Source organism: Meles meles, chromosome 8 (genome assembly GCF_922984935.1).
Source record: "Meles meles chromosome 8, mMelMel3.1 paternal haplotype, whole genome shotgun sequence".
Classification (NCBI taxonomy): domain Eukaryota; kingdom Metazoa; phylum Chordata; class Mammalia; order Carnivora; family Mustelidae; genus Meles; species Meles meles.
In genome coordinates, this window is record NC_060073.1 from 118,930,618 (window position 1) to 119,042,484 (window position 111,867).

General features: G+C 51.5%; 4 protein-coding genes and 1 pseudogene across 5 annotated transcripts; all 5 read left to right on the plus strand.

Annotated features, from left to right (window-relative positions):
* The first annotated feature begins 2,621 nt into the window (after positions 1 to 2,621).
* Positions 2,622 to 9,799, plus strand: MMP1 (matrix metallopeptidase 1). Its single transcript, XM_046017795.1, has 10 exons — positions 2,622 to 2,791; positions 3,232 to 3,476; positions 3,567 to 3,715; positions 3,954 to 4,079; positions 4,788 to 4,943; positions 5,057 to 5,174; positions 6,826 to 6,959; positions 8,364 to 8,526; positions 8,999 to 9,102; positions 9,284 to 9,799. The coding sequence occupies exons 1-10, from the start codon at positions 2,675 to 2,677 to the stop codon at positions 9,382 to 9,384; spliced, it is 1,413 nt and encodes a 470-aa protein (XP_045873751.1). The 5' UTR covers positions 2,622 to 2,674; the 3' UTR covers positions 9,385 to 9,799.
* Positions 9,800 to 17,094: 7,295 nt separating this feature from the next.
* On the plus strand, positions 17,095 to 26,818 carry MMP10 (matrix metallopeptidase 10). Of its 2 annotated transcripts, none has more exons than XM_046017793.1 (10): positions 17,095 to 17,250; positions 17,833 to 18,074; positions 18,219 to 18,367; positions 18,501 to 18,626; positions 20,022 to 20,186; positions 20,367 to 20,511; positions 21,892 to 22,025; positions 24,462 to 24,621; positions 25,283 to 25,383; positions 26,453 to 26,818. In XM_046017793.1, the coding sequence occupies exons 1-10, from the start codon at positions 17,146 to 17,148 to the stop codon at positions 26,551 to 26,553; spliced, it is 1,428 nt and encodes a 475-aa protein (XP_045873749.1). In that variant the 5' UTR covers positions 17,095 to 17,145; the 3' UTR covers positions 26,554 to 26,818. The 2 variants fall into 2 exon arrangements, with proteins under 2 accessions (XP_045873749.1, XP_045873750.1); XM_046017794.1 differs by having other exon boundaries at positions 17,099 to 17,250; positions 17,886 to 18,074.
* A 10,254-nt stretch (positions 26,819 to 37,072) lies between these two features.
* Positions 37,073 to 43,664, plus strand: LOC123948859 (annotated as a pseudogene).
* A 10,239-nt stretch (positions 43,665 to 53,903) lies between these two features.
* On the plus strand, positions 53,904 to 63,963 carry MMP8 (matrix metallopeptidase 8). The gene is made up of 10 exons (XM_046017796.1): positions 53,904 to 54,059; positions 55,834 to 56,078; positions 56,696 to 56,844; positions 56,923 to 57,048; positions 59,528 to 59,689; positions 60,034 to 60,151; positions 60,854 to 60,987; positions 61,507 to 61,660; positions 62,333 to 62,436; positions 62,603 to 63,963. The coding sequence occupies exons 1-10, from the start codon at positions 53,949 to 53,951 to the stop codon at positions 62,701 to 62,703; spliced, it is 1,404 nt and encodes a 467-aa protein (XP_045873752.1). The 5' UTR covers positions 53,904 to 53,948; the 3' UTR covers positions 62,704 to 63,963.
* A 3,092-nt stretch (positions 63,964 to 67,055) lies between these two features.
* MMP27 (matrix metallopeptidase 27) lies at positions 67,056 to 77,302 on the plus strand. Its single transcript, XM_046017797.1, has 10 exons — positions 67,056 to 67,157; positions 67,945 to 68,183; positions 69,256 to 69,404; positions 69,499 to 69,627; positions 72,063 to 72,224; positions 72,404 to 72,524; positions 73,760 to 73,890; positions 74,692 to 74,851; positions 75,628 to 75,731; positions 77,058 to 77,302. Exons 1-10 carry the CDS (start codon positions 67,056 to 67,058, stop codon positions 77,300 to 77,302), a joined length of 1,542 nt encoding a protein of 513 aa, XP_045873753.1.
* The last annotated feature ends 34,565 nt before the right edge of the window (positions 77,303 to 111,867 follow it).

Here is a 111,867-nt window from a genome sequence, read left to right on the forward strand (position 1 = left end):
TCTGAGCTCTCTTGAGTCCACCGTCCTCCCGGGGAACACGGGACCGAGGAGTGATTTCCGCCAAAATGCAGGCAAACGGGGCCAGAGGGACAGATGGAGCCCCGGGGAAGAAGCTTCCGAAGGTGATGAGCGGGGCGACGCCATTCTAACTGCCTTGAGCTTCTCGGGAGCCAGGGGACGCTCAGGCAGGGCCAGGACCCTGGCGGGACTTGACCCCCAGCTTTTGGTCGAGACAGTTCTGTCTTCCTTCTGCTCCGGCCGCAGCACATGCCCGTGGTAATCGCGGAGTCATGTGAGCGCCTCCCTGGGAAGTTCCAGACTCAGAACCCCGCAAGTCTTTGAGGCCGGCTGCCTACAGACACCTTAATTTAAGAAACCCTTTGTCCTTTGGGGAGGAGGCCGCACGAACAGCGGTTTGGGTGACCCGTCTGCACCGCGGCCGCAGTCCTGAAGCTGCGCGAAAGTGCGTGCGGCTCTCGGGCCAGAGCTGTGCCCAGACCCGGACAGAAGGCGAGAGCCCAGCTCCTTGCGCTCTCCCCGCGCCGCGACACCCCGGCCCTGCAGAGCTGTGACCCCTGGCCCGCGGGCGACCTCTCTCTGTTCGCATCTCTTCACCTGGGAAGTCGGGCCGCTGAGCCGGACGCCGGGTTCCCGAGTTTCACTGCGCGGACGTCGGGAGCCTCGCTGGAGGCCAGGGGACAGGGGACCCCGTGGGCGGGAAGGAGGCAGGGCGCTCAGGCCCCATCTCCCGCTTTCCAGAAGGCACTTCTGCTCTCATCGGCTTACGGGTTGGCTTTCCAAAGGGGGTTTTGTTTAAAGGACACAGGAGTCCGCAAACATTGGAGAACGCGCCGACCTCAGTCTGTGCAGAGCCCGACCCCGCGGGACACTGGGAGAGACTCTCCCCGGGTTCCCTTGTGATTCCGGGCCCAGCCCCAGATGCTCACGTGCCCTCGAGCTGCCGCGGGCACCTGGCTTCCCACCGCCCCCTGCAGCAGGGTGCAGCCTCCTCGCCCCGGCCAGATCCCCAAGAGTCAGGGCGTGTCTGCTACCCCCTGACTTTAACACGAGCTCTAGCTTGGAGGGGCTCAGGCAGGATTTCCGCAGCCTGTGCTTAGTCAGTTCAGTCGCCGGTGCCCTGAGGTCCCGCCCCACCGTGCCACTTGCTCCCGCAGATGCTGGGGCGAGGAGAGGACACCAGCCTCCTGAGAATTTCTTCCAATTCCTCTTACTGCCTCGAACTCATGAGTTGCTCTGCTTCGATGAGGAAGTTGCGGTCAGATAATTAGGGAGGAAATGAGCCCTTCCACACCAACCCAAAATACACTGAAGCAATATTTATGGACAAGATGTTGTGCTTTGTGTGGCAAGGAGAACGGATGTCGGAAGCTGGCGAGGTGAGAAAGCCAGCTTGACAGGTGGAGAGGCAGGGGGCCCGTCAGCCGCTGGCGGGGGAGGCGAGTGGTACGGACTTTACATCTCATTCAACACTTTCCAGGCAGGAGGGTGGGGCGTGAGGAGAGGAAGCCACAGATTTCAATCGTCTTTTCTCACAACCAGTAGAAAGGTCACCCCCCAACAACACTCTAATATGACACAGGGATACATAAAGGCACAGTTTTCATTTCATAGCCATGGATTTATTTTAACATGCATAAAAAATAATAAGCCATTAAACCCTGATTTTACAGATAGGAGAGGCTCTAACGAGGCAAAACGTGGGGCACCCAGGTGGCTCCGTCATTAAGCATCTGCCTTCGGCTCCAGTCATGATCCTGGGGTCCTGGGATCGAGCCCCGACTAGAGCTCCCTGCTCAGTGGGGAGTCTGCTTCTCCCTCTCCCTCTGTTGCTCTCCCTGCTTCTGCTCTCTCTCTGTCAGATAAAGAAATAAAATCTTTAAAAGTAAGACAGTGGACCCCCCATAAGACAATAAGACTTGGTGTGCCCCCAGCCCCAGCCTCCCCTGGTACGTTCTGACGGGTTTCAGAGAAGGATCCTGTGTGTCCCCTGATGCCAGTGTGCAGAGTCTGCACAGGTGTGAATTACCACATGCCCCACGTATGGACAGGGCTTTCTCAGCCAAGGTTCTCACCCCCGGGCCTGAATAAAGGTAGAGAGCAACTGCGGGGCCCTGGAGAAGGTGTTCCAGGAGACTTAGCAGAGGAGGCCGGGATCACTGCCCCGTGGCAAGCACCTGCAGGGCTGCAGACTTGGGCAGTGCGGGCCCTGAACAACCACACGGCACAGCCACGGGTCAGCCCCTCTGCCCTCTGCCTGGGGATCAGGAGCTGGGTGCCACCCGGTGCACCTCACGGCCAGCAGGATCAAGGAGCAAAGCTTCCATTTCCAAGTGCTCATGGAGCCCTCCACATGCAGCTCAAACAGGGTAGAAAGGGACTGGGGAAAACAACTGTCTTGTGCCTCCTTCCCACACGTCCTGTTTGGTATTAATCATAAGATTGCAACACCAAGAGAATCTAAATAATCTGCAGGCGTCACTGTTTCTGATAATCGCGGGAGCTATTCATCGCTAATCAAAGAGGATATTATGGAGCGTGAGTCAGCCAGCCTCCGGCTTTCTGGAAGCACCGAGCCTTATATAAAGAGGGAACTTCCTCGCCGAGGCGCTGGAACGGCAGGTGGGGAGCCTCAGTCCTTCAGCGGGGCAGGAGCATGAAGACCAGCATGGCCGGCCTCCCTCTGCTGCTGCTGCTGCTCTGGGGCGTGGTGTCCCACGGCTTCCCCGCCGCGACCTCGAGAGCACAAGAGCAGGACATGGAGTTGGTCCAGGTAAAAGCAGAATTTCACATGCCACAAAGGCAGGAGCATTTATTTGCATTTTTCTCAGTGGTACTGAGTAGCAGTCGTAGTGTAAAGGACTTTACGGAAGGGTGGATTTCTTCCAAAGAGAAATTTTTGGTAGAAAGGGCTCTTTCCCCAAAACTCTGTCCAGCCATGCACAGGGTCTCCTCTTCCCTTTCCAGCTGGAGGTGAGTGGGAGTGAAGGGACGATACGCAGGTGTCCCCATGAATTGTCATTCGGACCGCGTGCTCGCTAGTGCCGGGGACACTTCTACAGGGACCCTCTCCACCCGCCATGATCTCCACCGTGAAATCCAAACACCGCCCTTAGAAGTAGTTCTCCGCGGTAGCTAGAGCTTCTCACTGCCAATCTAGAAAAACGAGAAAGAGTTCCCATCCAGCATTTCAATAATTTTATCTTTCATCAGAAATACCTGGAAAACTACTACAACCTGAAGAGTGACGGGAAGCAGATCCTGAGGCAGAGAAACAGCAGTCTGGTGGTTGAGAAGCTGAAGCAGATGCAAGCGTTCTTTGGGCTGAAGGTGACGGGGAAGGTGGATGCCGACACCCTGACTCTGATGAAGCAGCCCCGATGTGGGGTGCCCGACGTGGCTCTGTACGCCGTCGGTGAGAGGACCCTCCGATGGGAGCACACCCACCTGACCTACAGGTAACCAGGCCGGGCACCAGAGCGAGGGCGCGTCTCCCAGCAGAGCCGTGAGCCATGAGTTCTTACGTCTCTGTTTTATTCCATTTTAAGGATTGAAAATTACACACCAGATTTGCCGAGAGCCGACGTGGACAGCGCCATCGAGAAAGCCTTTCAGCTCTGGAGTAACGTCTCGCCCCTGACCTTCACCAGGATCTTTGAGGGCCAAGCGGACATAATGATATCCTTTGTCCGGGGAGGTGAGCTCTTCTGGTCGCACAGCAGCACGCGCACCCTAAGTCCCACTGCCCCAAACCCCTTCACCTTTGCAGCTGCAGGAGCTGGTTAAAAAGCGGTGTTGACTTCGTAGGCTTAAGGAGCGAACCTAGATCCCACCTGATGGAAGTCTGTTGGCCTCTCAGCAAGCCAATGCTTTCTCTCCTGGGTTAGCCTAAATGGGAACCAAGAGGGACACTTCTCGAATTCTGTTTCTGGCAGATCACTATGACAATTCTCCCTTTGACGGACCCGACGGGAACCTCGCTCACGCTTTTCCACCAGGCCCGAGTCTTGGAGGAGACGCTCACTTTGATGAAGATGAAAGATGGACCAACGATTACAGAAGTGAGTCAATGCATCGGGCCTCTCCCGACCTCCCCATCCCTTCTCGCTCCCCTGGAATCCTGTTTGGCTTCATGGAAAGAACGCATTTGTAGAAGGAGGCATTTTCTACTGCCGCTTACGAAACGAATGATACATTTAGACAACTGAAAGAGAAGGCTATTTCTGTTAGTAATAACATCTTGTTGGCTCCAAACAGCCCACTCCAAAATTTCTGTTAAGACAGTGTTGAAAATCTTAATGTTTTTCTTTTGGGCATGTACATAGAATTATTTTTTTATTAGAAGGATGCACCAAAATTTAACAATGTTAGTAAGAGTATGTGAAAATTAAGGGAGGAGAGAATGTATTTTCTGAAATTTCCAGCATAGACATGTATGAGTTTGTAGATAGAAAAAATCATTACCAGAACTCCACTGGGTCTCCGTGAACTAGTACTCAGGAACTCATACAAGACGGGTCTGCAGGCGACACAGAATGGGCCGAGCTTACTTTCTCACTGTATCAGTGCAAACACAGAGCTTGGGTTTTAGCCTGTGTCTTCCCTGTTAATAACAGCCACCTTTGGGAAAAGGCTTTCTAGCTCTTTCAAAGAGCTACCAACAGAGGATGAGCACTGGCCCTCGGAGAGTTCTGGACTGCTCTTTCATGCCAGGTCTCTCCACGGAGAACGCTGCAAACATTCATTAATGGCTTTATTGGACCTTTTAGATTACAACCTCTATCGCGTGGCTGCTCATGAGTTGGGTCATTCCCTTGGACTTTCTCATTCTACTGATATCGGGGCTCTGATGTACCCCAACTACATGTACGACGGTCATGTCCAGCTGTCTCAGGATGACATCAACGCCATCCAGGCCCTATATGGTGAGTGGGCAGAAAACTAGGGACGAGGGGCCGTGAGAAGAGCCGTTAGCTGCCTCCTTTAAGAAGCTGTGCAAGCCCGGGCAGAACTAACCCCAGATCTCTTGTTCTCTTAGGACCTTCTCCCAATCCCATCCAGCCAACGGGCCCCCAGACACCACAGGTGTGCGACAGCAACCTGGTCTTCGATGCCGTCTCTACCGTCCGGGGAGAGCTGATGTTCTTCAAGGACAGGTAGGACCTCAGTCCCTCTCTGTGCCCCGTGCTTGTGAGAACACGGCTCTCACGGCCGTGGGCGCGCACACCGTGTACCCTGCACTTGCTTGCACGCACAGTTAGAATTACAGGGCACCGCAAGCAGCGACACACACCGGCACGCTGCGAGACGCTTGTAGCGGCCCTTCCCCGCACGTACGCTCTTGTTCGGTTCTCAGACCAGATACCACTGAAGTAGAAGACGCAGTGATAGAATCCCATTGTACAGATCAGTGAGGTGAAGCTGGGAGAAGGAAAGAGCCTTTCAGGGCACAGAGTTCTCTGGTGACAGAGCAGTAGCCATTCGGACTCCCAGTCCCGAGCTCTCCTCGTCAGTGCTGCGCTTCATGATGAGCCGTGAACGGAGGGTCCTTCTCAGGACAAACAGCCCTTGATGCTGTGCAGCCGCTCTGTCCCAGTGAAGACGCCCCCAGCCCCAGCCCGTGACCTGCAGAGACCTCGAGAAGGGGTGGAGCCACCGTGGGGAACACCTCCAGGAGTTCAAGAGGACCCCCTGTGAGCAGATACAGGTGGTCCCCACAGGAGGGTTCTGGCGCCCCCTCCGCAGCGTGTGGGCTCAGCGATGCCAGGGTCCCCTTTCATGCAGGGCCCAGTCCTGCTGTCTGTACCATCCTGATTCCAAAAGGACCGTGCACAAAAATAGCAGGTCCTTTTCTGGAAGATGCTGTCCCTGGGATGGGGACTGAGGCTGGGCTGGGGCGTCAGCACAGAGAAAGGAGGGGTTCGGATGGGCTCACGACTTAGCTGCCATTCCCAGAGTCTGGTCCACATGGCTTTGTCACTCCGTCTGTGGTCAGATCCACGCGAGAATAGAAGACATTGGTTCCAGATGCTTTCTGTCCTCTCCCCTACTACGGATAAGGCGGGGTGCAAACCCCAACAGGTGTGGCTCAGACTGGGCAGGTGCTAGGGAAACCTGGGTTTGAAAGGAAAGCTCTTGGTAGGGCAGGACATGTCTCTCAAAGCAAGGATTCGAGGGATTCCTCCAAGGAACAGACACGGGTCTAGGATTCACTGAGCTCACTTATGTGTGACCGAGTCCTGAAGCCGTGGGAGGCTAGAGACAGGAACAGCCTTGCCCAGGGTCTCCCAGCAGCCGAGGTGGGATCGAAGCTGCCCAGCAGGTTCCAACAGCGGGGGCCTTAGTGTCCCCTGTGGACTGTAGATCCAGCCTGAGGAGGGGGAACAGAGCGGCTGCCAACTCTGGGTCTAAAGTTAACCCTTGCCGCTCTCTTATCACACACGTGGCCGTAAACAGCTCCTTCCCCTCGCTGCCAGCGATCTCTCATCCGTCAGGGAGAGTGCCAGGCTCTTGGGGGGGAGGGGGGTTGTAAGGCGCAGGGGAGAGGCCTGCCGCCCCATCTGCACATGGAGTTGGCAGCCAGCAGTGGGCTCCGGCGTGGGTGTCCGTCCGGCTGCTGGTTCCAGATGGCCCCGCCAGAGGCAGCGGTTCGATTGTGGACGCGTGCACAGCCGGTCCCTTCGCACCAGTTTTGCTACATGTGACTGTTGATGTGCTCGAGGTGGGCTGGGCTGATGTGCTCGCCGAGGCCAGCCCACCCTTGCATCCAGGAAATCAAAACCTTTGCCATTTTTTTTTCTACGTCAGGTTCTACATGCGCCAAAATCCCTTCTACCCAGAAGTTGAGCTCAATTTCATTTCTACTTTCTGGCCAGAGCTGCCAAGTGGGCTTCAGGCTGCTTATGAATTCTCTGAGAGAGATGAAATCCGGTTTTTCAAAGGTAACGCTTCCCCCTGGGGTCCCGTTTCTGTGGATTCTCCTGCTTTGGGGCTGAGATATGAGTGAGCTCCGGCCGCTTTCCCTTGGCGACCTTCGGAAAATCTGACGATCTCACTTACCACACTGATGGGAGTCCATCCCCTACCTAAGCATTGCCTCGTGCATTTCTGAGTCATTTTAGAGAGAAGGTGTATCTGTGGGGACTCTGCGGGGCCACGGACCTGGCTTGGGAAAGCGTTTCCTCTGCAAACTACTTACAAACCCACTCTGGGGCCCACAGATAGGGCAGATGACACAGAAGCATTGGAGTGTCCAGATTTCCTGGGGTCTATTTTAATACCAATGGGTCTCCTGAGGGAGGGAGAGGCCGCCCTGGGAGCCAGCTGTCAAAGTAGGGTCCTCAGACCAGCAGCGTCGACCCCCCGGGGGGTCTGTTAGAGACCCAGACTCTCACTTAGTACAATGTGCTCAAGGGCCATCCACGAGATCGGCTCCCACTCCAGACCTTCTGGAATTCTAACAAGATTACCAGATAACAAGAGAATTTGTAGTTAAAATACGACAAGCCCGACCAGGAATCAAGTGGGACAGACTTTTTATTCCATCAGAATGAAACATAATCCACTGATGCGCTCTTGGCTTGGAAGGCGCTGTGCCAAACGCCGGGACTTCTGCGCACAGATGTCTGGCCTCGCACACACGAGCATTCAAGTGCTTGACCCCACTGAGGACTGAATGCGGTTTGGATGGGCAGAAAACGTTGACACAGGCTTTCTGGCCCTTCTATCGCAAAGTTAAACAGGATTTTAGATGCACAAAATTTCAAGCTGCTTTCTCATAAGGGGCAAATGAGTGTCTCTGTGCCGTGAGAATCATCCTGGCTTCAAGATCTAAGACCTGTTTTATGTGATGTGGGTTACTGAGTGTAAACACGCAGATCTGGAGCCAGCGTCCACTGTCTATTTGGCACTGTATTCTAGCGAGACGCGATGGTTCTTATTTACAGAGGTTGCAAGTCATTACAGCCTGAGTCATTACGACCCCCTGGTCTTTGGGAAACCACTGGTGTGACCGAGCCCAGCCCCAGGCGGCTAGAGCAGGGAGCCCTGTATCGCCGCCGTACGCAGCACGGGCAAGTCTTCAGTCGTGGCCGCACCTGGCTTTGGGAAAACATCGTCAGCCCCACCAGCCAGTCGCCCTCCAAGCTCACTCAGATTCAAATGATGTAGGAAACGTTAAAGCGTATATAAATTTAAGTGATCTGGGATATGACGCTGGCGTCCGTACCTTTAAGAATCTCCCTGGACGGTTCTCATGTGGGGCCAGGACGCTGGAGTCGGCTCGCTGTCTCCTGGTGTCCAGGACAAGTGTTTCCAGCCTTTTTTTTTTTTTTTTTGATTGGCAGGTGATAAGTACTGGGCCGCTCAGGGACAGGAAATGCTGTACGGATACCCCAAGGACATCTACCAATCCTTCGGCTTCCCCCAAACCGTGAAGAACATCGATGCTGCTGTTTCTGATGAAGAAACTGGGAAAACCTACTTCTTTGTTGCTAACAAATACTGGAGGTAAAGACCGAGCACAGAACATGTTCGCACAGCACCTCCTTCTAGCTAGAGAGAACCTTCTCGATCGAACCATGGCCAGATGAGTCTCCGATGGCCTTGGCCGGCTGCCGTCTCTGTGAATGGCTGCCAGCAGTCTAGCCCCAAGTCTGTGGCTGGCGACCATCACGCAGCCCCCGCAGTGGGGATGCAGTGAACACGTGGGGCTGATCTGGAAAAGGACGGCTGAGGAGGGGGGCGTCTACCTTCACGGAAGTGGGCGGCGCCTCCTCAAGAATTAGAATTAGTTGTTGGCATTGACACGGACCTTAAAAATCTCCTCTTCACCCAGCGTTCTACCTCCCCCTCCCCCATACCAGACAAGATCCATGGGGTTGAAAGTTCCTATAAGAGTCCTGCTACCAAAGTCCCCGTAATGCCTTTGAGAGTCTACACATTTAGCACGTCTGACACTTTCGATCACTGTTTTGACCAGGTATGATGAGTATAAGCGTTCCATGGACGCAGGTTACCCCAGAACAATAGCCACTGACTTCCCTGGCATTGGCCATAAAGTTGATGCTGCTTTCCAGAAATATGGTAAGTGAATATTTATATTTATTTCCTCCATCTCGCGGTCACGGAATAGTGTCAATGCTGTTATTTGGAACAGCGAATGCCCAAAATATTTGTTCTCACAAATGGCAGGATTTTTCCAGAATTCAGGTTAAACCCAGAAATCATGTGTGCAGAGTAGCGAGTCTCATCTGCTTGTTCCTAGGGTTCCTCTACATCGTGCACGGGACGACGCAGTACCAGTTCGATCTTCGGACTCAGAGAATTCTGAGTATCGACCGAGTTAATAGTTGGTTCAACTGCTAACGGAGACAACCGACTGTCGCCCCAGAGAAATGCACGTCAAGAGCCCAAGGAGGCGTCTTCCTGAAGAGCCATTTGCTTACATAAAATCAGAGCTATTGTTTCTGTCCTGATACCTCCTTCTGCACTTACTCTTTAGGCCTGGGAGTGCAACGTGACACGCACTCCTGTAATTCAGCCCCACAGCTGAGCTAAGAAAGGTCGGGCTTACTGGCTTGTGGATTCAAATGGGCCAGTTTTGCAAAGAAAAAAAAAGCTTTCCAAAGTATAGGATCCTGACATTGACCCTAGAGTGCAGGTCTTCAAGACAGCTGACCAGAGCAGAAAGAGTTAAACATAGAAGCAGCCACTGGACCGTCCTCATATGCAAGGAGCAACTGTGATTACAGAAAATAAAGCGCTGTGTGTTTCAAATAAAGCCTTCTGTGTCGTTACTGTTTAATATACTTTCTAGTACATTTTTTTTAATATTTTATTTATTTATTTGACAGAGAGAGAGGTCACAAGTAGGCAGAGAGAGAGGGAGAAACAGGCTCCCCACCGAGCAGAGAGCCCGATGCGGGGCTCAATCCCAGGACCCTGAGATCATGACCTGAGCCGAAGGCAGAGGCTTAAACCACTGAGCCACCCAGGCGCCCCTCTAGTACATTTATTACATGATTATTTCCTGATGATAAAGTCATACTTCCAGAGATTAGCTTTCAAATTTGAAGTGGGAATAGACAAATACGTAAAATACTCACACAGGAAGCTAGGATATGCAAAAAGTTGGACTATTCCCCCATTTCCATGGAATTTACATCTGTAGAAGAGGTTAAAACCTACTTCCTGGGTCCCGTGTAAAGATTCCAAAATTGGCTGTTGGTAGAGACTTCTCCCTCTGAGCACGTCGGGGGCTCTGCTGTCCCGAGGTCCTACTCCCGGCCATTGTGGAAGAGAGGGGGCTGGGCATGGTGAGGGACCTGTATCGCCCCAGATGGAAACACGCAACCACTGGTGCGAACTTCTCTGGCGGCTGCGCCTCGCCACAGGGATCGTGGAAGCCCAGCGGGAGCTTCCACGAGATGGAAAGAACCGGAATTCTCGGGCCACCACTCCAGACAATCACTCCAAACCTCAGTAGAGTTTGCTTGAGAAGTAAACTGGTGGTTTAGACCACGAAGAATCTGGATTTAGTTAAGGCCACACACGCTAGTTTTTCTTTATGGAGGTTTCATGCCTTGTTGGGGGATGTTAACGTCAGCGGGGTCCCCAGCTGGCAGCTCAGCCCGCGGGGTGGGGGGGTGTTCATGGTGTGGGCGGAATTGCCTAGTATGAGTATTTTAAGGTACTCACGGTTCCAGGGAAGCAGCTCTTTTTTTTTTTTTTTAAATAGTATTTTATTTTTTTATTTTTTATTTTTTTATTTATTTGACAGAGAGAGATCACAAGTAGGCAGAGAGGCAGGCAGAGAGAGGAGGAAGCAGGCTCCCTGCGGAGCAGAGAGCCTGATGCGGGGCTCGATCCCAGGACCCTGAGATCATGACCTGAGCCGAAGGCAGCGGCTTAATCCACTGAGCCACCCAGGCGCCCCCCAGGGAAGCAGCTCTTGACGCAGAGTTTGGAAAGAAGTGTCCTCTCCTTTGGCCAAGTCTCCCCTCTTCTGATGAATATTGTGATATTGAAATGTACGTCACATAAATACAGAGAACTGTGCAGACATCAATCACTGAGTTATGACAACGTGAACGACCCACGTAACTCTCACCCAGGATGAAGAAATGGAGCGTCACCAGGGACACAGCTGGCCCCTCGAGACCCCGACCACCGCTCAACACTGTGTCAGCTTAGCCCACGAGTCTCAGAGCCTAAATCAGGAGAACATTGGTGGGGCCACTGGAGGCAGGGGATTCTCAGGAGAAGATGGGCTAAACATTCTAGAGCATTCCGCAGCTACGGAGTGTGGTCTCAGATGGCTCTGATCTCATGAGCAAGGGCTCTGTGGCGAAGCCTGCGTCATGGCCAGTCCCACCATGAGGCATGGGGCCGGGTGTCTGTACCCCAGGGTCGATCGGTCCTCAGCTGAGGCCCGGTCTGGGAAAGGGGCAGAGCTCCCAGGCAATATGGCTCCCACTGGACAAAGAAACGGGACAATTGGGAGCAGCAAGCCGCCGCCACGGCCCCCCAGAATAGGCGGGGGAGTGTGCGTGCTGGCGCTGACGGGGGCTGGAGACACAACCAACCAGCGAGCACGCTCGCCACCCGTGCTCTGTTCCCCAGAGGCATCCAGCTCGCTGACTTTGAAGCTCTGAGACGAAACCTGCCTATTTTGGCACGAGATCAAGTTTATATCCTCCTGCGTCCGGCACCACGCATCTGCGCTCCGCTCACGGGCAATGCACTTTGACTTCTTACAGTTGGGGTTTTTCTAAGTAATGCTGCACCGTCGCAGGTGCGTCTGCTGGTTTTGTACCTCAGAGTGCCCTTGCCGAGCCGTCGACGTCCGTGACCGTGGCTTCGGCAGACCTGCCCCCGGCCTCCCGTCCTCCCAGCCGCGGCGGCGGGACCGGCTCTCTCCAGGTCTGACGCCGGCTTCTCGCCTTCCGTCTGCGCGCCCCGGGCCCAGGCTTCCCACTCCAGGGTTCCTGGGCCTCCTCTGCTGCCGTCGAGGGAGGAGACCGGCCGCGGGTGGAGCCGACGTCTCACCACCGTGAGAGACCCAGAGGAACACACGCGCCACCCTCTCTTGCCCCAGAGCGATGCTCCTAGGACGCAGCTCAGGTGGTTCCTCAGCTGGTCCCACCCAAGGCAAGACGCGTCTGGTCTCCGCTGGCAGCCAATCCAGCTTCGCGCCGTCTCCCCTGCTGTCCCTGTCTTGCTGTCCCCAACCCTCCGTCCAGGCCTGTTGCTGACTCTCGCGCCTCAGGCTCCGCTTTCTAAAAACGCCGGGTCAGGCCTGCTCTGCTGGGCGTGGGGTAGAGCGGCCCCCGGGTGTCACTGTGGCGTCACGGTTACCAAGACTCTCCGCTGCAGTTGATCACGAAGAGTAGAGACGGCAAGGGGCCCCCAGCCGGCCGTGACCCGCAGATGGCATGAGGGGGCAGGGCTGTGGGAAGTGGGGACTGTGCTTGTCAGCCGCACTGGGACTTCGGTGGGAAGAAAGTCCTTCGCTCAAGGCAGCCGAGCATCGCCCGGAGACACACTGTGGAAGTCAAAAGACAAGAGGGACATTAAGGAGCTCCTCGCCTGAAACTCCTTTCACCCTGTGTGTTAACTAACTAGGATTTAAATAAGACCTTTTAGTCAAAATTTTTTAAAAAAAGAAAGAAGTCGTATGAAAGTTAGAGATAAGTGAGGCTCTGACTGCAGCTCACGCCGGGCCCGTGGGCCGTGCTGCGGCCATTTCTCCGGTCAGACTCTCCCCCGGGCTGGCTGATGCTGGAGTTGGAGGCTTACAGCAGGAAGGATCAACTGGAAGCTTCTGGAAAAGCTCCTCTCTACATTCTCTGTCAAGACAGTAAATTAGAAGCAACAAAACTGCACCACATCTGAAGGGCTACAAAGAGCCGTCAGACCCTCGAAGACTGAAAAGCCACAGGGATGGGCGGGGATCCCTTTCAGACCCTTCTGCAGACCCTTCAGCTCAGCGCCCGCCAGTGTGGAAACCAGGTGAGCCGCGGCCGGTGATGGCCGACTTGTCACCTCACCAAGCGTAGCACGCATCCCAGCGACGGGGTCCGACACGGTTGCTCCCCTGCAGCGAAACAACCCGCCCAGAATCTCGGCGTGCGGCGACGCGGGAGGAACGGTTGAGGATGTCGCTAACTTTCTACGGCCCAGACTCTCTGAAAAGTAGAGCGTTCGCTTGCTTGTACTTTGTTCTGGTTTTAAGCAAAGACGTAGCTTTTCTAGTCGGAGGCTTTGGGAAGAATTTAGCCTCCAACGCTACAACAAACGGAAATAGACCGTTTTTCCTAGACCCAGTCCTTGTCTTGAAGGGGCACCGTGCAGGCCAGCAAACTCATGAGAGCGTGAGATCCGCTCCGCCGCTCAGGTCCCCGAGGTCTCAAGCAAACGACCCGGGCTTTTCCGAACCCTCATTTCCTGTCTGTGAAAGAGGAAAACTAATGGAACCTCCTAGGGTCTTCCTGAAGATGGACAAGCTACATCACCCGGCACAGAACCTGTCCCATGGAAAATACTGAGGAAATGACTGCTGCCTTTTCTTTTTCATCTTTGTTACTCTCCTTTCTCACAGGCTTATTTCTACAAAAAAAAAAAAAAAAAGCCCACCATACTGGTGAACCCACTCAACAAATGAACCCGAATCCAAACTGAAAATACAGGAATGTTATTCTGTGTATCCAATTATCATTAATGATAACGGCTATTATAGGTCACCGTAGATTATCACACTTTCCAATATTTACGGGAAGCCCCGAAGCCACGATCCTGAGACAGCTCTAACCTCTCCTTCGACACTTTGTCTCCTTAGTGGACAGTCGTTTTCATGGCAAAAACTTGTGACCGAAAATCTTCCCCTAAGTTACCAGGAGGGAAGTAAAATGGGTAAAAATTCAGCAGTTGGCCATCTTCCTTCCAGAAGCAGTCGAAGTGGCAATGAAAGCGTGGGAAAGGAGTCTGAGACTTTGTGCAAGAACCCGACCACGAACCACATCGGGATTTCCAGTGAAAGGAGAAGTCGCGCATTAACCATCAGGGTGTCATGACCCGGCTGGTCCAGGATCTCGGCTACAATCTGAGAGTCAAGGTCACTGGATGCTGAAAAGCGATAGGTAACCAGTTTTCCCGGAATTGGGCCGTCTCTAGGCGGAGAGCCCCGTGTGTTTCTCAGGCCTGGGTCCAGGACGCCCTGAACCAGAGACTGTGTGGCACCTGAAGGCCACCTGTGAGGGCAGGTGCAGCACGGCGGGCAACAGGACTCCGTCGTGGGCCTCCGGCCTGTTCTCCCTGCGCTGCCTTCAGACAACGAACAAAGAGCCCCGGGGCTCACGGGTGCCCCCACCTTCGATAACTACCGGTGTCCTCACCTACCTGGTGACCTACTCCCCTACCTGGCGAGGTCAGCGCACCCCTTGATCCATAAAAGCTGTGGAAGCGGGGGCAGAGACAAGGCTGGGGAGAGTAGCAGACCACCCCCGGGGGGTCCAGCTCGCTGCCCCAACCTTAAGTTTCCCCGAATCCAGCTGTATAACTAAACGCCGGGCGGGGGGGGTGGCTCGTTTTGTTTGGGGCGTTACGGGGCCTTCCCGTCTGGGGGCTGCGTTCGCGGGCCCGGCTCCGCCGCTGACAACAAGCCAGAAGCTGCAGGGACGCGGCAGGGAGACACGGGCCAGACGAGGAGCCTGGGTCAGCGGGACGATGAGAGGAGAGCAGGAGCTGGAGGCTGAGCTGGAGGCAGTTTCAGGTGTCCGTCTCCAGAACGAGGGGAAACACACAAAAAGTGTCAAAAAACGTGAGAGAAAAGCCACAGGAGAGAGCCAAGGTTCACCAGCCAAGAGGCTTTTGGTCAAAATGTAAGTGGTAATGGTTAGGATTCTTTTTATTTCCTTTTAAGATTTTATTTGTTCCTTTGAGAGGGAGAGTCAGGCACAAGCAGGGGGAACGGCCGGCAAAGGGAGAAGCAGGCTCCCCGCTGGGCAGGGAGCCAGACACAGGCTCCATCCCACGACCCTGAGACCATGACCTGAGCCGCAGGCAGACGCTTCACGGGAGGAGGCCCCAGGTGCGTGGGACGGTGAGTGCCCTGGGTCATCCTTTCCCACTTGGCGGCCGGCCGGCCCTGCATCAGTATCAATTTTTGGCTCCGAGTCTACCCCGTTGGGTTGTTCTAAGCGTTCGAGGGCCTGGCGTCCAGGGTTTGTACCGAGAAACATTTCGGCTTTTCTTAAGGACCAACTGTATACTTGCCGACCACGTGCACACTTGAACGAGCTCCGCATGAGGAATATACCCCCCAGGACAACCCCACGGCCGCCCCGTCCTGAACTGCGCGCAGGTGCGCCGGGTCGGTGTGGGTCAGCCCTGCTGGCTGCGCCCCCTTGAGAGCCGCTCCTCGCCTCGTCACAACCACGGCTCCGCTTCCCGCACGAGGTCCAGCGCGTCATCCCCGCACCGGCAGAGCCGTCCGCGGGACGTGCCGACAGAACGAGACTGATGGAGACCAGTGTCCCGGGTGTCGGGAGCACTGCCCGCCGCGGCGCAGCGTGTCGAAATCCGGGGGCCGCGAAGAGAAGACCTGTCCCCAGCAGAGGGCCTGTGTGACAGCCCGCGAGTGATGTGCGTCCACCCCATTTTTGCTTAAGGATTTTATTTATTTATTTACATGAGAGAGAGAGCAGGAGAGGGGAGAGGGTCAGAGGGAGAAGCAGATGCCCCGCCGATCAGAGAGCCCGATGCGGGACTCGATCGTGAGACTCCAGGATCCTGACCAGAGCCCCAGGCAGTCGCTTAACCCACTGAGCCACCCAGGCACCCATGCCCACCCCATTCTTACAGAGAACGAAACAACGGCCCCCAAAAATGATTTACTCGCTCCCTGTCCAGCTGTCTGCTCAGGCCGTGCTCAGGCCGAGGGCCATCCACGCCGCCAGGCCCGAGCTAACCCTGTGGCCACAGAGCCGCTTCCCCCTGGAAGTCCACCATGGGCAGTCAGCCAGCTTCCGCTCAGGGGTGCACTGAGGGACTGTCCTTGCACACTCGGGAACTGACTGTCCTGTGGCTTCAACGGGACGCGTCCTTCAGGCATGGTGGAGTTAATTTTTCTCTAGTGAGAGAAAATCTGAATGCTACTCTACAAAGATTTTAGGGTTCTCCATATTAGTAAGTGAATTTTGTAAAAATCAGTTACTGCAGACTTAGAATGCGAGAAACACCACACTGGGCTGGGGAGAGAAGGAGAGGGAGTGTGAGGCGGACCTGCAGAGGTGAGTGGAGACGGGGAGGACTGGACATCACTCCCCGTGACCAGTCTCCATCCATCCCCTCCTGTGCGCTTGGGGCAGGGGGGGTGGCGATGAGGACGAAAAGATTTTTTTTAAGAGAAGAAGAAGGTAGGATGTATTTTTCAGAATAATATGCAATTTGTTGCGAAGTAATGAGTTTTGAGGAGTGGTCACTGTGAGCAAGCCGTCCTTTCTGGAGTGCCTGGCATGCACTCAGAATGAGTGGACAAGGCAGGACTGTCCTTGTGCTCCTTCCTTCCTCAGCAGACCCTCCTTTCCAGCACTGCTTCCTCCGCTCAGTGACCCCCTTCCCCGGGGACCGTAAATCCATCTGAACATCAGTAAGGGCTGAGGTCTGGAACTCAAGAAACGAAATCTCTCTTCTAGGATCTTCTAGAGAACAGTGCCCACAGTTAGACCAAAGTTATATCTACGCATTCCTAACCTGCTTATACTTGAGTTTAAAATCTAGTCTTTTTAGAAGGAAACTGCCTGCTTTCGAAATGTCTGCTCGGGCACCATTCTGCCAGGTCACCCGGCCATTTCTCTATACACATGGAGGCGAAGAGTCCGTCCTTCCTCCTCCGTGCAAACACAGAGACCAGTTCTTGGAAACCAGTCCTTCTTTCTTCATCCACGTCTAAAAGGGGAAGGCCTTACATTACATTTTTATGAGTATTCTTGATGTTCAGATTAAGAAGAAAACACGTGTGAATCATGCTATTCAGATACAAGCTGACGGGTCCCCCTATAAAGGACAGCCACCCGAGCGGAGACACGGAAGCTGACAGCAGGTGTTCTCTTGAGTAAGGGAGTGAGAATGGAACATGTCGCCGTCCTCGTGCTGCTGTGTCTGCCCGTCTGCTCGGCGTACCCACTGGGTGGAGCCGCGAGCAAGGAGGACTCAGACACAGATTTTGTGCAGGTACTTGGTGATGGCGGCCACCACAGCCACAGCCTGTCCCAGGGGCAGGGACAAATGTGCCGGCTTCATCCTGCAACACGGAGGAGGCTTGGATTGGTGGTCACTGTGTTTGAATGAAACCGGCAAGTGCTGGAGATGGGTTGTCTGTAGCTCTGAACAGAGAAGGGAAGCGAGGGTCAGGAAGGGCATAGAATTCCTCCATATAAGAAAATACTAGCAGCTGCTTTGGGGCCAAATGAGAGGAGCAAAGGAAAAACGCATGAAACCTCTCTGGCTTTAGAATTTCTGTGGTTGAATAGGGAGGATTTTGATTTTCAAATAATTTTAGGTAATAATTTTCATATCGTTACTTGTCGTTTGTATGCAAAAGAACTTATCCCACATCAGTCTTGCACAAGGCCTACATTAACAGTATAAATTTCGACCCCCTTTCTGCTTTTAAAAACCTCTCCTGTTCTATAGCTGGACGGAACTCCTTTACACGTCTTAGATGAGTTGCTGACAACTCATGAACTAGTTAATAAGGCCAATTTGATCTTTTATATTATTATGTTGTGTTTCTGTTCTTTACTACCCCATTAGCAATACCTGGAAAAGTACTACAACCTTGCAAAAGATGTGAAACCATCTCTTAGAAGGGACCGTGGTCCCATCGTTGAGAAAATCCGAGAAATGCAGAAGTTCCTCGGGTTGGAGGTGACAGGGAAGCCGGACGCGGACACTCTGGAGATGATGCGTAAGCCCAGGTGTGGCGTTCCTGACATCGGCGACTTCACCACCTTCCCTGGCATGCCCAAGTGGGGCAAAACCCACCTTACCTACAGGTAAAGGGTCCAAAGAGGTTTTCAACACTACCCAGATTTTACCAATGACAGGAGAAATTTACTAATTTACTAATTAGTAAAGAAAGTAAAGAAATTTACTAATCACAGGAGAAACTAGCATCTTCTTCAATTTTTCTCTTGAAGGGTTATGAATTACACACCCGATCTGCCAAGAGACGCTGTTGATTCTGCCGTTGAGAAAGCCCTGAGCCTCTGGCAGGAGGTGACCCCACTGACCTTCTCCAGGGCTGAGGATGGAGAGGCTGACATAAAGATCTCCTTCGCAGTTAGAGGTAAAACAATGAAACAAAAAAAAAACCCACAAAAAGCATGAAATGCATCCATTTATCTAGTTGCTGTTGGGGGAGGGTGTTCCAAGGAGATCCGAATTACCTATCCCTCCAATAAACACACTTTCTCTGTTAGATCATGGAGACTTTAGCCCTTTTGATGGATCGGGACATGTTTTGGCTCATGCCTACCCGCCCGGGCCTGGCATTTATGGAGACGCCCACTTCGACGACGATGAACTCTGGGTGGAGGGTCAGTCAGGTGGGTCACCTACCTCTCAGGACGGCTTCAGGAGTAATGTCTACCACTATCCGAGAATACCTGGATCATTCAGAATGAGCAGTAAATGTAACATAGAAACGACCACGATGTGGAATTAGGTCTGCGTTTCCTTCTTCGCTCCCAGCAAGCACAAACCCGGAGGCATCATTCCATCCTACTTCCACAACTTGGGATCCCAGGGAGGTTTTAGAACGGGCATTTTCACAATGCTCTTGGTGATTTTAACTGGAAATGATAAAGGTAGAATGAATTACCTTGAATCACTTCCAACCTAAAATGTGCCCTTGGGTTTCTTCTTGTCTTTCCATTGGACTCTTTCTCTTAAAATATCAGCGAAAATGTCAGAAAATAAAGGAAATTGCTAAGTCCTCTATTTAAGTAAACCTGTAACTATCTCTAGCTTAGGAGCTTTTTCTTTCTTCTTTAATTAATTCTGAAAGCTTTTACTGGGTTTAAACACAATGACTGAAGCGAACTACATTTTAGTTATTTTTTTTGTCAAGTGGCTCCTGAAGTTTACAAACACACTGTTGAGAAAATTGCTATTTTCAGGATTGTTTGAATTTTTAATGCAAATGCAAAGAGCATCTTTACTGAGAGTAAAAAACTTGTGCTGCAAGAAATGTTGTTTTATTCAAACAACTATTCTTTTCTGCATAATTACTTGGAGGTTTGGTTAAATTATTTCTACCATTAATTTCAATAAAAAATGTTTATCATATAAAGAAAAGCTGAATTCAGCTGTCCTTGGGCTGCAGAAAACTGTTAGTGGACATATTTCTGTTTTAAACTAAAGATTGTGTCTATCCCTTTTGGCACCTACTCCTGGAAAGGTTTTTAGCCATCAAAAATTATTGGATTATTTTGAAAAGGAGAAAGAACAACTCTGGTTAAATCCTCACAGGAAATGACCAGTTTTTGTTGCATAAGAGTTTGAGGAATAACATAAATCCTCTGTGATTAATTTCAAATGAGGTTGTCTCTGGCGCATGTTACCAAATTTGAACAATAACCGACTTTGCATTTGTAGAGACAATGAAGATTCACACGTGACGACACGGTAGTCTTGGTACCTCCAAAAAATATATCTTTTAGAAACGGTGTGTATCATTGTCACTATAGGTGAAGTGACCAGCTTTCCCTGACCAAAGAGAGACCTGGCAGGAGGAATATGGTGACTAGCTCTCACTATCTTGACTTCAAGCCAGCCTTGAAGAATGATTAAGTAGGGCCTATGCCCATCAACGAGCCCGTCCACAAATAAGGAGATGCCCGGTGTTCTGAGGGTAGCCCGTATGACCGGCATGTGTTCTTACATGCATGTTTATGAAACAAACAGCTGTGAGGTCTGAACATTCATGGTTCTTCACATAGGAACCAACTTATTCCTGGTCGCTGCTCATGAACTTGGCCACTCCCTGGGTCTCTTCCACTCGGCCGACCCCCACGCTCTGATGTACCCAGTCTACAGCGCACAGACAGACCTGGCCCGCTTCCGCCTTTCTCAAGATGACGTGGCCGGCATCCAGTCCCTGTACGGTGAGCGAGGCTGCACACATCAGGCACGGGAGCTTTGCAGGGCCGGTCTTCGGGAGAGCTTAAAAACACGGCACGACGCATTTGCAGTCCCTGTCAAAGCCCGAGAGTGTTGGGAAAGCACTCACGTGGACGATAGCGTCACAGTCCCTCTGTTTGCCTCCCCGCATCTGTTCCCTTCAGGATCTCCCCCTGTCTCCCCGGATGACCCCGTGGCGCCCACGGAATCTGTGCCTTCAGGACCGGGAACCCCAGCCGCGTGCGACCCCGCTTTGTCCTTCGATGCGGTCAGCACTCTGAGGGGAGAAATCCTCTTCTTTAAGGACAGGTGAGACCAGAAGATTCCATTTCCCTCTCTCTTCTTCTGACGTTCGATGTTTAGAAATGAGAACGGAGACTTGACAGAAGCGTTTTGAGAAAATATTTCCTCTACATTTAACAGATCATTCAGATCTGGCTCTTGCTGCATTTTGTCATCTGCTTAGAATAATGCGGATCCTGTTAAGGATGATTCTGGGTCCCTAGAACGTAGCGGGATGAAGGCATGGGGTTTTCTGTGTGTGGTTCACTTTTAGGGCCCCAGGGCCTGGAACAGGCCTGGCGCACGTGGTGAGTGAGTTGAATTAGTGAATGAGCAACTGCTACATTTAAATCCCATCAGCCCCGCCGTGTTTCAGAAGGCACAGTGCGTCTTTAGAAGTAGGAGTGTATCTTTACCTTTGCTGACAAACGCTACTATTTAAATTAATTTCAGAAAAAGAGTTTCTGGCACAATATTAAAATAGGACCAAAAGACAGAGTGAAAGGAGAAATCTCTCTCCCACGTCTGGACTCTGCAGAGCCTCGTTCTACCGTATGGGTGACCACCTCGACCCACCCTCATCCCTTGACAAAGATACTCTATTCCCGTACAGACATGAATAGGTATATTTTTCCTGCTACTTTTTTCAAAAATGTTAGTGAGTGCATAATATACCTGCCAGGGGCTGTTAGAATGCTGTTGGGGCCAAGTGACTGCCGCCCTAAATGTGTCACTTGGGCATCTCGAATATTTTAAATGGAAGTCACTCAGGAGCCAGCCTGGGCAGGAGGGACACCGAGACCGTCCTCTCTCTCCCTGAAAGCAGGGGGTGAGCGCTCAGGTGAAAGGGGCCCTCCCTGTGCCAGGAGGTAAAGACACGTCCTCATCACCAGAGATGGGGCGTTTAGAGCTGAGAAGGCCGTGTCCACAGCCCTTGTGACCTTTTGCTACTGGGCTCTGCCAGCCCAAGTCGGTTACAATTCCTCAGCAACCAAAGCTCCCAGAGTTACGTTTCCTTTGTCCTGCCGGTGCCTCACGGCTCCGTGCGCTCTGCCTCGAAAGTGTAACAGCTGCCTGCCCGGGTCGTGTCTTCAGGTCTCAGTCTCGTAACAGGGCTCTGTGCATGTAATAAACTCTGGGTTTTTTTTCTCCCGTTAGTTTGCGTCAAATAAATTTACTTCTTCGTCCAGCTGGAAGAGCTTCAAGGTCAGGAGGAATTTTTCCTTCCCTTTGAACACTGCTAAAGCGTAACAATTACATGGCCATGGATTTCATTACCCTGGGATCACAGGAAGGAAGATGGTCCCATACCGACTTCTGAGTTGCCATTGTTTGAAAGAGAGAGAATATGTTCCTTTACATACGTAAAGGAGAAAAACAATTGTAATTAATTTCTGTGTGTTCCAGATATTTCTGGCGCAGATCTCACTGGAGCCTTGAGCCTGAATTTCATTTGATTTCTACATTTTGGCCCTCTCTACCTTCAGGCTTGGATGCTGCGTATGAAGTTACAAGCAAAGATACCCTTTTTGTGTTTAAAGGTAAGTGCTATGCAAGAATTTTAATTTGATGAAATCAATTCCATTGCAACAATTTCACCAAGACATGAATTTTCTCCATTAAATTAAATTTATTTTATTTGGTTTATTACTGTAAGGCCTAAGGTTGATGCTTAAATAGGATGTGTACAAAGAACACTGTAAGTTCTATTTTAAATATCCAGTGAGAGGGTGTCTGGTTGGTTCAGTGGGTTAAGAGTCTGCCTTAGGCTCAGGTCATGATCCCAGGGTGCTGGGATCGAGCCCCACATCGGGCTCCCTGCTCGCGGGGAGCCTGATTCTCCCTCTCCCTCTCCTCCTGCTCATGTTCACTCTCTTGCTCTCTCTCTGTCAAAGAGACAGAGAAAATTGAAAATTTCTTTTTTTAAAAATTGAAAAAAATAAAATATCCAATGAGACCTAAGTAATAGTTGCTATCCCATGTTCATGAATAGAAAAATAGTAATAACTACTATAGAAATGTAACAGTAATAATGTAATATAGTAGTATAGTAGAATATGTAATATGGGGGCCCTGGGTGGTTCAGTCAGTTAAGCAGCTGCCTTTGGGTCCTGGGTCCTAGGATTGAGCCCTGCATTGGGCTCCTTGCTCAGTGGAGAGCCTGCGTCTCCCTCTCCCTCTGCTGCTGCTCTGCCTACTTGTGCTCTATCTCTGTCAAATAAATAAATAAAATCTTAAAAAGAATAGGCAGGATGCTCCTGGAGAAGAAGAAGAGGAGGAGGACTGTCCTGCATCGTAGCACTTGGGCGGATGAAATAGTGCAGTGTGGGCGCAAGGATGGGTGCAGTAGCTAATGGGACAGACAGGGCCTCTCTGCTCCTGTATCAGATTGGAAAACTGCTCTTTCCACTCGCCCCACAGTTAATCTCCTCTTTGAGCTGCTCTTACCTCTTGAATCAGTTTTGCTAACATATTTTTCTAAAAATTTATTAACTTGGTCTGTTTTCAAGTCAACTGGTAAGGAACTTTCTGAGTGTTAATTTTCTTATTTTCATTATTGCTGAAGTTTTGCTCCCTTTGTCCTTCCTAATACTGAATCTTCGTGCTTCTCTCTGGGACAACTGATCCTCTCAGAGAACGAACGTTCAGCTTTGCTAATCCTCTCTGTTGTGTTTGGATGGTCTATTTCAGTTGTTTCTGTCTGCAGCATTTTTGCCCCGTCTGTGCTGTCTTTGAACTTATTCCGTTGTGTTTTACAGCTTAAGCTTGGTCCTTAACTTGCAGCCCTTTCTTCTTTTCTGGTGTAAACTTATATACCTGCAAATACCCCTTTCTTCTCAGCTTTTGCTTCATTCCTACAAGGTTTGAAATGTCGTGTTTATAATTTTGTTTATTTTTAAAGTTTCTTTTTTCAATTTCCATTTTTAATTTTTTCCCTTGACTCTTAAGTTTTGGGGGAAATGGTTAAACCTCGACATTTTTCAAAGTTAGGTATTTCTGACAGTCTCACTCTCATGAGGAGTCAACGAAACGTTGTGACGCTGTGCAGGGTGTCAGAGCTCTGAAGTGCGGCGCTCATCCGTTAGTTGATCTGACGCTTACTTAGTCCTGCAACGAGCCGGCGCTGTGCTCCCTGGCGGACCGCGAGCCCGAGCGAGGCTCCTGTTCTAGAGAAGGCAGCAGAGATGAGGTCGTGGGCGTGACCCGCGGGCAGAGCCGGGCGGAGCGTCCAGCCCCGGCCCCACACCCAGGAGGCGGAGTGGAGGAGGTGTGGTTCAGGATGCGCGTTGCAGGAGAACTTTGCCGTGTGGACAGCGGCTGAGCGCGTAGAGGGTAGAAAAGGTCTTCAGGGCAGAAGGTGCCGTCTACCCCCAGGGAGACCGCGCTGGAGCTGATGGACGGGAACGGCCTCACCCGGGCGAGGCCCGAGAGCCGCACGGTGGACGGACGGGCGTTTCAGACGCGTGGGCCGTGGGGATGCAAGGTGGGGGTCGGGGTTGGCCTGGAGGGGAGGTGTGAGGAGGAGAAGCAGAGACGCTGGGGGTCCCACTGCCCTGAGTCGCTGAACTCCGGGTGGCTTCCTGAGATGTCAGAAGAAGCACAGTCCGGACCTGTGACCACGAGATCCCAGGGACACTGTCCCATAGCAACCGACTGAGTGACACGCACACACGAACAGCTCCACATTAGACACTTGGGTTAAGAAGTCACCGGTGACCACGACCAGTCACCGTAGTTATAAACTGTAATAAACTCTCGTATTTATCGATAATAAACACACGACCCGGAAAGGGCAGGGACCAGAGGTAACGGCTCATTGACTCACTCGCTCACTCGGGGAATGTTGGTGAAATACCAGCTATCGCCTGGGCTTTGGGTTAGCGGTTGGAATTAAAACCCAGGCTTCCGGTTTTGCCCAAGAATGTACTAAAACCACAAGTCTCCACTAAAATTTCTTGGCTTTCCTTTCTCCACAGGACGTCAGTTCTGGGCCGTGAGAGGGACGGAGGCTCAAGCAGGCTACCCGAAAGGCATCGGCACCCTGGGCTTTCCTGCCACCGTGGGGAAAATTGACGCGGCCCTTTCTGATATGGAAAAGAAGAAAACGTACTTCTTCGTAGGGGACAAATACTGGCGGTAAGACCCGGATGGAACGGCTGCGTTGGAAGCCTCGTTAGGGAAATGACCCTCTTTCTTGAAGGGACTCCCCCACTGCCACCCGCTACTGGGCTCTAATGCCCAGCTTTCTGACTGTGAAGACGACGACTTAAGGGTACTCGGCTTCTCCCATGTGATAAAGGGCTCTCAGAATGGCTGGGCACTGGGTCATAGACCCAGACCCCAGAAGGCGTCAGGAGAGGCCACCTGCGTCGTCAGACCCCAGGCCCCTGCGGGACGTACAGGTGTGTCAGGCTGTAGAGACGGGGTCTACAGGGCAGGTGGGAGAGCAAACCAGGAGGTTTTCAGCCAAGTGATGAACTCACTTCCCATGTCTTGTACTTGTGGTGCTCAAGCATCTCCGGCAGGAAAGCATCAGGGCCCTGGGTCGAGGCTTGGAGACTTGACCTCGGACACATGTAGAGAGAACCCCCCATGGCACAGCCTGATACTTTGGTGCCTGGAGGAAATGCTGGTTTCTGGGCTAAGCTTATCGTCCGGGAAAGTGATAAATTTTTATAGTCCTAAAAATGGTTGACACTTGTTTCCCCCTGACTTGAGAGTGATCTGGGATGCCACACTGGGGCAGTAACACTACGGTGTGCGTGACGTGGAGCTGTGTTTCCTTCACTCGGTACAGATTTGATGAAAACAGCCAGTCCATGGAGCAAGGCTTCCCCAGACGGACTGCGGATGACTTTCCCGGGGTTGCGGAGGTTGACGCCGTGTTTCAGCACTTTGGTAAGGAGGCACTCCTTTCGTTGCCAATGGGGATGCTCGGGGGCATCACGTGGAGAATCCGAACAATTTTCAAATCACTCAATCTTATACCCTTTTTATTCTAAACTTCTGAACATTTTAACTTTCTAGTTTCTGTCATTGAGTTTAAATTTTGTTTTTCCTGAATAATTTCCAAGTCTCTGCTTCATACCTGCCCATACAGCCAAAGGGTGCTTTCTCACACCATATGACTCAGGTCGCTACATTGGTCTAAACACACAACTAGGTGTGAGCTAGGGTTACTAACGGCAGGTTGTCATTCTCCTTTCTCATCCTCCTACCTGCTCTCTCCCATCCCATCCAGACCTGCCTGGACTTCTGCGGCAGTCTCGAATTGCCTACATTAAATAATTCATTCGTTAAAAAAAATAGTGTCTTCCTGTATCCTCCAGAGAGACAAAATTTGATCCCTGGTAACGGGCAGATGAGAAGGTAACAGCTGTGCTCGTTCTGAGGGAATTTGCAGGGAGATGCGAGGGTTTGATGATCCTAACACATGCGGCTCGTGATCTTGTCACTAAGACACTTGACTTTGGTGCGTATGGAGTGGGCAGTGGGCCTCTGGGGCTTTGTACAGGTGGTCTGATTCTCTTGGGTCCAACTGCCCCCCACGCTGCACTTTAGGACCTAGTGGGGGAAGCGGGAGTATTTAAAATACCATAGATTTAAAGAAAATTAAAAAAAATAAATAAAATACCATAGAATTTTATTACTTTAGAGACTGCATGATGTAATGTTTTAAGAGCTCTGGCTCTGAAGTCCAAGGGACGGAATTCTCCCTCCATCTTTCCTTAGAGGTGATACTTGGGGAAACCACAAACTCCCTCATTCTCACTTTGCTCTCACTAGTGGCCCCTCCCATTTTTCCAGAAAGGAGAGATGCCACGAAGCCTGTAAACACATAGCACCGTGGCACACGCGAGCCACTCCTCAGGGCCGTCCTGCCCTAGCTCACCGGTTCTGAGTTATGCGTGGTGCAGAATGGATTCACTCGAAGATGTCTCATTATTGCCCTCGTCTGTATTTCCAGGGTTTTTCTATTTCTTCAGAGGACCATTGCAGTTTGCGTTTGACCCCAATGCCAGGGCGGTAACGCGCACATGGAAGAGCAACAGCTGGTTAGACTGTTAGACGGGGCAGAGGCCGATGCCAGTGAGCAAAATGATTATTCACCTAATGTGTTATAAGTCAGAATGATGAGTTTCCCCCTCTGTTTAGTGGCCAAAGAGAGCTCCTTAGACACGTCTGCGGTCCTGGAGCATTGATCTGGGCCCCTTTACTTGCTGTCGGATCACACTGAATGGAAGTGGGAGGCAACGGCGGGCGCCAGGCAGAGAATGTGTCTCCGTGGGCCTTTTATTTGCTGTTTAATAAAGATTTTTAGTTTTGACCCGTCCCTTCTTCCTAGAATAATTCACTTTTAACACAATGACTGCAGTGTGGGTTGAGCCCTTCCCTGAAGTTCTGTCCGTGGGTGTAGAAGGAGGAACCTTCTTGGCCGGAGGCCGGGGCGGTCGTGTGCCCTCCCTCGTTCTCTGTCCCTGCACCCACAGGACGTTCTTTCCACCTCCGGACCTTTACGTGCTCCTTACAAACCTGAGGAGGAAAGAGCTTGGTCAACAGTCATCCTGTAGGACTGGGTCTGGACAAAGTCGGGAAACAGTTCTAGAATGTTTGCGTTTAAGAAGCAGATCGTGCAGTGTGTTCTCACTTACATGAAACAAAACTAGTCTGAAATCCAGCGCCTTTTTTTTTTAACCCAAATGTTCTCTCAGTGGTGCCTCTTGACGGCTCTGGAAACCCAGTTTCTCCCATCGTCCTCGCTCGTCAGTAGAATGTTCTCTGCTTCCCGTTTTCTCGGCGGTAATGCCCGAGTAGTCACAGACTCTGAGCATTTGCCGACCGGGGACAGGCTCGCGGCCCTGGAGTCATGTGCCTCCCACCCCGCCGGGGGCCCCTGGGGACTTGCTCCCTCTCCTCCCGATTCACTCAGATCATAGACACGGTCTCGAGGATGAGGAGTCGGGCAGTGAGGGAGACTCACGGAGCCCAACCTCTTCGAGTTCCGCTGGTGGGAGTCAGGAATCAAGCACGACCAACACAAACCTATGGATAATTATGAGGATGTTATTAGAGCAATGACACAGTGACGGGGAGAAGGGTGTTGGGGCGGGGGAGAGCTGCCCGCTGAAGTCCCGCTGCTCAAGAACACCGTCCTGGGACCGTAGCGCAGGGAGAAGAGCATCTCCTTCCGTCAGCCGGCTGGGCGGTGGGAGGAGGTTCCCCGCTCTGGAAGGAGAAAATGCAGAATAACGTCCAGGCGCAGAGATGGACAATCTTGGCATGTTCCAGGGGCTGAGAAGGTGGTGCCTGCTTGTGTCCGGGGAGGGCGTGGCGTGAGGAGGTGTTGCTGGGTGGGAGGACTCCGCTGCGTCCTGTGTATTAACGAGCCGGGCCTTACTTCAAGGGCCTCATGGCTTTGCGGGAGGAGTTTCTTTTTTTTTTTTTTTTAAGATTTTTAAAATTTATTTATTTGACAGACAGAGATCACAAGTAGTCAGAGAGGCAGGCAGAGAGAGAGGGGGAGGCAGGCTCCCTGCCAGCAGAGAGCCCGATGGGGGCCTCGATCCCAGGACCCTGGGATCATGACCTGAGCCGAAGGCAGAGGCTTAACCCACTGAGCCACCCAGGCGCCCCGTTGGAGGAGTTTCTAAGCGGAAAAGCGACACGATCCAGGGCGTAGGTAGGACGAGCTCTCTAGAGAGTCAAAGGATCTCACAGGTGACGGAGACTGGAGATGTCATCTGCGCGTCATCCGGACTCAGCAACAGGCTGGTCCGGAGGGTAGGACAGGGTTCAGAATGAGAACCACGAGTGGTTTCTGGCCTGAGCACCTGCTGTAGCTGTGGCTCTAGGGTCGTCGAGGGGGGCCGGGGAGAGGAGCAGTTCTGGGGGACATGGGTAAGAGTGAGGACGAACCAACTCCTTTTCCTAATTTAGCGATTCCTGTGAAATAACCAAGGGAAGGCGTTGTCGGGCCGTCAGGTGGAAGGTCCCGGAGCCCAGCACACGGGACATGAAGTTGTGGGAGGCAGGGACGCCTGTGAAGTCGTGGGACGAGGTGGGGGTGCGCGGAGAGGCTACAGGGGGGAGAATGGCGGGGGACCGGGTCTGCCGACCCGAGTGTTGCTCACCCTGGGCCGCGCGGCGGGGACACCCGGCTCCCCGGTCTCTCTGGGTAAGACTGAAAGCCATCACGGGCCCTGGTGGGATTTCTGCTCCAGGCTGTCCCCGTTCAAGACCCAGGGGACGGAATGGCCACCCCGGAAGGTCACCGCGCAGAGGGAAAGTGCTGTTGCTACGTTCCTCCCCGGCCTCTAAGGCCCCGCAGGGCTGGAACAAACACGCTTCTGGGCACACGTCATCGGCCGAAGGAGACGTGCCCTGCCTCAGCCAAGGGCAGGACCCAGCAGCGCCGTCCCACCGGGAGCCCGAGTGGAGTCAGAAATCCTTGTCATAACCACCAACATAACCAAGAGGATTTTCTTGTGCAAAAATATGCAATATTTAAATTTCTCCTTCAAATATTTTACGTGAGATTCTTGAGGGGGAGTCCACACGAACAGCCCAAAGTCCAAAGAGGAAAAACGTTACTCACTGGGAAGTGTCTCCCTCCCAGCTCCCTGCCGTCTTTCCCGGGCGTGAGCCCGGCCGCCAGCGCCCACGTCTGCCCGTCTGTGCTGCGCACTCACGAGCGTGTCCCTCAGCCTCGTTTCACCCCCAAATGTAACCGTATTTGATTTTGCGAACAACAGTGTAACGAGCCCCCTTCATCTGCCGTGTCAGAGCGAGGGCTCCCGCGGGAAACGGCCGCGCGGACGGGAGGCGAGAGGAGGCCGGGCCGGCACAGCGGCTCCCTGCTCAGGCCACGCGAGCCCTGCCAGCGCCATCCCCACGGCGGCAGCGCGGGCGGCCACGCGCAGGGACCCGGCGGGGGGTGTCAGCAGGGCGCGGGCGGCGCGGAGCCCCGGGTGCTCCCCGCAAGCGATGAATCGCGGAGCACGACACCAAACACGGATGACGTCCTGGACGGTGACTAACACGACAGAACAAATCAGAAGGAAGGAAGGAAGGAAATCTGAGCACAGCGTCCAGGGGTGATCGGGGCGAGGATGGGCCGAGAGGCTCGCAGACTAACGGGAAACGTCCGAGGACCGTCCCCAAGGGCTTCCTCTCTGCGGTTCGGCTCCGCACTCAGAATGACGCTGTGGCCTTCAGGCTGGATGTCGCGGGGGCCTGGAAGCTGCAGCCTTTACCTCTCTCTTCAGTACGTGGTCTCTGGCCACCAAACAGGGCTCCACTCCCCTCTGGTCGAGCTGCCCCGGTCCCGGGCCGCACGGAGTCAGGCGCTGTGGGAAAGAGCGAGGACCCCGTGACTGGCTGAGACGCGTGAAGGTGGGAGGCGGCTAACCCCAACCTCACACGCTGCTGTGGCTGGGGGGCGGGGCAGGGACAGAAGGGACGGAGAGACCGCAGCATCGGCGTTTTCCAGCTCAAATGGTGGGAGGTGAGAAAGGGCAAAGTGTGCACAGTCTTGGGAGATGCTTCCCAGATGGCTCCCTTCCGTGTCCGGGCTGCCGGATGCCGTCATCTGGCTGAGGGGTGAGAAAAAGTGGGCTCCCCATCTATCGCTCCGTACAAGGAGCTTTACATGTACAGGACTGGCTGGTCCTCGCCGGAACTGTGGCGGACAGTGCCGTCTGCCTGCCACAGAAACGGTGGCTCAGAAGGATGGCCCTTCCCGGGGTCAGCAACAGGCCCACGGTCAACAGGAGTCCGCGCCAGAACTCTCCGGCTCCCAACATCTTGCTTCCTGACGCTAGATCAGTAGACCATTCTCAGGTCAACCCAGTCTCGTTTCACTTTGTCCCCACTAATTAATGTCATTGCTTTCACAGCCACACAAGTTCGCTGAGCTTGTGGTTCCCCGAGATAGCCACACGACCTCTCAGCCCTTCCTGACTCTGCGGACCTCAGCCTATCCAAACGGTCAGGACCCTTGGCACCGAGACAAAACTGATCCTGCTCACCCTCGGGGCCCGCGGCCAAGTGCTGGCGCATGACTCTCTGTGCGCACTTTGAGACTCGGCTCAGCAATGCTGAGTGGCCTCCTCCAGGCTCCTGGAGAGAGGAGAGACCTGACTCCAGCAATTCCATCATTCCCTAGTGTAGACGGCCTCGCTGGACTCTCCGTCCCTCTTCCACCCTCCCTGGTTCAGATAACAGCACCCTTTCTTCTTACACCCTCATCTTGAAATCTCCGTCAACTTTGACTTGCTGTTTGGCTCACAGGCACATCCTCTTGTTGCCGTGTCCTCTGAACTCTGCCCGTGCCGTGTGCACAGAGACAGCGCAGTAAGGGCTTCGGCTAGAGAGTGGCAGAGGGGACCGTCTCACCACCGTCCGCCGCACGCTGGTGCTCACGTTCCCCGCCTCGCGGTCCTCCCACCGGCCTGACCTGGAAGACCGGCCACCCCGCCACGCCTGGGTCATTGTCCACCTTGTCCGCGAGAGCCTCCCGCACAGAAGCGTCTCCCCACAGGGATCTGTAAGTCTTGTGATCCGTTTACGCATAACCCACTTCTTAGAGCAAGAAATGGTTGCCAATGCGAGCGCTGATGAGACTCAACCCTGGGGGCAAACACATCCAGAGGGGCACAAATCCGAGGCCAGCCATGATGGAGTCAAGCCAATGAGGTTTGAGGATGGGTCCGTGGAGAACCCCGCAGGAAGGAACTCGGGGAGGAACTCGGCGACACTGGGCCATCCAGGCGGGAAGATGGATTTGGACCCCACGGCAGGACAAGACCAGCCCTGGGGTCGGTGGATGAGGGCTCCCAGTGGGGGTGCAGCGGATGCTTTAGGGACCCTTGCCTCTGGTCAGCTGTGGTTCAGGGATCTGGAAGACGAATGCCTTCTCCTAGAGGAAGGATCGAGTGACTCTGGCTTCGGGGAGACAGAGGACTGCTGAGGTTGCAAACAGGCCAGAGCTCATCAGTGAGCCGCCATAGGATGGTGGGAACGAGGCGGGAAGGAATGGAAGTGAGTACAGCCTGAGTTTGGAAGTAGAGTCCCCGCACCCCTCCCCAATGGGCAGGCCGCCAGCCAGGGCCTTGGGATTGTTTGCGCGAACCCTGCTGAGCCGTATTCAGACTCTCATGCCCCAGAAACTAAAATAAGTAACATATTAAGCCCTCAGTTTGTGGTGATTTTAAAATCAGCAACGATTATGTAACAGAGAGCAATGTTAGGTGGGTCATGGGCAGGTGACAAGGATGCAGATAATTCGGGTCAAAATCCAGTTCTGCTAAAGGTTTGGGGACAGAACTGTCCCACCGCCAGGAGCTCCGTTTGTCAGTGAGCCCTTGACATGGACAGACGTGCGACTGTGTCCAGCGTGAGCCTTAAGGCACATTCTTGAAGTGGGGAAAATTGGTCAGGGAAGCCCGTAGGTGGTTTGGGGTATCGTCCTTTCTCTTCCTGCATTTCCCAGGCTCCTTATCAGGCACCACGCGGCACGATCACAGTGCTCCGAGGAGCTGAGGGAATTGTGAGTGATAACACGTCCCGTGTGTTTGAGTTCTCACAGTCGTGAAGTCCACGTGTCAAAGACACCTGTGCAGAGAAATCAAGAGACGTAGGAGAGTCGGAGCCAGACGGGGAGAGAGGGAGGAGAGAGGTGAGAGACAGTGAGGCAGACGAGGGGGTCGGGGAGAGAGGAACAGATGGAGGGACGAGGAGAGGGAAGAGGAGGCACAGTGACGGGAGGAGCAGGTGTGGCCGAGAACCCGTGAGCTGTGCTGGGGACGCACAGAGACACCCCAGTCCCCGGTCCGGAGCTGACCAGCAAGGAGAGGTCTGGCTCGGTGGGGGACCGAGGGGACACCGTGCAGGGCCGCAGTGGAAAGTGACCTGAAAAGTCACTGGGGGCCCAGAGAAGGGAGAGGAGCCTCAGAGCCGTTTCATCCCAAGCCTGGCATGAGCCTCAACACCTGGCGGGAGGTGTTCATGTCTCGGACACGAGGGACCGGAGTGGCAAGCTGGTCCAGGAAGAAGCCGTGTCACTCTCCTCGTGGGAGCTGAGGGCTCGGCCGAGCAGCCTCCCGAGGCCAGTGGGGTTCCGCCTTCTTGCTCCTGCGCCCCCGTGACCTCACAGGCCCTGTGAGGTCCGCCGCAGTGCGGGCACTGGGCTGGGGACATTGCGGACACGGCCCTGCTCTCCAGACTCTACATGCCCCACAGCGGGACGGAGAAGCGAGCGGCCTGGTGACTGGGTACCCAGTGCTGTGGCCATAATGGGAAACTCACGGAGCTGTGGGTCGCCTACAAGGGGCTCGGTCCCACTATCCAGTAAGGAAAAGCACATCACGCTCCCAAAACACTTGTCACACTGCGCTGTAACCCCTGTTTACTCCGTGTCAGGCTGCAGCCTTCCCGAATCGTTTACCGCTCTCGCCTCCTCAAGGGCGCCACGGTGGGCATGAAGCAGCGGCCAAGAAAGGGTCTCTGAGTGAAGCAGAAGCAGGTCCGTGATCCTGGGGAGGAAAGGACGTCGGACCTGAGAGTGGAGAGTGGGGGTCGCCAGCCGCAGGGCAGGGGAGGGAGGGCGTCCCCAGGGCAGGGGACGGTGTGTGCAGTGGCACAGAGGGGCTAGAGGACATGTGATGCTTGGGATCTCCAAAGATGTCTGGTGAGACTCAAGAAAAGAAGAGGCCCCTTTGGTGCCCATTTTGGAGGTGACTGTCTGCAGCTTCCTCTTGTGAACCCATCATGAAGAGCGGGAAATTTTGTTCAGGATATGAAACTGTTGAGTCCGAACTCTGCACAAAGCTCACTTCACACCTGACCTTGTCTTTGTCATGATTCATTTGCCACATTCATTCCTGCATTTGTTCCACAATCATTCGATCACAGCAGCAAGCGCATTTTTTGACCCGCAGAGTGTGCATCGGAAGAGAAGGCCGTCCGCTGGGAGACACGCCAGCGTCCCCTCTGCTGTGTGCCCGTCGCACGTCTTCAGCAGCCAGGGACACACATTACGTCTGTGCGGGGGGGGGGGGGGGGATGACCCAGGCTCCAACAGATGTAATCAAGAGAGATTTTCTGTTATCTATTGCTGTATAACGAAAAGACACTCTACAGCCTGAGGGCTTAAAACACAATCCCTCGTGGTCCGGTGGGCTGATGACTTACAGCGCCTTGGGTCTTGTCAGCCCCTGCCTGTGTTCAGATGATGCCTGGGGCTGGGGACAGAGACCGGATCTCACCCAGGCTGGGGACGGGGAGGCAGGGCTGGAATGGGTTTGCTTATCTGCCACATTGATACCTAAGGACTCCCGCAAACTTGGTCCCTGCAGAGTCAGCAGGAAACAGCGCTGTTTGGGGGAGAGTCCTTGGACTTGATAAGTAATAGGTCAGTTATAGCTGAAGCTGATTGGTAAATGTATCAGTAAGCTTTCCCAAGATTATAAACCCGAGATTACAGGGTTGGTATTGCACTATCATGAGCGAAACCACAAGTTTGATTATGCAAGATTCATGGCTCGGGGCACAGTTTATCGCTTAGAAACATGCCCGTGCAGCAATCATTCTTCGAATTGTATTCACTCACCGTGGTGACGGTCACAGGCAGGAACACCTGGCCACCGGGCTCCTTCTTGGACAAGGCTCCTAAACTTATAGAAGACACGATTCAAAGTGTCATTTGCAATGTGGATTCAGCTAAAAATACTTTGTTTTGTCTTGTTGCCGAAACAATGTAAGTCACATTTCCTTTAAGGAGTTGAAATCTACTCTGAGTGATTTCACCCATCAACCAATCACTTCCCAGCTGTTTTCTTCCAAGAAAACAACTGAGCCTTTCTGGATATGTTTCCCCTTCCGTCATGTGAGAGCGTTTCAGTAAGTTATTTCCCAGCAGAGCTCTCTCAGGTCTAGAAAGAATCACTCTCCCTGAGCGATAAGCATTGATAAATACACATGATTCCTCTTAATTCTTCCAAAATACATTTCTGGGAGATATTACTATGCTTATTGTCCCTGTTCTCCAGCAAAGGAACCAGTCTCCATGGGGAGATCCTCCAGTCCTGCTGGTAGGTACGGAAGCCACCATCCCTCTCTTTCTCTGCTGCACTGCTCATTCAACAGCCAAGATGAGTGCGCTGTTCCCTGATTCGCACTTAGAGCTCGGTGGCCTGGTCGGGGCTCACTGTGTGGTGTCTGTGCAATCCGGGCGTGCCCCCTGGCTCCCGTGAGGAGCTGGCTTCCTCGTCTATCCAGTCTTCTACTGGACTGCTGCACAGACAAGTTTAAGCTCATTTTGTAAAAGCCCTACATATGCTAAATATTGTTCTTTTCATACAAAATCTGACTCATTCAAGAAAAATCAACCAATCTCTTCTTAATGGACTTTCTTCTCTTTCTTCCCTGCCTTCCTCCTGCCCTTCCATCCTAAGAGAAACAACGTTCTGGTCTCAGCCTTCCCCTTCACAAGCTACTGCTCTGTCTCTCTTCCCTTCATCACTTTTTTTTTCCAAGGAGAGCATGCAATCACTCCGGCCGTGGCCCGGCAGACCCGGGACAAGATCCGTGAGGGCTGACCAACTGCAGGAACACGTCCAGGTTCAATTTGCAAAAATACTTGACTGTCTGATTAGATCCGGTTTATTTTGCTCCCTTTGGGGTGACTAATTACTTAAAATATCCTAGAGAGAGGGGCGTGTGCGGGTCAGTGGTTAAGCATCTGCCTTTGGCTCGGGTCATGATCCCGGGGTCCTGGGATTGAGCCCCACATCGGACTCCCTGTTCAGCGGGGAGCCTGCTTCCTCCTCTCTCTACCTGCCTCTCTGCCTACTTGTGATTTCTCTCTGTCAAATAAGTAAATAAAATCTTTTTAAAAAAAATAAAAAAAAATTTAAAAAATTATCCCAGAGAGAGGAGGAGTGAGTGCTGAGGGGATGTTTCGAGGGCAGCGCCGGTACTTAAGGGTGGGTACACCCCGCCAAGGTCCTTTCCTTTTGGCCGTGACGCCACACTGCACTTGTCGGCACGCCGGGAACGTCTCGTGTCTGGTGTCATTACGGGATAGTCGGTGAAATGTTCCGCAGCATGGCTCATCAGCCACCGAGAAGGCAGCTCTAGGGGGAACCAACCTGCTCTCCAGGCGGCTCCTCCAGAAGGAGCTTGAACTGAAACACTGTGGCTCAGCGGAGACGAGCGAGAACCCGGCCCCCAGCCCCTTCCCCTGCATGGGGTCGAGGTGTGTCGGGTGCTCAGGGCGATCCTAGCCACACCGCAACCCAGAGGATGACTTGCTTGCTTGTGTGTCTCTAAAGTGTGTTTATTTCCTGCCTTAGATCCTTTTTTCTGTGACTCAGTTCCGATTATGAAACAGATTCTGTTCTGATCTGCTGGATTTGTCTCTGCTTCGGACAAAGAGGAGCTTCTGTGTTCTAGGTCGCTCCTGCCTCAGTCCTGCTTTATTATCAGGCCAACTGGTTGGACCCGTTGCTTTTGTTCAATGAGTCAGCGCTCGGTCGGCTCTCCAAGTCGACCACCTGTGGAGCCGTGGGGGTGCGCGGGAGCCTGCTCAGGGGTCCCACTGTCCGGCACCCCGCACTCTCGGGAAAACCGGAGCTGGACGCTGGCTCAAGCGCTAGAATCCGAGTCTACTCCAGAGCTATTGCGACGAGGAGAGAGACCGAGTCCAGCAGGTCACTTCCGAATGTGGCGTGGGAGAGTGGCCGTGTGTGGCCCAAGAGCCAGGTGGGGGTGGGGGGCGGCGTGAGATGCTACAGGAAACGGCAAGGTTCAGAGGAGATTCTGGCTGGAACAAATGGGCAGGATTCTTGCCGAGCTTGGACCAGGTGATGAGACGCTGAGAGAGAACAGGGTTAGTGAAGGTCAGGAAGCCCAGGCACCAGGCGTCTCCCGGGAGATCAATGTCTCCGTCTCTCTGCACCTGTGGCTCTCGGTACCCGTCTCTTAGGGCACAAACCTTCACTGACCCATTCCTCCTCTGCGCTCCTAGGAGCAAAGGGAAAGAAGGTGTTGTGTAAGACTGTGGCATGGAGAAACGGGTCCAAGAGAATGAGTAACAGTCGGGTCCCACACACCCAGCAGCAGCCTCCGGCAGAAGATGACCCTCAGCCACAGGTCTGTCAGACACGTTTCTACCTGGGACCTGTGCACAGCCACTCTCTGCGTTCCAGGAGCCAGACAAAGCGGGATTGAACCTGAGCAACAAGTTAAAATACCCACCCTGTGGACCCCACAACCTTCTTCTCCTCAACAACGGTCCTTCGAGCTCATCTGTGATTTAGACAGTGCATGGTCACAAAAAAGAACAAATTATATCAAGAAGCTGAAAAAGGCAGGAGGAGGGGCTCCTGGGAGCTCAGTCCATGAAGCCTCTGCCTGCTGGTCTCAGCTCAGGCCACGATCTCAGGGTCCTGGGGTCGAGCCCCACGTCAGGCTCTGCACTCGAGGTGGAGTCTGCTTGTCCCTCTCCCTCGGCACCCGGCTCCTTCTCTCTCTCTTTCAAATAAATAAATAAAATCTTTTAAAAAAATCAGGAGGAAATTCTTTGAACATGGAGAAGCCAGTGATTACTAGAGCCAGTCGTGGAGGGTGGAAGCGGAGACACACCGGGAGTGGGGAGGACCGGCGCAAGCAGCAGCGACACCTGACTGTCGAGAAGCCCATGGGCTGCCCTCCAAGCTGTACGCTCTGGCGTCGAGAGTAAGGCTCACTCTTAAGACGGCACAGAAGTAGTTTGAGGACACAACCGTGTGGGATGAGGTGTATCCCTTTGTGGATGTCCTGCTTGATCATAACCATAAGATTTAAAGACAAGAGAAGCTTCAAGATTAATCTACTTTACGTCTCAAGTTTTGAAAGTTGAGACCACACATTGCAAAAAAGGAGGTGTCGCCCCTCTAGTCAGAGGTGAGTCAGAGAACCTTTGTTTTTCTGGGGATGCCAGGGCCCTACATAAGGCAGAGGCTGCACCCGAAACCTGCCTCAGGAGGTCAGGAGCCACCGGACGCTGTGGGCAGGGCAAGAGCACGAGGGCCAGCGTGCCTGGCCTCCCTCTGCTGCTGCTGCTGCTGCTCTGGTGCGTGGGGTCCCACGGCTTCCCCGCCGCGACCTCGGGAGCACAAGAACAGGATGCAGAGTTGGTCCAGGTAAATGCTGAATGCCTCATGCCACAAAGGCAGGAAACTTACATTCTCGTTTTTCCAAGGTCAAGAGTAGAAGCTCAAGCAGGGGTGGGATTCCTTCTAGGGTGACTAGAACATGACCAAAGCAAAGATCGACTTCCCCACCCACAGACTTTCCTTTAGAAGACAGAGAGAGAGAGAGCCCTGCCTGCCTGCACACCGAGCTCCCGGGGAAGCCAGACTCGGCAGCACACCAGCAGTCAGCCTGGGGGAGCGGGGCGCCGGCAGGCAGGGTTTTTCCCTCTTGCACTGAATCTTCAAGACAAAAGAATTCTCTGCAGCCACAGCGAAATCCTGAAGATTCGCCGGAAGAAATGAGGAAGAATTTACATCCCGTGTTTCATGCTTTTTTCTCTTGACCAGAACTACCTGCGGAAATACTACCCCTGAGGACTGGAGCCAACAAGCCTGGCAGGCAGAGGAACAGCAGTCTGGTGGCCGAGAAGCTGAAGCAGGTGCAGGCGTTCTTCGGGCTGAAGGTGACAGGGACGGCGGACGTAAAGTAGATTACACCCTTTACTTGGGACGTAAAGTAGATGACACCCTGACTCTGATGAGGCAGCCCCGATGTGGGGTGCCCGACGTGGCTCGGTACGCCGTCGGTGTACCAAAATTTTAAAATGGTTATTTTTGGCAAAGTGATTTTGGGGAATTCTTCTTGGGACTCTTCTATATTACATAAATTTTCAAATCGGGCATAATGTAACATTTGTGAGCAAGAACAAAATAACAAATGTTAATAGAATACTGTGATGCCTCTGGCGTGTAACACTTTCTACCTCATTTTGTGATATTTGTTGACCAATGGGATTTTTCTGTGTTGGCGGACTTCATCCAAGAATCAGACTAGCTTCATCTCAGAAATTCAAGCTTTAGCCAGGGTGTCTGGAATTATCAAAGCCCTCTCCTTTCTCTGATTAAACTACACACACATTGCTACCCCACGCAGACCGAGACCCCCAGAGACACAGCAATGTGGCACAAAGCCAACAGCAGCGTTGTGGTCATCTGGAAACTTCTGTTTTCTGCAGGGGCTCCTCGGACGTGCGTCCCAGGACCCGCAAACGCATGTTACTGCTGTCTTTGGGTTTCAGCCTGTACCACGTCGAAGCACATGAAGCGGGCCACTCCCTCGGGCTGCCGCACGATGGCGCCACTGCGTCCCTGATGCTCTCCAGCCGCAACTACTATGGGGGAACCTGCTGACTCAGAGGGACATGGATGCCATCCAGGCCCTCTACGGTGAGCACAAAGGGGAACACCTTGGACCGGCGATCGGGGCTCTATATGTGGGGTTGAAATAAAGAGTTTTCAGCTGCATCCTTTAAGGAAGAGCCTTCGCTCTAAGTGATTTTGTGTTACTATAATAAGCCAACACTCCAGAACCTGTGTTTATGTTTTAGGACCTTCCAAAAATCCCATCCAGCCAAGAGAACGTCAAGTACCACAAACCTGTGACAGCAAGTTAACATTTGATGCTATTACCAAAATTCGTGGAGAATTATACTTCTTTAAAAACAGGTGAAAACAGTGGGGGACACCTGAGTGACTCAGTGGGTTAAGTATCTGCCTTCGGCTCAGGTCATGATCTCAGGGTCCTGGGATCGAGCCCTGCATCGGGCTCTCTGCTCAGGGGGAGCCTGCTTCTCCCTCTCCCTCTGCCTGCTGCTCCCTCTGCTTGTGCACGCATGCTCTCTCTCTCTCTCTCTCTGTATGTCAAATAAAGAAATAAAATCTTCAAAAAAAAAAAAAAAAAAAAGGCAGGACACCTGGTGCCTGTCAGTTAAGCCATTGCTTTCAGCTCAGGTCATGATCCCAGGGTCCTGAGATCGAGTCCCATATCAGGCTCCTTGCTCGGCAGGGGGCCTGCTTCCCCTCTCCGCCTCTGCCTGCCTCTCTGTCTGCTTGTGCGTGTTCCCTCCCTCTCTCTCTCTCCCTGACAAATAAATAAATAAAATCTTTAAAAATAAATAAATAGATAAAAAGATTTTAAAACTTACCATGAACACTGACATGTTTTTTTCTGTTTTTTTTTTTTAAAGATTTTATTTATTTGACAGAGACCACAAGTAGGCAGAGAGGCAGGCAGAGAGAGGAAGGGAAACAGGCTCCCTGCTGAGCAGAGAGCCCGATGCGGGGCTCGATCCCAGGACCCTGGGATTATGACCTGAGCCGAAGGCAGCGGCTTAAACCACTGAGCCACCCAGGTGCCCCCTGACTTAAGGTGTTCTGATGTTTTGTTGAATGTTCTATATGTTTCTTTAGTAATATATTTGTAATATATTTGTAATTTGTAATTTTAATAATCATGCATTTACATGAAATGATTGATCCTTCAAAACTTTTTATCACAGAGCAGGGGCCTGGCTGGCCCTGTGGAAAGAGCCTGTGACTCTCAGCCTCGGGGTCATGAGCTCAGTCCCCACGTTGGGTGCAGAAGTTACTATAAAAAAAGAGTAAGAATATTTTTATCACAGACAAGTCATTCAATTGCCAGAAACTTGGTGGAATAAAAGGCATAGTGAAGCCCCCTCCCCGACTAACACGCATGCAGATCTGTGCAGTCAGGCAGACGGACAGATGGACAGAATTCCCCTTGTTGAGGTCGCAGGCTCGTCAGTGATGTGGCAAGACGTGGTCTTCCAGTCCTTTTTGCGTCTCATACCCAGGATGAGAAACGTCAGTGAGTTTGAACAAACCGGTTCCTCTGAACACCACTGCTCAGTGTCTACACCAAGCCTGGGCAGTGTAGCCTGGAGCCCCGGAGGGAAGGGCCGGCCCAGCGTGCTCCCGGGGCTGCATCTCCAGGGCCCGGAGCCGACGCTGCAGGCGACTTGGCCTTGGGACCCGAGCATGGCAGGCTGCTGAGGGGCCGACCAGGAGGACCCTGCCCCCTGCGGTGGCCTCTGGTCCTTCCCAAGGCTGGGGGCTCGCCGTGTGCTTGCGTCTGGGCTCCGTGGTCCTGGCGACCGTCCGTCTGCCCGTGTGGCCGTGTGTGCCGTCCGTTCCCCCGGCTGCTCGGAGCAGCGCTGACCCCCGTTAACCTCAGTTCTTGTCTGCTCCCACAGGGACTTCTGTGAGACGAGCCACCACACAGGGGAAGGGCCCGGCCTGTCGCCGTGGCCCCAGGGGCGTGTGCGACTCGTCTCCCGGGGAAGACCGGCTGGAGATGGGCCGGCAATGTGCAGCCGGCTGGATCGGGCCCTTCCTTTTAAACCAGGTTCTTCCTACGCACGAGACCCTTCTGCAAAACAGGGGAGCTCGGTGCCATCGCTGACTTCTGGGTCCCGCTGTCAAGGGGAGTTGACGCTGCCTACGAGGTTGTTAGCAGAGACAAAGTCTTCCTTTTGTAAAGGTAAAGTTTCTGGCGTTTGGGGGTCAGTGCTTCTCTGAGTTCCATTTTCATCAGGTGCTTTGGCTGAACATTAAGGGGACCGTTTAGATAAGTCAAGGCTCTTGGGGCAGATCTAACATGCGTGCTGTGAGCTTCGGGAGGATTTATGCACCTGGGAAGTGTCCCACGGCCTTTCTGCGGGGGCTGGGGGTGGCATATGGTTGTGCGGATAAACCCCAGCTTCGTGAGGGAAAGACGAGCTCCCATGCTGGAGGAGGCCACGGACACATGCAAAGTCCTCCGTCAGGACCCGGGCCAGCCAAGAGCTGTGCGTGCCGTCCAGGGAGGCACGATAACGCACAAGAGTGCATGTGGCCCGGTCACCCGACCTCACGTGGCCCCAGCGCTGTGCCCTGGGGGAGGGGGCCCACCACGATGCAGAAAGGCCCGGCCCAGGGGCACCTCCCTGGGGAATTGAACTCTCCCTGCTCCCTTTGTTCCTGGCATGGGAACCCTGCCGACTGTCCTCCAGAGTCCCAGGCAAGTTTTCATGGTCGGTTTTTTGGTTGACAGGTAGTAAAGTCTGGGCCTTCAATGAGGCCAAGATGAGGCGAGGCTTCCCCAAGGACATCTACCAGCCCTGGGCTTCCCGCAGACAGTGAAGAGCGTCGACGCTGCTGTTCACGAGCATGAAACCAGGAAGACGTACTTCTTTGTCGCCAACAAATACTGGAGGTATTGACAGACCCTTGGACGTCAGGGTCGGATCCTTCCATGGAAGGAGAGTTGCCTTTTAAAATTGTTTTCAGGGTGCCTAGGGGGCTCCATCGGTGAAACGTCTGCCTTCAGCTCATGATCTCAGGGTCCTGGGTTCGAGTCGCATGTCGGGATCCCGGCTCAGCGGGGAGCCTGCTTCTCCCTCTCTCTGCTCCTCCCTGACCTCACTCATTCTCTCTCTCTCTCTCAAATAAATAAAATCTATAAAATTGTTCTCAGACCGTGCCGAACCTCCATCCTCCCGTGGTGGATGGACACAGCCAGACTGAGCCTCTGTGAGTCCCCTGCCTGGTGTCAGTCCCCGACCTGGTGTCATCTCACCATATCTGTCCTTGGAAGGCAAGGGACTTGTAGGACGGAGTTTAAAAGGAGAATAAAAGGAGAGTAAAAGGAGAGCACCGAAAGGAACCTTCTTGCCCACAGTATTTCTCCTTGATAGGGCAAGGAGTGGAGTCCGAGATGAAATTTGAATCAGATTTTTAGTTGATGCCGCTCTGGGAGGGGTCTTGTTGCTTCCAGTCTCCCATAACCCTGTCAAATTGGGACCCTTTCAGTTAAAAGCTCCTATTATTTTCATGCTGGTGATGGGCCCACTCAGAGCTGTTTAAAGCAGATAGAGTTTCCTCCAAGCTGAAAATCAAGGCAGCCTCCACCTCTCAGGTTTGCAGGGAAGATTAAATGAACCCATGCACTCAAACCTCACAGAACAATGACTTACCGCTTGATGGTGAGTGTTTTTTATTTTTGTTACATTGGTCACATGTTCTTATTTTTCTAATAATTATTTTTTTTAACCAGGTGTGATGAAAACACACGGTCTATGGACACAGGTTTTCCCAAAGAGATAGCTCATGGGTTTCCTGGAATTGGCAAAAAAGCTGACGCTGTCTTCCTAGGAGGTAAAGAGCGTCCAGTTTCTCCATGCTCCTGCCATAGAAATGACACACAAGCTCCTTGGACATGAAAGCAAGCTGCGTGTGCGAAAATGGATATTGTTTTCACGAGTTCATGTGCAAAACCACTGTCTCTTTGTCAAATACGATCATCATTTTCATTTCATTCCCAGGATTTTTCTATTTCCTTCATGGAAAAAGACAGCACAAATTTGATCCTCGCACGAAGCCAATTTTGACTATCCTGAATATCAACAGCTGGTCCGACTGTGGAAATAAATGAGGCCTGACTCTCCCCGAGGAGAAAAGGAAAAGAAACTCTCCTCACGAGCTCCGGGAGGCGCTTTCCTTCAGCGCCTGACGTTCATCTCTCGGCAACAGGGAGACGCGGACGCACGGGCGCCATCTTGTTGACCCTCAGCCTGGCCGCAGCCTGCGTTCCTGAGGCGGCCTGGTCTCCCAGTCTCACTACTGAGCGTTAAGGGAGTGCTGAGGTCATAGTCAGTCCTCGGCTGCCACCGCGGAAAGCTTTCCGTCCCTGTTCTCTGCTGCGTGAAGGCATTAGACGTCTCGTGATATCCACCTTCTCAACTGTTCTGTCTCGGAGTCAGGGGAATTCCCAGTGCAGGTGTGTGGGAAGGCAGGATGGACGGAATTTCTAGCACTTCCCGTGGCACACGCCTCAGGTGAGGGGAAGCGGCTGGTTACTGACCTTCTTCTCTTGTTTCCATTTCAAACTAGGCCTTTAAGTCAAATAGCGGAAGGGACTGGGTGCCTGGCCGGGTCCGTTGGTGGAGCACGTGACTCTGGGTCTTTGGGTTGTGAGTTCAAGCCCCATGTTGGGCACAGAGCTTACTTTAAAAAAGAAAAAGAAAAAAATAAAAATGAGCCACTTAAAAAAAAATGATGATGATAATGGAAGAGACTTACTGAGGTTTGGCTAGGGGTCCTGGCGGGAGCCCCAGGTGAAAACTTCTCAGCGGTTCTCCTGGCTGGCTCCAGCAAGTTCAGAGCTCATCCCTGAAGATCAGTGTGGTGGTTCTGTCCCCCAGGGAGCTTCCCTCCAGAACCCCCAGGGGTTTGGGCTACACTGTGCAGGAGGGAGTTTGCAGAGCCTCCCTCACGCTGCTGAGGAAGAGTGACTATGAGGCGAACCGTCTCTTCGGCTCATACTTGTCATTTCTCGTGGGTTTTCTGGTGGAGCTCTGTGGTTAAGAGTCCCTTGATTTTAGAGTGAAAGATTTGTGTACTGTGTGCTGTTGACTATGACTTTTTCTCTGTTTGCCATGGGAATAAATGCGCACTGAGAGAATGAACGCGCACTGAGAGAATGAACGCGCGCTGAGACACTCTGGGCAAGATGCCAAGCCAGGGGTGTGAGCTCTTTCCTTTGAACCAAAGCCGCAGAAGTAAGGGGTTGGTAGGTGCATTCTAGAATGAGACACAAATGGGAGAAAGCTTGAGTGGGCAGGCAGACCCAGCTGGCATGGGGGAGGAAAGGCATCCTGTATGGGGGAGGCCCAGTGGCCCCCAAGTGGGGGCAGGCTCTGGCAAGCACGTTCTGGTGTCCCTTCTCTCCCCCCGTTGCTATGTTGCTGGTGTCTATATGGCAGGCCTGGAAACATCAGGACCCCAAGAGACAAGGGATAAGGCCAGGGCAGTGACCCTACGTCACACAGCAAAAGCTCAGGTCCCTGTAAGGTCCTACGCGCTCTGTCACCTTTGTCCTCCTCCTCTAGTACCCCCTTGGTGGCTTCGTTCCAGGTGTACCGGCTCCTTCGCTGTTTTCCAGCACGTGAGGGGTATTCGGGCCTAGCGCCTTCTCACTGGGGTTCCCTCAGAGGTTCGTCTGGTTCCGTCGGGCTCCTTCCCCCCAGCTTTGCTCAGACGTCCTCCGCAGTGAGACCTTGGCCGGCTTCCTCTTTCAGTATGACCCCATACGCCTCCCTCCACATAGATATAAACATTCGCAGCTGTCCTGCACAACTCTGCCGTTACCCCGTAGCCCCAACACCTTCTAACACAGTCGGTGACCCCCATCGCCTCTGGTGTCCGCCGCCCGGCAGCCCCCTTCAGCAGAGGGTCCATGAGAACGAGGGCCATCGTTTGGGTTCAACTTTGTTGTTGTTTCGTGTTGTTTGTCTGACTCACTGCTGTAATTCAAGACCCAAGTGAGGGTCAAACATTAACACATGAAGACAGAATGGGTGCAGGATGGCGGCAGGTAACAAACTGCGTCACCTGCCTGACCGGCAGCTAGAGGACCCCAGCCTTCCGTCCTCTCCGTTAAGGTACTCTTAACCCCAGAAGGTCAGAAATGGCAGCAGCCCCCAGAAATTCCCAGAGCCTGAGACAGAATGTCTGATTGGTCCTGTGGGGGAGGCCCTGCGGGTGAGGATAAGAAATGAGAGCGGTTTGTGCTGACTTCCCCACCAAACACGCTGCCCCAAGTGGCTTTGAGTCTATCTTGGTTCAGCTCACAGAGAACAAGCCAGGACCCAGGCCTTAACCCACCTGCAGAGGCCAGGGAACCTGAGAGTTCCGTGGGAACAACTGTAATACACATATCTCACAAAGGACTTTGATCCAGCACATATAAAAAGTCCCTGATAATCAATAATAACATGACAAACGATCCAATTAAAAATGCACAGAAGCCAAATCAAATCAAACTAGTCATAAAGAAAGATAAAAATGGCCAATAAACACATGAAAAAAGTACTTCATATCATTAGTTATCAAGAAAGTAAAATTCCTACAACGTATTACTACAAAACCACTAAACGTATTCTTACTAATGACTCACAACACCAAATGAGGAGCTGGAATATTTGTATCTCTCATATGATAGGGAACTTGCCCACAGAGTTAAATATTTACCTGCCCTATGACCTCCTCTGCCTATTCTCCTGGAATAAGTGAAAAACATACAAGAAACTTGTTTAAGAAAGTTCATAGCTTGATATATGAGCCCAAGTCTGGAAATGACCCATTCAGACAATTTCGTATTATAGACAAATGGAAGTGGGTGATTTCCTAGGACACACAACAGCATAGATTAATCTAAAAACCGTCTCCCACACAAGAGTCCATTCTCCTGATTCCATGTATATGAACTTCATGATTAGGAAACGTGATCGATCGGGAAAGAAATCAGGGCAGTGGTTGGCTCTGAGGAAGGACTGGGATTGGGTGAGAAGGGGCCCAGAGAACTTGCTAAGGTGACGGAAACGTTCTGGTTCTTCGTGGGCTGTGGGTGACACGAACCTGTGCATCTGTGAAATTCACTGGATGGTGTGCCCCTACCACGCACATACTACAATGCATCCAGAACCTCAAAAATACAGAAACAAAAGAGAAATTAACAGAAAAAGGAGGTTTTAATCATTGTATAACTACTAAACTAGTTACAGTAAATTTAATTCATTTAAATTAAATTTATTTAATTTAAACAATGAAAAACAGTGGTTTGCAAATCTTCCCACAAACACGGGCCTAGACAGTTCTGTCCGTCCGTTTTGTCAGAAGTTCCTTTCAGGGAATCGATCGTTCCAATCTCGTGTGAACTCTTCCGGAGAGAGTGCGTTCCTTCCGTGTGCATGGAGAAGCCAGTCACCGTCCCGCGGACACTGCGGAGACGACAAGGCTGCCTACATCACTGGTACTTGGTCCACACGGTACTGAAGTCTGGCCAAGAATCAGGACGAGAGAAGTAACAATGGCAAAGAAGGGAGAAGTCACATCAGGTGGAAGGGTCAAGAGGGAAGGGCCCAGATTACCGCTCTCCGAAGACCGTTTGGTCGCTGACCACAAAGAGCCCACGAGAATCAAAACTCTATGGACAGGACAGACATTTCAGTGTTTCCAAATATAACATCAACATGTCAAAATCCTTTATATTCCTATACTCTCACAATAAACAAGTAGATAAAATAAAGAAAATAAAGTACTAACAGCTACAGCAATTAGCAATTTCTATGTAGGAAATGATCTAGCGAAAACAGAACAAGGCCCCAATAAATAAAATTTTCAGACCCTATTACAGGAGAAAATCTGACAGCATATAAGTGTATGGAGTGATCTAACACTCCAAAGATGAAAATTTCCCCCCAATTAATTTATAAATGTAATGAAACCTCAATTAAATCCCAATAGGATTATTTAGGAAACTTGAAACCCTTTTGAAGTTTTTACGAAGGAACGAATACACACAAGGAGCTAAGAGTTTTGACAAAGAACAAAGACAGAGGGAGCCCCAGCAGACATGAAGACACGTCACTGAGCCACTGTGACATCAGGGCATAGACCGATACAGAAGGGGAGACAGACACCAACGGAACCAAGTACGAGCCCAGAAACATGACCTCGGGAGGACAGAGGTGGCATCACAAGTTAGAAGGAGGAACGTGGATTATCAGATTAACGTCTTGGAGAACACCTGCGTGCTATGTGGGCAGAGACAGGTTCTAGCTCTCACCACGTTTTCGTGATTTCTACTCTTCCCCACGTTTCCAGGTCTTGCTGGACACATGCAAGGGTCACACTGTAGCCCAGTGCAATGGTTTGGGGTCGGATCGGTAGTTACGGGCCGTGAATTGTGAGTGCAAGTGGTGTGGGGCTCTTCTGGGCTAAAACGTTCACTTGCCTCAAAAACCCTAAACATTCCAAAAACACAGCAGAAGTCGTGTGTAAGCTCATCACCCAACAATAAACACCGTTAATATTGTGGGTCATACACCTCTGATACTTGAATGCTTTTGTTTTTCTCTCTAAATATGAAAATATATTGTACACATGTTTTTATCGCCCGGATTTTCCACGGGGCAAATGTCATATTAAGTAGTTTCTCTATTGTATTAAGAGAAAAAGTACTTTTTGACCACCACGGATGTGACGCTCTGTTTTAGGCGTTTTGGATTCATCGGCAAAATAGCGAGAGCTGTGTTTGTGGGGATTTCCACTCGGGGAAGACAAAGAGTAAATACAATCTAGAAACAGAGCATGGGGAAGACGGCGACGTTCCGGGGCGCACCCAAGGTGAGAGGAGTGAAGCCTGTCCCCAGTGTCCCCAGCTGGCGGGTTGACACTCACGGACAAGGGGCTCCTGGCAGGGATGCCTGGGGGAGGAGCGGGGGCAGGGCACCTGGACGGCCAGGGGAGAGTCTGCAGCAGGGGTAGCCAGCGAGGGCGCAGGCCCCCAGATCGGGCATGCACCGCCGGGGCAAGGAAAGGCCGGGGAAGAGTGTGGCTCCTGCTGCGTGGGGGACACCAGGCTCAGGAACGGACGGACAGAGGGGCCTGAGCAGAAAGTTCCCCGAGGCCATTGTCCCGATATGCTCAGTGCTGAGAAGCGGAAGACGTGCAGGAAGGCCACAGACACTGGGGGCTTGGCACCCCCATCCTTCCCTTCCCTGCTCAAACACCAGCTTCCTGCAGGGGCCACGAAGCCTCCTTCTTGCAGACGGCAGGTCGTCAGCAAGGCTTCAACTGTCCTTGGATGAAGCTTTTCCTTCTACCATTTCCGCAGCAAACGGCGACGCGTCCGGACTTTGGGGTGCACCCCCTGCCCCCCACAGGCGGTGCAGCTGCTCTCCTTCATCCCCTGAACTCCTCGAGAAGCTGCTCGGCAGGGACAAAGCTCTGTGGGCTGGCGCGTGGTCCTGGGGCCTCCAGACGGGTCCGAGCCACAGTAGGACACGCCGTGCATGAAGCCTGTTCGACCACACGTGGCCTGTCCGTCACCTTCTAAAACCGTGACCCACGATGGGACATTAAGAAGGTGCTTTTAAGAGCATGGAGGACGACCCTGGTGCGGAGGGACTCCAGACCTTCGGGGAGTTTTCTCCGTCTGTGTTCTCGCCTGCGGCAAGCCGCACCTCACCCGAGGAGCGCCGGCTGGGTGGTGATGCCCGGGGGTCCCTCGAAGCTGCCTCGTTCCCTCCTGGCCGGTGGGCAGCGTGGTTTCTGTTCAGGCGGCCGCGGGCCACGCAGCTGCCCCGTGGACCCCGAGCGCCCCCTCCTGGCCTCGCATGGCCCAGCCCAGCACCAGCTCAGGGCTCAGCAGGTCCCGTCTCCCAGGATGTGGGTCACACCAGTCGCCTGCCAGCCCAGCCTCAGGGCGTCTGAGTTCACACTGGGGAGACTAGTCCCGGACGCCGCACCTGTACCCAGGAATGAGCTTTCATCCCTGCGAACACCTGCACGGAGACATCAAAACGCTAACAGGGGTCACCTCTGCGGGGCATCCCATTCCCTTGTCATCCTTCTGGGTGTTTGAAGTTGCTCTTTTTCCCAGAAACGTGTGCAGGCCTGTATCACCGGACTCTTTCATGATGTCTAAAGTAAGTCCTTGGAGGAGCACGTCGGTTTATGAACTACTTGTCATCGTCAGAGCCCACGCCGTCCCACGAGAGGGTCTCACAGCCACCGTCCGGCCGCTGGCCGCTGTGGGCTGGGCACTTCCCATGCCTGCCTTCCGGTGTCCCTGGGACGTTGGGTGCTGTTGTCCCCACCGGGGACACTTGGGGAGACCGAGGCGTCGGAGGTGTGTGCAGGACCCCACAGCGGCGCAGTTCCTCGGGGATGTGCGCCGGCAGCGCGGAGACCGCGGAGCTTGTCCAAGGTCAAGGGAGGGGTACGGAGAATGGAAGGTCCAGCCCGGGGCTACGGACGTCAGCCCTACATGTGAAAGAGAAAGTGGTCGCCTGTGACCGCAGCCTGGCCACCTCAGGCTTCTCCGTCCCCGTGTCCTTGGCAATCACACTTCGGAACCTGGGAGAGGGATAACCTGAAATATTCCTACGGTGACCTCCGTGTGACATTTAAAGGAGCAGCTCCTGGGGTGAAAGGTCAACCCCAGGCTGTGACCTTGTCGAGCTTTAATGGAGAGGGCTTCGGGTTAGAGTTACGATATGCGTCCCCCATCCCCGCACAGTACACGCCTGCTGGCTGTGTGACCTTGGATCATTCACTTGACCTCTCTGAGCCCGTTCCTGCTTCAGACTCAGGAGACCTCCATGAAAGGGACTTCACAAAGGCACTTGGGACCACACCCGACTTGCACCGGGTGCTGAGTAGAGTCGAGTGACACATTCTTGGTGCTGAAAGTCCGAACGGGGACCAGATCGCCCCGGCATTCTGGGACAGGCAGACCGCAGACCCCGCACATGTCCGGACCACCCCTCCCTTCCCACTGAGAATGACTGCCCGTCCTAGGCAGAGTAAGGACTCCGAGGGACCTCGTCCTACTCCCCGAGGCCAGTGAATAGTTACTTCATGGGGCAAAGGAGCCTTGGCAGGTGCGGCGGAGGAGGAGGACGCTGGGAGCAGAGGGTGATGCAGGTGCGCCCGATGCAGTCCCACGGGTCCCGGCTCGCGCAGGACGCCAGCTGACGGCAATCAACGCAGGGCGGAGGCGGGGAGATGCGCGGGGAGACGACCCTCGCCGGCTCTGCCGCTCCAGGAGGGGGCCGCAGCCCGGGCACGCCGGCCCCCCGGAAGCTGGAGAGAGCAAGGACCTGGGTTCTCCCCCGGAGAGGGGCGCAGAGCCAGCGGGCACCTCGACTGCCACCCAGGGAGACCCACACCAGACGTCCGCCTGCGGAACCGTGAGCCACACTGCCTCGTCCCGGCAGCCAAAGGAGACTCGGGCCCTGGGCTGGCCGGCCACAGAGTGTACGGCCTGTTTTTGTGGTGTTTCAGGTTAAACATGGAAGCCGGTTGGGAAGCGCGGCGAGGCGAGAGAGAGCAGGGCACGGCGGGACCATGCGGGGAGCGGCCGGAGCCCCTCGGAGGACGGCTCGGAGGTGGGGGGGGGGGGCAGCGCCGTGAGCACCGGGTGTAGTGTGCGGGGTGGGCTCCGGCGTCGAAATACGGAGAGGTGCCTCGACTCACCACAGGGTGCTCACGGGGGCTCCAGGAGGACGGATGCCACAGCACACTGTCCCCTAAGGGAAGAGGGGACGACCTCCCATGCCGCGGGCCTGAGGCTTGACCGTGGAGACGGGGCAGACTGAGAAAACTCGCAGTTCAGGAAACATGAACAGCGAGACTCGTGGCGCAGGCTGGAGGGATGGACTGGGGACGAGCGAGAACTCTGCAAATTCACGGGCAGCTTCCTATCTCCAGAAGCCGGAGCAGCTTGGCGTGGAGATGACCGTCATTCCTGGTCCGTCCTCGGGCGTCCGGGTCAGGCTGGCTGGTGGACAGTCACGGACGGGCCATCGTCAGCCCCTCTGGCTGGGAGGGGAAGACGCGGGAACTCGGACGCTGATGCACAAGGTCGGAGAGGCTGGTCACCGCTCAGGGAAGCCCCCCCTCCCGTCCCCGCCGGCGTGGGGGCCACCACACCCGCTCATCGGCTTCATCTGCCTGTGGGACCCACCCCCACCTGCCACCCACGAGACAGCAGCTCCCACTGGGTCCCCGGAGTTGGTGGGAGCCGTGCGGACTGCCCACGAACACGTCTCTTTCTGGGAGAGAAGAGCTTTCAGCAGAGCTGACTCGGCCGCAGAATGCACACACGGCCTCCTGCCTCCACCCCACTGAGAGGACGGCTCGCCGGTGGGTTCACACGGGCTCGGCCCTGGCCCGGCGCCCCAACCTCCCCGATGCCCGCGAGGGAGGCGCCAACGTGCGGGGTCGCGCGGGTGGCACAGGACACTCGGAAGGGCTGAGGTGAGTCCCTGGAAGTTGCACGAGTAGAAGTGGCAGAGCGAAGACTTGAGCCTGAGCCGGTCCCGTGACTCACCTGCCGTGTTCTTGACCCTTCCGCACAACCGACCCCAGTAATGGTCCTGTTGACTTGATCACAGGGGAGCCTCCGTCCTGATGGGCTGAGTTCAGGCATGCACGAGCATGGCACGTTTTCCCTTCGCTTCTGGGGGTCATCCCTGGGGATGCCCCCGGGCTTGGTGCACCCCGCTTCCCCAGCTGGGTCGCAGGGCTCATTGTGACCTCCGACTCCCCCTTCAGGATTCCGGCGCACGTCCACACATCCAGACAGCTTGGCGAGCTGCCGTGGAGGACCTGGTGCCATCTGTCCCCACACGCAGGTACTACACTCTTCCTGTCTCCCTGTCCTTGTCCTCTTGGGGATTCAGCTGGTTTATACCTGCGAGCTCACGCCTCTCACCCCGTCCCCATCCCCGTTTTTTCTCTCTCCCTGCCCCCTCTCCCTTCCGGCAGCCTCGTTGTTGTTGTTTGTTCATTTTGTCCTTGTTGTTTTCCTCCTTGGGTAAATGCCCAGAAGTGGGTTACTGGGACATCTGGTAGTTCCACTTTTATTTGGGGACAGTTCTGTCTAATACAACATTTACAGAAAGAGCACCAACTTTGGGTTCTTGTCTAAATCATTATGTTTGGAAGAAAGTGCCTGTATGAGCCTTGTGAAGAAGCCAGTGCATCAGCGTAGCTAAGGGTAGACCAAGGTGAAGACACTCTTCTTCAGTAAGGCGAGGTGTTTTCACTGAAGACCCAATGTGGAGGAAGTCACAGCGTGATTGAGCTGGGGCCCAGGGACAGTTGCTGTGATCACCTTAGGGCAGCTCGAACAACCAGGGGGGCGGGGAGCGTCCGCATGCATGCAGGGAATGGATTGCCCCATCTCAGCATGTCCACATCCCATTTCCCCTTCAAGGTCCAGTTCAAAGTCAACCTTCTCCAGGAAGCCTTCCTTGATTGCACCTCCCCCCACCACAGTTTTTTCCTCCAGACTCCTATAGCATTTCGTCTCAACTGCTATTACATTTTTGAAGACTTTATTTATTTATTTTACAAGCAGAGGGAGTGGGAAAGGGAGAAGCAGACTCCCCGCTGAGCAGGGAGCCTGATGTGGGGCTCGATCCCAGGACCCTGAGATCATGAGCTGAGCCGAAGGCAGACACTTAACGACTGAGCCCCCCAGGCACCCTGAACTACTATTAACTTACCTCCAGGTATCTGGTGCTCATGACGGCACCTGGAGTGTTTTGCATTTTTAGAAAGCACGTGAGACACACCAGGAGGGACCTGAACTACTGACCGTAGCATCTCAAAGGCGTCATTTACTTGCTGACACATGTCTGTGTCACACACGTTGAGACACACATTTATACCTGAAACACCCGCCCTTGCAGAACATGTAAACATATAGAAGTGAGAGCACGCAAAGATCAGGCAGTGACATCATCTCGTGCACGTAGTCAGATAAGGGGGACGAAGGGACGGGAATTTAAGCCCACCCCCGGTCCCCGACCAAGGCAGCCACCTGGTCTGAAAACCCTCTCTGGAGGGTTTCCATTCCTCATCTGTGAGCCAGACCCGGCACCCAGTTGTCCCCCTGCCTGGACTCCCCGCACTCCGTGGTGGCCAGCCAGTGCCCCGGTGGGAGAGCCTGACGGCTTGGGCTCGCCAAACACCGCACTGGGCTGAATCCCAACTGCCCCACCTTAGCCTGTGCCTCGCTCGAGTCCCCTCCCTTCCCCGGAGGTGATTTCCCCTGCAGAACCCAGGAAGCCAGCCTCCCAAGGCCGCGTGAGGTTATAACAGATGCACGGCGTGTTATGTCCAGGACATAATAAATATGTGACGGGTGTTTATTATTGTCACCGTCCGCATTGCTCTCCTCCTCCTTCCCACAGAGCATCCGGCATGCAGACTTCTCTAATCCACGAGGCCGGAACCACATCCCCCAGCAGCTGCCCAGGACGCCCACACCAGCCCCGCTTGCTGCCCCCCGATGCAGACGTGCTGTCCTCCCAGCAAGGGTGGCCGTGCACAGAGCCGCTCGAGTGGGGTCCCCGGGTCCCGGGCCAACGACGGCTAACCCGGCCGTGCCCCTCCATGAACCAGCACAGCCCTGCGATGTCCCTGACCAGAAAACACAAGCCACAGACAGCGGCAGGCCGTCTCCTTCAGGAGTAACCCCCCGTGCCTTCTCTTAGACCACACAACTGTGCAAAAGTAAGTCTCTAACCAAAACCCCAGAGCGAAGAATAGCAATTTGCACTTACTTTTTCTGTTGAGAGCTACCCCCCAGCCGGTTCTGGAGCACTAAATCACGGGAACGTTGCGACAGCGCCGGACCGTAATGAACCTGTGTTGCTTCACGTTCCTGATGGGGCAATTGCCGCAGATGCGGCTTTTATAAGGGACCCGAAGAGAGAGCAGTGACCGACCCACTACCTGCGGCACTGGAAACACCGCAGCGGAGGGGACCCCTCCCAGAGAAAGGCCAGGAAGACAGTGTTTGCAGAAAAGGCCATGTTCCGTCTGAAGACGTTGCCTCTCCTGATCCTCCTGTCCGTGAGGCTGTCCCAGGCCTTCCCAGTCCCTGGGGGGCCCCCAGAAGAGACCGACATACAAGTCGTTCAGGTAAACGAGCTCTCCGGTGGGTCGGCGGTTGACATGCTGGTTCTTAGGCAACTGTGTGGCTTGTTTCTACTTTTTAATTAAATCAGCCTGAAAGAAGGTATGTGGATGCTCTGTTTGAGCTCAAACATCTCGTTTCTGGGATCTGGAGGGTTCCTAGCTGGAGATCCATTGAGAAGGAATGGTTTTATTTTATTTTATTTCTTACCGTGTCGTGTTAGTCACCGTACAGTACGTCATTAGTGTTTGATGTCATGTTCCATGCTTCATTGTCTGCGTATAACCCCAGTCTCCGTGCAATCTGCGCTTCCTTAATACCCACCACCGGGCTCGCCCATCCCCCCCAAAAACCCTCAGTCTGTTTCTTGGAGTTCGTAGTCTCTCATGGTTCGTCTCCCACTGATCCCCCCACTTCGTTTTTCCCTTCCTTATCCTAGTATCCTCCATGCTATTCAAGAAGGAATGGTTTTAACTATAAGACTAAGTGGTTTTCTTTCTCACTCACCTGAGATTCCGTTGTACGCGACCTGGTTCCTCTGTGTCTGGTGCTTCCTGTCCGGACTGTCTCTGCAGCCGGAAACCTCAGGGAACCAGAGAGCGTGAGGACAGGCTATCAGAAGGAACTAGGAGTCAGTTCCTGGCGCAGTGAGATGTCCTACACCAGATTCTGCTTCTAAATACACGTTTATAAATGTTTGTAAAGCAAAACCACTGGTTATTTTCCATCACTACACGAAAGTCAGGCCAAATTTTGAAGAAACACCAGGGGATGCTGTCACGGATTTGTCCTGCGCCGTGTCCTCAGCACTGCGGTTTTAGAGAAGCGTTGTTCCTTTCGTTTTGTCCTTTTCCTTTTTCCTTAAATACCTCTCACGGTGGGAATAGTGATAACCCCGGGCTAACAGCGAGGGCTCTGCAAGTGCTGGCCGCGCGTGGGATGCCCGCTGGGCACATCACCCACCTCCCGCAACCCTGTGAGCTGCTAGTTTTACTCCCACTTCAGAGACCAAAGTGAATCTTAAGTCCTTTAAATGACGTGTTCAAAAACCGTAGCAGAGCTAAGACTGGAGCCCAAGCCTCTGAGTCCCACAGGCAGGAAGAGCACAGACGTGCCCTGTCCCGTGTCACCTGCCCAGTGACAGGTGCTCCCAGGCTGCATGGGGCAAGAGAGACCACTGGATAGCCCTTTACCCCCACCTCTGCGGCCTGAGCAGCGTGGCCGCTTGCAGAGGTGGCGGGTGGGGAAAAGGCTAGTGTCCACGAGGGTGCCTTCTTCCTGAGACACCATCAGGTCTCATTTGGGGAGTCTCGGGGACAGTAGGGACCCACATTGTCACCTTGGCAGTTTCCCTGCATCTGGGCATGCCCGTGTCTTAGTGAGGAGAATGGGACGTTCTCGACAGGAGCAGAAAGATGGTTAAAAGAGAATCCGCTTCGGTGCAGTTAACACCCCAGGCATCCGCACACCAGCACCCTTGTTCTCTGTAATGAGGAGCCAGGCTCCCGCCCGCAGGCCAGTGCTCCGCATGGGGACGTGGGCCTCGTCCCTTACGAAATACCTGCTTTTGTGTATCAACACTGACCGGAACGCCGAGCGGAAGGGCTGTCCTGACTCGTTGTCCCTGCTCTCTCAGAGTGGCCCCCAAATCCGTGCTGCCGTCCTCTCAGGGGTCACTAGCCGGTTAGGAGTCCGCAGCAACACAGAGAGCATGCAGGATGCCCAGGGAACAGGTGGCGGTGACTCAGCAGGGCCCCTTCCGTGTCTGTCTGTGCCCAGGATTACCTAGAAAAGTTCTACCAGTTACCGAGGAGAGGACTGCGGTCGCAGAGGCAGAACAGCCCCAGCGTGATCGTTGAGAAGCTCAAAGAGATGCAGCGCTTCTTCGGGCTGAGCGAGACGGGGAAGCCGGACCAGCAGACGCTGGCAGTGATGCGGAAACCTCGCTGCGGGGTGCCCGACAGCGGGGACTTCATGGTGACCCCCGGAAACCCCAAGTGGGAAAAAACCAACCTGACCTACAGGTGATTGTTCGAGCCCAGAGCCCGACAGGGGTGTTTGTCAAGCCTTTGTGACAGGCTGGGCACTGTCCCAGGATGCAGGATACACAGGAGACAGGTGTCCCTGCCCAGGGCAGCCAGAGCTGGTGTGAAGGAGCAAAGACCCCACAGGCTCTCCTCCCCCACAGCCTGACGCTCTGGTCCTCCTCCCCCAGCAGTCTCAAGAGGACAGAACGACATTAGGCGGTCTCTCTGTGAGCTCCGCTGAGGACCTCAACCAGCCTCACTCGTTGCTGGGCAGACCAACCCCGGTTCCATGCGTCCGGATCATAGCAGCGACACCCAGGATTGGTTCAGTCCTGTGGTTTGCAGAGTTCCGGACTGAATACTTAACATGTCCTTAATCCCCTCAACCCCCCTATGAGCCACTATTCATGATGCTCTTAGGAATAAAGAAACTGAGTTTAAAGATCAGGAATGACCTGTCCAGAGGCAGGTCTACCTGCAGCCCTGACTCCCGCCCCAGATTGTCCCCACAGCTGGTCTGTCACATACATCGCTCCCTCCCAGAGGGAGAACCACGGTCTGCTGACAGCCGGCCTCTAAACCATGAGTCCTCCTCCCATCTTCTCATTTTTAAGCATTGTTAAGTACACCACACAGTTGTCAGAGGCCGATGTGGAGGAGGCTATTGAGAAAGCCTTTGAAGTGTGGAGCAACGCATCATCCCTGACCTTCACCAAGACCTCGCAGGGAGAAGCAGACATCAAGATCGCTTTTGTCCAAGGAGGTAGGCTCGTCGTGCTCAGATTGGCCCTCCTGGCTAACCCGGGACTTGGCAGGGACCCGACAAACTGTCTTGTTTCAGATCATGGTGACAATTCTCCATTCGATGGACCCAATGGGATCCTGGCTCATGCCTTCCAGCCAGGCCAAGGCATTGGAGGAGACGCACACTTCGATGAAGAAGAAATATGGACCATAAATTCTGGCGGTAAGTTAACCAAGATTGGGTCAGCATGCAGCTCCTGACCAAGCTTCCTCCCATCAGAAGCCCCTCCTGTGCACATGCACACACACATACACACACACACGCCCGAGTTACCGTAACCTTTCACACTCACGCGGGCTGATCGTTCTAAATTTTTGAGACCTCATGATGCTAAGTAAATTTAGGTTTTAAAAAAGCCCTAAGGCTAATTACTCACCTTGCTTTCCTAGGACAGCCATCGAAAAGCTACAGACCGTGGCTAAATCCTGCCCTGTCCTGTTCGCATAAAGTTTTATTGAAACAGGGACGCCCTTTCTTGTTTATGTATCGTCTACGGCTGTTCTCACGGTTCAACAGCAGAGCTGAGTACATGCTACGGAAAGCACACGGCTCACAGAACTAAAATACTATCTAAACCCTCACAAGCTTGGGGGCCGCTGCTTCGGGGCTTCTGTTTCTTTGTAATAATCTGAAATTTAATGATGTTTGGAGAAGGTCCTTATTTTGAAATCCGGAAACAACCGGGTTTGAGAAAACTATCCCACTCAGAAAACAGCCACCCTAATTTTCGTTGAGCTGTTTCATTTCACAGAGCTCTTTTTTGGTGGCTGTTCCTAAAGGACAAACCACCCCTCTCAGGAGAAGACTGACAATGAGAAGCGGCAGACCAGTTGGAGGAAGGACACATTAGAAAATAGGAAAGGAACCTTTCATCTTTGCTCGGAGCCTGCTCCTCCCGCCTTTTTCTCAGTGTATGTGTTGCGAGCGTTTGCCCCACCCGAGTCCCTATGCTAGGCGCTGGGTATTAGCCAAAGATAAAGAACATTCTGCAGGACTTTGAGTTCCTCTTGCCTGCCCTGCTGGTGCACGTGGTCGTCCCCTCTTACCTGAACTAAGCGATCCAGATTCCCACCTGGGCTGTTTACCTCCAGTTCTGCTCTAAGCTTTCCCAGCACCGCAGCAGAGTTTGCACTGGGAAAGCCTGTGGTGGACCATGTTACCCTCCGGGGTAAACTTCCAGTTTGTGTTTCTGGACCACGTAACATCTGGATGCCTTCCTTGGCATGGAGGGCTCGCAGGAGTTGGCGAACTTGTCCTTTGTCCTGTCTTCCCGTTCCCCCTGCAGCAGCCACACTGCGCACAGACTGTTCCCACTCCACGCCATGTGCCTCCTGACCACCCTCTGTCTGCTCACATGGCACCCCCAGACCTCCCTTCCAAAATCCCTCTCTGCCCTGCCCCGTGCCACCCCTGTCTCGTGTTTCAGCTGGAAGTGAGGACTTTCTGCAGAATCCCAATGGCCTCTGTTTCTCTTTCTCAGCCACTCTTCTCACTGTCCTGCGCCACTCGCGTCGGTGAGCTGCAGCTCCCTTCTAGACTGCGCATCATGACCTACCCCCGGCACCCCTCACCATGTGCTCCAGCACTCAGAGAGGCTTTTGAGATGCGCTCAGAAATGCAAAAATGGAAGGATGTGATGGTCAAGAAAGGACGTCTTAGGGCAGGGGTAGAATTTCAGCAGGCTAGCTGTCAGTAGGAAGCTGTTGTCAGGGCACAGGTCTTGCCATCAGCCTGGATTTGGCTCTAGCTTGACCACTTACTGGTTGCAAGACCTCTAACAACATACCCAAAGTCTGTGGGCTTCAGTCCCTTTACTGCAGAACTAGTTTTAAATACTTGACACGAATGTGGCGAGGACTGGATCGTATCGCATGGCCCTCCATGTAGAAGGTGCTCTTTTCTAAGAGGCGAGTGTGGAAGACAGGGCACGTTGTGTCTGCGGGACGGCCAGAGTGAAGGGTTCCCCTTGCATGGCAAGTCCTCAGGTGTCCGCTGGGCCAGTGAGGGGTCCTTGCTCTTGGCCGAGGAGCTCAGGCTCTGTCTGACAGAAGTGAGAGCCTTGGCAGTCAGGTCCCAGCTGGGGAAGGCACCATGTCCTAGAAGCTAAATCTGGGGAAGGAGCAGGTTTGTCTCTTTCCAATGAGGGAGAGGGTGGAGAGTCCTCGAAGCTGCTGGGAGAGCTGGGAATCGGGAGGAGCTGGCGCCGGCTGACGGGGGGTCAGGGAGGCCAGGCAGGTCTGCCTGCACCTGGGGCTGGTCGTGACCCAGTGGGCTCTTCTCTAACCCAAGGGTGAGGGCCTGGGGGGCAGACGCAGGCTGCGGAGCCCCACAGGACGACGGAGCCTCCCACCCCTCCTGGTCCCTTCTCTCGGGCTCGGGTCCACACTGGTGCAATACCAGAGTCAGAATAAAGGCTGTATTTCTTGCTTCTGAGCTCTGATGAGGAGCTTCCCTCACTCGAACCCCCAGCTCCTACCTTGACACGTCCAGCCTCCATCTCTTCAGGTACCTGAAGGGGGACGTGGAGGAGAGGCAGGGCAGGCGGTTTCTCCCGGCTCTGTTGGCCTGGAAGCCGCGTTCCTCCAGGTCCTGCTGTCCCCACCCTTGCCACCGCATGGAGCCGCGCCTGCTTCCATTCCAGGTTACAACCTGTTCCTCGTCGCTGCCCATGAATTTGGCCACTCCTTGGGGCTCGCTCACTCCACGGACCCCGGGGCCTTGATGTACCCCAACTACGCCTTCCACGATCCCAACACCTACACCCTCCCCCAGGACGACATCGACGGCATCCAGGCCATCTACGGTGAGACCCCTGCCAGAGCCCCGGGCACCCGGGGAGGCACCGGCTTGTCTGGGGCGTCCTTGAGAAGAGGGAGGGATGAGGAGTTTGAAGTAAGCGTGGGGAGGGGGGAGGCTCGGAATTCGAACTACTTCACTTCACAACTGATCCTGGAGCATCTCTGAAAACCACCATTCCGGTTTAAGGTAACTTGAAGAGGCCAAATGTACGGTTGCTTTGATCCCTTGTGGGAGGGTCTGGCAGGGTTTCTCATCCCGTGAAAACCCTCCGCTTCCTGAGGAGCGACCCACGTACTCCAGCAGTCACGCTGGACGGAAGCTGATTAAAAGCTTTTTTTTTTTTTTAAGGTCGTTCAAACAACCCCGTCCAACCAACTGGACCAAGCACACCCAAAGCCTGCGACCCCAGACTGACGTTTGACGCCGTCACCACACTCCGTGGAGAAATACTATTCTTCAAAGACAAGTACAAGATTGAACTGTTTCTTCCTTGCACTTAATTTACCAGCGTGACTTAGAGCGGGGTTCTAATCGGTCCCCGGGGGACGCATCGCACGGCTTTTCCTCCGGGTCCTGGGCTTGTGAGCCCATCACAGTGGGTTGTGCTTTCTGAGTAACTTGAAATGTCCAGGAAAATTAAAAAAAAAAAACCAAAACAAAACACAAACACACGTAAACATTCAGATGTGGATGATAACGTGGGGACCCAGGCTCTGGCTGCCCATGGGTCTACCAGACGCCGAAACCTCATCCATTCCCGTCCACATTCAGTCCAGGGAATGGGACTGAGCCCAGGATAAGCTGGGGCAGGTCACCGCACGGGTTGGGGTTTTCAGTCTTCCACCCGCTGCTTTGTGACTGTAGGATCGGGGGCCGATTTACTCTCTTGCTTTTGCTGGAAAACTCAGAAGTTCTCAGCATTCTGTAGGAACAAGAGCGAGCTTTGCCAGGCCGTGCCGAGGGGACAGGGCACATGTGATCCTAGAAGGTCACTCCTAGGAGCTCCCCTAAAGCCTGGGAAGCACCCCGGAGGTGAACAGCATCTTGCATGTTGGCCACAGTGCTAGAAACTGCCCCCCGGGACGGGGTCCCACCGTCCCTGCAGTGTCGGCAGGGTGGGCGCGTGGGGACCGGGATGCTGCCCGCTCACAGCCCTGTGCCCCACTAGGTACTTCTGGAGGAGACACCCTCAGCTGAGAAATGTCGAGCTCAGCTTCATCTCCCTCTTCTGGCCGTCCCTGCCCGACGGCATACAGGCAGCCTATGAGGATGTGGACGAGGACCTCGTTTTCCTATTTAAAGGTAACTGCCTACAGTTTTCACCCTGTTTTTGTTGTCCCCGAAGCGAGGGGAGGATTTCTTTGTGGTCCCTTCTGGGGTGAGAGGAGCTGAACCGATGACAGCATGTCACCCTGGCTGGACTTGGTCAAGAGGCCTGGGTTGGGACCCGGCTACTCACTGCCCCATGCGCTAGAACAGCTCTTCCCGCCTTAGCCCGGCGTTCCCACCCCGTCCCACCCTCCTTGTCCCGGGTCTAACAGCGTCCGAGCCCCCGCGGCTGTAAGAGCGTCTCTGCATCAAAGGCTCATGACCTGATGGAGTCCTGCAGCCGTGAAGTCCTGCTCGTTGGGCGCAGTTGTTAGCAGGGGCTGGGGAACCACGCAGGCTGATGCAGCCCAATGAACTTGACCGCCTTGGTCTTTTCAAGACTTCTGTTCCGTTGTTTGTGTGACGAGTTTACCTGCAATGAACTTACATGGTTCCACGTGATGTTGCAGGAGCAGAAAACTTTCTCTAATGTGTGACCCGACTCGTTGGCAGGTAGCCAGTACTGGGCTCTGAATGGCTATGACATTAAGCAAGGTTACCCCAGGGACATCTCAGACTACGGCTTCCCAAGCAGCGTCCGAGCGATTGATGCAGCTGTTTACTACAGGAGAAAAACCTACTTCTTCGTCAGCGACCAGATCTGGAGGTAGGGCAAACCGTTGCTTCAGCTGGAGGTGGAAATCTGCCTCTTTACTGTCTACAGAACACGAACAAGCAGCCGTCCGAAGGGTCTAAAACCCGGGTGATCCGGATAGCCATTCTTTCTCACAAAATGATCGATGTTGCCATGGCCTTGGAAAGTGTCATTTTTATAAAATTAAAAAGTCTTCATGAGGGCATTGAAGATTCTATGTCAGGAAACTAATCAAACCTTGAAAAAGCCCCGGGAAGGGAGGCCAAGAAAGACGCTGATTCTCAGGAGATGAATTCTAACACACTCAAGAGAGCCCACAACATGTGGGGGCCACGCGGGACTTGTTGCCTCACCAGGGTGGGCAGGGGGTGAGAGGAAGGGAGACTGACTAGGTACCCATCAAGGAAATCCTCAGAAAAGCCAACCCTTCTTTCGGAAAATAACACTGTGCTAGCCATCAGAAGCCTGCTGCAGTGTTGATGCTTCCCGCAGATTTCATAAATGGGATTTTGCACCCTTAGGTAGAGAAGTCCGCCATTCTTAGACCCAGGAAATAAGACATTATGAAGACCGAGTGAGAAAATGCGTGTGAGGACACTTCATAAAGTATATGTAATTTAAAGAAAACTGGTGTCGTCAAATACTTTACTGATTTTAAAATATGGAACTTTTTTTTTTCATCAGATATGATAACCAAAGACAATCCATGGAACCAGGTTATCCCAAAGCCATAGCGAGTATCTTTCCAGGAATAGAAACCAGAGTTGATGCAGTTTTCCAGCAGAATCGTAAGTAAAACAATAATAATAATGATGCTGATGATAATAATAATAATAAATTCGTTTAAATTTTTAAAATAGCATATTTGCATTTAAATGTTATATTAGAAACAACTGAAAACATCTGAGATCTAAAAGCTAACTCAATACGTTATCTTTTTTTTTTTTTTAACAGATGTCTTCCTTTTCTTCAGTGGACCAAGATACTACGCATTCGATCTTGGTGCTCACAGGGTCATCAGGGTCGACAGAAGCCAGCGATGGCTGAACTGCTGAGAAAGCCAAAGCCAAGTTGCCCCTGCTCACACCCCTTTCTGCCTGCGGAAGGAAAGCCAGTTTGCACAGCCGTGTTCCTGCGTCCTGTTAATACTTTTCCTAACATAAGTCATGCTGTTACTGTCCTCACTGGACCTGCCTTCTGTAAACATACATTTGGAGTGTCTGTTTTCTCCAAGTTCCTATGATTCCATCTCAAGAGAGGAGACGGAGCTTCCTTGTCTCCTCAATATTCACTCTACCAGTACTTGCTTACCTGACTTCTGCAATGCTTATGTATAACCTAACCTCCTTTCCCTGCTGTATACAGTTCAGCACTGGGCTTTGGTGAAGTGTAGAGACCAGGAACAACATCAACGGTGCCTCTCGCCTTTACTGAAAACATAGTGTTATTCTCCACCCTTGGAGAAAATACTGTGGATCCACGTTGTGGCTTGAATTGTGTCATCCTAGAAAGAGAGGTTGAAGCCCAGTGGTAGGTACCTATGAGAAGACCTTATTTGGAACTAGGATCTTTGAAGGTGCAATCAGGTAAAAGGAGGTCATGCAGGAGCAGGCTGGACGTAAGGAGTGGGGTCCTCGCGCAAGGAGGAGCCACGCAGACACGTAGCTGGCAGAGACACGTGAACATAGAGACAGACATGCGACGGCGCATCTGCAAGCCAAGAGTGGCCAGCAACCACCAGAAGCCAGGAGGAGGCGAGGAAGGATCCCTCCTAGAGCCTTCAGAAAAAAGAATTTTATCCTCCCCACACCTTGGTTTTAGACTTGTAGCTTCCAGAACTGGGATCGAACAAACTGGGTTGGAGTCTGTGGTGCTTCCTTCTGGCAGTCCTGGGCTATCTAACAGCTGAGTCAACAGGAAAGGACAACGTTGAACCCTCTGTGAGGGTCCCTGTCACCTTCCCCAACAAGGAGAAAAGGGGGGGGTACCACATGCTTTTCTGTCTCCGCCCTGCTCTATCCTTTTAGAGTCTAAGCAAGTGAGCTGGTTCCTTATTTCTTCTTCTCAGGGATACACGGAGGGCACATTCTCCCCCAAGGAAGGTTTACTGCACAAACAGAACAGCACTGGACACAGAATTCAGCGAATCCTGTTACGTTAAACTAAGCTGAGATGCACACCTTTGATAGTGGCTCTTTTCCGTCAAGAACTTTAGGGCTCTAGGACCATAATGGCTAATCCAGATATCAAAAATCATCAAAATGTCATATTTGCAGTTGTTAGACTATAATGCAGCTTATTACACATTAAGTGAATTGTAGAATATATGTATTACTAACACATTCTATCTCCTTTTTCTGTTTTTAAGTCTCACAGATAATTTAGTGATTCGGTACCTTATTCTGGTTCCAAAATTACTGGGTTTGAAATAAATATATTAAATGACTACTAGTGATCTATAATTTCTGAAGATGTTGCCGCCTAGTTCATATAAAGTAGAGAGACAAATGGCAAAGTTCCCTATATTTGAAGTTCTTTGTTTCCTTGTCAGAATTATAACATTGACATTAACTTTTTAGAAACTGTTTCCATTCACAAAATACTTTGTAAATACTCGATATCCTTCACAGCTTCCCTCAAATATGCAGCACATTTTCTTCTCAACTTGTTTTATGAGATGAGAAAACCAACTTGGATATACTATCTTTTCACTCATTCACTCATTCGCTTATTCAACAATAACTCACCACCTGCACGTCCCAGGTACCTTGCTAGGGAAAGAGAGAGAGAGAGGGAGAGAGAGAGAGAGAGAGAGAGAAAAGTAATTCATTGCATCAATGTAACAAGTGCAAACATTGGAGTCAATTTCAGACTATGCCATTTTCTGAGACATCTTGTGTCCACTTTACAGGCATGAAGACGGGAGATTCAGAACACTGGCTTACAAGAACTCTAGGTTCTTGGCCCAAACCTCATCTATACACACATTCTTGAGATGAGAACTGAATTCATAGTATTTCTTTAACCATATTTCAGAGAGTCCTCAAAAGTGAACCACAATAAGAAGTGAAACAAAGAACTCAAAAATTACTCCTTTTTAAAAGTCCTCTTTGTGTGGTATTTTCTGGCTGTTACACTGACATTTTATGTGAATACAAGAGCTCCAAGAATCTGAGCTTAGAACTTAAGTAATGAGATGACTTTTTACCTTGGGTTAAATTTCTTCAAAAGCAAAGCCTAAGTCCAGACCTTGGTGTGGTTATTTTATTGGAGACACGTTCCCAGGAAGCAAGACTGGGGCAGCAGGCAGAGTAAGAGGAGGAAAGCCAACACAAGGGCGCTGTCAAGGTTCCTATGATGGGCAACAGAGGCTCAATGCCAGCTGGACCTCCTGAGAAGCCTACCCAACACCCGTGTCTGTTGAAATCTGGAAGGGATGGGAGGCTGGGCATTTGCCCATCTGTCCCTCCTGCCTCGGGTGGGTCTAGGTAACGCTTGGGAAGAAAGCAGAAGGCATGCCCGAGATATCTCCTGCGTCTTTGTTGATGGGAAGTTAAAATGTTGGGAAACTGGAGAAGTCTTCTCTGGAGGAATTTAGCAGCCCAAGGACGAAGACTTTTAGATACCGACGCTGACCTCTGTTAACACTTTCTCCCCCCTCCTTTGTTGTGCTAACACCCCACTTTCACTTGTGGTCGTGATACATCCAACCAACGGATACATTCTGTGCTCCTGCTGGCAGGTGCGGCCAGTGTTTAATTTCTTGCCAAAATGCATACGCAGAGTATTGTGTGGGCTTCTGGAAAGACACTGGGAACTTGCTTTCTCTGCTGTCCTCCTTCCTGCTGTCTGTAACACACAAAGTCTTCAAACATGTGAAAAAATCTTCTAATATGAGAAGCAGGCACCCAGAAAGAAACTTTGAAGAAAGAGAGACAGTTCTGGGAGCAGAGCAAAATGTCAAAATACACTTAAAATTAGTATACACTCTCAAAAAATAGGGCATATTCTACATCTAAAAACCACTAACAAAATGCAAGAAAATAAATAAAACATTCAGAGGATTAGAAAGAACTCTGGAAACTAAAAACACAACTGGGCTGGAAAATAATGTTGGCAGAAAGTAGTGAAAGAAATATTGGAGCACAGGGTTTTAATCAATGAGGTCCGAAAGATGTGCATTCCAGAAAAGGGAAGGGGAAATTGAGTGGGAAAAAATTATCAAAGAAATGACAGAGGAAATTTTTCTGGAAATTTTCATAATGAAAGGGTCTGCTTACTGCCCAGCAACATTAATGGGAAAAGAAAAAGAAAAAAAAGAAAACCACAAGAGACTTCAGTATGATATTTCAGGATAGTTGCATAAAGAGAATATTTTTCAACATTTTTTCCCAACATTTTTCATATTTTCCAACCATATTTTCCAACATTTTTCAGGAGGAAAAAAATCAAGAATCAGAATAAAAGACTTCCCAGCAGCAGCACTAGATTCTAGAAAACCAATCAAGAGTGCCTCTAACATCCAAAAGAAAATTTACTTCGGTACACTCTGATCAGGTGATCAGGAGTAAGAGACATTCTTAGGCACAAGAAGACTGAAAACACCCTTTACAGCGCCCGCCCCCTCTCCCTTAGCTGACTTCCCTTCAAGTATTGGCTCTAACTGGCCAGACCTCCCAAAGTGCATCTCTGCGGAGCTACCTGCTTCCTACGGGCTCCCTCCACACCCCCTGTGCCATCCACCTCCTACCCATTTCCTTCTTCGGGACCAGGGGAAGCCCCAGCTGGCCAAGCCACTAGGGCCCCCCCATCAGCAGTGACCCTCTCTTTGGCTCTTCTCGCGCTCTGGAATCTTCTGTGCACATTTTGCCATCCGTCTCAGTTTTGTCTGGTATTAATTTCTGCACATGTCTGAATTTCCCAACAAGATGAGAACCGCATCTCATTCATGCTTCGGTTTACGGTGACAGGCTGATAGCAGGTGCCCAGCGAACGTGGGCTGTTTATCCTAGTTAATTATGGCAATCTGCCTCCCGATTCGATCGTATTTTCATGATACCTTTCTAGCCAAGATATCCTGGCATTTCGTTCAAAAGAAAATTACTTTATAAACTCTCAAGAATGTCAAGGATAAGAAGAGCTCCAACTTTGCGAGGACAACAGTAACTTGGAGGCTGGCTCCCTACTATATTCAATTCAGTAATCAACAGTGATCGTGTTTACTCAGAAACTGCAGATCATGATTGCAAAACCAAGTTAAGCTAAGGGGAAAGGGTTTATCATGACACACAAATGTCCTTTTCTGGTATTAATTAAATGATAATGCAAGCCAAGTCATGCCACGTCTTCCTCTTGTTTTCTAAATTCCGTGGAAACAGAAACAGGCTTCAGCAGAAAAGAGAGAGGAATGAAGAGCCTTCTGCTTCGATTTTGGCTCCTTACATCGTTTTCTTCTGCATTTCCTATAGACCGAAAGATGGACACCAACAAGAACGCGCGGCTGGTGCAGGTATGTGTCTCAATATATGCTAATAAGGGCTATCAATAAAGAATTAATTTTCCTGGTTGCCTTGGGACCTAACAAGACAGCAAATTCCTGCGAAAGATTCTGGTACTTTCCCCTAAGTCAAAGACACCAAGTAGCCGTCTGTGCGCAGAACCCAGGGTGGGAAAGGAAATGAGGATTTGCTGCCACTTCGAGCCGTGGGTCCAGGCGGAGACCGAGGGAGGAGGAAGGAACAGCCCCGGAAGAAATGGGGGTCTCTCCACAGGAATATCATACCAGCCAGGGGGACCCAACTCCAACTCTAGACCCTTACCCCTCCATGCATCACCAATACTTGGCCTTGGAGATTCCCTCTAAAAATCAGTCCAGTCAATTTGCCATATTTGGTTAAATTAAATCTGCAAAATGAACAGCCACGTACCTCTTCTAGAATTTGTTTCAAGGGAACACCCAAACGCAGGGACGAGCAGCAGAATCTAAGCCGTGCGATCACTTAACACGTAGAATCAGACAGTTGTCCTCCCTGCAGGCGTGGGGTTGTGTGGGCTGCGTGGTCTGGGCAATCCCAGTCCCACAGGCTCAGCCACTTGTGGAGGCTGGAAAGGCAAGCTGATTCTGCTTCCTTCCTTTCTTCTTCCCTCCCCTGCTCCTTTCTTCCCCTCACTCCTACGTCTTTCTTCCCACCCGCTGCCAAAGAGGATTTCAGGGGGTTTTGGTTTATCTGGAGATACAGATTGCTGTCCTGTAGTTTGCATCCTCTCTTTTTTTTTCTTGTTCTCTCTTTGATCAGGCATATCTCAACCAGTTCTACTCTCTTGAAATAGAAGGGAGTCCTCTTGTTCAAAGCAAGAACGGGAGCCTCTTAGATGGCAAGATTCGGGAAATGCAAGCATTTTTTGGACTGACAGTGACTGGACAACTTGACTCACGCACTCTTGAGATCATGAGGACCCCGCGGTGCGGAGTGCCAGATGTGGGTCAGTACGGCCACACCCTTCCTGGATGGGGAAGACACAACCTCACATACAGGTAACACCTGCGCATACTGTCTCCGCGCCAGCGCCCTGGTCCAAAACCACGGGACTGTAACAGTTTGTTTTACCGAGCACTTTCTGGGTCCACTGATCTCATTTGCTCCATCCTCCCTGCGACGCTGGGCTGCAGGTAGCCCTGCGGGGACCACCTGGAACAGAAACTGAGGCAGAGGTTATCGAAGCATCCCCAAGTCTTCCCAGCAGACTGGCTCCAGCAGATACGCTTCCGTTTCCTGCCTGGGTCACTCGCATACACACTCGGGACCCGGGGCCACTCGCATACACACTCGGGACCCGGCGTGCGGCCGTCGGACTGCCGACGGCTGAAGCGACGTCTCGAGCGTGCTCGGGAGAAGATGGGAAGAGCCTGGAGTTCAGCCAGTTCATGTTAGAGACGCTCGGGCTAGCGTCGTCAAACCTCAGGTGGAGCCCAGGCGGAGAGGGGAGTCCGGCCCAGGCGTGCCGGGGAGAGGGCTGGCTCACTGGCAGAGGAGGGTGGGGTGTGCTTCCCACCCGAGTCGGTGGCCGTGGCTGTGGCTCTCGAGCCCTCCCACAGGCCCCAAAGAACACATCTCCGAGCTCTTCCTTCACTGTGTTGAGTCTCGGGGATTAAAACAAACATAGCTCTAGCAAGACTAGCAAGACAGGGAATGTAAGCCAGAGGGAAGTCTTTTCCCGAGTAACTGGGTCTTTCAAGCTCTCAAGAGAGACTGTTCGCATATGCCGCGAGCGTGAGACTGGTGTCCACCTGCCGCCGAGAACGCGGATCTCCGCTCGTGCGCCGCAAGCCCGTCCCGGAGAGGGATGCTCCCCCGTCAGGATGCGATCTCAGGGAGGTCACGGAACCTCTCTGAGCCTCGTTTGCTGACGTCTTGTTCCACTCCCTGATGCACGAGCAGATGACAGGATCGGGTCACAGAGCATACGGAAAGCGCTTTGTTTCAATACTGACGCAAGAACCACACGATGCTATCAGTGACCGCTGTGTGCGATTTACAATCGTTTTGTCTCTGTGTGTCTACATCCATGTGCCGTCGCCAACGCATCTGTTTCTGTAATTCTTGAAGAATCGTCAACTACACTCCAGATATGGCCCGCGCAGACGTGGATGAAGCCATCCGGAGCGGCCTAGAGGTGTGGAGCCGAGTGACTCCGCTGACATTCACCAAGACTTTCAAAGGGATCGCGGACATCATGATTGCCTTCAGGACCCGAGGTAAGGTTTCCGGCAGAGGGAAAAGTCTGGCTGTTTCCATCTCAGGAGACTTGGCCAGGCTGACCTCCCCCCCGCCCCATGACCTGTGTCTCAGTGCACGGCAGGTGCCCTCGTTATTTTGACGGCCCCCTGGGAGTCCTCGGACACGCCTTTCCTCCGGGTCTGGGTCTGGGTGGAGACACCCACTTCGACGAGGACGAAAACTGGACCAAGGACGGAACAGGTGAGCCCAGTTCTCCTCGTGAGCACAGTCTTGTTCTAAAGAATCCCTGAAATGGCTTCACAATTAGCTGCTTCTTACTTCCCAGTTGCCCCGCAGTTTCCATATTCACTGATGGATGTTTCAACATCTATTAGATAACGGCGCTCTTCACGTCAGGGCCTTACGCACACAGTGTCCTCGTGAAGACGCTGATCCTTTCCGGATCGGGGCCTTCGTGTGCTCACACACGCCGCATACACACACAGCGTCTGAAGGCCTGCCATGTGTCTGGAACCATGCAAGACCGCGGACCAACCATAGAGTTGTCCTAGACAAGTTCCAGGCCTTCACCGGGTCATGACCTTGTGTGCCGCGAGGCCTGCACCGCCCCTACAAGTCAGCGCGGGCTGTGTGTTGTCGCCTCTGGCTTCAGGACAGAAGAAGACTGTAGGGCTGGGATTCTGAGTTCGTGACTGAAGGGTGGTATCTGGGCTTGTGGCACCTGGAAGGTCGATTCCAAGGCATGAGCTCCGTCTTCTAATGCTTGCCCACCCGCCGAGGAATTGGACCCCAAACCTTACTCAACCTATTCCTTTAGACCAAATGAGCTGATTTCATTGCTTTTAACATGCCTGCCTGGTACTAAAATAGGAAATTTTCTATTACTTTTCAAGAGAAAACAGAACTTTACTACACTAAAAATATGTGTATCCCACAAGGAAGTAGGCTCTGTAGACTCTGGGTTCTCCCCACTCTGTTTTCTGTCATTGACGATAGTCGCCTTGGGTCTGGGGTCTGGTTTCCAGGGTCCCAGGAAAGCCGATCACACAGTTCTGTCTTGACCAAGTAAGTCCAGACAGTCTGTGAGTTCGTTCCGTAGTTTTTGCAAACCAGCGCATGATAGATGTTCTACAATTTCAGTAAATGAAGTCAATCAGAAATCCGTTACCAGACAGCCACCGTGAGCCAGCTCTGCGCCGGAGCTGGCCTTCAGGGGTTCACAGCCCAGGGCACACGCAATCTCAAGTGGCTGTTAAATCAGCATGACGCACCCTGGGATAAAGGACACGAGAGCAAAGCTGTAGGAGCAGGGAGAAGAAATGGGAACAGGAAGACAGGGCAGGGGAGGAAGCGATGGCGGACCTGAGCGGGAGGCTAAGCAGGCTCTTGGCTGGCGAGCACTCCTGAACGTGCAGCCCGACCGGCTCAAGCAGCAGGATTGTGGCGGAAACGGTGAATAGGGTCAAGACCACGCAGCGTCTGACAAGCCAGCATAAAGGTTTGAAAGTCACGAGATGACTTGAGTTTGAATTATCTTTTCAAAGAGTCACTTGTCCCATCTTGTCTAAACGCAAACCCAGCGACACCGCCAGCCAGACGAGGCACCAGCCAAGGCCAGAGCAGAGGAGCCCGAAGGACCGTTAAATAATCCCTGGTCACTCCGGGCTCGCCTTGTGCCAGCGTCATTGGACAAGGCTCCGTCCAAAAGGCTCGTCCTTTTCTTTAGGGCCCAGAGGCTGAATTGCAAGTCCAAGGACAGTCTTTTATGTTGAGAACCTTACGGGCTGGGGGAGAGACAGAAAAAGGCAGTCTAGCCTGCATGCGGAGACTTCCAGTGTGGGTGTGTAGGGGCGAATCCAAGCATTCTTTCAGCCAAATAAGCACCTGGACATCCAGCCACCATTATGAAGTGCCCACTACAGACAGGCAGGTTGGCAGTCACTGGAGAAAACACGTTGGCTAAGACACAGTCCCTGAAAAGACGCACAACTTCATGCAAGTACTCAGTGCAGCCCCTCACGTGCCATGGCAGAATTCAACACCGAGTCTGTGGAAACGCAGAAAGGTGCATTTAACTCAGCCAGGAGAGGAGGGTGCCTGAGAGAAGCCTCATACACGAGCTGATTCTAAAGGGATCTCCTGAGCAACAAGAGAGAGCTCGGCACACAGGGGTGGGTGAGATGATGTTCCAGGTAGAGGGGACGGAGGTAGGAAGACAGAGAGCCTGGAAGGAACACGGCACAGAGGAGAGATGAAAGTTATTGCATACGGTCAGCTCGTGAAATACGAAAGCAAAATATGAGCCTGACACAAAGGCAGGGACCAAATCTTGGAGGGCGATGGTCAGGACTTGATCCTACAGCAGGGAGGACTCCCACAGGATACAAGTAGGACAAACGTGATCAGACACAGTATAAACCAGCAACAACCAAAAACTGGTGGCTTCTCCTTTTTTATTTTTTGTAGTACTATCTACTTCTCACATACCTGCTTCCTGCCATCCTGCTGTTCTGGACCATAGGTCTCAATGACATGACTAGTGTTGAAGTACTTCCCAGATAAATGATGGTGCATAGAGGAATCATCCACTCTCCCCTTGGTTACTTCTTAACCTCAGATGCAACCATTCTCCTTATGACTGACCGTACACCCATGTCTTTCCTGTTTTTGTTAAGGATTCAGCTTATTTCTTGTGGCTGCTCATGAATTTGGCCATGCACTGGGACTCTCTCACTCCAATGATCAAACAGCCTTGATGTTTCCAAATTACGTCTCCCTGGATCCTAACAAGTACCCGCTTTCCCAAGACGATATCGATGGAATCCAGTCCATCTACGGTGAGCAACCTCAGAAATCAGAATATAGGTGAACTCAGGAGGATGATTTCCAGAAAGGAAGTGAAAAAATCACTTCTTGAAATATCACCATGAAGAAAACACCCACTTGGGTAAGATCCTTCTCTAGGTATTTCCACATGCCTTCTGAATTCACGGTGCTCTTTCTTTTCTCATCGAAGGGAGTCTACCTAAGACGTCTGCTAAGCCAAAGGAGGCCACTGTACCCCATGCCTGTGACCCTCATTTGACTTTTGATGCTATCACCACCTTGCGCAGAGAAATAATGTTCTTCAAAGGCAGGTGAGCCCATTCCCTGAAATACCTGAACTTCCTGTGATTATTCCAGTTTTCAAGAGATTTGGGGGTAAAGAGGGAGGAACTCACAGAGATGGGGGAGAATGTGTTCCTTTTCCGTTTCATTTTATAACTGTCCATACTCTTTGGAATACTTTACTATGTGTATATATCTCTTGCTTGTTTGATAAATTAATTTTTAAGTGTTGTTAAGCAAGTGTTTCATTGCCGTGTGTAAGAAGGTGAAGTAGGATCATTTTCGGTGGCCTCTCCGCTATGACCGGACGCCCATCCCGGTGCTGCTGCAGCTGACCTGTGCCGTTTCAGGAGCCGATGGTTAAAGTCGGGGGAGGATTGCAAACCACGTCGCATCACTTCTGTAGCCTGGAACTGGCCATGGTTGGGACATTTGCACCCTGGAAAGCAGCAAATGACAAAAGTTAGGTCTTTTTTCTAGCGAGAGTACCAGCGGGTAAACATGAATGAGCAGACCGTTCCTTCAGCTTGCACCAGGGGCGTGTTGGCCGGGGTCGGAGCGCTCCTCTCTCCCCGCCGACCACTGACTGGGCTGCGGTGGCAACGTGGCCTGTCAGCTGTGTGTACCACGCCTGCGTTTTCAGAACTCAGTATATTGGGACACAGACCATCCAGAAGCACAGGGGCACAAGGAGAGAATATTTGAACCCTGTCCCCTTCCGCCCACAGTGAGACAGCCCTGGGATGCCATGCTCTGCACCGTGGGGACTGAGGCCGCTTGGCTGGGACATCAGAGAGGGGCTGCCCAGCACGGGAAGGGCTTTTCTGCCTTGTTCATAAACTCAGAACTTTACAGCCCGAGGGGAACATCTGAGGAAATGTTTTACCGCACAATGATCACAAGTCTTTATTCTAGCGAACATCAGACTGAAAGCTCCTTCTGCGATGCCCGCTGTTGCCTTGGAACTTTGCATCGCTGGTTTGGCAAAAACGAGGCCACGAGCACTGAGCACTGAGATTTCTAGGAGCGGGTTGTCCTCTCGGTTCCCAGGAGAGCGAGCTCACAGGTGTGTCTCGACCTTGGTAGTGACCGAGGAGCCGTGAACTCCCAACCACCCACATCGGCTGAGGAGAGCTGTGTGAATGCTCTAAATTATTTCAGGGGAATCTAATCAGTGAAGTAAAAGAGAAGCCTAGATTTACAGTGTTTCCACCGCAATAGACGCTGTTTGTGTAAAGTGCTTTTTTGTTGTTTTTTAACACAGGCATGTGTGGCGGATTTACTACGATATCGCGGACGTTGAATTTGAACTGATCTCTTCGTTCTGGCCCTCCCTGCCGGCGGATATCCAAGCTGCATACGAGAACCCCAACGATAAGTTGCTAGTGTTTAAAGGTAACTTTGCCCATCATGACTTCTCTTCTGTCTCTGGATACCTGAGCCGGTCGGTGGGTGTTTGGGGGCAAGGAACACAAAATCCATGTGTAAGGCAAATGCAGAGTGCTTCGGCCGTGGGTCCCTATCGGAAAGAAAAACTATGCGGTTCTCGGTGGCTGTGAAGACAAACATTGTCCCAATTACCCTGGAGCTAAAAGAAACTTGTATGGTAAAAACTAAAAAAACTATCTTTTCTGCCAAACAAAGGGAACCCATCCCTCTTTTATATTCCTTTTTTACTAGGATTATCAGATTCGGCAAATAAAAATAGAAGACACCTTGAATTTCAGATAAAACACACAATTTTTTATTATAAGCAGGTCCCTTGTAATATTTGAATATACTTATAGTAAAAGTCAGCCATTGTTAATTTGTTATTAACAATTAACATTTAACAATTAACATTGTTAATTTGAAAATCAAATTTAACTGGAATCTTCCATTTTTCAATGCTTTTTTTATATGGATTTCATCAGATTACTTGCTCTTGTGAGTAGCCGAGGGCTGGAATCGAGGAGAATGTGTACGAACGAAGCTGACCGTGTTGTCAGAGTCAGAGACATCACCAGTCCGGCACACTAGTGAGCATGTTGCTTGACTATCGGTGTGTGTCGTGCGTGGAGTCAGAATGATAAAGGCAGCTGAAGAAGGCAATGAGGATAAACAGGACAGGAGATCTAGTTATTTTTGAGTTTCTTAGGACATCTGTTTTTCCCTCTAGGTAGTAGATCAGAAGATAATCGCTGTCTCTCTCCCTAGATGACAACTTCTGGGTGATCAGAGGATATGCTGTCTTGCCAGATTCTCCCAAACCCATCTATACACTCGGCTTCCCAAGACATGTGAAGAAAATTGATGCGGCTGTCTGCGACCACAGCACCAAAAAAACCTACTTCTTTGTGGGCATTTGGTGCTGGAGGTAAGTTTGCAGACAATCGAACTCTTCTTTTTCTGCGGAAAACATCCACGCACCATCACTTTAACGTGGGCAGAAATAAAACTCACCTATAGTCCTCTTAAACCATTTATGTTCAAGCCCACCTCGGGCAGATGGCATTCACCAAACAAAAGAATGTTTCAGGGAGTCCAAAGCTCTTTCTCTAACATAAAAAAATAAAATAAAATAAAATAAAGATAAAAAAATAAAACTAGGGATGCCAACTAAATTGCCGATGATACAAAAATACCTTGTCAAAATCTGGGAAAGCTCCAAGCTGAGCCTTACTTTGTTTTGTTTTTGTTTTTTAATTGCAATGTACTTATGATACAGTGTCCTATTAGTTTCTGGTACAACACAGTGACTCCACACTTCCTTCACCGCCCGCTGCTCATCACGACAAGTGTGCTCCTTCCTGTCCTTCCCGTTTCCGCATCCCCCACCGCCTCCCCTCTGGTGACCGGCAGCGTGATCTCTGTAGCACAGAGTCTGTTTTGTGAGCCCGCATTCTGATTTAATAGCATCAGTCTGACGAAGTGGCTTGTTTCCACTCCTCACTTTTTCTTTTCAAGACACTACAAGTGATTCAGCCACACGCAATCTTTGACATGTTTTTCATGTCAAATTGACGGAATTAGTTTTCCTCTACCGGGGCTGCTGCTTCTCCACATCCCCATTTGACTCCAAGTGGGGCAGTGGAAGGATTAAGCTCTCCAGAACAAAGATCCCCTGCGAACTTTTCCAATCCCTGCATGCAGGTATGACGAAGTGACCCAGGGCATGGACAGAGGGTACCCACGGAGGGTGGTGAAGTTCTTCCCAGGAATTGGTCTCCGAGTCGATGCTGCTTTCCAGCATAAAGGTGAGCATCACTGCCTAAACCTGTAGGTACTCAGGAGACCTCAGTGGCTGGGAGAGAACATAGCACAGAAGTGGAAATGCTTCTCTTTTCCTTGGTTGAGTTTTTGGTTTTTTGATTTTTTGTTTTGTTATTTTGAGGTTGGCACTATTTTTTTTTTAAATTAAGTTCAGTTAGCTGACATATAGTGCATCATTAGTTTTTGAGCAGCATTCAATGATTCATTAGTTGCATATAACTTTTAAAGTGAGTTTACTCTTCTCAGGAACTATAATAATAAACTCCACCCAGACTGGCGTTCTCACAACCCAGTTAGTGAACTCTGAATTATATGTTCTGTTATACTATTTCAAATCTTTGCAAAGGTACCAAAATTATTTTTACTTATCGTTGATCCAAGATAACCCCTGAAACATACCCCCTAAAGAGTTGTTTTTGTTTTTGTTTCTCTAAGATTTTCTTTGTCAGAGACGGAAAGAAAGAGAGCACCAGCAGGGGAACAGTAGAAACAGAGGGAGAAGCAGGCTCCCCGCTGAGCAGGGATCCCAGTGCAGGACTCGATCCCAGGACCCTGGGATCATGACCTGAGCTGAAGGCAGAGGCTTAACGACTGAGCCCCCCAGGCATCCCCTACACCCTCAGAGAGTTTTAAGTGTGAGAAATGACTAAGCACACGAACTGGACAGTGACTCTCGAACTATCATGTGTGTAGTTAATGTGTGCACTTGGGGGTGTGTGGGAAATGACAAATCCTTCAGAGTTTTTGAGGCGGATGTAGGACTGTGGGTAAGAAGCAGACGTCTACAGCTTTAGAAGCACCCCGGTGCTCAGAGTGCTGTCATGGCCTCGGACTTCGACCATGGACAACCCCCTAGAACTTGGGGTAAACAGAGCCTAAAAAGTTTCCTGAATGACCACCGTTTATTGCAGTGAAATCTCACACCAACATTAATGTCCAAAACAGAGCAGAACGACTTGAGGAAAATGAGGATATAGGGCCAAGGCTAAACCCACAGGAGGCTTCTCCTCCCCCTTTACTAAGACACTGTTCTGAAACCTAGTATGAGAGCCTCCGGCATGAGCCACAGTCTGGCGAGACAAGGGGTAAGCCCCTCGACATTCATGTTCAGACCTCAGCTTCTTCCTTGGGGAAATAAAACTAACAGTATTTCTCATGTGACAATAGTAAAGTAAAATGTATCTTGGTGATACGCGAGTTCCTTTTCTCTCCGTAGTGTGCAAATATCTTTTCTATATATGCCTGCAGTCAGCAAGTGTGGAGCCATCATAGAGTTGCACGAGGTAACTAATGATGTTCTCTCTCTCTAGGGCTCTTCTATTTCTTCCGCGGATCAAAGCAATTTGAATATGACCCCAAGGCGAAGAACATCACCAGAATAATGAAAGTCAATTCCTGGTTTCGGTGTAAAGAACCATTAAATGCATCATCCAATTTTGGTATCAGTGAGGAGGAAGTCTGTTCAGGAAGAGTAGAGATGTTTTATCATAAGAATTTATACTTGCTTATTCTCAGCATTGTTCATGTGCTGAAAAAAATCTATAGTTATCAATAAATTCATGGACCTAAAATAAGCCGCCAGAGGTCTTTCAGTCTGAACTCTGTCTCCAAGTGGAACAGGGCTGTTCTGTCACCCAAGTTGCTGGTCCTGACTCTGGGTATCTGCTGGACAAAGATCCCATGGGTATCCTGAGCGGCCTGATGCTTTTTACAGGAAGTTGTGACGCGCAAGCCAAACTCTCACTGTACTTTAATCCTATTTTATGCTTTGTGAACGTGAAGAAGTAAGTGTGTGTCTTATAACTGAACACTGCAGATGTTATTAAACCAATCTTCAACACCCTATTTAGTCTGGACCATTGCAGTTGGAGGCCCTACAAACTGCAACCCTCCTCCCTACGCCTCTTCTGAACCCACTGAGAAATAGTGCTCGGTTCGGACAGGAAAATGCTACCTTTTTTACTGATAAAACTTACATTAGGGAATGTACCTATGGACAAGCTAGTTTCCTAATATCAAATTCTAGAATAAGATGTGCTTCCACACGAGTCACGGGGAGAACGGGAAAGAAGCAGGCGTCCACGAGAAGGTGAGACTTCTACAGGTTGCTTGGAGCCCAGAGAGAAAGAAAGAGGACAGAGCGGCGTGTGCCACGTTTCTGTTCCCGAATTCACCATCAAATAATTATTCCACCTGCCAAAGGGAAGAGAGAGCCTAGAGAGATACTAAAGGCCTTCCATGACAGGCGGTCCCCCAACACTTGGGAAACCAGTAGGAGAAAGAAAGCAGTGTTCCCTCCACCCTCCCAAGTGTAAGCCAGTGCATTTAACCATTCCTTAGAGAGTTTAAAATCAGATTTTATACTTACTGATCTCATATACAAGAAACGTAGACTTTTCTTCCCTGTGTTTGAAATATTGGGTTTCACCTGAGCTAAAACCCATAGATGAGAAGTTCCTGTCCTCTTTGTTATACCATGTCCTTGCTGAATTTCTAAATTCTTAATGGTTAGAGTTTACCTTTCCGTCCTTGAAAGTAAGCTTGGTTAAGCTCTTCATGACTCTTCTGACCCAGAAGAGGGGAGTTGTCAGTTGAACTTGATTCTGATGCAGTGATAGATTGAACAGGTGTTGGCTAATAGAAAATACGCATAGAAATCTCTTGGGGATTCCTACAGTCGCATTCCCTACCTTGAGTTCATTGTTCCCAGATTCCTTTAGAAAGGGATTTAGGAAAGAGTTATTGCATATTTGAAATAGAAAGTAAACTTTAAAGAGTACAGCTTAATACTTATAATACACTAGATACTAGGTCAGTCTTGTAAAAAATAGTGTTGGAATAATCAAATGTTCATATATACACACAAAAAGAACCTTGATCCCTACCTCACAGGGTTTACAAAAATTAATTCGAAAGGAGCCACAGACCTCTAGTAGAAGAATCAAAAATACAAAACTTTGAGAAGAAAATATTTAAAAATTTTGTGGCCTTAAACAGAGATTTTGTGATAGGACATAAAAAGCATGAACCATAGAAGAAAACCCTGATGAAGTAAATATCCTGAATATAGAAAGGATTCTTATAACCCCAAAAGAAGATAAACAGCTCCCTTTTTAAATTTTTTTTATTTTTTTTAAAGATTTTATTTATTTATTTGACAGAGAGAGAGATCACAAGTAGGCAGAGAGGCAGGCAGAGAGAGAGGAGGAAGCAGACTCCCTGCTGAGCAGAGAGCTCAATGCGGGGCTCGATCCCAGTACCCTGAGATCATGACCTGAGCCGAAGGCAGCAGCTTAATCCACTGAGCCACCCAGGCGACCCAGCTCCCTTTTTTTAAATGGCCAGAATATTTGCTATCTGAGTGGCAAGTAAACACATAAGGAGATGTTCAACATCTTAATCCTTTAGGAAATGCTAATTCAAACCACAATGACTGCTGCATACTCAGTAGAATGGTTCAAAAAGACTGAAAGACTGAAAGTAACTGGAACTCCCTCGGAGTGAGAACAAAAAGTGAGGCATTTCAGAAAAGAGTTGGGTTACTCCTTATAACGTTAAACAGTTGCTTGCCATGTGACCTATGACCCCATTCCTAAATGCTTACCGCAGAAAAATGAAAACACGCTCATGCGAACGGTTGTACATAAACGTCAACGATCGCTTTCTTTCTTTATGACAGCTGAAACTGGAAACGACCCAAGTGTCCGTCACTTGGTAAATGGATAAACTGTGGTCCATCCATCCAGACTACGGGAAACCACACATGCAACCATAAGGAGGAAACTCAAAAGCCTTTGGTAAGTGAAAGAAGCCAGACACAGAGGACTCATTATCACACGATTCCCTTTATATCACAAATTAGAAAAGATAGAAGAGAAATGATAGAAAACAGATCACTGCATGCCACTGGCAGGGCATAGGGACAGAGACTGAACGCAAAGGGACATGAGGATGGAGATGTTGTGTCGCGACTGTGGACGTGAAGATGGAGATGTTCTGTGTTGTGACTGTGGACGTGAAGATGGAGATGTTCTGTGTCACGACTGTGGACGTGAGGATGGAGATGTTCTGTGTTGTGAGTGTGGACGTGAGGATGGAGATGTTGTGTCGTGACTGTGGACGTGAGGATGGAGATGTTCTGTGTCACGACTGTGGACGTGAGGATGGAGATGTTGTGTCACGACTGTGGACGTGAGGATGGAGATGTTCTGTGTTGTGACTGTGGACGTGAGGATGGAGATGTTCTGTGTTGTGACTGTGGACGTGAGGATGGAGATGTTGTGTCGCGACTGTGGACGTGACGATGGAGATGTTCTGTGTCGTGACTGGGGCGCTGGCTACACAGCTGAGTGTACTGTTCAGACTGCATAAAATCAGTGAATTGTGTTAGTTCTGCATCAGTGTCGCTGATTAACAAGAGCAGTGGGGCATAGTGCTCAGTCAACCCTCAAACGCTGGTTGACCCTCTTTTGTTTCCTTGCGTCTATTCTCAGGTCTGTGGCATAAATGCCCGTGATATTATAATTTGGGGGGGGGGGGCATCCGAAATTGCACTCAGATTTGCTACGGGCAGGTACTTTCTCTGCGATTTTTTAGGAAAAATATTGCTCCATAGGAGAGGACATGATTCAAGTATAAAAACAATCCTATTTTACACCCAATGGAACATCTAAAAGCACGGTTTTCTGAGGAATACACGTTGACTATGAGAGCTATGTTAAACATTTATAAGAATAACCCAGAGGTCAGGTGATATCACTCAGCCTTTGAAACATAAGTAAACTTGACTTCCAAAATCCTAGACAATTGTAAGACCCTCTCCCAGCCAACTGTCCCTTAGCCAAGGCCCTTCCTAGCCACGGCCATGCCTTCAGCCCCTGCTCCTCTGTCTGACCCCCTCCCTGCTTTGCTTTCTATGACGAACCCATGTTCCTATTATCTTTTCCTTTGGAATGTGTAGCAGTGAACTAATTTTGTTTTGTTCTCTTCATGGTGCCATCAAGGCCTCTGCTTTCTTGGAAAAGCAGCTTAGGTGACGCGTTTTGCTCCTAGACAAGACCACCAGAATACATGCTCACCGTCCTTCGTGCAGAAAGTGTCTGAGTTTCCCTCGGCGTGCTTGGAGGCTGCGCAGGTCATGGGCGGTGGAGCCAGACGGCTCGGGTGGGTGGCCCACCTTGTCCACCAGCAGCTGTGGGACTTAGGGCAAGTTCCTAAGCTCTCTGTGCCTCCGTTTCTCCACCTGTGGAAGAGATCCAGGCTCAGAGAGTTGTTCAGACTCAGGACAAGGGGTGACGTTAGGATTTCAAGCAGAGCACGTGCTGGACAAGTGTGCGCCATCATTACTAGGGGAGCTGAATGATTTATCCTGAGGTACATATGACGGGAAATACGAGAAGCCGATCTCAGAGTTTCCCCGAACTGGAATAAAGCAGGAAGCGGTTCTTTCCCAGCCGTGCCGTCCAGTTACTGGGAACAGATTCGCCAGACCAGCAGACTTCGTTTCAGTTTGCTGTGTGAGCCCATCTTCTCCAGGGTCTGTGATCGGGTCCGGATGCAAAGGAAGAGCTTCAAAAGCAACATGACAGGACCGTGTGGACAAGAGCTGTGCACTTTGGAGATCTGAGCCACGGGCAGGGACCATGAGCGGATTCACACAGACAGAAGGCGTTGGAACGTCCTCTTGCCTGCAGATGGAGAGGGAACTCGCCGTCACCTGTTTGTCGGGTCGCCTCTCTGTCCACGCTCACCGAATGAGTCCCTTGTTCCACAGGGAAACGGAAGAATGTTTTTCTTTCCGTCTTGAAGATCTTTTAAACACATGACCTATCTTTAGGCTGAAATTCAGTCCCTTGTTTGTCTTCAGGTATAAGGAATCCTAAAAAGGAAGCTCAGTAGCTAAAACATACCTTTAACTTACTCAAGCTGGTCACAGGGTCATTAAGGCTAAGTGTGCATTCTCCGTCCCAGACACCACTACCTGCCTGAGGCTTCACAGGGAAACAAACCCCAGCTTTCCCTGGCAGGAGTCACTAGAGAAGATCAGGAAAGCCTGGACCGAGCAGGCGACCCTGAATGAAGACTCCCTTTGAGGGAGAAGTTTCCAGAACAGAGAAATGTCCCTGTCTGACCACACTTCATGGTTTCGCGCGGCTTTTACCGCTCACATGACCGTAAAGCCAGACTCAGTTTTCATCTTGAGAGCTGATGAACGGTTTGTGTCTATTTGTTTCTGAACTATGGCGTCCGGTTTTATTAGCACAAGACTTCCTTTCAAGCTTGTTTTATTCACTTATTCTTTGACAAATGGAGTTCAGCGTTTCAGGTTCCCTGAACTACTTTTAAAACTTAGAAAGCAAAAGAGCCCAAGAGGGACGCTCTCAAGTGGACAGACCCGCGAGGAAGAAACGGAAGTTCCGGGCGTGGGAGACGCGCCGGAGTAGGCCCCGGGCTCTGAGGGTCACATACGAAAGCGCATCACACACTGCAAGTTCTCAAGGTGAACGTGACCTTCTGGGAGCCTCGTGTTAGAGACCGCGCCAAGTCGGGTTTCGGCTAAGGCGGCTCTGGTTTTCCCGTAACACCTGGCTGGTGGCGTGGCCGTGGCTCGGTCTCATGGGTTCGACCGACCTGTCTTGGGGGCCTGCGCCACGCCGCCGCCCGGTCTGCGAGCCCCGCGCTTCCCTCGGACGTTCACCGCCGGCCTCCTAGTGCCACGCTCTGCTCTGGAGCCGAGGATGCCCGCGTGTGCCCGACCGCAGAGCCCCAGGCTTCCTGCGTCCCCGGTGCCGGTCATGGTAGAGAAACCACAAACCAGAAACTGAGTATGTCCCGCTGACAGACGGTCTGGGACATCCTGGAGCAGGCTGGGCCCCACGGGGCAGGAGCCGGGTCAGGGCGGCTGGGGGGGCCCCTGCAGGCTGGGCCGCCTCTGCATGCGTCCCTCCAGGGGCCGGCGGGAGAGCAGGACCGTCTCCCCTCCATCGCTGGCAGCGTCTCTCCTGGAGGCTGTGTCCACAGGGCCCCAGCTTCGGCTCTGGCCAGGTGGTTTGGTCCCTCTCTAACCTCTGGGTTCTTCACTGTCCCCTCTGGCTTCTCGGCCTCCTCCATTGCTCTTAGAATGAATTTGCTGCATTCAGTCCCCTGTTTCCAAAACTCAGTGATTTCTGTTTTCCCATTGACATGTCACTAATACTCTGAGTACGGTGTGCACGTGTGGGGTGTCTGGGATGAGTTACATGGAGCTCTTGGTGAAGACTCGAGTCCTAAAATCTGAAGGAGATGAGCAAGCAAACCGTGCCTCAGGGAAAAGAGTGTCACAGGAAGAACAGTTCCGTGCAAAGGCCCTGAGGCTGAGTAACCGTGAAGAGGCTCCTGGGACTGGGGAGAGACTTGGGTAGGAGGAGACTGAGGGGAAGGATGAAGTCGGAGGAGCCGCGGGGAGACCGTCACAGAGGGCCTCCTGGGTCATCCTGTTGACCTGAGATGCTAGAGAGATTCAAGAGGAGAAGCGACGCGATGATCGTCTGACTTGCGTTTAGAAGATCCCTGCAGCGCAGACACAGGAGGCGGCCGGAAGCCCCGAGCACTGCCGGCGATGCTGGCCGCCGAGTGAAAGCACGTGAGGGGTGCCCTGAGCGGGGCGTGACAGGATGGGCTCTTCGGTCTCATGGCCGCAGTGTGACATCAAGACGGGAGTCAAGGGCAACCCAGCCTTCTTCCCAGACAGCCGGGAGAGCGGAGCGTGCGTTCACTGAGCTGCCGGCCGGGGGAGGAGCAGCTCTGAGCAGAAAATCCAGGCTCCAGCAGGCAGTTCAGAGGCGAGCCTGGGTGTGGGGTGTCCATCAAGTCCAGGATAGGGTCAGGCCCCCCGGGTGGTGACCCAGAGAGAGAGGAGAAGCGGCTGGAAACCAATCCCTCGTCATTAGCAGCCTGAAGGTGAGCTGTGCTCTACGTTTGGGCCCCATAGCAATCTCACGGGGGCACGTGCACGGAGTCCTTCTGGGGTCGGTCCCCAGGCGGCCTGCCCTGAGCGGTTCACCACCACTCCCAGCCCATCGGCCGACCCTCCTGGTCAGAGTGGGCACGTCTTGTAGGACAGGGACAGACAGACAGGCAGGCACGAGCTCCCAGCTGCCCAGATTGAAGCAAAGGCCGGTCAGCGTGGGGGTCAGTCCAGGAAGCGAAGTCAGCCGTGTCAACAGTACGTCACGGTGTCACTTAGTAAATTCGTGGAAAGATAAATACGTTTGTCCTTAATGTGGGAAAATTTACCACGTGAGGAAGCTCCCGTCATGCCCTCCTGAGGAAAAACGTCATGTTTTCCGTGATGGAGGGAAGCTCTGCCCGCCTCCGCGCTACGCGGTCTGTGGCCGGATTCTGGCCTGCGGGGTCGTAGCGGCGTTGTTTAGTGAATATTAAGTTCACTGACACTATTGCTACGAGGATGGGACTTCAGGAACAGCGGAGAGAATCCGTTCAAGAGTCTAGGACTAGAGGTCCTCAAGGCCCACCGCAGCCACTGCGTTCCCGGCAGAGGAAGGGCCCTCTTTCCGACCTGCCCGCCGCGCGGGATGGGGCCCCGGGCCTGCCCACGTGGGAGTGTCTCCGTCCTTAGCAGAAAATGCTGCGATTTTTAAGTCCTTCATTTCACGGATACTCACCTCAAGCCAGTTCTTTTTCTTTTTCTTTTTCTTTTTTTTTTTTTTTGGTACGATTTTGTTTATGTATTTGAGAGAGAGAGCACGGACAGGGCGGGGTTGGGGGGGGAGAGAAGGTGAAGCCCACTCCACCTGCACGGAGCCCTCCGCGGCCTCGATCCCATGACCCTGAGATCACAGCCTGAGCAGAAACCAAGAGTCAGACGCTTAACGGACAGAGCCCGCAGGCGCCCCGAAGCCGGTTCTGCAAGGACACTGTAAGTGATTGTACTGCGGACCATCTCCCAACACAGGACGCCGCTTGCCCCGACGGCCTCACGTGTCCTGTGGGAGTGGCCGCTGCTGTGTCACGCGTGACGAGGCTGAGGCCTTAGCTTGCCCGCCCAGGATCACGGCCCCTCCCACGCAGGTGTCTGCCGTCTCCTCGCAGAGCACGGGCCTCGGCGCGTTCTGTGCCCGCCGTGGAGCGGGCTCCCCTGCGCGGTGGTCTGTGCGCCCGTAGGAACCGCGCTCCACCCACCCCAGGCTTGCGGCAGCAGTGGGCTCGATTGCACGGGCTTCCTGGCTCTTCCGCAACCCGTTTCACCGAAGCTGGATTTCACGACTCCTGTGGTTTCTTTTCTCAACGCGTGTAAAGGAAGGAGAAGGAGCGTGGTGCACCCCCGTTAAGCAATCCGGCGGCGCAGTGAGCGACAGGCGGTAGCACCGGGTGCCCGTCCACGAAGACGAGCCCAGCATGCAGTTGTCCGAGGAAGCGGGGACCCGAGGGCCGGGTCTCAGCTGCCCGCCTGGGACCTCACTGTTCCACGGTCATAAACGCGGCCCCAACGCTGGCCTGCCAGCTGCTGGCATCCACTCCGTGAGCAGGGGACGACGCCGTGACCGAGAGAAGTTACTGCTTCACTGACCACATCCACATCTCGATCTTACTTGGTTCTCAAGACAAGGCTGAGGCCTGAGGAGAAAATGCTGGGGAGGGGATGCTTTCTACGAAGAGGAAGGCGAAGATCCGGGATGGGCGGCGTTAAAGGGAGAATTTGTGTTCAGACTCTTGCCTGGTCGTGTTCTTCCAGCCCGTGGGGGGCCCTCGGGTGGAGCCCAGGATGACGCCCACCACCCCTCCCGCCCCTCCTGGCCCTTCCCCCTGAGCTGCAGCCGAATCGTGTCCTATCCCCCATGTGCTGTCCCGTGGCCCTCCGCCGGCACTGGCGGCATCTCGGTCTGAGCTCCCTGCTCACGTGGTGCCACTTGGAACTCGTGGCCTGAGCTGCCGGGCCTGTGTCACTGCTGAGCCCTGAACCTGCCCCCTCTGCAGAAGGGTGGGGTAGCGTCCTGCCCAGGAAAACCACCCGCCCCTTGGGACCTCCTTTCCTCCTGGAAAACATAACATGCATTTCGCAGTTTCTCTCCCTTCCTTTCTTTCTTTCATTCCTTCTCTTTTTGGATGGGTGGCTTCAACCCCAAACGTTTATTTCTCACAGTCCTGGGGGCTGGACCATGGGGGCCAGTGACTGCCTTCCAGTGACAGTTCTCTTCCTGGGGATGTCGCCACAGGACCTTCTCTTGACAGTGTCCAGAGAGAGCTCGCTCCCCTCTCTGGTGTCTTTTTATAAGGGCACTAATCCCACCACTGGGCCCCGTCCTCTGATCGATCTAAACCACCTCCCTCCCAACGGCCCCACCTCCAAGTTCCATCGCACTGGGGATTAGGATGTCAACACAGTGACTGAGCCCCGGGCGTGGGTCCACAGCAATGAACAATGAGAATTACTCTGGGAGCTTTTAGAATTTCTGATAATTAGGCTCCTTTCTGCTGGACCAATTAAGTCAGAGTCTGGGGAGGGTGAGGCCTGAGACCCAGCATTTCCAGTGAGCCCCCCATGAGGCCGGTCGAGAGTCTGAGCAGCTCTGACTTCCCGCCACAGAGGTTCCCCAGGGTTCCTGTGGATTGCAGCTGCCTGGAGGGCCTGTTGGGTAATAATTCCGTGTGGGGGCCTCCCTCCTGCCCATTGTCCTGCTAAGGCCTCTGAGGCTATGCGGGACGACCTGGCTGCAGGGAAAGTACAGTGGAGGAGGACAGGTGGAGGGAGGGCCCGTCGAAGGGCAGACAAGGCTGTGTCCTCCCGCTCATGCTCCCGTGACCTCACCCCGGGTGCGTGTGGCAGGCCATGCCCCGGGGCGGGAGGCCTTGTTCTCATCGTCCCTGACGCGCTGCACAGACGGCCCAGCACCCATGCGGCCACTTCAGCTAACGCCCTGTGCTCTGTGCCCTGTGCCCGCGGCCCTCTCCCTGTAAAGCTCGAGGAAGCACCCGCTGAGGGAGAAGGGGGCGCGGTGGGCGAGGAGCTGGTTCCGCCTGCCTGGGGCCCTGCCGAGGCCGGTGCGGCCGCTTCCGGCCCTTCTCGGTCCCCAAGCGCCTTCTCAGCCAGGGAAGACGGTCCTGGCCTCGGCCCGGCCCAGCAGCCCCCCGCCCTCGACCGCTCTGGAGCCTGGTTCCATCAATGCGGCTGCGGTGGGAAAGACCCCACTGGGCACCTTCTGTTTACCTCCCCGGAGCCAGCCCCTCAGGGGTCGCACCCCAGGACAACAGGGCTCTCGCTGGGCTGGCGTCGGTCGGAAATGCTCGATTCAGGGATTAAAGCCAGTTGTGAAATGGCTTCCCAGAAAGGCCGCACCCCCGCCTGGGTCCGAGGGCCCCGAGGTCTGTGCGACGCGCCAGGACCCTCACAAAAGCTGTCGGACAGACGACTCCGCCGTTCCTGTCCCGGCGCTGTCGGACCCGCTGGGGAGGGAAGAAGGATTCCCACTTACTCTTCTTGCCCAAGGAGGGCTGCCATGGGTCTCCTCCTCTGTCTTGGCCCCCCAGGCTCTGCGTGACAGGTAGGGTTCTGGCCCTGGCGGCAGCCCCGCGCCATGGGGGAGGGGGTGACCGGCCCGTGGCCAGCCTTGCCCAAGGAGGGCTTGCACCTCCCGCCCCTCCGTCCTCCAGCTCCTGCGGGCGAGCACACGGTGCCTTAACTCCAAGCTGCTCTCACGAATAAAACACACTGGAAAAAGGCGGAGGGCGGGGGGAACGCCTGGCAGTTGTTAAGTGTCTGCCTTCAGCTCAGGTCATGATCCCAGGACTCTGGGATGGAGCCCCGCATCGGCCTCCCTGCTCAGCGGGGAGCCTGCTTCTCCCTCTCCTGCTCCCCTGCTTGTGTTCCCTCTTTCGCCTTCTCTCTCTATTAAATAAATAAAACCTTAAAAAAAAGTAAAAATGTTAAAAAAATAATAGTAAAGTGTGGGGCCCACCCTGACAAGGCTGATCTCCTCAGAGAAAGTTCTAGAGTTTGATTGCACCCAGTCAGGTTCTCTTCCTCTCCACGGCATTTATCGGGGAATGAGACCAGGTTCGGCCCGTGGGAGAACCCTGAAGTCAACACCCAGAGGAGAACCCAGCCAGGTGACAGGACCGGGGGCCCTGGGACCCCCGCTGAGGGGCACACACCTGCTCGAGCTCGCGGAGCCTTGCCTGACCCTCCTCGCTGAGCCGCCAGCCTGTCAAGGCCGGTTTTCACCATTTTTTGAATTTAAGTCTTTGAATCTTCAGCATTATTTTAAAAATTTTAAATTATTTTAAAAATTTAAAAATGCCCGTGCACACCCTAGTGAGAACCCGAGTGAGCTGAGAAAGTGCTCATGCGGACCCGCTGCCTGTTAGAGGGAAAAATGCAAACCCGGGTTCTCTGATTTCAGCCTTCCGCTGGATCTAGGGAGAAAATGTGGCTCCTGATGCAAGACAGACGGCGGGCCTGAGAGTCTCCAACAGCAGTGAGTAAAAGGTTCTGTTCCTCTGGGGCTGGTGTAGGCCACACGGCTCGTGAAGGGACCAAGAAGACACAGGAGATTTGTTAAAGCTTTTTTTGATTCCCACGTAAGGCACAGACCCAGAAATTACAATTAAAAAACTCAGTTTGGACGCCTGGGTGGCTCAGTCAGTTAAGCGGCTGCCCTCCATTCAGGTCATGATCTCAGGGTCCTGGGATCGAGTCCCACGTCGGGCTCTCTGCTCAGCAGGGGGCCTGCTTCCCCCTCTCCCTCTGCTGCTCCCCCTGCTTGTGCTGTCTTGCAGTGAAGAATTCCAAGACGTACACTCATAGCAACATTCAAATACACAATATGGTTTTTCTAACTACAGTCCCCATACGGTACATGAGACCCTCGTAACTTACTGATTCTACCGCTGGAAGTTTGGAACTTCTGACTGCCTTCCCCCGTTTTGCCCACCCCCTCCTCCCGCTGCGTCTGGCAACCACCAGTCTGTTGACCTGTATTTGAAAGCTTGGGTGTTTTGTTTAGTTCACCTTTCATTTAGAAGTGATGAAGCAGCTTTACTCACAGTAACCACAAGCTGAACACAACGTAAACGTCCCTCGATAGAGGAACGGTAGGTAGACTTGGGTGCCTCCGTCGACAGAACACCAATCATCATCAGCTTAAAGGAATAAACTACTAACAGACACAACAACGTGGCTGGCTCTCAAGGCATTACACTAAGTGGAAAAAAAATCTCAAAAAGTCACAAACTGTGATTACTTTCTCTAAATGACAAAACTGTAGCGATGGAAAACCGGTTACTGGTTGCCGGGGGTGTGGGATGGTGGGAACCCTACAAACGTTGTGCCAGCATCATTTCCTGGCTTCCTAAGATGGAATCATCAGGGGAAACCGAGGAAAGGTACGATCTCTGTACAATCTTTCCAACTTTGTGTGATCCTTTTAAATTTTTTTCAAAAGATATCTGTGTTCAATTTAATATTTAACATTTGATTTGCCTCAAAAAGTTTTAAAGACACTAAGGGAGAAGAAAATAAGGTCAAGAATAATATATAAGAGGGATGCCTGGGGGGCTCAGTCTGTGAAGGGTCTGCCTTCCGCTCAGGTCATGATCCGGGGGTCCTGGGATCGAGCCCGGTGTTGGGGTCCCTGCTCAGTGGGGGTCTGCTTCTCCCTCTGCCACTGCTGCCCCTGCCTGTGCTCTCTCTCTCGCTCACTCGTGCTCTATTTCAAACAAAATCTTTTTAAAAGATTTATATTTATTATAATATATATTATATAATGTATATGTATCATATGTAATAATACATATAATATATAATATGCGCTTTTTTCCTTTAGAAAGGCTGAATTGTGTGTATAGCCTTCTATATCTATAGGAGTTTCCTCGGTGATGCTCGAGGCACTGGGCGCAGTGACCGCCCCTAGGCAGGAGCGAGATGAAGGAATTCAGAGCGGGGACACTTGCAAGGGTGCACTAATGACTGCGCAGGGACCACAGGTGGGGAGCCGGGATAGGCAGAGCTGTGCAGTGACCTCACAGCCTCCCCGGGCCAGAAGGCGTGCTTCCTGCCTCGGCCACCAGATGGCAGTGGCTCCCCAGAGCATTTGAGCAGAAGGTCGGGAACTCCCCAAGCGGCCTCCAGGTGGGCCTCCCTGTTACAAATCAGGCCCAGAACCTTCTCCCACTGGCCTGCCTTCCTGGACCCGCTGCCCCCAGGCATCTATGCACCCTGGCCTCCGTGTGTGTGTGTGTGTATGTGTGTGTGTGTGTGTGTGTGTGTGTGTGTGCATCACGCAGGTCCCCGGACAGCAGGGCTGAGCTCTGCCCCCCCCAATGCACCCTGCCCCCCGCAAGAGCACAAGAACAAACATTTTTCAGATGAAAGTAAATGAACTCACCCGCTGAAACAGCCCGCTCTGCTTTTCCCAAGAAAGCAAATCCCGAATCAAGCCAACCAGAGAGTCGGTGCAGGGTCGGATGCGACCCTCTCCCTGCGCCCCGACCCTCTTGGCTCTCAGACCTCGCTGTGCCTCATGGAGGCTTCTCTGCTAGCCTCTAGTCCTCTTTCGTGCAATGAACTTATTTTTTATTAATTATTTTTATTAACATGTAATCTATTATTTGCCCCAGGGGTGCAGGTCAGGCTTACACACTTCACAGCACTCACCATAGCACATAACCTTCCCAGTGTCATTAACACAATCACCTGACCCTAGCCCCCTCCCCCAGCAGCCCTCAGTTTGTTTCATGAGATTAAGAGTCTCTCATGGTTTGTCTCCCTCCCAGTCCCATCTTGTTTCATTTTTTCCTTCCCTACCTCCCTAAACCCCCACCCTGCCTCTCAACTTCCTCATATCAGGGAGATCATATGATAGTTGTCTTTCTCTGATTGACTTATTTCACTAAGCATGATACCCTCTAGTTCCATCCATGTCATTGCAAATGGCAAGATTTCATTTCTTTTGATGGCTGCATAGTATTCCATAGTGTATATATACCACCTCTTCTTTATCTATTCATCTGTTGATGGACATCTAGGTTCTCTCCATAGTTTGGCTATTGTGGACATTGCTGCTATAAACATTCGGGTGCACGTGCCCCTTCACATCATTAGATCTGTATCTTTAGGGTAAATGCCCAGTAGTGCGATTGCTGGGTCACAGGGTAGCTCTATTTTCAACTTCTTGAGGAACCTCCATGCTGTTTCCCAGAGTGGCTGCACCAGCTGGCATTCCCACCAACAGTGGAGGAGGGTTCCCCTTTCTCCACATCCTCTCCAAAACATGTTGTTTCCTGACTTCTTAATTTTAGCCATTCTGACTGGTGTGAGGTGGTCTCTTATTGTGGTTTTGATTTGCATTTGCCTGATTCCAACTGATATGGAGCACTTTTTAATGTGTCCGTTGACCATCTGGATGTCTTCTTTGCAGAAATGTCTGTTCATGTCCTCTGCCCATTTCTTGGTTGGATTATTATTCTTTGGGTGTTGAGTTTGATAAGTTCTTCATAGACTTTGGATACTAGCCCTTTATCTGATATGTCATTTGTGAATATCTTCTCCCATTCTGTCCATTGTCTTTTGGTTTTGTTGACTGTTTCCTTTGCTGTGCAAAAGATTTTGATCTTGATGAAGTCCCAATAGTTCATTTTTGTCCTTGCTTCCCTTGCCTTTGGTGATGTTCCTAGGAAGAAGATGGTGGAGCTGAGGTCGAAGAGGTTGTTGCCTGTGTTCTCCTCTAGGACCTTGATGGATTCCTTTCTCACACTGAGGTCTTTCATCCATTTGGAGTCTATTTTTGTGTGTGGTGTAAGGAAATGGTCCAGTTTCATTCTTCTGCATGTGGCTGTCCAATTTTCCCAGCACCATTTATTGAAGAGGCTGTCTTTTCTCCATTGGACATTCTTTACTGCTTGGTCAAAGATTAGTTGATGATAGAGTTGAGGATCTACTTCTGGGCTCTGTATTCTGTTCCAATGATCTATGTATCTATTTTTGTGCCAGTACCATGCTGTCTTGATGATGACAGCTTTGTAATAGAGCTTGAAGTCTGGAATTGTGATGCCACCAACTTTGCTTTCTTTTTCAACCTTGCTCTGGCTATTCGGGGTCTTTTCTGGTTCCATATAAATTTTAGGATTATTTGTTCCATTTCTTTGAAAAACATTGATGGTATTTTTATAGGGTTTGCATTAAATGTGTAGATTGCTTTAGGTAGCATTGACATTTTCACGATATTTGTTCTTCCAATCCATGAGCATGGAACATTTTTCCATTTCTTTGTGTCTTCCTCAATTTCTTTCCTGAGTACTTTATAGTTTTCTGAGTACAGATTCTTTGTCTCTCTGGTTAGGTTTATTCCTAGGAATCTTATGGTTTGGGGTACAATTGTAAATGGGATTGGCTCTTTCTTCTCTTTCTTCTGTCTTGCTATTGGTGTAAAGAAATGCAACTCATTTCTGTGCATTGATTTTATATCCTGACACTTTACTGAATTCCTGTATGAGTTCTACCAGTTTTGGAGTGGAGTCTTGGGTTTTCCACATAAAGTATCATATCATCTGTAAAAAGTGAGTTTGATCTTTTCTTTGCCTATTCGCATGCCTTTAATTTCTTTTTATTGTCTGATTGCTGAGGCTAGGACTTCTAGTACTATGTTGAATAGCAGTGATGATAGTGGACACCTCTGCTGTGTTCCTGACCTTAGGGGAAAAGCTTTCAGTTTTTCTCCATTGAGAATGATATTCGCTGTGTTTTTCATAGATGGCTTTGATGATATTGAGGTATGAACCCTCTATCCCTACACTTTGAAGAGTTTTGATCAAGAAAGGATACTGTACTTTGTCAAATACTTTTCAGCATCTGTTGACAGTATCATATGGTTCTTGTTCTTTCTTTTATTAATGTGTTGTATCACTTGATTGATTTGTGGATGTTGAACCAACCCTGCAGCCCTGGAATAAATCCCACTTGGTCGTGGTGAATAATCCTTTTAATGTACTGTTGTATCTTATTGGCTAGAATTTTGGTGAGAGTTTTCACGTCTGTGTTCATTAGGATATTGGTGTGCAATTCTTTTTGATGGGGTCTCTGTCTGGTTTGGGGATCAAGGTAATGCTAGCCTCCTAAAATGAGTTTGAAAGTTTTCCTTCCTTTTCTATTTTTTGTAACAGTTTCAGGAGAATAGGTATTAATTCTCCTTTAAATGTTTGGTAGAATTCCCCTGGGAAGCCATCTGGCCCTGGGCTCTTTGTTGGGAGATTTTTGATGACTGCTTCCATCTCCTTACTGGTTTTGGGTCTGTTCAGGTTTTCTATTTCTCCTGGGTTCAGTTGTGGTAGTTTATAGGTCTCTAGGAATGCATCCATTTCCTCCAGATTGTCAAATTTGCTGGTGTATAGTTGCTCATAATATGTTCTTATAATTGTATGCATTTCTTTGGTGTTGGTTGTGATCTCTCCTCTTTCATTCATGATTTTATTTATTTGGGTCCTTTCTCTTTCTTTTTGAAAGCCTGGCCAGGGGTTTATCAATCTTATTAATTCTTTCAAAGAACCAGCTCCTAGTTTCATTGATTTGTTCTACTGTTCTTTTGGTTTCAATTTCATTGACTTCTGCTCTGATCTTTATGATTTCTCTTCTCCTGCTGGGTTTAGGCTTTCTTTGCTATTCTTTCTCCAGCTCCTTTAGGTGTAGGGTTAGATTGTGAACTTGAGACCTTTCTTGTTTCTTGAGAAAGGCTTGTATCGCTATACTTTTCTCTCAAGACCACGTTTGCTGTGTACCATAGATTTTGAACAGTTGTGTTTTCATTTTCACTTGTTTCCATGAATTTTTTCAATCCTTCTTTAATTTCCTGGTTGACCCATTCATTCTTTAGTGGGATGCTCTTTAGCCTCCATTTGAGTTCTTTCCAACTTTCCCCTTGTGATTGAGTTCTAGCTTCAGAGCATTGTGGTTCGAAAATATGCAGAGAATGATCCCAATCTTTTGGTACCAGTTAAGACCTGATTTGTGACCCAGGATGTGATCTATTCTGGAGAATGTTCCATGTGCATTAGAGAAGAATGTGTATTCTGTTGCTTTGGGTTGGAATGTTCTGAATATATCTGTGATGTCCTTCTGGTCCAGTGTGTCATTTAAAGCCTTTATTTCCTTGTTGATCTTTTGCTTGGATGATCTGTCCATTTCAGTGAGGGGAGTGTTAAAATCCCCTACTATTATTGTATTATTATTGATGTGTTTCTTTGATTTTGTTATTAATTGGTTTATATAGTTGGCTGCTCCCATGTCAGGGGCATAGATATTTAAAATTGTTAGATCTTCTTGTTGGACAGACCCTTTGAGTATGATACAGTGTCCTTCCTCATCTATTATTATAGTCTTTGGCTTAAAATCTAATTGATCTGATATAAGGATTGCCACCCCAGCTTTCTTTTGATGTCCATTAGCATGGTACATTGTTTTCCACCCCCCTTACTTTCAATCTGGAGGTGTCTTTGGGTCTAAAACGAGTTTATTGTAGACAGCATATTGATGGGTTTTGGTTTTTTATCCATTCTGATACCCTGTGTCTTTTGATTGGGGCATTTAGCCCATTTACTTCAGGGTAACTATTGAAAGATATGAATTTAGTGCAATTTTATTGCCTGTAACATGACTGTTACTCTTATTGTCTCTGTTCCTTTCTGGTCTGCTACTTTTAGACTCTCTCTTTGCTTAAGACCCCTTTCAATATTTCCTGTAGGGCTGGTTTGGTGTTTACAAATTCTTTTAGTTTTTGTTTGTTCTGGAAAATTTTTACCTCTCCTTCTATTTTCAATGATAGCCTAGCTGGGTACAGTCTTGGCTGCATGTTTTTCTCATTTAGTGCTCTGAATATATCTGGCCAGTTCTTTCTGACCTGCCAGGTCTCTGTGGATAAGTCTGCTGCCAATCTAATATATTTACCATTGTATGTTACAGATGTCTTGTCCTGAGCAGCTTTCAGGATTTTCTCTTTGTCCCTAAGACTTGTAAGTTTTACTATTTGATGACAGGGTGTGGACCTATTTTTATTGATTCTGAGGGGGATTCTCTGTGCCTCCTGGATTTTGATACTTGTTCCCTTTACCATATTAGGGAAATTCTCTACAATAATTCACTCCAGTGTACCTTCTGCCCCCCTCTCTCTTTCTTCTTCTTCCAGGATCCAAATTATTCTATTACTGTTTCATCTTATGGTATCACTTATCTCTCAAATTCTCCCTTCGTGGTCCAGTAGTTGTCTGTCTTTTGCTCAGCTTCTTTATTCTCTGTCATTTGGTCTTCTATATCACTAATCTCTCTTTTGCCTCATTTATCCTAGCAGTAAGAGCCCCCATTTTTTATTGCACCTCATTAATAGCATTTTTATTTCAATAAATAAATGGTTAGATTTTAGTTCTTTCATTTCTCCAGAAAGTGATTTTATTTCTCCAGAAAGTATTTCTCTAATATCTTCCATGCCTTTTTCAAGCCCAGCTAGAACCTTGAGAATCATCATTCTGAACTCTAGATCTGACATATTACCAATGTCTGTATTGGTTATGTCCCTAGCTGTCGGTACTGCCTCTTGTTCTTTTGTTTGTGGTGGGTTTTTTCGTCTTGTCATTTTATCCAGATAAGAATATATGAAGGAGAGAATAAAATACTCATAGGGTGGCAAAGAACCCAGAAAAATGTATGCTAACCAAATCAGAAGAGACCCAAAACTGGGGGGAGAGGAGAGGGGGGGAAATATATATTTATACATATATATACGGAGAGAGGGAGAGATTAGAACGGTGAACAGAACAGGAGCCACACACTCGATTTTGGGTGTATTTTGGTCTCTTACAAGAAACTACCTCCTGAAATTTTAAAGAAAGAAAAACATATATACAAAAATAGGGGTAAACATGATGAAGGGATGGAATAGGACTGTAAAGATGAAAATTTTTAAAAATTCTAAAAAAGGGATTGATAAGATAAGTCGGTTGGAAAAAGAAAAAAAAGAAGAGAATGTGCTCAGGCAGGACACTAAAACAAAGCCATGCACTAGATTTAGGGTATATTTTGATCTATTGGAAGAAATTGTATCCCAAAATTTTAAAGAAAAAACCCTATATGTATACAAAAAATAAGGTTAAATACAATGAAGGGATAAAATATGACTACAACAATGAAGGTTTAAAAATAATTTTTTAAAAAGGTTAAGATAAACTGGTTAAGAAATGTTAAAAGAGGAAAGAGGAAAAGTTAAAAAAATAAAATAAGAAAAGAACAAAATTTAAAAATTTTAACTTTATAAAAGACTAAAGGATCACGGGGAAAAAGCTGTGAATTCTATGTGTTGCTTTCCCCTCTTCTGGAGTTCCGCTGTCCTCCTTGATCGGTGAGCTTGGTCTTGGCTGGATGCCCTTACTGACCTTCTGTGGGAGGGGCCTGTTGCTGTGATTCTCACATGTCTCTGCCGGAGGCGGAATCGCACTGTCCTTGCCAGGGACTGGGTTAAGTGATCTGCCCCCGTTCGCTTTCGGGAGGTTTTGTTCCCTGCGCGCTTTCCGGACCGCTTTGGAGGACGGGAATGAAGATGGCGGCCGCCTAGTGTACAGCCTGCAGGAGCCGAGCGCTGGGGCCCCACTCCTCAGTGCGCCCTCAGAGAAAAGCCGTCAGTCCCTCCCGTGTCCTTGGTCTCCGGCCACACTCTGAACTTACCCCGCCTGTGACCGAGTGATTCTGTCTCTGGCGACCAGGCCCATTTGGAGTCTCCAAACCCAGCAGATTCGTGCCGTGCTCCCGTGCTGCTTGTCCCGCAGTAGGAAGGTGAGTCTCCCTGGATCTGCCACTTGTGGGGTCCCTGGTCGAAGAGCAGTGGCCTGACTGTGCCTTGGATCACGGGTTAACGTGACCCCGAGCTGAGAGCTCCCTCCTCGGCTCCGTCTCTGCAGCGGCTTCCCCGCTCTGATCCCTGGCAGCTCTGCCGCACTCAGACACCCCGGTCTTTCTGTGACCCTGTGGGACCTGAGACCACACTGTCCCCACGAGGGCTCCACCCCTGCTTGGCCTCTGGAGCACCATCCCTCCGTGGAGCAGACTCTGTAAGTTCCGGTTTTGTGCTCCACTGCTGCGCCGCTTGCTCGGAGCCGGCCCCTACCCCCCGCCGTCTCTCTTCCCATCGCTTCGGATTCACGTCTCCACACGTCCTACCTTCCAGAAAGTGGTCGGTTTTCTGTTCCTAGAACTGCTGCTCTTCTGCTCTCCCATCTCCTGTTGGGTTTGCCGGTGTTTGGGATGGTTTGGTGACTGTCTCTCTGAACCAGGATCTGATGTCCTTCCAGTCGGCTGCCTCCAGCTCTAGTGCACTGAAGTTCAGCCGCTCCTTTTCTCTGGACCAGCCGGTCCTCGAGGCTGCACCCTGTCATTCCTTTGCAAGGCTCTTTTTGATGCCCAAAGGGAAAAATTAATATGGAGCATTCTGATGCCCATAATTGGTCCCCATGACCGACCAAATGAATTTGAAGCCTCTTGCTGTCATTCAAGGTCACCAACATGTCCCCTAATGACTTGCCTTCATGTCCCACCCACTCCCAGCCTGGGTGAGACCCTGGGCGTCCCCGTGAGCACAGGTCAAGGATACCAGGTGCCCCTGGAAAAAGGCCCCTGAGTGATACACGTTATGGATGGTGGGCTGCACTTGAAATGTTAGAATACTAGGTACCAGGAAGGTTCTGGCGCCGGACTGCCTGGGCTCACATCTCCCTCCCTCCTCTTACTGCCTGGGCAACTTGGAAAAGCCTTACTTTACCCTCTCTGTGCCTCAGCTGGCCCCTTGGCAAAGAAGGAGCTAATAACGGTGATTTCCTACCAGGTTTTTATCTATTTCTGGAGAATGAGCTCAGTATATACATATATCGGGCACGTCGTAAGGATTCGATGGATTCTCAGCATTACTGGGTTTCTGCTCTGTGGCAGCTGCGGTGTAGAAATGAGGAATAGTGCCTCTAACCCTTGCTGTGTGGGAAGGAGGCTTGTGTTCCTGCCTCTGACCGGGAAAGGGCTGAGGCTCAAGGAGGTTCTGCAACCTTCCGGACTCCACTCCAGGGGCAGGACGTGCTGAAGCCCAAGGCCGTCCCTGTCCTCCTGGCTCACACTTTCCAAACCTCAGCTGCGGCTTGTGCCCATGTGCTGTTGTCCACTGAACGTGCTGTAGCCTGGCTCTCCGTGCTCTACGTGATCACGGCATGCATGGTAGCTTCATCTGCTTGCCCAAGTGAGGTCGAAGCGTTGGCCAATTCCCCCAGTTCATAATAACATCAACACGTCTAAAATGTGTGTCCATCTTTCATCTAAGATACTGAGCATCCCACAGTACCTGGTAAACACAGTATCCTCCCCTGCTGCTCTGTTTTTATTTGCATGGATTTCCAGGAAGGAAGGGGATGGTCTGCTGTGTGACAATGTGCCCAGAGCAGGCAACACTTAGAATTTGTTAACAAGGTAGCTTTCGTGTTAGGAGATGTTTGCCGCAATTTAAAAAGCAAGAAAGCAAGCCAAACAAACAAAATCCAAAAGAACTACGGGAAGGGGAGGAAGTATACAGTTCGTCACCGGTGGGAGAATATGGAGAGAAATGTACTCTACAAATCAGCGTTTTTCATTTTCTGAGCAAGTTAGTAACCTGTATTCCTCTTGAATCGAACTGTAATAACACAAGAGCACTGAGATAAGGTCTGGTCAGTACTCCAGAGTCCGTCACTGGACTCCAGCCCCCTCATTCCTGTCGTGGAAAACTGCTTCCTCAGAAAAATGCGCTTTCCTCGACTATTGTCGGGGAAAAGAGAGCCAGTCTTCTTTGTGTTGTTGACATTTATCACAGCGAAGACGCAGTCCAGAACATTCTATCCTGGGAACAAGAGACTGACACTTTCCTACATGCAGACTAGAGACGGGGAGAAGCCGGCCCCTCCCTGCGGATGACAGAGGTCCCCAGGCTGGGGATGTTGTGTGTGGTCCCCCACACGTCACGTGAGATGCGCGTTAACCGCGACTTCACACGCACTCGGTGCGCGCTCTGGTCACAAACACAGCGCGGTGGCTGGGGCACCGGCACGTCCCAGGACTCAGCTACGCGCTCGCTCATGCCGGTGGCTGCTCTGCGCTGAAGGAGGGCAGCCCTGCTGCTCTTTGGTGCGTTCTGCTTCTCACTGCAGCAGACAAGGGCGACCTGGGGACGTTCATGATACAGTTAAATCACAATGACTCCTGGTTTCATGATCTCTGTCAGCGTCAGGGCCAGTCAAGCACATTCCAACTTTACTGCGTTCCAGAGAACATCCGTACCGCATTTGCGTTTGCCTCCACACGTTCTTTTTTCTTTTCTCTGGTTTTCCGTTGACCCGGTAGTTTAGGATCCTGCTGTCTGGTCTCCACATGGTGTTTTTTCCAGTTCATTTCTTGTGATTTATTCCTAGTTTCGCACGGTTGTGGTCAGAAAAGGTGTGGTACCTGATGTGTAAGCTGAAGACTGCTTATTCCAGGAGGAGGGGGTGCCTGTCTATACCCCAGTCTTGAGGGGTTGGGAGGGCTGTGTGCAATGCCAGGGCAGACACAGGAAAGGATGCCCTCGTTCTCTCTGCCAAGCTCCCGGGAGGCTGGGACAGGGCCATTTGTCTAGTTCGACCCGCTCAGCTTTTCAGCGGTGATTCCTGCTGACTGTTCTCCTGTTCCTGGATGACCGGTACTACCTGGCTTTCCCAAGAGATGCTAGTACGCAAAGAGGAAAGAAACAAGGCACCTGTCTTGTTACTGGGGTGAGGGTCCCTAGGACATATCCCGGGGGCCCACAGCCGGGAGGAAGGCAGGTCCAAGGGCTGGAGCCAGAGGGCCAGACGGGGCGCACAGGTGCGGAGAGAAAGCGCATCTGGGAGGTGGCCGGCCAGACACAATCGGGTCCTGGATGGTAAACACTGTTTAATGTGATGACTGTGTATTCGACCTGAAATCAGCACTTAGCCCTGTCCGGACGCCAGCAGGCTGCCTCTAAGTGCTTACTGGAGCCTTCTACATGGGTGTTTTCCTGCTCCAACACATACTTAAGGCAGACGTCGGCTTGTGGTAGGGGATCGCGCTCCTGGCTGTTTACCTGCACCGAGCTGTGAGGCTCCTGGGGACACGCCTCCGCTTAGTTGGTCCCATTTGAAGCATTAAAAACAACACCTCCTACGGATTCTCCAGCTATAATCGTTCCTGTTCTCCCTGGTTTGGAAAGAAAGGGAAGTTTGCGGAGCAGTTTAGGTCGCTGTGAGAACGACGGAAGAGCAGCCAGAGGTCCTTCGCTTGCCGGCAAGGCCAGAACCTCTCTTTCCGAGAACGTCCACTGTGCAGGAAAGAACGGGCATCGCATGCCTGAACGGCGACCCTAGAAAGTTCTGCTTGCAACGCTGGCCTCTGGCTGGCTTCTAGAAACTTAGATTTTTGGAAGGGTTCTCACCATTAATGGATGAGAAAGACTCCCCGTGCTCAGTTTGCACGAATAATATGGCTTATGCCGCACTCCTGCTCTCCCTGCGGGCGTCACGCGGGGCAGAGGGGCAGAGGGGCAGACGGCACGCCCGCTGCTCCTGAGCAGCTTCCCCGGTGCACAACACATCACACGTTGCTGCAAGGGGATTCAAGCGTGTCTGTGTGGCTCCACGAGGAAAGGACCCTCGGGACGGAAAGGGGACCCTGGCTTCCCTGCGACTTGCCCCCTCCGCCTTTGCCCTTTGCTGATTTTCCTCGCTATGCTGCCCCGTGATAAGCCAGTGCTGGGAGGATGACCTGGGCAGGGCCCGTCGTGGTCCTGGCGGACGGTGGGCCTGGGGCTGCACGGGTGGGGCTCCCGCACCCTCTTCTGTCGTGCCGGCTCCAGACACACGGGGAGGAGGTCTCGGCTGTAAAGTCAGACGGATCTGAGCTCGGAATGTGCGGCTTGAATAGAAGGTTTGGACTCCAGACCTCGGCTAGAGAGTTGGTCGGGCATGACGGCACCATGAGGAAACGTGACGGCTTCAGTAGCGGTCGGGGAGGGCATTTTCCCCTCAAAACGCATCGTTTAGTGTGGGACCTGATCTCGTGCTCAAGTTGCTGCGTAAGTTCAGTGCTCATTACCACACATGATCTTCCTCTCGGGAATATCCCTCAGAACTAGAAATACAACGTTCCTCCTTGCCGCCGCCGCTGCTCCTCCGTCTCCTTCTTTTCCCTGGCTCTGAGTGCTTTTTTAAAGGCATTTCGAAAACCTTGGACTTAAAGGGATCTCAGGGGCCATCGATCTTCTCCTATCCATGTTGAAATGTTCTAGAACATTCCAAGAGGTATTGCCTGATCACATCCCCTACACCCATGGCTTCTCACAATTTCCCTCCAAGGTTCCCTAAGAAAATACTTTTTATCAACAAAAAGGAGTTATAGGTGTAGTACAAATCATATTTGCAATTATAAATACCTCTAAACATGCCCGGTTTTGCTTAAAAATTCATCTGAATTTGGCTATTTCCCTGTATGTCTTTATTTGCTTAACATGAATATATCAGATTCAGGCATACCCTGTGCTCGTATGTTGCTGTGGAGATGTTCACCCCATGTTAATAAGCACAGTCTGAAATAAAGTCCACTTGTTGAAGAATGTGTTTATTTGAGAGAGAGAGAACACACAAGCAGGGGGGAGGAAGAGAGGGAGAGGGAGAAGCAGGCTCCCCACTGAGCAGAGAGCCCCATGCAGGACTCGATCCCAGGACCCTGGAATCATGACCTGAGCTGAAGGCAGAGGCTTCACCGACTGAACCCTTGCAGGTGCCCCCAAAGCACATTTTTATGTAACCTTTTTCCTAATTACAAAATGCATAAAAGCACAAGCGGAAAAGTACAACAGTCCTACATAACCGCCCCCGGCCCTCAGGATAACTGCTCTCGTATCCAAGTGCATGTGTTAGCAATTTTTTTAAGAAAAAAAAAAAAAAAAAAAACTCCAACAGTTATAATATCTAGTGACAGAGTCTAGTTGCCTGAGAAAAAAGAGAGCGGGAGAGAGAGAAAACGAGAGAAAGCGAGAATGACAGTTTCCATAGAAGGAAGTATGTGGAAATCTCGGTCTGACTGGAAGACCTAGGGGTGAGAGAGACAGAAAATTAGACATAATAACCATGTTTCCATCTTAAAACATACCTTTCCAGTAGGGACCCAAATGCGTTAGCTACGATAGGGCCAGGACCGAGTCCAGAACACGGAAGGGAGGACGTCTGCACGTGCACTGCCCAGCGGCCCGTGCAGGGTCAGGCCCCTGTGCGCCCGCCGCCAGCCCCCAGCTGCCGCAGCGACCCTGCGCGGGTGCTGAGTCTATCCTCCGGCCATATACAGACGAGTCTTTAGGAGAGAACGGGGTCTCCTGAGAACAATAACGGTGCTTGCCAGGCTCATGAATTTGGTGGCTGGCCACAGAGAAGATCTCGCAGGGTTTCAAGAGCCCGAAGGAAGTGAGGGTTACCCACGCAGAGGGCAGAGAGGGTAGAACCGCGGGGAGGGCAAGGGTCCTTCTGAAGAACATGCCGCCAGACTTCTGGCTTAAGGGCTGGAATTTGCTGCAGTGACGGAAACCTGGAGAGAGCGACAGCGCTGGGAGGAAACAGGACTTGCTCGGCAGGAAGTCCAGGCTCCCTCTGCTCCCGGCTCCGCTCGGCACCGACCGGTCAGCTCCTGCAGGCCAGGCCTCTCCGCCTGTTCTCCTGTCGTAGAGTGGGCCCAGCAGTGCTCGCCTAGAGGGGCTCAGTTTCGCTATTTTTAACGTCTGGAGCGTAATAAAGGCTTCCTACGCAGGAGCGCCGAGGGCTGCTATGCTGGTAAGTAGAGCAACACGTGTGAAGTACGTCGTGGTCCACACACGTGTCTGAGAGTGGGCAGAAGCCATCCGATGCGTAGAACTAAGGACGACGCTCGGCTTCACGAAGGCAGGGAGACAGATCCCGTCTGGAGAAGAACCCGCTCACTGAGGAGCTGACGGGTCACCTTGGAAAGAACTCCGGAAGCCATGTCCGGACTCAGAGCTTTGTGAGGAATCCGTCTGTTTCCGACAGCACAGAAGGGAACAGTCTTGTAGCCCTCATGCCCGGTCCTGCGGCCCCGGTCACCTAACGGGGGATGCTGGACCTCAAGGCCGCCTCAGCGCTAATGGCAAGGCGCCCTGACCACACGCTGGCTCCTGGTCTGCAGCTGCTCCACCTAATTCTGCAGAAGTGAACGGAAAACCGCAGTCCTGAACCTCGGACTTGTAAGGTGCACACGCTGCCTGAGAGCCCCACGATATCATAAGGGTGTAATCTCCATCCCTCCTTTTCACTCTCTTTCCTCGTATCACAATTTTTTATTAAATCAACAGTTTAGGGTTTTGACTATGTAAATAGTGTCTACTTCAAAGTCAAAATAGTTTGCTGAGTAAGTTTCCATTTACATACAACTTTTGTTCCTATAAAGGTTTTTTTCCTAAAAGTTAGTTATTGCTTTATCTTTCATTGCTCCATTTTCTATGTACTCATTTCAAATTTCTTCACATGTTCCAGCTGATTCAGTGTGTGCCTATTGATAATTATGCAACTCACATTCCATCCAACCTTTTAATTTAGCTCTATTTTTCCTCCCTGAGGATGAAGGTGTCCATCCCGAGCTCGGAGGTCTCTAACCTTTCAGCTCAGCTCTTTATCCAAAAACCTCCCTTCTTTTCTCTTCTGTAGTCTCTCCTCAGACTCCCAAATACCATGTCTTTCTCTTTCTTTACTGTATCAGTTCACTGAACCATATTCTCCAGTAACTCCCTGAGACAGGATACACAGAAAACGGATTTTTTGACTCTTGATATGTATCTTGATTGATAGATTGGTAGGGTATGAAAGCCTACATTAAAGTCATTTTCCCTTAGAATTTTGAAGACACTTGTCTACCATCTTCTACAGTCCAGTAGTCTAGCCATTTGAATCCCAGTCCTTTGATTGTAATCTGTTTTTTTTTTCCTATTTCTATCTGTTTTTCTAAATCTCAAAGTAATATGCCTTGGTGTGGGCCTTTTTCCATTTGTTGTATCTGGGTAACTCATGGACCCTTTCAGTCTAGAAACTCTCTGCCTTCAAAAGCAAGAAATTTTCCTTTATTATTTCTCTAATAATTTCTTCCTTTCTATTTTCTCACCTTTCTCTTTCTGGGATTCTTTTAGGTTAGATGTTCATTCCTCTGGTTTGATCTCCAATTTTCTTATTTTTTCCCTTTAATTTTTTACCTCTTCATATTTTTATCCTATATTCTGGACAATATCCTTCACTTTATTTATTGTATTTTTTAAAGATTTTATGTATTTATTTATTTATCAGAGAGAGAGAGCACACAAACAGGCAGAGTGGCAGGCAGAGGCAGAGAAAGAAGCAGGCTCCCCGCCGAGTAAGGACCCTGATGTGGGACTCAGTCCTAGGACCCTGGGATCATGACCTGAGCCAAAGGCAGCAGCTTAACCAACTGAGCCACCCAGGCGCCCCTATTTATTGTATTTTTAACAAAATTAACCCATTTGTCTATATCAGTCAGGGTATTTAGTTGCAAGCATAACTGAACAGAAAGGAGATGTGGTTAAAACACGTGACGTAGCTTATGGAATTCATAACTTGAAGGTTACAATAGCCAAGAAACCCACATGTGCCATAGAACTTGTTCCGTAGGGAAGCTACCTCACCACGACTGGACGTAGTCGCTGGGCTCGCCCTGTCAAGGTCACGCCCACTGGATCCGGATGCTGTCCTAGAATCTCTTCCCGTCCACCCCTGGGAGCCGAAGTAGCTGCAACCACGAGTGTCCGACACCCTGCGGTGAATGGGCAGCGCCTGAGTCCCCCTGACCTTGTGTGGAGAAACTGACCGTGCTCTATCTGCAAGTAAACGATTGGCATTTTCAGTTTCAACCCTGGAGGCTGATCTGGCCTCATATGCAGGTAATCTCCTAAACAGAGGATAAGAGTTCAGCTACCAGGCAGCCACAGAAGACGAAAACGTGCAGAGAAGTCTGCTCCTGATCTGCTCTACACCAGCGTCCACCCTTCTTCAATGCCACGCTTCTAACACAGATGCTCCCATGAGACGATGGGACTCACTACCCCTAATCCAACTGAAAACATGCTCACGCTTGGTCCTAACAACAAAAAAATAGCCCAAAGTCTTATTATTATCTGTGGCTTTCATTCCAGGACCAGGATCTCTGACCAATGTCCCTTCTCCACCAGTCATGTCACGATCCCATTTTCCATTCAGTGTCCTTTGATCTGTACGTGACTTTGTAAGGATAAGACAAGGGAAGAAGACCACGAGCTCACCTGTGTAGGACACGTAAGAAAAGGAAACGCTGGTGGGTCCTTACTTCTGCTACGGGCCCTGGAACTTGTGGTAGGCGAAGAACGGCTCCCAGAGATACATCCACACCCTAGTCCCTAAAACCTACAAATGTTACCTTACTTAGAAAAAGAGTCGCTGTGGATGCAACGAAATTGAGGATTATTAGTGCAAACACTAAATCCACTCACAATTACCCTTTAGAAGAGAGAGAACCGTGTGGCACAGACAGAAGAAACGTCCGTGTAACCCTGGAGATGGAGTGGAATGACGCATTCAGAGCCAAGGGGCTCTCGAGGTCCCAGCCTGGTCTGCTGAACACCCACGTGGGCAGGGTGCAGCTGCAGGCTTAGATCTCCAGGCGGGCTACTCTCCATCCCCTGGGAACTTCTGTCCCGCCACTGATCCCGGGTCAGCCCTCTGAAGCCGCACAGCTCATCACACAGAGCACTGCCGGTGTCTGAGGAGGACTATCATGTGTCTCCCCCTTCTCTTCCTAACAATCAACTTTTTTGACCTCTTCTTTGTCTGATGTGTTTTGAGCACCTCTTTCTGATTCCTCTCTGTGAGGTTCCACTTATGATCCTTTTAAAACATGGGCTCTAGAAGGACTCACAGTGGTTCAGGTGGGATCCGATCAGTGCTGAGACCGGGAATCACCTGGGCCTGCCGTCGTCTCCTGCAGGATGCTGTCCAGTCCCACAATGCCTGCAGGACAGGGATCTCGCGCAGCAGAAAGCTGGTCACTGTACTTCTAGGTCAACTCGGAAGCAAACTGTCGATCAGAGAAACCGAGGAATCCCTACTCCTCACTGTGGCTCCCCCAAGACCTGGCTATAGCCCCGAATTCCACTGGGTAGGGCCAAGTTTTGTTGCATAATTTAACGACAGATATGATGGGAGCGGCGGTGTGCTATGTCTCATTCGTCCATTTTACCAGATAGACATTTTTCAAGTTCATCTAGTTCTTCCCCCTCCGTTCAGGCCGCCAGCCCCTCTGTCGGTTTGCTGCGCGTCCGGCTCGCGGAGCCCCCCTGCCTCTAGTTTCTGACGTCAAGGCCAGGGTAAGCCCTCTAACATGCAGTCAGTCATGCCACTCCCTAAGACCTTAGGTAGTTCTCGTCACTCTCATCTTCCTAACATGACTCGTGAGGCCTCGCACGACCGAAGTGATGCCTCGTCACCCCTCACCCACCCGGCCTGTGTGATGAGTGAGTCACGCCAGACTTCGACAAGTTTGCCTGAACAAGGCCATGTTCTCTTCCCCCGTCAGGCCTTTGCACCTGCCATTCCGTTTTCCTGGATCCCCTCCCTCTACCATCCTGTCCTCTTTACCTGGCCTTCTCCTTGACAAGCTTTATGGCACCCGATAGCCCCTCCTCCAGGAAGCCTTCCTGACTCCCACCTCTAAGATTTCCCCTCCCCTTCCACTCCCTTAGCACAGTGACTGGTACTTGTACCATCACGTTTACCAAAAGTCGTTCTCGAGACCACAGGCCAGGGAGTCCACAACCAAACAATGAGAGTCGGTACCATCTCTACACCCGATGTGACAAGGGAAATCAACCAGCACACACTGTGTTGATCTTCAGAGTCCTCTGGCCTCGAAGAGCAGAGAGAAAGGAACGGCCCCTCTACTAAGTCTGAGAATAGGACACAGTGAGTCAGTGGGAAAACCTACAAATCTGATGGGACACAGCGAAGACTTAAAAACAATAATGATAAAGCAGAGTTTGCGTTGCAGATGGTGGTATCTGGCAGACCTCAGGACCTGAGTCACCAGCACTTCCTCCCGCCCGTGAATGCTGCAGTCTGGAGTGGCCTGGCCTTTTTTAGTACCCTGTCATCAGCTCCGGGTCCACAACCAGATGATGGGTGTTGACCTGAGCGGGGGACCAAAGAGAGAGGAAACGGGCCTGTGCCCTATTTCTGGAACGGAAGCAGCATGTTTAAAGAGTGAAGGAACGCACTCATCTATTTAGAGGACAGGTAATGAGATGAAGAAAAAAATCTCAGTCCCCAAAATCCCTGTTTGGGAAAGCGCTGCTTTTGTCCCAAAATAAACATCTTAACCAAAGCTGGGAATGGCCCTCAACCTGCAGGCTTGGGCTCCAGAAACGAGGACTGCTGGCGATGTTCCGGACGGTAGAGAAGTGGGGGGTTTCAAGTGCCCTTCGAAAAAAGAGAGGGTTTCAGGGCACCCCAGAAGCAGCCAGAGAAGGAAGAACCAAGGAGAATGAAGGTAGCCGATGGCGAAACCCTAACCCACAAAGACAAGTAAAATATATTTTTTCATGACTTCATACCTGGAAGTTTGTACCTCTCCATCCGGGCAGCACAGGGAATGGGGTGGATAACATTGTAACAATGTTGCACGGTGCCCCAGGGCGACTCCCCTCATCGTGGTGAGCCCTGAGCCACACGTGGGAGTGGCACATTAGTACGCCACCCCCCGGAACAATACAAGTGTACGTGTTAATTATACTTCAGCTTTTTTAAAGGAAAAAATGTTACTTATTCAAAACAACAACAACTTTGCCTCTGTGTGTCTTTCCTTCCCTGGATATTTTAAAAGAAAACTCTGGGGTCCGCGATCGCCGATGGAAGTTTAAACTCCTGCCTCCGTAGAGCCCTTTTGATACGGTCTGAGTCCGGAGAGCCCATGGCACCGCGCGGACCCGCGAGACGGGCACAGCTCGAGAGCTGTGATGAGGGCAAGCGCTGCGTCTGATTACAACCTGCAGAAGTGCTGCTCCGTCTCTGCCGCAGCGGTTTATATTTTTCACCTAAACGGCTCCAAACTGCAAATTAGCGCCTTAAAGAAGATCCTGGGTGCTCCAGGGGAAAAAAAAAAGGAAAGATTTCCAAATTCGGACCATGACTCTGGCTCCCAGCTGATATGTTCGCTGCCGCTCGAAGCCGATAGACTGAGCATTTGCGCCAGGGCTCTGCGGTGACTATCGCTCTCTTGGTGATGGGAAATCGGAGGTGAGTGGAATGGGACTCAGCGAACTCAGAATCTAGTCTGGGGGACGGAAATATGACACGTTACCAAACGAAAGGAGCTACGTGCTGGAACAGAGTTGTGTGGAAGTGCTGCCTTATAGGAAAGGTGCTGACGACGTGGGGGAAATACACGCACGGCAAATCGTGAGCCTTTTCTTCTGGGGCCGCTCTATCCTGTTCTTGTCATCAAACATGACCGCTACAGCCACAGCCTGTGGAGAGAAAGGACAAAACCGTGCCAGCAGACGATGGCTCTCGAGAAGACGACGACTCCGACCAGAAGTTGAGCATCACTCCAGAAGGCTACGCACCTGGTCGTCAGGCTATTTGCAGAGGAAGCCCAAGTGTGGCCTTCCCGTTCGAGGGGTCAGATGGGGCTAGAAGGCACAAAATACCCTGAAAGAGCCCCAGAAGGAGGCTCCGCTCCCTGCTCCCAACTCGGCTTCATTGGGATGAAACCAGGTGAAGACGAACAAACATCGGGGAAGAGCCGATGTCCTGACAGGAAGTCTGCCCCATCTCAGGCTGCTGCGTGGGTGTGCCGAGTGGCCCTGGGGTCATGACCACAGTCTGGTGGGGCAGCCCGGCTGGGCGCGAGGCACCCCGACCTGGAGGTGGGAGGTGAGAGGTGATGAGCACACACACAGCCTCTGTCCCTCCCATGGGCTCCCATCTCCCCCAGAGCCCAGATTCTATTCCTGATACTAGAAACAAAAGAAGGTGCATACGAGCAGGAAAGGAAAGCATTGAAGTTGAAAGCGTTGTCCGGGTCAAAACCCCTCCGTGTCGATCCCTCACCTCCAAGGCAGAGGTCAAGCGCTGGGTGGGGTGCATGAGCCTCCCCGGGTTCGGCCCTCCGGCCTCTTCTGCCCACGTTCTGCCCTTCTGCTCGCCCTTTGGCCTCGGGAACCCTGCCTTGTCACGTTCTCGCACCCCGATGACCAGGTCCAGCCCGACCACGTCACACTGTCCCCTCCTTTGGCTGGTTCACGGCTGCCCATCCCAACACACAGCGAGGCTTCCCCGACTCCACGATAAGCCCGTGACCGTGACATCCCCTCTCTGCCCTGGAGTCCTGTTTTAGGATCGCCCTTTTGTAAGACTGTTTCTTGGACCAGCCACTGAGCTGCGTGGCACCCGTTTGCCACCACATTGCTGGGGCCACCAGGTGGCCCTTTGTTGCGTGCATGAGGAACTGGGACGCCTGTCAACATCACTAAGCTCTTTCACCGTTTGCTGGAGAAACCTCGTCCCCTCCAGGGACTGTGGGGAGGACCACGGGGAAAGAAAGAAACATGAGCCCCTCACCCTCCTAGAGATTGCTTCTTAACTGTGGAGCTGGTGGGTGGAGGAAGGGAAGATGAATTTAGGCTGTGTTTAAAAGGTAGGGAAGGAAAAATGAAAGAAAAAGAGAGGAAAGCAGAATATTCTTATAACCACTCATTACTCTGTATGCCTCAGCAGTTCCAAAGAAGTTCGAAGGGATCCAAGTCAAAAGTGAAATTGGGAGGCTTTAGCAGATAAATTATATCTTACGATTATAGTAATTATTATCTATGATATTAAATTGTAACTGTAGGTTATGGGAACATAATGCATAAGGCATGTAATATGTACGTATCATAACGGCAAACACAACCCGGCACTTTCTGTATTCCAGGCACCGTGCCAAGCGTCTTCACACACCCTCTCCTTCCATTGCGGCAGCTCAAGGGAGAAAGTCTCCCTGTCCTCACTTCATGAAGAAAGGAAAGCTTAGGAAGCCTAACTTGCCCAAGATCACACAGCCGGGGCCTTGCGTATATCTAAATAGAGAAATCTACACTTGTTAACTGAAACTTCCCACCACTAGGCAGAAACAGACGGGTCCAAACAGTCGGTCTCCAGAAGAGCTTGTCAGGACTACTGTGTTCTTACAAACACACCACCCGTGTCTCAAACAGACCAACAATTCCGTCCCCCGGTGGAATGCTGTCCCCATCTAGAATCTGTTAATTGTAAGTGCATTGTAACTAGGGAATTGTTTCCTTCGAATTTGTCCCAAATTATTAGGGAAAGGGCTTCTAAAGCAAAACTGAGATTTTGTTTAACCATTCTCTGGGTCTTGAGAAACCGTTTCTTGATGGAAGAACTTTGGGGTTACAGAGTGGGGAGATCTGTGGCTCTGTTCTCAGAGATTAATGTAAAATGGTTTGGGCAGTTGGAGGAACACAACATACACCTATAATTGCTGTGGGCGCTGGACAGGGAGGCCTGGGCTTGTGACCCTACGTCCATGCGGTTTAGGACTGCGGGCTTTGTTTATTCCTACTTCTTTGCAATCACTGCTCCTCACGCTGGACGTCATCCACCACTTTCCCTCTCTAAAATACAGATCCTCATATCTGGTGACTTCTGGATTCTACTAGAATCCGCTCTCTGAAGGTTTTAAAGAGACGGCATTTGCAGAATTTCAGTATCTCATTTTTTCTCTGCTTGGGGCAGAAGTGCTGTGACAGCTAGCAGAGGACACGCCGGTTGTGTACCGGAGTCGGTGTCCCGACACGGGCGCTCCCCCGAGGGTGCACAGTGTGCTCGCGTTCGGAGAAGCTGGAGGAAGCGCACAGCCGGATTCTTCGTACTCTTTTTTTGCCAATATGATCTCAAACCAAAAAGTGTAAAATACAGGGAAAATTATGTAAGTAAGGAATTTTCAAAAGTAAAAAGACAAGGAAACACGGAGGTGGAGGGAAGCAGGAATCCAGGCTAAGCTCCTGATTTGGGTAGATGTTGGCCTCGGGGATACGGGAAAGACGTACCTACTGTCATGTCATGGCGCAACAGTTGTGACCCGTCTCCCCGTGTGTGCCGGCCACACGCCAGCCCTGTAGGTCTCAGTCTTGCACACGCACGCACACGCACACACATGCACGCGCACACACACTTACGCACGCACACACACACGCACGGCTGTGCCCCTGCTTCATTTTCCCCTACACCCCCCACATTGCCACCCGGTGGGGGACATGGCCACAAGGGACCCCAGAACCTCACAACCGCATTCCCAGAAAGAGCTCAGTCTCTAATCCTGAATTCAGTAATCCTGGAAAACAGTCTCATTATTTCCATGGGGTCCCCGATGGGCCCCTTCCTGGACCTGTTCAAGGTGGCCAGGAAAATGGGAGCCTGTTTCCCGGGATTCTGACCCAGAGACGATGCACAGAGTATACGGGCATGAACACTCAAAGGAGATTACAGATGAACCCCAACATGAGAACTCGCTTTCCGGAGGTGGCGAAGGAAAAGGAGTCCAATTACGGACACTCAGCAGGAGCCCAGGGAACACGGCTGAATGCTGGGCGAGGCCACGGTCACCGAGCATGGGGATGGTAGATCTCTCTCCCAATGTGCTCATCAGTTTCTTGTTTCCACTCTGCACCTTGAGATGATTCTAGAACCTTCCATTCTCATCCTCAGAACCGTGGGTGAGGGGTGTCCCCCAACGGACAGGTCTTTGCCTAGCGTCTCGGCCTCATCTCCTGATGCATGAAACCCCCTTGTGCATGAAAACACCTTCAGTTTCCTAGAGTAGGTGCTCCTTGACCTCTCTGCAGCCCATGGTCCCCTCAGCTCGTACCTCCTCCCTCCCTGCTCACCCTCACCTTCCCTCCTGCTCCCCTGACTTCCCCTGACCCTCCCTGCTGGGGGTCTGTATGGGGATGAAACCCCATCCTGTGGGAAGCCCATCTGGAC

Coding starts and splice junctions, on each gene's coding strand:
- MMP27 (XM_046017797.1), top strand. CDS start 67,056: ATGAAGAGCCTTCTGCTTCGATTTTGGCTCCTTACATCGTTTTCTTCT. Junction 69,628..72,062: donor CTGGACCAAGGACGGAACAG/GTGAGCCCAGTT, acceptor GTTTTTGTTAAG/GATTCAGCTTATTTCTTGTG. Junction 75,732..77,057: donor TGCTGCTTTCCAGCATAAAG/GTGAGCATCACT, acceptor CTCTCTCTCTAG/GGCTCTTCTATTTCTTCCGC.
- MMP10 (XM_046017793.1), top strand. CDS start 17,146: ATGGAACATGTCGCCGTCCTCGTGCTGCTGTGTCTGCCCGTCTGCTCG. Junction 18,368..18,500: donor GATCTCCTTCGCAGTTAGAG/GTAAAACAATGA, acceptor TTTCTCTGTTAG/ATCATGGAGACTTTAGCCCT. Junction 18,627..20,021: donor CTGGGTGGAGGGTCAGTCAG/GTGGGTCACCTA, acceptor TTCTTCACATAG/GAACCAACTTATTCCTGGTC.
- MMP1 (XM_046017795.1), top strand. CDS start 2,675: ATGAAGACCAGCATGGCCGGCCTCCCTCTGCTGCTGCTGCTGCTCTGG. Junction 4,944..5,056: donor CGCCATCCAGGCCCTATATG/GTGAGTGGGCAG, acceptor TTGTTCTCTTAG/GACCTTCTCCCAATCCCATC. Junction 8,527..8,998: donor GTTGCTAACAAATACTGGAG/GTAAAGACCGAG, acceptor TGTTTTGACCAG/GTATGATGAGTATAAGCGTT.
- MMP8 (XM_046017796.1), top strand. CDS start 53,949: ATGTTCCGTCTGAAGACGTTGCCTCTCCTGATCCTCCTGTCCGTGAGG. Junction 56,845..56,922: donor GATCGCTTTTGTCCAAGGAG/GTAGGCTCGTCG, acceptor GTCTTGTTTCAG/ATCATGGTGACAATTCTCCA. Junction 60,988..61,506: donor CCTCGTTTTCCTATTTAAAG/GTAACTGCCTAC, acceptor ACTCGTTGGCAG/GTAGCCAGTACTGGGCTCTG.